At 43.1% G+C, this 143,520-nt stretch overlaps 2 protein-coding genes and 1 non-coding gene across 3 annotated transcripts; 1 reads left to right on the plus strand and 2 right to left on the minus strand.

The window, feature by feature from the left end:
* Nucleotides 1–7,028: 7,028 nt before the first annotated feature.
* Nucleotides 7,029–7,186, plus strand: LOC112973137. Its single transcript, XR_003255901.1, has one exon. It is a non-coding gene; the product is annotated as a U1 spliceosomal RNA (small nuclear RNA).
* A 38,307-nt stretch (nucleotides 7,187–45,493) lies between these two features.
* GSG1L (GSG1 like) lies at nucleotides 45,494–99,716 on the minus strand. Its single transcript, XM_026080617.1, has 5 exons — nucleotides 99,416–99,716; nucleotides 77,146–77,193; nucleotides 55,095–55,247; nucleotides 50,548–50,659; nucleotides 45,494–45,791 (listed from the first exon to the last, which is right to left on the minus strand). Exons 1-5 carry the CDS (start codon nucleotides 99,714–99,716, stop codon nucleotides 45,494–45,496), a joined length of 912 nt encoding a protein of 303 aa, XP_025936402.1.
* A 19,878-nt stretch (nucleotides 99,717–119,594) lies between these two features.
* IL20RB (interleukin 20 receptor subunit beta) lies at nucleotides 119,595–135,314 on the minus strand. The gene is made up of 7 exons (XM_026080618.1): nucleotides 135,260–135,314; nucleotides 129,842–129,968; nucleotides 128,870–129,060; nucleotides 124,018–124,142; nucleotides 120,344–120,494; nucleotides 119,892–120,037; nucleotides 119,595–119,720 (listed from the first exon to the last, which is right to left on the minus strand). The coding sequence occupies exons 1-7, from the start codon at nucleotides 135,312–135,314 to the stop codon at nucleotides 119,595–119,597; spliced, it is 921 nt and encodes a 306-aa protein (XP_025936403.1).
* Between the last annotated feature and the right edge of the window lie 8,206 nt (nucleotides 135,315–143,520).

The following is a 143,520-nucleotide window of genomic DNA, read 5'->3' on the forward strand; positions in this document are numbered from 1 at the left end:
GTGAAATAATGATTTCTTTCATTATTTCACTATCCTGAAAAAAACAGAAATGTGCTCTGTCTGAAGTCCTATCCACTGGCACTCTACACATCCTTCAGAGTCATCCTGCTATAGAGCAATGCTCTCCTTTCCTATTTTACCTGCACTTAGTTATGYGAACAAGAAGGGCATACCACTGTGCTGCACCACCAAGATCTATTGCCAGCAACAGATCATCCCCTTTGAGAAACAGTAAATGTATTTTAACTAGTAGGTGGTAAAGGGTTAACTGCATTTTAAAAACGCAAAATAACCTGAATGTGTAGTCAGATAACTGAAAACTCTTACCAAATAATCATGTTGCAGGATTTGTAGCTATGCAAATGTCCTTTTCACTGAAAACTTGTTGGTGATAACAACCTATAAATCTCTTCCATAGAAAAAATTCTTCCTTTCTCATTTGGAGCTCCCTGTTTTCAGAGAGAAGTGAAAACACTGAAATCAGTGAATGCTTTTAGATGTGAAAGAGATACACTATTGCAACTCCTGACAGAGCAGTCAAAACTACTGGTTGCCTTTCTATACTACACCAGGAGTGCATATTTTGTATATTTGCTTATAAAAAAGTGTGCTTTGTAGCTATTGCTTTTTAAGCTGTAAAGACCCAAAATAGCAATGCATTTCCCAGATTCCTGTGCATTGATGAAGCAGCAAAATATATATTTTTACTAAATACAGAACACTTTTTACTTCTAAATGTTAAGTAGATGTACATTTCTTTATAAAATCAATAAAAGTTATGGAATTGAATTATTGAGTATTCTAGTTATTAGCATGACAAACGCTCTCCTGTTAAACTGAAAGATATAAATAAAGTACACTTTTACAAAGCTTGGTTAAGAGCTTGATTTTCTATAAATTGCTAGCTGAATGAAAGTGCCTCTTGGCCATAGGGGGCATTTATACTAATTATTAAATACGTGGAACCTCTTCAACTGCTAGTACTTCCTTTCATTGCCAGGCTTTCTAGAATAGGAAGTGCAACCCATCATGATAAGGTGGAATTTGAATAATGCACGTGCAAGACTTCTCTGAAGAACATTGGTAGAGTTTGGATGAATCAAAACAAGGATTGTCATATTCCAGGTAGGCAAAAAAGTAAATCTTCTTCTGAGGTTTACCCAACAACCAGCAAGAAACCTCAAGTGTATGTGAGTATATCTTACTCTGTTTAAAGCTTCTTCCCAAACAGCACTGACAAAAAGACCCGTTCTGCTGTTCTAAGGACTGTCTCCCTCTGTGCAGTTACCAGCATAACTCTACCAAGAACCAAGCTTTAATTTTTGCTCTGAACCAGATAGCTGTTAGATACAGCTCCAAACAGGAAAGGAGGAGGAGCTGAATGAAAAGCTATTGAGAGGGCTAACAACAGATATAAAAGTGTGTGCTTGGAAGAAGAGGGGCTATAGAAAGGCTTTTAAGACTTAAGGCACGATCACAAATTTGCCCTATACACTGTCTGTAGATGAGAGGAGGCTGGTTGTATTGTCTCTTTTTCTGAGAAAATTGCATTGAACCTGGAGAGAAATGGATCTGGGGAAACTCATCGTGTCCATCCCAGTACAGAACAGCACCCTTCTTATGGATCCAGAAAAGGTATGAGGAGAAGAGAGGACTTTCCCTGCTCTCTGCGTCCGATTGATTCCAGACCATCTCACATCCTATGGGATAGACTCCTAATGTTTTTCCAGCCCTAGTGCTGTGAGATATCTCCAGGTTTTGTAAACTGATGCAAAATACATGGTTGTTCTCGAATGGGTCCTGAACAAGGCTGTAACCTTCAAATGAAAAGAATTTTAAGGCTGCATGCCACCTCACCATGCTGCATCACCATCAAGCCCTGTCTCCAATAGCAGATAAAGAGGATGGTCTTCAGAAACTGAATTAACAAGTGGCCTTGTCAAGGTATGTTCATGGTCCAGCCCTCATAACCTGTGGCTGGAAGACCTGGCAGAAGTAGAGACTAGGGCAGCTTTTACTGCCCAGGGCTAATTCACTCAGGAGCTCTGAACTGACGGTCGGAGGGAGGTGGCTGGTCACTTCATTCCTTCTGTGCACTGCACCATCCAGCGCACAAGGCACAACTCTTCATGTCTGCTTCTCTACCACTGATGTTTCTTCTCTTGTCAGTTGGTAACTGCAGCCAGCTTCATGCCTTCTGCCTCCAGCAATCCACAGGTAGTGCAGCTGGCCTGGCATGAAGTGTGCTGGCTTGTGCCTTCTCATAACCTCTGGGGGCTCAGAGGAACAGCAGCTCCTTCTACCCATTTAAGAAACTCCCCACAATTGTGAAGGGACCATGTAAGTCTTTTTAAAATACTGTCAAAAATGGTTAAGTTGTGGAACATTCTCCCCTGCAGTGTCTCTGTCTGAAAGAAGGGTTTGCCAGCCTTCAGTATGCTCTGGGATGACATGTCACTAAGGCAAGGCCTAATGAAGTTCTTGACTCTAGTCAGTCATACACTGAGAGTAGCATGATGTTTAGATAATGCTTTGTTAATCTCTGTAGGGTAGGAGATGTCAGCTTCTGCCTTCCTAATCAGATCTGAAATGTAATGACTCTTTAACTACAGATAATTAAGTGTCCTACTCATCCCTATACGCTCAGACATACTACTCTGGATACTAGACTTATTTCCCTAGTGATTCAGGGGAAAAATCAAGTTCTATTCCATTTTTCACTTTATCCTACTTATCAATACTTAGTCACAAGTAAATTCATGTCAGACTAGTACTTACAGGAGGAAATAGAGAAAAAGTAAACATGCAATCAAGAAGAATTCCCACAGAGCAGTCCAGTCGATGTCGGGCACTGTTTCAGTAAGAATAATCCTCAGGCAGCAGTCACATGTCATTTGACATTGCCAAAAGCATGACAGAGAAAAAAGAAGGATTAATATGACTTCTTGCTTAAGCCATTAAAGTAAATGATTAAGTGTTAGGTTTAGCCCAGTTCAATTTCTGGGCCACTCAACAACATTCATTGTAGTTGCTCACCTTTACCTCTAGTGCCTTGCTTTAAAGGGGTTACATCAAGATAACAGAAGTGAGTTTGTTTATTCCACTATGATAGTGAGAAGGGCAGAGGATAAAGAAATAATCTGCGAAGGATCACATCTCATGCTGCATACTTTTGATTTTAAAAAGATTTTAAATAAAAATACTTTCATAATCTTCACAGTGGAATCGGAGAGCCAGGGTGTGTGGGACAGCCTAAAACTTCAGTTTTCAATTTCTGCCTTTCTGTGGCTTAATCCAGTAGGATTTAAATAGCAGTTCCTGGTGAGAAGCACCGCTTTGTGGATGAAGAAAGTGATGAAGACAGTGTAACAGCGCAGCATAGAAAGCATGGAAATTCCTCTATTAATGAGCCCAGAGAGGATTTGCAGAGCTCTAAGGTCTGTGATGTCAATTAGATCGTGTGTCGCATGCTTCTGTCCTTCATCTGTGCTGCTTTCTCCTTAGGGAAGATCCGAAGGCTGTACCCTGCTGCTCTTTGAGGATGAGCCTGTACGAGCTGTTTTGCTGAGGAGCTGCATAAGGTAGCTAAGTCAAACTGACTCAGTTTTCACCTGTTCTCAGGCTGTCAGGACTTGGACATTAAATTGCACCTCAGCATGCTGCTTAGCTGATGCTATTTTCTATAAAATTTCCTAGTCCTACTGGGCTTTTGCCAGGATCCTGGGGTGTTAGTCATTCCCCACGGTGGTGTTCAATCCTGTCAGTTCAGGGATGCGTGCCAAATTTGTAACACCTGCAGGAGCCTGGCAGTGCGAATGGATGCTTGGGCCTTGTGAGATCAGACACAGTCTTGGAGTACCAGGTAACAGTGCGTTCTGAACACCACCTGCTGTGTCCACACCGGAATGACCGGAGATGGTGGTCACTGCCAGCGATGCTATGAGGATGAGAGTAATGGGTGAGGGAGATTGAATGCTGAGTCTTTAAACTCTCTTACAGTGCCAGGAAAAGCTCACTGCTAAGTCAGGTAGGAGCAAATACAAAGTGCTGTATTGACATCTCAGTTCTGGCTCATGCAGGGGAGGAAATCTACTTTCCTTTTGATTCAGACAGTTGCTTCTACCTCTGCAAGAGAGAAGCATCTTAGGGAATCCAGAAACATTTGTCTTCCTGCTCTGGGGTGTAGACCAACTGAGAAAGAAGACGAGTGGTTAYACTCCGTGAAAAATTTTGTGGTGAAATGAGGTGGATTTACCATCAGTAACAGTCTGTGTTTTGTTCAGCTTCCAACTTTTCATTCTTTGATCTTCTCTCTGTAGGAATGGGTGGTGGGAACACATCTGCTCCATTTATGTTGTTAATTTCTCTGCTCTTGCATTTTGAACCTGGGAACAAGGAGAAACTTAAGCTGTGGCAAGAGCATCTGCAACTTTAGAGGTTATTGTGAGACAGGTGTAGCCCATCAGTCTGAGCAGCCCAGGAATGGAGAAGTCCCTGTCCAAAATTCCTTCCCACTGCTACTTCTAAATATGTTGCTAGTCTGCTTTTTCTGGCCCAAACTGATCCCAAAGCATGGCTTGAAACCGGGGGGCCACTCCACCTGGAGATGACACCTGACTGATGAGGTGAGGAAGTAGCTTTTCATTGCTCTTAACCTGCCAACTGTTTTTTGCCTAGAGAGTTAACATCACTGTTGGGTGCGGCTCTGTGCTGGCCTGGGGAATACAGCGGGTGGTTCGAATCCAAACCAGCTCTGGTGTGAGCAGACACACTGTATATGGGTGCCTTGGGCTGGCCTCCATGTTCTTGGCTGCTGATACAGGAGGCTGAGTTCTAGCAGGAGCCACTCTCTTGATAAGAGATACTGAAGTGACTGAATCCTTTCCAATATTCTTTAAAAAATATGGACTCGAGAGCTTAACACACTGCCTAGAAATGGCTTCACTAGTGCTATACATACTGTTAATATGCACACTACTGTGTTTGATGTGCCTTTCTTTTAAACTCTTTTAGCTTTTTCATCATGTCTCTTTTAGCTGCATCATTCTGCTTAGAAGGCTGCTTCTCTTGTCTTCCAAAATGGTCCTGAGTCCTGTTCAGACTCATCGTCCTTTGTCTTTCAGGTGTGACCAACCTGTTTTGCTCTTTAGGTATATGTGTTTAGATGTATTAAAACACAAGATTCATTTCATCATGTTACCCATACCTACTCTACTTGCTGTTTGACCTGTGCTGTCACTGTTCACCAGCTCCTCAGCTGTGATCACAACACAGTGGCTCCTTTTTGCACTGGGCCCTCATTTCTAGGGGTGCTGGTGCTGCACATCTGTCCATTTGATTAACATGCATTCAAAAATGCTGCAGAAATGGAGGTTAATTCCGTTCAGAGAAAGAGAAGGAGGGCTCATGGCTTGGGGGTGTCTTTGCCCATTTTTGTGACTATCTGCTGGATTCTTGTTCACCGAGAAATGACTTACAGCCCATGTGAGACACAAACATCCCTTTATCACACAGCTTGTATCACCCTAATGGAATTCTGTCAGCTGAGGATAAAATGTGGACTAAGAAAGCAATTATACAGTGAATCTCCTAGCTGCAGGAAGAGCTGAGAGATGGGGACTGAGTGCCCAGCTGGAGTAATTTCCTGTCTCACTGGCCTCTAAATCTTGCTGGGAAGAGATCAATTTTCCTTCTTTGTCTAACAGCATCAGCTCCAGTCACCCTGGTTCAGGATCCTATGAAGTGCTGGAGTGTTGAGATCTAGGAATAGAAGGAATAATTTGAAAATTGCAACTTCTTTCTTATTGACCTAGAAGTTACTGGAAAAGGGGAAACCAAGGATACAGACCCTTTGTTTGATCTAGCTATTCCCTTTCTTAGCTTCATGTTTAAGGAAAGGACTGTCCATCCCAATGATCCATGAGATAGGAGCTTCCCATCCTGGGCTATAATTTCCAACACTGCACAGTTGTCCACCCACAGCTCACTGCTTTGGCTCTTATTAAGAGAGGAAAATCACCACCTTGTGATCTGCTGGCAGCTTTCCCCAACTATGCTGTTTCCTTTTTTTGGGGGGGGGAAGATCCCGATTACATAACAAGACCACAGTAAGGTCCTGCCTTTAGCTTCTCACTCCCTCAAGGTCTGTTTTTGCATTGTGTGACTAAAATCAACTTGTCTCATAAATTCTTAGTGTGTTGCTGCTCTATTGCTCTTTGGACTTCCAAAAATGTCAGTGTGCATAGATTCTGTGCAGTTTTGCCAAGAGGAAGGGCATTCTGGGGAACCATAAACCTAAGGCAAGACCTTAAATAGATAAAATTGGCTTGTATTCAATTGTTTCCTCATACTCAGATCTGATCTGTTGTTTCAGAGCTTGGTTGCCTGTATTCCTTAGCTGATTTTTATCTTACTGGAAAAGGAGTTTCTTGGTGGTTTTTTGAAAGTCCAGCATGCTGAAGTAAGCATGTTTAGGAGTTGAATGTCAGAAAATGTTAAAGAAACTCAGAAATAGTGAGGTCTCTGCTCAGCAAAGAAGCCAGTTGCTATTTTAAAGTCTCCTGGTCCTGGAGGAGGCAGGCAGATACAGTGCTAAACAGGACTTCTTGGTTTCAAGTTTTAGATTTTGAGACTGCATTTCAGAGCCGTTGTAAGGGCCAGGAGGAGCCCAGTGCTCAGCTGCTGCCTCCCGAGCATGTGAGGCCAGCTGAGCCCTATGGCTTGGATTTATCTCCAAAGTGTATCCCAGTCAGTATAGGTGGAGCTGAAACAGGAGTTGGTTACAGGCTCCTGTGGAAAGCAAGTGTGGTAGAAACAAGGGGTAGAGGAAGACAAGAGCTGCTCTGACTGCTGAAAGTTTCTTAGGATACTGATATTCTGTCCAAGGCATGCGCTGTACCTGGGAGAAGAGCTGACCACTGCAGTAAAGACAATGGAGTGGGAGCATTTGGGCCCTTTTATTCTTGTCACTAAGACTTCTCCTTTTCTGCCTGATAGCAGAGATGTTCATTAAACAGCAGCCAGAATACTTACTTACCTGGCAGGGGAGACACTATGATCAGGCAGGTGGTTTTCCCAGGGTGAGGCTCATCCTTTGCACTCTGGGTGTGCTGACCCCTGCGATTTCCCCAAATTCAGGGAAGCTTGTTTATTTTTATCTTTTTTGCTCTTTTGTGTGGGTACTAATGATACTAAGGGCAAATTGGAAACCATCAAACAGGATTTCAGAGCTCTGGGGATGGTGATCAAGGGTCTGGGAGCCCAGGTCATTTTCTCCTCAATCCTGCCAGTGAGGGGGAAGGATGGGAGGAGGAAGAGATGGATTTTCCAAGTCAACAGCTGGCTGCGCCACTGGTGTTGGCAACAGGGTTTTGGTTTCTGCAACCATGGGACCCTGTTTGAAGATTGACAACTGCTGGGGAGAGATGGGATGCACCTCACTAAGAGGGGCATGCATGTCTTTGCCAACAGGTTGGCCAGCCTGGTAAGGAGGGCTTTAAACCAGGGAAGATGGGGGAAGGAGAGAGTTATAGAGACAGGGTAGTCGGCAAAATGTGGCTCAACCCAGGATGCCTCCAGCGGGTGAATGCAGCCAGGGAAGTGCGCATGGGATGTGGCTATGGAGGATCCTCTTGTATCCCTCCTGGGAAACCTGCATGCTCGATCACCTCCCTGAAATGCCTGTACACCAATGCACGCAGCTTGGGGAACAAACAGGAAGAACTAGAGATCTGTGTGTGGTCGCAGGGCCATGATCTCAATGCAATTACAAAGACATGGTGGGATAGCTTGTATGACTGGAGTGCCGTCATGGATGGCTACATGCTTTTTTAGGAAAGACAGGCCAGGAAAGTGAGGTGGTGGAGTTGTTCTTTATGTGAGAGAGCACCTGGAATGTATCGAGCTCTGCCTAGGGGTGGATGAAGAGCGAGTTGAGAGTTTATGGGTAAGGATTAAAGGGCAGGCTAGCATGGGTGACACTGTGGTGGGTGTTTACTACAGGCCAGCTGATCAGGAAGAGGAAGTTGATGAGGCCTTCTACAGACAACTGGAAGTAGCCTCATGATCCCAGGCCCTGGTTCTCATGGGGGACTTCAACCACCCTGATATCTGCTGGAGAGAGACAACACAGCTAGGCACAAACAGTCCCGGAGGTTCCTGCAGAACATTGGTGATAAATTCTTGACACAGGTGGTGGAGGAGCCAACGAGGAGAGGTGTGCTGCTGGACCTCGTACTAAACAAACAAAGAAGGACTGGTTGGAGATGTGAAGATCGGGAGCAGCCTTGGCTACAGCAACCATGAGATGGTGGAGTTCAGGATCCTGCAAGGAGGAGGCAGGGCACTAAGTAGGATCGCAACCCTGGAGTTTAGGAGAGCAAACTTTGGCCTCTTCAGGGACCTATTTGGAGGAATCGCATGGGTTAGGGCCCTAGAAGGAAGGGACGTTCAAGAGAGCTGCTCAATATTCAAGCATCACTTCCTCCAAGCTCAAGATCGGAGCATCCCTATGAGTAAGGAGTCAAGCCAAGGGGGCAGGAGACCTGCATGGATGAGCCAGGAGCTCCTGGCAAAACTCAGACAGAAGAAGGAAGCATACAGAATGTGGAAGAAGGAACAGGCCTCTTGGGAGGAATATAGGAACGCTGTCAGAGTATGCAGGGATGCGAGGAGGAAGGCTAAGGCCCACTTGGAATTAAATCTGGCCAGGGATGTCAAGGACAACAAGGAGGGCTTCTTCAAATACAGCAGTAGCAAAAGGAAGACTAGGGAAAATGTGGGCCCATTGCTGAATGGGGTGGGTGCCCTGGTGACAAAGGATGCAGAGAAGGCAGAGTTTTTGAATGCCTTCTTTGCTTCAGTCTTTACTGCTCAGGCCAGCCCTCAGGAAYCCCAGACCCTGGAGRCAAGMGAGAAAGTCTGGAGAAAGGAAGACTTTCCCTTGGTCGAGGAGGATGGGGTTAGAGACCATTTAAGCAAACCTGACACCCACAAATCCATGGGCCCTGATGGGATGCACCCACGAGTGCTGAGGGAGCTGGTGGATGTTAWTGCTAGGCCACTCTCCATCATCTTTGAAAGGTCATGGAGAACAGGAGAGGTGCCTGAAGACTGGAAGAAAGCCAATGTCACCCCAGTCTTCACAAAGGGCAAGAAGGAGGACCCAGGGGACTACAGGCCAGTCAGCCTCACCTCCATCCCTGCAAAGGTGATGGAGCAGCTCATGCTGGAGGCCATCTCCAAGCATGTGGAGGAAAAGAAGGTGATCAGGAGTAGTCAGCATGGCTTCACCAAGGGTAAATCATGCTTAACCAATCTGATAGCCTTCTGTGATGGAATGACTGGCTGGGTAGATGAGGGGAGAGCAGTGGATGTTGTCTCCCTTGACTTCAGCAAGGCTTTTGACACTGTCTCCCATAACATCCTCATAGGTAAGCTCAGGAAGTGTGGGTTAGATGAGTGGGCAGTGAGGTGGCTTGAGAACTGGCTGAATGGCAGAGCTCAGAGAGTTGTGATCAGTGGCACAGTCTAGTTGGAGGCGTGGAGCTAGCGGTGTCCCCCAGGGGTCAGTACTGGGTCCAGTCTTGTTCACCTTCTTCATCAATGACCTGGATGAAGGGACAGAGTGCACCCTCAGCAAGTTTGCTAATGATACCAAACTGGGAGGAGTGGCTGATACACCAGAGGGCTGTGCTGCCATTCAGAGAGACGTGGACAGGCTGGAGAGGTGGGCRGAGAGGAATCTCCTGAAGTTCAACAAAGACAAGTGCAGAGTCCTGCACCTAGGGAGGAATAACCACCTAGAGGCAGGATACTGGGCTAGGTGGACCTTATCTGACCCAGTGCAACTATTGTTATGTTCTTATTGTTAAGCTACTGGGTAGGAGATCCCCTGTGTGTGTATATCTGGTGTCTTGGACAGAAGGTGCTCCATGAACACGCGTATAGTTGTGCTTGGTACACTTAGGATGCCAAAGAGGATTTTCATGCTAAGTGTTAGCAAACATTAAGTCAATGCAGGGAGGGAAGGATGCTGAAATAATTTCTAATGTTATTGCTATGTTGTCTCATTCCTTTGGTTTATGAGCATTACTACTTGACAGGAGGAAAACACATCACCTGATAGTGCCTGGACTTCCCTGACTTTGTGCGCTCTTAGAAAAGTTGAGCTTGTGGTGCTTCTCCAGGTGTGGCCACAGTGCTCAGAGACCAGCACCAGGGAACACTGTGAGGCATCCCTGTCCGATAGTGTAGGCTCAGTTGTGGTGTGCTCTTGCCAATCCTTTGGTGATTTGCACGACTCTTCTCTGAATCTTCTATTCCTGATTTGTGGATGTCAGAACTGAACATGGTCTAGTTGTGGACACTGCTGCCTGCCGAAACAGTATATCTCTGTCCTCTTAGCAGAGTTATCTTGTTTATAGATCTCCATGGATCTCCCTATAGTTCTTTAAAAGGAAAATGTCATTTGGTGAATGTCTGAAATGAGACAATGCTGAACAGGGAGCTCATGTTCAGCCAGCAGTCTACTGCTGCATCATTAAAACTTTCTCAGAGCCACTCCTTTCCAAGATAAAGTCCATTTTTCCCATCCTGCATTTTTGGCTCTTAGAAATCTTACTTTATATGTACTAGTCTTGAGATTCCCTGTTTGTTGGTGCAAAACTTTCTGTGCAATCCAGATTGCTTTTTATTTTCTGTTATTTATTTACCTGTCCCCCAAGATCTGCATAAACTTCTTTGATTATTTTGTATATTTTTTATCACACTGTTAAGTAGTGTAGGCAAAATCTTATCTGTGTGTGAACCACAAATACATATACTTTTAAAATTTACCAGGTATTCAGTTTTGATTCATTTAATATATGTCAGGTTGAATATCAGTCCTTTTAGCTTGTTGCATAGGAGCAACAGAGTATCTTTGTTATCCAGAATATTTCAGACTGACAATTTTTTTTGATGGTATAAAGAATTCAGACGAAGAAATAATGCAAAATATATCAACATTAATACATTCAGCACTTAAACTCATAAGAAGCTATACACGATGCTAGAACTGGCATAAAAATGACCTTTTGGAAAAGCTAACCAAGCTCAAGTCAGCACAGCATATGATAGAATCACAAAATAAGAGTTACTGAGGTTGGAGGTGACCTCAGGAGGTCTCTAGTCCAATCTACTGCTCAAAGCAGGAGCAGCTAGGAGACCACATGAGGTTGCTCAGGGCTTCATCTAGATTGGTCTTGAAAACCTCCAAAGATGGAAACTGCACAATGTCTCTGGGCAACCTGTTCCAGTACTTGACTGTCCTAATAGTGAAAGTTTTTCCTTTGCTACATTATAATCTGTATTCTCTCTCACTGATTAAAGGCCTAGATCAACATGGATCTGGCACTGCAGAAAGGGTACCTTTGCTGTTGTCATCTAGTTGTATAATAAAAAATTGAGTCTGCCAATTATAATTTCATATTTGTGGATTAGCAGAAGTCTTATGATCTGATTTACTCTCCTGGTCTGCTGGAGGCATTACTAAAAAGGAAGTAAGTAGAAAAGCTCACTGAAATAGTATAAACCTAAACAATGAAAACAACTTTTCTGCAATGAATGTTGATTCTGGCTTGTTTCCAAATGAATGTTTTTGGATGGCTTGCTTTATGCTGGAAATTATTTGGTAAGGTTTGTTGGTGAGCAGATGAATCAAACTGACATTTCCATTACCAACAGGAGATCTGTCTGTGGTCAGAATTCATGGAGAAGAATGTGGGATGATAGCAAGACTATTCATTATGTTTAATATTGTCAGAGAAATAAAATAGCTCCTATTATTCATCTCCCTGGGATGGTAATGTATCTCTGAATATTAACACAAAACACTGGGATCTGATCAAAACCCACTGACCCAGCAAGGCTTTGATATGTATTTTAATCACACTCTTTGGGACGTTGAGAAAATGTACTCTTCACAGTAAATCTGCAAGAAGCTAAGATCTAGTTTGCATCAATGCACATTCTGTCCTCGTATATCCAGATCTGGAGTCCTTCAGGATCTCCCAGTGTCAGTCTTCTCCTGTGGGAGGAGCAGTAGGGCCCTAGGGAGATCTGCAGCTTGGTGATCTGCTAATGGTATGGGAATAAAAGGGGTCTTTTTTGTCTACTCACATGCTATGCTCAGTCTAAGCTCAGCAATGGTTATTCAAACGGGACATAAAATGGAGTTCCAGCTTGGCAAGACTGTGTTTTCCACTTGCTGCAAGGTAAGAGTGGGAGCACAAGCTTCAGTTCCTCTTCTGGCCTAATTGTGGCACGGACTGGTGCCTCGGTATCAGGGCTCTTGCTACATGAAGCTTGCAGTAGGTGTTCAAGTTGTCTCTTCCTAGGAGTTTGAGGTTTGGATCACAGAGAGAAACCTGCTTGTCTCATTGAGCTGCAAATTCAAATGCAAAATCCAGCAGTTCTCTCCAGTATTCTGTCTTAAGTTCACTTGCTTTCCAAATTGTCCACTTCTTTTCTATAGCCTTTCTACTTGCTGGACACTTGTTTGCCTGTCAAAACTCCATGGGGGAGGAGATGCCCAGGAGGGTTCCAAATCATGGTGAATAAGTAATCACCTGTAGGAGCATATAAATATAAGAAATGGAAAAGGGGCTCCAAGGGCAATTTCTCCTTGGGAGTCAAAGATTGTAAATTTAGTGTGAAAATTACCAAAGTCAAGTTGAATTGAACTGTGCAAAGGGAATTAGGTATATAAATGAATAGAGAACAAGTGCGGGGAAGCAGACGTTCATGTAGGAAGAACAGGGAAGGGATTAATTGTAATCTAGGATATGGCCCAAACTGTTGTGACTGAGATTTCAGTAAAGATGATGCTAGTAATGAATATAAAGATAAAACCAATGTTGACAGTTGCCTAAAACTATAGTTCTGTTATGTTTTAAGTCATAAACCAGAAGGGCCAGTGGACTTGTTTTGCATAAAGTTTTCACCTAATGAAAGAGTATTATTATTGACACTATGAAGGGGTAACCATAAGGTCATAAAATGTATGATTAAATGACCATTTTTGACTGTAATTACACATGATAAATATTCATGAAAAGTCTGAAAAATGAATTGGCAATGTATGTAGATCTAAGCATACACAGTAAAGGACCCTCCATAATAGCATTATAGAAACTATGCCATTTATCTTCTTTATCCAATGATGCAGATTTAAATCAACCTCCTACAGCATATTTAGCCTATTCATAGATGATCCCCCACATAGCACTTCTGGGAGAAGAAAACTCCTCAGGTTTTCTAGAGTGGATCTGCAAGTAACTCCAGTGCAGGTTATTTGCATGACTTCTCTCTCTCTCTCTTTTTTTTTTTTTTGGTCAGATTTTTATAGTATTACATGGTTTAGTTTCTGCAACACAAATTTTATTAATTAGTTTGTCTTACTAGAAGACTGTCTGATAAAAGGGATTTGACCAGATGACCTCCAGAGGCCCTTTCCAACATAAATTATTCTGTGTTTCTATGGATCAGGACCCTCTGTTTAACATAACTTATCTGCTGTAGAATCTATTCAGCCGGCTGAACCCTACTAAGCCACAGCATGGTGAATGTTAATAGGCTGCTTAAATAACTCAATCAATCAGTACAAGCTACAGATTGCCTGAAGCTGGGAAAAGCGTTCTTGTCCTTACACTTCTGACTAGGCATCTGCTCCTAGAAGATGACACTGGGGAAGATAGACTTTTGGTCTAACCTGTGCAGTGGCTCTTAGGTCCTCAAGTTATATTTAGGGATGAATACAGAACAGTGCATGTTACTTGAATGAGTGTTATACTAATGAATCTCTACAACTGGGTATGACTGGAGAATAATGAATGTAATATCTATAGTTGAAAGAAAAATCATTTGGTCTAGTATTGGCTCTTCAGACTTGAAAGTACATGTTCAAGAAAAAAAATGTGATATAGTTAAATGTAGAATAGGATAAAATGCAACATGGATTTATGGACTATTTTGGTGTTTTTCACTGTGTCTGATTGCTTTCTCTGTCTGCCTCTATATAGGTGAAGGTGGCAACATTTTGGGAGAAGGATTATTTAGACTAAGGAGCAGTGTAGGCACAGAGCAAATCGGTATGAATTGTCCAAGAAGAATGATGGCTGAATCTTTTTGCTTGTCAGAGTAATAGGACTGAGTAACTGCCTTTCTGTCTGAATACCAGGCAGAAAGACCTAAAGTCTTAAGACAGGGTGTGCTTGTAACAGGACATATTTCTGGCAAGAGCAGGATGCTAAACTTGAAAGCCAAACAATTGCTTTCACAGCCACATATTTAAGATGCTGCGACTTTATTAATAGGTATGCTGACTCAATTTTGTTACTCTCCAAACAGAACGGATCTTTCTACGGATGTAAGCATTCAAGCCCTCACCCTGTTATTGTGTTAGGAATGGCCAGCTAGAGAGAAAATAAACTGGACACAGGAAGTGTCTTTCGGATGTGTGGGAAGAGGGCTGTGGTTCTCTCTCCAAGCAAACCTAGGTAAAGGCTTAGGAAAGGATGAGAGAACATCGTAAAGCACAGGGATACAAACCACAGGAAGTAACCAGCAAAATGAGCTCCCTGACAATGAGCCACCTGAGAAAAAGCAGGTGAGGTAGCTCAAGTGCTGCAGTGCAAGAAGAGACCATCCTTACAGAGGCAGAGCTGTCTTAAAGGTACAAATGCAGTGGAGGAAAAAGAATCAAGCAAGGAGTCTGTAAAGCACAAATGTAGTTGGTGTGTGCTGTTGCCCTTTTCAAATGTTCCCTAAAGTTGGTCGTTTGGGCTGCTACTGCAGGTAAGCCACAGGGGACGGATGCTAGGGCTCAGAAGTTGCAGATGCCAGGTGACTTTCATCATCAGCAAAAGAGCAAATAATGGAGCAGACAACAATTTTGCGCAGCAGGAGAATGTGAGTTTGGGGAAATGAGAGCTTCTGGCTCTATTTCATTGAGAAAATGGAGCACCTACCACTATCATAGGGGAATGTGGAGATCACAGAATCACAGAATAATTGAGGTTGGAAAGGACCTCTGGTGATCACCTAGTCCAACCCCCTGCTTACAGCAGGGTCAACTAGAGCAGGTTGCTCAGGACCTTGTCCATTTGGATTTTGAATTTCTCCAAGGATGGAAACTCTCTGATCTCTCTGGGCAATCTGTTCCAGTGTTCAACCACCTTCACTGTAAAAAAGTTTTTTGTGTATTTGAAATGCACAAAAAAAAAAGTGTGTATTTCAGTCTGTGCCAACTGCTTCTTGTTTGTTCACTGGATACCACTGTGAAGAGTCTGGTTCCATCTTCTTTACGCTATCCTATCAGATATTTATACACATTGATAAGATCCCCTCTATCCCCTTTTCTTCTGCATGCTAAAGAGTCCTAGCTCTCTCAGCCTCTTCTCTTATGACAGATGCTCCAGTCTCTTAATCATCTTCATGGCTCTTCAATGTAAGTTGCTCAAGGAAATATGAAATTTGATAAATTCTAGTTGGAAGGTGGTGACAGGAAAAAAACGGTAGGAAAATAACATACGGAAGATCATCTGGCGAGACTGGCCAGCTCTAGTTGAATCTGGTTAATCTGGAAGCTCCACTGGAATTGCTAAAAACTATCAATGTCAAGGTAAAAGACATACTGCAGATCTCTAAAATAAGTGGGAGTGATTCATACCAAACCATATCCAGAAGAAGGATGACACTGAAACCTGAAAGGGCCCCAGAATGGCCAATGTCTGATAGGATTGTCCATGATGACACAAAGCTAATATAAGTAATTCATAGACCTGTGCTAGAACTTACTACTAGAAGACATGAGGAATACAAGGCAATAAGAGGGTCTGACCATATTGTCTGGTCTCATGAACAGAGGCTGTTCTTATAGGATCAGCTGTATTAAGATTTTATGGGCAGAGAGGGTAGGCAACTACAGCTTATGAAGATTGATATTGCTAATACATACATTGTTTATATTTTGTCCAGTTCCACGTCCACTTAAAAGTGTGGAAAGCTCTGAAGAGAAACCTCTGAAAGAGACAGGGTCTGGTCTGTCATAGAAAAATGTGTCTGGAGCAGTGTGTATGTGAGCGCTGTCAGAGGAGGGCCAGCCCATTTCTATCCTATCTGAACAAGAGTGCTGCATTTTATTACCCTAAAAGGCCATGAAAACAGACGTAAATGCTTGTAGAAGTGTGTGTTTGTGTGAGACACCAACATCCTCTCCACTGTGCACACAGCCTTCCAGAAAATTTGTCATAATCCCCTGTAGGGCTCACTGGGGTGTGTGATTTGCTCCGACAGGGCCCTGCATTTCCAGAGGCTGCATCCATCCTACGCTCACCTCTGTGCTGACCTGTGGAGGCTATTTCATCGCATTATTTCACCGGGCCCTTGCCTCAGTGTTGTGACTGCCCCCAGGGATTGCACTGTGTACAACCCTTGTGTATTCTTGTAGCTACCTGGTAATTTGCCACGTGGCAGTGTAGATTCTAGCTGTAGTGGGGTACAGAGAACCTGAATGAGCCAAGTGTTGCGCCAGGCTCCATAGATCAGCTCATAAGGAAAATGAATTGCTAGAAAGAAGGAGCTTAATCTGTTCCATGAGCCCAGCAGAGACCAATACAGAGACAGCAGGCTGAAAGACAAATAGCATCTCTTATACAAATGTCAGAACAATCCGAGAATCCCTTGGGGTAGGAGAGCCCAGAAATGCAGAGCAAGTCCTTGGAGTGTACTGCCCCTTCCCATCCTCCTGTGAGTTCTTGAGCCATGGCGACACTGGGAATGATCTGTTTTTATTTATTTTTTCTAAGTCAAGCGTTTTCTCCTTCTCCCCATTATTATTAAGAAGGAGATCATATCCTGTGATCCAGTGCAGGGAAGGGCAGGCTGAACCCAAAGGTGGCTTTTTGCCTGTCCTGCCATACTCAGTAGCCTGGCAAGGAAAACAGCAGCAATGTGCAGGAGAGATGTGCTGTGGTTTTTGAAGTATTTGCCAGTTGGGATCAGGGGAGTGACTGCTTCTAGGAAGTGTCAATGACACTGTGAAAGGGGAGGAGTGAACCAGGAGGGCAGGGAAGCAGTATCTTCCATCGGTACTGAGCAAAATAACACAAGGACATCCCTCCACCTCACCAGTTCTTTACAAAACTGCCTACAACTCCAGTCCTGTCAAGTGCAGTCAGAGGTAGCCTGGAGCCGTGCATACATCTCCTGCTCCATGAGCAGAACCTGATGGACAAACTGTTGTTCATCTGTTGCTCTTTGCTGCATCCCAGCTGGGGACAGAGGACCTCCAGAGCCATTTTCCTCTGTTCCCTCCATAACTAGTGGCCTTCTTTCCTCAGGGAAGACTCTACAGCAATGATCGCCTTGAGGGGCCTTTGCAAGGAGCCAATCTTTCAGCTCTGTAGCATGATCACCAAGGAACATGAGCCCCTGATGCACAGGTATGTCTGCTGGTGGGTCCTAGACACTGACACTGACTGTCTGTGCTTTTCATGATCCAGGCCCTGTTAGTGTCCAGGTCTGTCTGAAATTTCCCAGCTGTGTCCTCCCCCTCGGCAGCGGCTTCGCAGTGAGTGGGGACTGTTAGCTCTTTGCAGCTCAGTCAGGGAATGAGTCTAATGTAGGTGATCCTGCAGAGAAACCTTTCCCCCTTGAAAATGGATTCCTTGACTCAGGGAGTCAAAGAGCCAATTTTGGTATAATCCTGCCCTAAAATCAATTCTCTCTCTGTTCCTGTGGCTCAGCCCCTGGCTTCCAAATGGTGTCCACAGCAGCAGGGAGCCCTGAGCCACTGGCAGCAGTTGTGCGTAGGCATTACATCGCCACAGAGTTAAAAGCTGCTTGCTTGTTCTCTAGTTTGTGGTCAGACCTATTTCAGGCGTTAACAGGTAGAATATGGCTGCTACACAAGCTTGTCAATTTTATTTTAGGGAAGAAGCTTTCTGCTACCACACTCAACCATCTTTTAACAAGTCCTCATTCCCATGAACTTCCCAAGTGCTTGTTGGAGGGTGAGCATTCCAATATCCAAGCAGTGCCTTTTGTGACACCTCTTACAAGTGACCATGCTAACATGTGGAAATAGGATTTGCTTCTGGGTAGGTAACAACTTCCAACTTAGTTTATGGTCTGGGGGATTGGTGGGGTTCTCATAGTCAAATACAGCAAAGCAGATGTGTGTAGGGCCAGGGCTAACGAAGGTGAGCAGAAGGAGAGAGCGAGTGCTCACGCAGCAGTTGGTGGATGGTGCCCAGCAAAACTTGATCTGGTTTAAGGGACAGTCAAAGGCAGGAAAAATGGCATAGGGATGGTTAGGGCTTTCCCCCAGCCAAGCAGTACTTAGTCAATAAGGCCAGTGTTAGGAGCAGGTTCATCATGAGTTTCTGGAGTGTATGAGGTCCTGAACGGAGGGACGTGAAGAGTACAGGCTAAGCAAAAGGAATGAAGGGTGGTGTGACAATAGAGGAACGTCTCAGTGAAGGAATGCCAGAATCATGTCCATCCAGTCTGTATCCATTAGGAGGAATATTTGCATTTCATGGACGCACACTGTGCTTTTGCCCATGAATCAACAGCCAGGCTAATAAATACTCTAGCACTCCAACTGTTCTACTGTGAGGCAGAGGCCTGGTCGCAGGAGGTGCTTGCCATGCTTTGGGCTGCTGATTGCAAGGTAGCAGCACAGAACCAGGGACTGAGATTCCTCTTACTATGGAAGACTGTTTCTAAATGGCTGCAGTGCTGAGCATGGAAAGCGTACCCCATAGCCATGGCATGATCATGTAGAGAGGCAGTCTGATAGCAGCAGCTGTATTATCTGTTCTGTCAAGAGAGTGTGGAGTTATTTATTTGTGAGATAGGACTCTAACGGAGGCCTGTGAAGCCACACCCTGGACGGTAGGGAAGAACACAGAAATACTAATAGTAAGTGGAAAGACCAAACCTCGTCATTCCTTGTTTGCTGTATCAAGGATTTCTGGATAAAGAACATGCATGTGTGCTCTCCCTCAATTAAGGCTGTGCAACTCAGGTCTGAGACAGCCTTTTCAATACATAAATTGCTGTTCAAGCACAGCAATGAGTGACAGCGTTGTTATACTGCACGTTTGGCATTATGAAGGTAGAGGAGCTTGACTGCAATCGAGCAGTATTTGTCCGTGAATGTCACTGCCCACTAAAAGTGCATGATCTCACACAGATATGCACTAACATACATAAAACACAAGAACCTGGGCCTCTGTCATACATGTCCCAGATGCTGGATTGTTATGTGAAACAGGTGGCATGGATAACCAGCACTGAGCAGGGAAGACACGCACCAGAGGAGCACCATTGTCACACGAAGACAGAGCATGGTTGTCAGCCTATGTGAGCTGTTCTGTCTGCTCAGTTACCAGAGGCTGGGAAAGATGGAAGTCACAGACTCCTACCTTTACCTGTTCCAGTGGTGGATTGTTATGTCCATCATATCTGAACTGACTTAGGGGCATATTGTACACCCTTGTACCCTTGGCCCCTCAGTTACCTAGAATGGAGACCTGTATGAGTGCACTGCAGCTCTTGACCAGCCTGTGCGCCCTGCTTTTCTTCCCATGCAGTCCATGATGCAGGAGGGCAGGGGAGGGTGGTTTGCTGCATGGCCAGGTCTCATCCTATTGTGTGTCCAAGTTACGATTGTTGTTTGATTTGATGTGCAAGGTATTTTTAGACAGAAAAAAAAAAAAAAGACAGGCAAAATTTTCTAACAAGTAATGTCTTTTAATGAATGATACACTCTAGAAAATAGAAACTAGCCAGATGCTGGTTGGTAGGTCTGTTTGGGGTGGGGGAAGGCCCTTGCCTGCATACACAATGCCTTTGGCTTCTTTTGGCAGCAACTGTAGTTACTGGAAACAAGGGTGCATCCATATATTGAAAGAGACACTAAGGGGGCAAATTTTTTCAAAAATGTAGAAAGTATGCAAAACATCTGCCCACCCTGTCTCATCAGGTAAGAGTGACATGAAGGGCTCGGAGCTCACCAATGTGTTTACAGAAAAATTCCTACCTAGAAGGGATAGACCCAGCTAACTTTACATGCCACAGTTCAGTGCTCAGAAATCATCAGAGACTTCTCTTTTTGCAGAAGATTTTGTGGACTCTGCTGTTATTGCACTTCTTTCTGGGTCCTTTTCTGCACGTGTTGTGTCTCTTCCTTCAAGGTCTGACTGCTAATTCCAGGGAATATGCTTTTCAGAATGTCACGGTACACTGTGTACAACTCGGGGTCTATTTTGGGCTTGGGCAGAGATCTTGATTTGCAGGCCTGTTCAGAGACTGAGTGCTGTAGCAAGTATACATCACTGAAGAGCACAGTTAGGATTTTGTGTGCAGCTTTGTAAGGATCATCTTCAAACTGCACCATTGCCTTGAGCTCAGTCAGGGTGTAGCCGTTGTAACGCTTGCTATCTTCTGCCAGGGGCTGCACGGTCTCACCAATGTGTCACTTTCCACTTCAAGCATTTCAGTTCTTCTCTTACATCTTCTAGTTCTTTCTCCATGGCTTGGAATTCCTTTGCAGTTACAAACCTCCTGCCAAGAAAAGAAGTGGCAGATGTAGTGTGGAATTCACAGGCTCACTGGGGTGAAATCAGTCCAGCTTGCTGGGGCCAGATCCCAGAATCTGAGGTTTAGAACCTGCCATGTCACTGAATACCATCTCCGCATCTTCTTTGTCAGACTTTACAGTAACAGCAGGTTTTCTCTGCTACTACTGTGATTAGGAGGTTCTTCCAGAGCCTGATCATGCTGTTAATCGAGAGGCTTTTTCCAATGGCCAGACTGCGTTTATGGGCTTTTTTGCCTTTATGTCAATATTGGCATTTAGTTTAAACTCCTTTCCCTCCATAGAGGGAGGCTACACCTTTCTATTCTGACTAYAGCCAAACACAGCAGTTTTGTTGTGACATTTGGATTTGGGGTACTGGTGTCACTTGAATGGGGAGCATTGTTCCCTAAGACTCACCTGGAAGCCCAACACTGAATGACAACAATATCAGCCCATTAGAGGATAAAGGAGGAATGATGTTGGGGGGTGAGTTGTACTATGACAATTCTGCTTCCCACATGGCTGTGACTAGTGTAATGAGGGGTGCATTTTCTCATTTGAAAGGATATGAGACCACCTTAAAACTGTGCCCTGTTTAAGGAGCTGAGACTGACAATCTGCTCTAGATATGGTCTATAATCAGGTCTGGATAGCCAAAGGAATGTATGGAAAATATGATATTTTGCTTCTCAGAGAACAGGTTTTAGTGGGAACATACAATCATTACTAGAAAACAAATACTGGGAACTTTTAAATCACTAAATGTATTTAAAACATTTGATGAGAGGTTGTTAGATGACCCTGTACCACGTTGAGTTATGTGGTGACTTAAACATGGGTATGATCTCAATACATACCTTTCATGATCAGGATCTTCCAGGTCTGATTCAAAACCCTTTCCTGTAGTCTTTAATTCAGTATTAGAACAGTCAGGAGACTGGGAACTATCTTCAGGAGTCATTGTTGTTGGAGGCCTTGTGCTTTTCCTGGTTGGGGTCAGTGTGTGGTCTGATGTTGAAGCTTGTAAGTTTTGTGCTGTGTGAGGACAAAAGGAATAGAAGGAAGTTGCATTGATCCCTGGACTGACTGGAGAGGAGTTAGAGTATTGCTGTGGATTGGCTGAGCTGGGTGTTAGACTGAGCCTGGGGCTGGCTGGGCAAGATGCTGGAGTTGTTCTTGCACTGAGTGGGCTGGAACCTGATGTTGCTAAATTTTTATTTCTTTGCTCCAATGGTTGAGGACTTGATGACTCTCCTGGGGCCAATCTAGTGATGGAGACAAAGTCCAGCAGGGCTTGATCCTGAACCGTGGAGATCTGGCTGGCTGGTTTTGATGAAAGTGAAGAGCTTTTTGATGTGTTGCTGGAAGAGCTTGACGTAGTGAATGGGGATATTTTCTGAGCGTTATGGTCTCTCCTGTTCCTCTGCATGTTAGTGACATTTAGAGCTGGGTGTTGTGAAGCCCTGAGGAAAGATAAACAAATACTTTTTCCCCTGGACTGGATTAATGGCTTATAAAGCACTTTTAGGCCACTTTTGAGCCTTTTCCCCATCACCAGGTTCTCCCATTGTTTGACTTGCTACTCATATCTCTATAACACCCTCTGCTCCTGGCAGCCAAGAACAAAGTGTTAGAGAATAAGGCACATGAATTCAAGACCAGGTCCTCCATGGTGTCAACTTATCTATATCGTCAGTGTAATTGCTGGCACATCAGTGTTTTCCTTCTCGAAGTCACAGAGGCTCTGTCAGAACCAAGCACTTGATGCTGGGGGTGGGGACAGAAAGGGCAGAAAGTTACTGGCACGTTGAGAGCGACAAATTCCAACATGAATGAAAAAGGATGAGACTGGCTTGCAAGTCAGCTTGGGCTTTCCCACAGCACTGGCCCTTGATCATCCCTGCCAAGTGTGAAGACCTGCATTCACCTTGGACCCACTGCTTTAGCTCTGCACAGTATTTTTGTTGCCCAATGAATCAGGGGAGGAATAAACAGACAAGGTAAAAGTAGAAGGGGCAACACAGAATCACATCGTCAGTCCTGTGGTGATATTATAGGTCACTTCTTTTATACAGCTCAAAGGAAGTGAGTTAAGGTCGTCTTTTCCCCCCTGCCAAAGCTGTAGACTTGTACGAGGCTGACCAGATCTTCCAGGTGGTTGGAAATGTGAATTGGATGGATCCAAACTGCCTCCCCTGAATATTGTTCCCTGTATTTGTCTCCTGGCTGCTGCCAGGCAGGAGAGATCCCACCAGTTTTTGTTCTATGGTTAAATTATACTTAGTTTGAAAAGACACTGATGGCAAGAGAGGAAAACGGACCCGTGTAACCTGGAACTGTTCTCAAGGATAGTAAGAACAGTGAAAAATATCTTGACCTTGAAAAGGAACATGAGCATACATGAACATTCATGATCCAGAATTTCTAACAGCCAAAGGATACAATACACTTTCATAGCAGCATCAGTGACCAGTTCAGTCTTCTTGGGCATCTGGTATGTTCATGTTCCTCTTATGGTTGAAGACAGCAGAGAAGCCAGACCTGGATGTGTTATAGGCAATCTGGTGCATGAGGGAAAGCACAATCCTGTTCTGTTAGTACCAAAGGATGAATTAGCTACTTATCGACTTCTCCACCTCCCTGTACGTTTCTCAGTGTTGGACACAAGTAAGGCACAAATTTTTAAGGCCCAAAACAGCATGCCTCATACTTATTGCCTTCAGTTGGGGGAAGGGGGGAGAGGGGTCACACAGTTAAGGCCTTTGCTATATCACAGTTTAATTATCAAGTTTAAATCAAATGTAGGGTTCTTATAATTGGAAGAACAAAAAAAGTCACAATTCTACTGAATAAAAAACAGAGCTCTTTAAAAGAGAGACATGGAATGGGTTATATAAAAGGCAGGAAAGAAAGCAGGAATGCAGTCCTTCCCCGGAAATGCCTTGCTTTCATAAACTGAGTGAACAGGAATTGGGAAGACATTCCCGTCGTACTAATTAGAGATGCTATAGAGCAGGATCTAGGATGCAAAAGGGAGAGAACAGCTTGGTAGAGCAGCAGGCTCCCTACCTGCAGGGGGGACAGATATCAGCCAATGCAGCAGAATTCAGGAGAGAGCAGTCTGAACTCCTGCTGCTCTTCACTGTCAACTCAGCTGCCAAACGCAGAATGTGACATGTTCAGGGCCAAGGCACTAGGGATGGAGCTGTATGTACTTGTCGGGACTTTGGAAAGCTCTTAACTAACTGAGTCACAGTTTGTCAGGAAAGGTAAAGCATTGTTGTAGCTGGAAAAAAAGACAAATTTGGGGGAATACAGATGCTTTTGCAGGTTCCCTGCTTTTTTTCCTCTTCCTCCTCCTTTGACAAAAGGCTTCTGTTTGCTCATGAAAAATGTTCTTTGGTTGTTTAGCGCAGCTTTTTTTTTCCTGGGGTTAACTCCTGCCTGTTTGTGTGTAGCTTAAATGGGCTAGAACACATATCAGAAATAAGTGGAGATATCTTGGACCCATGGCCTAGGATTGTGATGAGCCCTGGGATCTTGCCATCACTTAGGCATCATCAACAAAGATATTGTTAAAATTATTCCTTTAGTAAAATGGAGAAATCATATTCCTTCCCTCTTTTACTACCTTCTTGTGAATAATATAGCCTGTTGTAAATGACTGGAAACTTGAAACAGCTTCAAAATGCAGTCTTCTCCAAACAAAATTTGAAATGAAATGGAAAACTTTCCAGCTACAGAGGCGGGTTTCAGCACTTCATCCTCTTTTCTACTTGTCATAAGCATCCATTTTCTGAAACAGCCCAGTGTATCACTATACATTCCTTCCTAATATGTAGACAGGTTTATAGAACTGCTGTAGCAAATGAATATAATTCCTAAAGTTTGCCATCTTTTACCAATTGCTAAGTTGGGACTTATTTTCCAGTTAAACTAAGACATTGCTAGTAGAAAAGCATACTTAATTGAACAGTTTCTCTTAAGGGTAGTGTTACAGAGAATATTTTAATTTTGGCCTTCAGTATTAAGGTACTCTGACAGAATTTAAGGCTCAGTTCTTAAACAGCTATCCAGGGATCTGAAAAGTCTTAAAAAAGCTTTTATACAGAAGCTCAAAAAAACAAACCAAAACCATAACCTGATGTTTTCAAAGAAGATTGACTTTTTCTATACAACTAGTCCACTGTTCATTTTGTAGGGGGGGCTTAGAAAGCCACCTCTTATGATCTTCTAGCTCTGGAATTAATATTTTCATTCTTTATTTGACTGAAAACATATATATTGCTGAAATGCTATATGATACATGGCACCTCTGACAAGGAAATGTTTCAAAGGATAATTCCAGTCATTTTGCAGAATAAACTCCAGGCCAGATTTTTCAAATGTGTTGAATCATGTCTCTATTTTAGGTCACTGAAGATGCTTTACTCTAGTGCTCCAGAAAAATCCAGTCCTAAATATTTAAATCTCTGCGTAACATGTGCAGAAGGAAAATGAACCCACAGTTCCCAGTAACTTTGTGAAGAAGGCCTTTAGCAGATCAAGCCTGAGGTGTCTTGGATGATGCTGAGAGTGCTTCAAGGACCTCTAGTTTTCTGTGCCATTGGTCACACACTGCACACTATGGCCCTCATCAAAGCATCATGTGCAGACTTTGCAGCAGCCTCTGGCAAGGAGGAGGGTTCATAGCACAGGACTTGCTGTTCCTGTAAGAGAGGAAGGAAGGACTGATCCATAGTGCACCTGGTTAACTGCAGAGCAGAATCCAATACCCATTTAGCATGTAGTTGTTACCCAGACAATGTGGGCAAAATGTGTTTGCTGTGGGCAAAAGCAGGCTAGTCATGACTTGCTTTAATGTCAGACAGTAGGAACTTGGTAGAAACACTGGACCATGCTCTGGTCTCATCACCACAGTAAGTGCTCTTGAAAACTTAAGCTGGGATTCTTAAAGATGTCTAAGGGAGTTAGGCGCTGAGATCCCTGATAAAAATGACGGAAAGGGGAATACTTAGTTCCCAGGATATTGCTGGAAATATCATTCCCATCSTCATGGCAGGAACTACATCAGCACCTTGGCTGCCACTCTCACAGACTTCTCCTATTGCTGCCTTACTCAGACTCCAGTCATGTCAGCTTTCATAATAATGGTGCTCACTTCTTCATTGCTGTTGTGGTGACCTTTCTCTTCTCTTGTTACTGCTCCTCACTTTTGTTTTCCTCTGACCCAACTCTCTTGTTTCAATGTAGACTTGAGGCTGGCTGGCTAGAAAGCAGCTTTGCAGAAAAAACAGGAGTCAGCAACGTGCCCTTGCAGCAGAGAAGACCAACCACATGCTGTGCTGTATAAGCAAGAGTGCAGCCATCTAGGTGAGGGAAGGCATTGTCTCTATTTGGAAATTGTGAGGCTGCATTTGGGGTACTGTGTCTAGTTTGGGGCTCTCCAGGTCAAGAAAGACATTGACTTACTGGAGTGAGTCCAGGGGAGGAACACCGGAATCATTGGGGACTGGAGCACATGACATACAAGGAAAGGCTGAGACAGCGGCTGTGGTTCATCCTAGGAGAAGAGAAGGCAAAGGGGAGATCTTGCTCTCTACAGCTAATGGGAGAGCGCAGAGAGGATGGAGCCAGACTCTTCTCAGAGATGCACAGGGACAGGATAAGAGGCAACAGATCCAAGGTGGGACACACAAATTTCCAACTAAGGAAATGCTTTTTCACCACGAGGCTGGTCAAACACTGGAACAGGGGCATAGAGAGGTTTTGGGATATCTATCCTTGGAGATACTCAAAACTCAACTGGACAAGGAACTGAGACGCTTGATTTAATGGACATGCTTTGAGCAGTGGGTTGGACTGGAGACCTCTAGAGGTCCCTTCCACCCTTACATTGTTCTGCGATTCAGTGATTCTACCTGACTCACCCAGGAGCAAGGCACTAGTGTCCCCCATGAAAATACACCGTTTTTTCTCCCACAATTTCCCTTTATCCCTTCCCTTTTCTCTCCTGTGACTCCCATCTCACCATCCTTCTCTTCCATTCCACCAGCCTCTCTGGGCTGTCCCTTTCCTTACTGACATTACAGTGCCTGTTGCAAGAGACGCTTTCAAAAAAAAAAGCTTCTCAAAGGGAGGGGATTGTTACTTGCAGCCCTCTGGCCTAGACTGATTGCTCCCCCTTCTTCACAGAAGTCAGTCAATAGCTCAGGCCTTTGAAAAAGTGGGCTGTGGGAGCAAAGATAACCTGGGGCTGGGCATTTTTGGCTGCTGCTTCTCCTCTGGAATGTGAGTTACTCTTTCTCAGTCTCTCTTGAAAGTGAGGAATGCTGTATTGGTGTGTGTTTGGTCAGGCCATGCCTGTGTTCACAACAGGTGAATGTGGTTGAAGGTGATTGTTCTTCATCTCTCTCCAGAGTGACTCAGAAACCTGGTAAACTTGTTAGGGATCTAGAGCAAGAGCTCCTGGCTGAAGGACTGCATCCCCTCTCCCCAGAGATTCGGCAGATGGAGAGTGAGTTGTCTGTGGGCTCATGGGCTGCTCTGGGACCAAGAGGAAGATTGCAACAGGATGATTGTCTGGTACGGGGAACACACATCAAAATGACTGGTTTATGTAAGACAGAGCTGAATCTCAGGCATTCCTTGATTCTCCCTACAAAACCCCGCATTCAGTAAGTGCTTTTTGCTGTGGAAAGGTGGAGGAAGTTTATTCTGACAGGAGGAATACTGCTTTGAGGACAACTAAGTACACATATTTGTCCTCAAATATTCTGTAGCATAAAATGATCTAAACTTGTGAGCAACAGTCCTTTTCTACATTCTGGAAGACATACAATATAGCCAGTAACTGAAAGGCTATTTGAGTGCATATACAATCTGAAATGCTTCACTTTGCATCTTTAGCAGTGTTGGACAGGGCTTTTTATAACATAACTCCAGAATGAGCTGTAGGAGATAGCACCTTTATGGAAAGATGTTGTTTAAAAGATTGAGGAAAAAATCATTTACATAACTGATCTTATTAAAATGTCTACAAGATACTTCACCAATTCACCTGCCCGCCAGAGGAAAGAAAAAGTAATCTAAACTTTTTTTTTTTGCTTTGCTTTTACACTTTTTATTTTTCACTGGCCCCAGTGTTATACATGGGATTCAATTTACATTTGTCATCATGTCTGCCTCAAATGCAGGAACTGGTTGATTAAGAGGAAATCTGAAGTTTGTTGAAGCAAAATGTCAGTTCAGATTTAAACAGAGGAAAAGGAGGGCAGAACTGAGACCTTTAAATCTGGAGTTTCATAGTGAGCAAGGGCTTACTTGAAGACAAAATTCCCATTGGTTTCAATAAAGCAAGGCTGGATTTTAGATCTGTAACCTTACTGCTTCATCAGAGGGGATTTTTTTCCCCTGGTTTTACGTAACGAATCACTATGAACTGAATAAATTACAGGAAGAATTGCAAAACCTGGAGTTGAAATCAATGCTGACATGAAATAGAAAGGTGATTGCAGCTGTCATGTACCTCCACAAGGAGAATCCTTGACTCAACTTTGAGCGACACTTCAAATGCATCAAGTCCTTGTTGTCTGCCTTCTTCCAGCCCTGTGCTGCTCAGCATATAAAGCATGTTCCCCGTTGTCAGAGTGACCTTGTCTGCCGTCTGTGCCTCGCCCTCTCCTGCTGAGCTTTTGCAGACTTTTTGTAGCAGTGATTTTGGAGATATACAAAAGTTGCCTGCAAACCCAGCACCACCTTCTTTCTGTGGCTCTTGCAATCAAGAAAACACAGTGGATTTTCTTTCTTCTGAATCATTTCTACCATGTTTAAAATCTACAGATCTTCTGATTATCTTGTTCAAGCAGAAAAAAGAACAACTTGCCTTACAGTGAAGCACAGGGGGCTTGTTGCATAAATCTTACTGTAGACAGGCAGGGGTGGGAGGATGGTAGAGAAGCTGTGGGATGGATGCAAGAGAAATTCCTGCGGGGTGATAATGAGGAGAAAAGGATTTTTTCAAGGCCTACTCCCTGTCAGATGACCCTCCAAAAGTGCCCACACTGTCAAAACAGTGACTCTCCTATTTTCTTAAAAGTGAATTCATTTTCAATGTTCCTTCAGTTTTCTAAGAGAAAAGTTAATGTCCTGGACCCTGGATTGATCTGCCTCAAATAACAGGCAATGCTTTTAGCCACAGACAGCATGCAGAATGATGTTCAATACGCTGTTTCCTGCTCTACTCTTGCCCCTTTTGAGCTATCCCTTTCTCTTCTTTAGCTTTTTCACCATACCCTTCCCTCCCATGTCACGTTTCTCCTGCTTCTCCCTTTCCCCTTGTTCTATAACCATCATCTGTACCTCTCTCATCTGCCCTGCAGGTCCCAAGCACATGATGTGCCTGCTGCTTAGATCAATATTAATGCCAAGTGGTGGGAGAGGATTGGAGGAGAGGGTGGAAGTAGCATGGACATACAGATGTCTGAAATCAGGTACAATTGCTGTCTGGAGTCCAATAGCAGCAAGTGTTTCTTGGTAACAAACAAATGCATAACAACAAAATCCTAATGTGAAACTACTCCTTCTATCATGTCTGAACAACAGCTCTGCATAACCAGAATACCGGTGCACTGAGATCTCCCAGCCCTGCACATCTGAAAGAGAAAGTCAAGACCTGCAAGGTCAAAAAAGACAGAAAATAGGCTATTAAGAATGTTTAGAGATTTGTGATAAGGTAAGTTTGGCATGAATGAAACATGACTGGGAATATTGGTGTGTAAGGACCAGCTCTATATGTTTGAATAGGAAGCAACACATGGAAGCCAGTTCTGGGGAACAGAGAATGACAGTTTATATCTAGAGGTCTTTGATGCTCCCAGCCCAGACATGTTTAAACCCTGTTAAAGGAGTATTACATTTTAGAGATGAGCATCACAGGGTTTAGTGTAGAATTATCAAGACTGACTATTGCATTACCCTGATCAAGACTCCTCTGGAATCAGTTTCTGATGAGATTTACATTTTGAGGCCACTTTTTTGAAACTGATAGCTTAATCATATTGATTTTTCTGGCAGAAATTATCCATAGAAGTCACTGATACATTTCACCAAAAACATGGTCAAGTTTTAAAGGAAATTTTGTAGAGGTTTAGAAAAGATATTGTTTAATGTATGATTCATTTTATCTAATTACCTTAGTGATACTGAAACTTGAATGCATTTCATCATAGACTTCTTCGCATTGTGGCTCCTCTCCAGCATTTTACAGCATGCAGGTACTGTTTATATCTTGTATGGGACAAGAAGGACGTGAGGGTCCAGACTACAGCCTGCTTTTTTTGGAGTTAACCAGGCCCTTCAAGCCAGACCACTAAGATAAGTTTCAGCGCCAAGACTCTTGATAGCACATTGTGGGCTTTCTCTAGACGTAGCCAGTTCTCACTAGCAGAGGAACCTGAGATCCCATCCTGGTCCTGGCTTGGCATAAGGCCCTTAGTGCTCCCTGCACTCTGGCCTGACCACTGCTCCTGTGCTGTTCTCAATCCTGTAATCTTCTCTCTTCTAAAATGACTCATATGGTGAGTACTTGCTGTCTTATATCATTTCTTAGCACTTTTCTTTTTTTCTCCTATTGAAAGGTTGTAGTATTTTGCTCTACAGTGGCACTCCCTAAAAATCCTTGTCTTTTAGTAAGGACCAGATGCTCTGTTATGTCCTTATGGAAGGACAAAAAAAGAGAATGGTATCTGAGGATCAGTGAATATTGTTTATACACTGTTTGGTTCAAGTTAGAATAGCCTTGGAGCATTTCTAAGTGAGGCCAGCTGGCAAGGCCTCCAAGAAACAAAATGCCAGTTGAAATAAGCAGTAAGAACTAGCTTCTGATTACACGTCCCAGTGTCCTGCTGGTGCAGGACAGCCTCTGTGTGAAGAGTTTAAATATGACGCTCTGCTCACATTGCCTCTGCTGGAGTAATGCAGGTGGTGAGTTTGTCGAGCAATGCAGAGGACGCTCTCTCTTCTGAAGTGCTGTGCCGTCTTTGACAAAAGCAGACCCCGAATAATCAAAGGGGCATTGTCATTTTTGTGATTGATCTGACTCAGCATGACACTTCCCCTGTCCTGTTCCTGCTATTAACAGGCCATGAGCCTGTTGCAACGCTGGCTCTTCCAAATGGAGAGACCTTGTCCCCTGCTGCTTGCCACTGCCACAAAACAAATGCATAATAATTAGTACTAATATTAATAAATAATGTTAGTAATAAACATTCATACGAATGTTCTCTGCATATTTTGTGGCTTGAATAGCTGCCTTTGGATTTTGTACCTCCTTGTTCACATCCCTTTCATTTTATACCACAGAAACAATCATCAACTTGGCACATGTGAAGAAACTCAGCACCAACATTGCCAGCAAACTTTTATGTGCAGGCGGTAGAGAAGTTGCAAAGCCAACTGGCAGAATGGCATGTAGAGATAAATGGTTTTTGCACATGCAGAACCTGGCCTCAAACTATGGTTCAGAGACCCAAACTCCATGACAGTCCCCTTCCTAAGCCTAAAGAAAAGGATGTAGAAAGGTGAGTCTGAAGCTACAGCATGTACCTTTTGTGACCTTGAACATGTCATTTCTCATTGCTGCCTGCTTGTCTTCCTCTCAGCAGAAATTATAACACTTACCTACCTCACAGGGGTTACAAGCCTCATCACTGATGCTTTTGCTGTAGCTCTGCATGGTATTTCTTATGCAGATAATATAATGAGCTTGTTTGCATATTTGCAACTAATTGGCATACAACCAAAAAAATGAGCTTTGGGAGAATAGGAAAAAAAAAAAAAAGGGCAGGCCTCGGGCTGGGGAAAGAAAGCGGCTTTGCTTTGGCAGAAGACTAGTATTTGTCCTTAGCGTGAGATGCCACTGGCTATCTACCTGGGCCAAGCAAGGAGGCAGAAGCTCGTGGTCCTAGTGCAGTTGTTGTCTCCCTGCAGTGGGCAGTTCTTGTCTTTTTTGTGAGCACGTTCACGAAAGCTGAGGTGGGTGCACAGCTCTGCAACTGCAGCTGAGACTTTCCCAACTCTTTCTGTATTCTGGATGCTCTGCATTTCCAGGGGAGAAATGGCTTTGAATCTACACTGTGCTGAGTCACTACACTTGCTAGTGATGCAGTTGAAGAGCTCAAATCCATTGATCAGTCTTATGGCACCAGCTCCTGTGAACAGCTTTTGGGAATTTGGCCCCAGTGCGGACAATCTTACAATGATAAAGAAAGCACTGGTCATCAGGAAGTTTTCAAACAAGATTAGGATGACTGTCATGTGCTGTCTCCTCTCGCTTCCTGGCACCACACAGAGTTACAGAGATGAGGAGGCTGAGTATGAGCTATTCTGTGAAGTTCTGATGCGCCTGTCCTGCCCTGTCCCTAGCAGACTCTCATAACACAACTCTGAAGTATGGTGTTCACTTGCCTATACCACAGGGAGTCTGTGCAGAGTCACTCGTGGGTCTGGGCTCAGAATGCAGGTTATTGTCTCAGCCTCCGTCATGCAGCTTTTGCCAGAGAGGATGCACAGCCCATTTGGTGCCCTGTGTTGAAAGTTTGGCTGTGTCACTGAAGAAATGGCTATGCCTAACAAAGGACAAGAGTGCTACAATTGCCATGTTGCAGTTCAGGCAGTAAAACCCAAGGCTCATGGTGTAACATCCAGCAGTTTCAAGAGCTATTCTCTGTGATGTCCAAAACAGACATAATTACATTTGTCTGCTCTGTCTGTAGTCACCCAACTACATCTCGCAGGGTCAAGAAGAGGCAACAAAAACTATAATTCCTAATAAGGTTCCCAAATAACCAGTTAATGCAACAGTGTGCAAAGCACAGCTTTGTGCTTCTCTTGCCTTTTTCTGAGCAGCAATCTGTGGTTTCAGGCCAAAAAGTAGAAACTGAGATGATTTTGAACTCAAAACTGAACAGTGATATGGGATTGTGGATGCTGTGCGGTATAACTTGTTTTCATTGTCACATTTTTAGCATTTGCAGTTTGGGTAATGGGACAAAAATAGCAGGAGTGTTTGAAGCTAGAAACACAGTCGAGGAGAGTCCTTTGGTCAGATACAGGCATGTTCAGACTTGATGTAGTACAAGAATTGCTCCAGGAAGCAGACTTTTCATCTAAAGGTTGGGAGCATTTGTGCCATCATGAGCAGCAGTAACTAACTTTTTTTCCTCCCTAATAAGCATGAATAATAAAGATTCTAAAGCGGAAGCTGCATTCATAAGTAAACTCTGAACTTGGAGCAGATCTTCACTCACATCACTTTCTTAAACTAGATTAGATGTAGTCATTGTAGGTAGCTGATGCTAAGATGAAACTGATGTGATATTGAACAACGGCCACTATTCTTTAGCCTGGTCTTCCTGTTGCTCTACTCCTTTCTCCCAAATGAAAAGGCATTTCTTTTCTCCTCTCCTCAGGGAAAGTGTGGTGTCCCTGGGTGATTCCCTGGGCTGCTGTTTAAGAAACCATTTCAACTGACATACATCCATATTACCTGTTAAAAGGGTGATCCTGGCCTGCCCTCTCTTCTTCTGTTTTGCCTCCCAGAGGTACTTGAATAGCGAGTAGTGCTCCCCATCGGTATGAACGAAGTATGTATGGAAACGTGTTTGTGTAAACACCAGAAGAAACAGTAGAACTAAAGGAATGGCCAGTGCTGATAACTAAGAACAGTGTTTACAGCAGTAAAACCATCAAGGCCAAAAGGGCCATGCTCTGATAAGGTCAGGACTATTAGAGCTGATGCAAGTGCGGAGGTGAAAATTCAAGGCTGGGGAAGAAAAGACCATTCTGTTGAGCAATCAATTGGCTTAAACCAATTGCAAAACCACAAGTTTAACTTACAAAATGACTTCTGTACTGTGCACAAGACTGCCAGCCCTTTGGGTCAGGGGTTCTTCCGGATAAGGTACTTCATGGCTGTATTATCTCGGTGCAGTGACCTGAAATAGATACTCTTGTCCTCTGTACCACGTCAGTGTCACTGTTTGGCAGTGCCCTGATAATTGCGCTGGAGTCATTCTGTGAAAGGGGGTGCAGTACAATGGACTACTATCAACATTCACCCTTCTAACACCTTCACAACAAGGTCACTTCCTTTGCTTGTTGGTCTTAGTTATGGGCTTACCAAATGTGTGCTGTTTACTTTCAGGCTTAAAGTCAGAGTGAGAAGCTGGATATAGAAATACAATCTTCAAAACAATATTAGGCAGCAGGAATAACACAAAATGCAAAGTGCTATACTTGAGCTTCTCAAATATGCTTGCTCAACTGATGCTTAGGGTCAGTTTCAATCGCAAAGAGATGGGCTAAGTTATGAAATATAATTTCTTAGATATTGTACAAGAGTAAATGCTGAGTACGGATCCTCCAGAGGACTACACTGACTTCCAAAGCTTATCCACTTTCCACTAGCTGAGGATCTAGCAGAGACTTAAATACAGTCTAACAGTGAGGAATGTAAAAATGCTGAAGAAAATGCTAGTAAAAGCAAAGGGTTAGGTTGAGTGAGGAGACCTGAAGATGGCATATTTGAAGTATTATACATGCTGCTCTTCTTTCCTATGGTTTTCCAGTCATTTGCTACCAGCTACTGCCAGAGGCAGAATGCTGGGCTACATGGACTTTTGGTCTGACTCAGCTCAGCCACTTTCATGTTCCTTAATATTCTGTATAGGCTAGGTCAGACTTCTGCCACAATGTATTAGCTCTAGTAAATCCAGTTATTAGATGCTAACTCTTTGAATCAGGGCTATGAATCCACCCTCAGAGAAGGGACTACAACACACTTTGGTCTCCTGTTAAGATTAAACCAGTCTTCCCAGTGGAATGACTGGCCAGGTCTGAATACCTATAAAAGGTTTAGCTTGTGGCCTGTGAACTGGACCTGTGCTCCAGTGGCTTGCGTTTTTCTATAAAGCAGTGACTTTTCCTAAGTAAACGGTCTTCAGTCTTTTGGAAAGTTGCTGCAGTTTGTCACTGGAAGTGGGGGTGATCAGTCAATAGTCTGCCCCCAACCTTCCTTATGTGGAGCAACTGGTGGTGGGGAAGTTCTGATGCCACTGTAGGTTCTGGGATTTGCTTGTAATATTTCGGTTCCTGTCTTCAGTTTGACCTAGAGATATTAACTGTCTTACCAGTTATGAATCTTGTTACAGAATTAAAGAATGATCAATTACTGGTAGTCACACCTTTGGTTAATTCATTTCCTAAATTGATTTATTGTGAGGTTTGCTAACTGATCCAGGGAAATAGCTCCATATCACAGGTCTTTCACTCTGTGAGGCCCCAGAATTAAGGTTAATCTTACTTTTGCCCTTGGATTTAGGACAAAAGTGGGAGGGCTCTTGTATAGCTTTTGGGATGATTTTGGCTGTATTGTCAAGAAAAAGCAGAATGACAGTGCTGTAGGTATTTTTATGTGGTGACTGGGTAAACCTGCTGCCAGTCAAAATGGAGGAATGACTCTAAAGTTTATTTCAAGATATCGCTCAGAAAAAGGGAACTGGAATAATTTAGGGAAACTTCTTGAGTATGTGAGAGCAGGAGGAAAGAAAAGGAACTTTTAATGATTGGGGGATGCCCTTGGGTTTGCATCTACTCCTATAACAGCAGAGTGTGATAATGGTCAGAAATTCTTTATTTCACCTAGATGTCACATCTATCACTCTTTTTTCTTGCCCCTGCCACATCATGCTACATTCTGCTTATCTGTGACTTTTTAGCCAAAGCACTAAAATAGGCTTTACAGGTAAGAACACAGCATCATCTTGAAGTCTAATTAGCTGAAAGCACATATTTTGTATAATGCTTCCATTAAATCATTGTGAGAGCATCAATGGGAAATGTAATTTTTCTTGTTTGCTTTCAGGTGTCAYTGATTGTAATTTAAGACACTGAACACACTGAATGAAGTGCACCAGGTGATTTGGATACTTGTCTTCTCGCTTGCAGTTTGCTTTTACAGAGCTGCCAGCACAGCTAAGGAGGTAAGCTGTGTGTCCTTTACATCAAAATACTGGAGTGGACTTGGGGGTAGGACCAATATAACCTTGGTTCTATTCCTTGAAACACCTCGCAATATCAAAAATTGTTATTTTTTTCTTTGAAACAAAGACCTTTAGACAGTCTTCATGATGAAATAAGCCCATTTGAGCCAATAGCCTGGTATGTTGTGAATTTTCTTGGGAAATAATGACCCAGATCAGTTTTGTATTGATAGAAATTTCCTGCCTGTGAAAAAGAAAGGATGTGGATCTGCCTGTGGAAAGGCCCCTGATTGACATGACATTACAAAGAGTAGGGGTTACCAACTGAGCTCGTGACTAACCAAGCTTGAGAGCAACGCTAGTATTATCACGTCTATGGGAAGATGACCTGCAGGGACATGGGGCTGGAGAGCTGTTTCAGCAGGTCTGAGGAGGAATCAGGCGCGCCTCAGTTGTGAGGGCTGTGGACATCATGCTTCCATGAGTATGTAGCTGAGATGTGCATCTTAGCACRACAGAGGCAGCAAAATGCTGTGAGGTTTCCACATTTTAATAGTGCAGAGTCAATCTCAGAGCTCTGCCAAGCAGGTCACTTTCCCAACTCTCCCTTCTGCTAAATGAGGAATTGCTTTCTTTGCAAGGAAATTAATGCATAAAACTGCACACATCTTTCCTGGAGAGTAAAGGAAAAGTATAGTATTCACAATGGGCCAGGAGCCACGCTCCAAAATTGTTCTGTACATAGAACCACCAACTCCCATAGCCTAGAGTAAGCCTTTTTGCAAATGCTGAAAAAAACCGTAGCAATTTTCTGAGTAAGAATTAATAGAAGCACAAGAAATGGCATTAATTATATTAATCTTATTGTCTACCAATAGCTACTTTCAGTCATTTTATATTCAATAGCATGCATCATCATGAACTGGTGATAGGTAGAGAAGAAAAAAGGTAGTGATACTGAAAGTTATACAGTTATAAATTAGAGCATATTTTTAAACTATTGTGAAGTCACAGCTTCTTGAGATAACATAAAATTATAGGATATGTGCACATTCTAAATTGAATCCTGGAGAATTTTGTACTGTTCTGTGCTAGTGGATTATCGTTTGGGTAACACTGTCTGGGGAAAGTACAAAACTCTATTTTCACATGTTCCTACTCCAAACCCTATTCTTAACCCCAAGAAACCAGTATGGGGATGGTACAAGCCATTGGGTATTGGACATAATCAGAGCCATGGTCACTTACTATTTGGGGAGCAGCTATGGAGGCACTGTAACCTCAGGTCCCCAGCCTCAGCCCTCTCTTCCTCAGTCCTGGAAAAGAGAATATAGAAGTAGCACTTTTAACAGAAACAAATGCTGCTCCCAAATGTACAGAAATGGAAGGGTGAAAATCAATAAGAGTACAACATACCTGGGCTCCTCCATCTATAGCCAGCCAGGCCCATTATGGTGATCGTAATGGTCTCAGGAAGGACTTGGTTCCATTGGCTTTGCCCTTCTCAGGGGAAAGCTTATGTAAAGAGGCCATGGGGAATAGAAATGAGGGGCTCAGGGCTGCGTCTCTCCCATTCTTTCATTCTTCATGATGAATCTAAGCGTCGGGGACTAACAGCATTGTACAGTACATGTGTGTTGGAAGTGGGTATGTTGCTAGTGCTACACCATTTAAATGCCAGTCGGTGTAATTTTCCAGAAGGAACAGCTCTGCAGATAAACCTTCCTGTGTTGCAGAATAAAGTACAGAATAAATCCAAGGCAGAATGTTACACTCATCCTTGTGTGCTAATGAAAGGTGAATAATCAGATTTGAAATTCTTATTGATGTCCATATGAAAAAATACTGACTCTGTAAATGGAAGCTAATGCAGCTCAACAGCTTAAAACCTGTTCAGATACCTAGGTGACCAAGGTGGACATCAGAGCAAAAGGTTGGTATGTCTTTGGAAAATATCGGCTATGATCTGCACATCATTTTATATGAGTACAATGAAGTTAGAGAAAAAAAGGTAAGATTAAGGTACCTTAGAGAAATGTTGTTGAGTCATGAATAGTTCTGATTTATCATCTCTGCTATAGTTTTGGTCCTGATGTCTGTTTCCACCTGCTTCCAGCACTACAAAACTGCATTTTCAAGCCCTGAAGAGACATTTTGTCTGCACTGGTGTCAATGGAAGTTTGAACTCAGTTCACACTGGAATTTCACCAATAGCATCTGCCTGATGTTGAATTGGTTTTGCAGATCAGAGCAAGTGCTCAGTCACCAAGACCAGTGCAGTGAAATCAGCTGCAGTGCCACAGCGGATGTTGGTGGGCAACTGCAGGTTGGCAAACGCTGCGTTATGAATGAGTTACCTGTGGAAGGCTGAACCTTCGAGATTTACTTGCCAGATTTGTATGTTGGATTAACAGTGCCTAGTAAGTGAAATTTGCTTCACAGGGAGCAGAAGGTTGGATATCAGGCTGGATACAGGGCTATGCCAATCCCTAGGATTCCCTCTGCCACTGGTGCCAGGGTGGGCTGACCTCCTTCCCCCTCTCTGCAGTGGCTACAGTTCCGATGGGACTCAACTCCTCTGGCCTCCTCCAGCCTGTCCAGGCCTGGATGCATTTCCAGAAGCTGCTACTCCTCCTCTTGTCAGCAGCAAAATAGGTCAGTGACTAATTCAGGTTGTTTCACATCACTGCAATAACTTTTCATTCCTTGCCCAGGCAGTGAATAGCTCCTCTCCACCCAGAGCTCACCTGAATTGGATTTCTACCCTTTCAGGGCCCCCTATGCCTGACCCTAGGCTCCAGTTCTCCCGTACTCTCATCGCAAGCCTCTATGTTCCATTGCTCCAGATCCTTCCCCCTGTAGCTACAATCCTCCTTGTTACAGAAGTTGTGACAATTGCCCCAGAGCCTCCTTCTGCCCACTAACATTTTCTACCCTTCCTCTGGCACACTGAAGAACGAAAGAGGAAGGCTTCCTTTCTTTATCTGAAATCTAAGTCCACCAGAGTTCTGGGAGCAGGGAAAGAAGGTGGGGAGTGGCTGAAAGAGATGTTTTGGATATATAAGAAAAGCAAAAGAAGAAACTGAGGACAAACTTGGGGAAGGCATTCAGCACAAATAGCCTAGATGCATTATTCCCTGCCTGAGCTGACGTGATAGCGTCGCTGTAGCCAGCTGGTTTAAACACCAAGTGCAGCTCTTATATTATGAGTGTGCCCTAATTATAACACAGCAATAGGTTGGGCAAAGCTGCTAAAATTGCTGCATCTACTATTGATTTCCATCTTGCCTTCCTTTCACTGCTTCTTTTTGAACCCCCTAACTAGGCAGTTGCACATAAGTGAGAAGTTACACAAAGAAACCTGAAAATTTGACAGTCCAGGTGCACCAAAGTTAGTGCTGCACTGGAAGGGCTACCTCTGTCCCATGCTTGTGAGCTTTATTATCCCATAACCTTACAGTTAAGCTTGTACAAGGTAGAGAAGAAAGTGAGGGAGGTTACGACAGTTTCCTGATTCCCTGCCCTGCACCCCACTGCAGAGCAGCTAAATCTCTGTGGCARCAGGCCAAAGGGAGGGAGGCCCTGGAACTGCTAGCTGTGCTCTGCAAGGCATTGCAGAAGCCAGCTGCAGTGGAAGTGGGGAAGGTCCCAGCATGCTGACATTCCTTTAGCTGAGTGTTCCATAGCATATCAAACGAGAGAACATAGGACCCCCATCCTCCTAACTCATCTGGAAGGATCCTCAGAGCAAAGGAAGTAGAATCCCCTGTGGAGTGATACCTCCTCTGCTAGCTGGTGTGAACTGTAGACGAAGCACCATGCTCAAGATAATATGGGGCAAGAACAACTTCATATGAAACAGAATGGAAGGAATGTTAGACAGCTATTATCAATTGAAACCTCATTAAACTGAAAATTGAAAAAGATGAGCAAAATTATAGCAAAATATTCAGGCAAAGGAAAAACAATAGAAAAAGGGAGAACAACAGATAAGAGAACAAAGATCAGAAACTGAGAATTTGCAGCAAATTCTGCTGATAGTTTTACAGAATGCTTAATACATGAATAATGCCTCCAAGTCCCTATCATCTACTTATTCTACCTTGAGTTACTCTGAGCACAGAGGGGCTAAAATATCCCCTTGTTTTATGGTGTGAGCTACATAGTCTTTTTTGTCTGGACTTTTCAAAGTATGCCAGGCCTGGGAGAGAAATCATTGTTGAATATAACACCATGAATCTTTCATTTTCAGCAGCTCTTTAAATAGTTATCCCAGTGATTCAAATCAGTAAAATGTTTTGTGGTTGCTCATATCAGCGATTTAAGCTGTGTCTGTGTCTGCATGTAGTCTGCAACTTCATTGTGCTCACGTGTGGACCTAGGTTTGGATAACTATATGTGCACTGTTCCAGGTAGAGTCAGAACAGGCTGTGGAGCAGCATTGGGGGTGTACACATATGTTCATCCTCTCTGAAAGGTCTTTCCTATGTTCATCACAGCTGAGGCAGTTCTTACGATGTGAAGACTGAAGTTAACAAGCAAGAGTGTCCCATAAGGGATGTTTCTCCTGCTTCTTCAAGTCTATAAAGAACTTTTTTTTCCCCCCAATTTTGCCTTTTACTTCAAGTTTAAATCTGAAAGAGACAGACTGAGGTGGCAGTAATGGATACTGCACAAGGCCCATATGCTAGAGGAGGGAGTGGGGTGAGCTGATTGGGAGGGAGGGGGTCGGGACAGCAAGTCCTGTGCTGACTTGGCTTGTCCCCAGCATGACTGTTCTGCACTGGTTGGTGGGCATGGCACACACTTTTGGAACTGGGAGCTTTCATGGAGACATAACAGGTCTATCATCTAATACATATCTAGTAAATCTTCATTTGGGATCTTAAGGAGTCCTCAAGAGAAGGTGACGCAGTTATATGTCATTAAAATTAACTGAAATATAGTGATGCTACGTTTGACAAAGTACTTGCAATATTAGTGATGTTTTACTGTCAATATTTTTCATAAAAGTGATGTTGTCTTCTCTGGGAGCAGGGACCTGGAGAAATATGTTCCAACAGAGAACTTCTGTCAGGCAAAATGGGGGCTAACTCCTTCCCTGCCTCTCAGAAGATAAACTGCAGCTGTGGAGAATAATGATAAAGCTTTAGCTTTCAACAAAAATATATTATTCTTAGAGAACTGCCCATTGCATCAAGTCTGTTCAGCACAGAGACTAGCCACAGGTGTACAGGGTGCTCCATGTGTACTCAGGTAGAGGAACATGCATAAATGGGGGAAGGGATGTGTGCAAAGCAACTGGAAGGAAGAGAGGCTGGAAGGATTTATTTATAGGATATGAAAAGGAACATGGAGGTGTAAGAGTAGGAGGGAATTTGAAGTATCCCTGGATATATGTGCAGGAAGGAAGGCGAATCTAAGTTATTTTCTATTTGTGCAAAGGAAGGACAGAGATAGAGGAAACTGTGTACTTGCTGGAACTGCTGGCACTTTGCTGGTGACATAAAGCATATGAAAATACTGTGTTACTAATTGCTCCCAGGACCCTCTGCATTGGCAAGGAATACACAGGTCAAAGTAGTGAAGCTGATCGTGAATATGCCAACTAAAAAGAAGTGCATGTAATGCTGCATAGCTTTAGATCTCTGGAATGATCCCATGGTAACGCACTCTCTGGGTTTCTTGTTATGTATTCAAATACAACAATTAAAATAATGTGAAATAAAAAAGTAAAGTCATAATCACAAAGTACATTAGTTGACAGCGAAGCCAAGATCACATATCAACAACCTGCTAGTTAAAAACATTGTAAGAATGTTGTAATTATCAGTACAGAGACATAAGACAGTCGTAGCTGAAGTGCATGTGCTGGGAGGTCTGTGGAGCGTTACGCTGAAGGAGGAGCAGGGATGCAGCAGAGGCATATTCTGCACAAGAGCTGAGGGGTACCTGTGTAGTTTGGAGGTGCATTTGACCATACCATGGATGGGAAGAGCGTATACCGGGGGCAAATGTGTATTTTGGGCTATCTGTATTTAGAGGAGTACTTCCATTTTGGAGGGGGTCCGTTGTGGGGGTGTTTGGGTGTCTGCTGAGGCAGTTGTATGTACATGGTGTGATTTCAGTTTGGGAGCACCATGCGCTTGGACTGTGTTTGCTGAGTGTCTGTGAAGGGGGTTGGAGGATGCGACCAACAGGTGAATTATTTACACAGGCTGAAGATGTGCGGAGAACCTGGAAAGATGGAACAAAATATACAGGCCTGTGAGAAGGCAAACAACACAGACAAATGTATTAAACACAGGGTGGCTCAGACCAGTGCACAGAGGAATCACAAGGAACGGGCTGTTCTGTATGTACTTTGTCTAATATGGAGCTCGTTTTGTGTGATATATATATAGAAAAGGAGAGGTAAAAAGCATATTGTTTTTTACTGGCTGAGGTGGGACTTGCATCTTGTCTAAGGCATATGTGTTTAAATACCCTCTCAGTTGCATGGGTTTCTCCCAGGACACCTGAACCAGCGTTTGCTGCTGCATTCAGCTTGTTGTCATTCTTTGTGGACCAAGATCAGCAGCTGACCTGATTAACTAGTGTGCTGGTGTGAAGGTCACCGAGATTACAACTACTCCAACATGAATTTGATTGGAGACGGTGACATGGTGTTGATTTACATGTGTGTAAAAGTGGGAGAGTTTGAAGTGTCATATGGAGAGTGCAAAAAGAATCAAAATCAAAACACACAGTACAAATGTGGAGACATTGAGAGGGCTACAGTCTTCCACGCAGTTAACATTCTTTGCTATTTGTTGTTCCAGAAAGGGTAGTAGTGATACTTTATCCAGTTCCATTAACTTTTCCCAATATAACTCAATGTATTCCCTTAACTTTTCCCAATATAACTCAATGTATTCTGTTGCTTACGATTCTGTCATTCTGTCATCTGTAATTCCGATTTCAATAATTCAGTTCACTGTCTTCCTGTCACTTACTGCTGATTTCCCCTGAGGCACATGCTGACCACTTCCCCCTCACTGTGTATTTTTTTCCTACAAAGAATTAAAAAAAAAGATCACTGTCACATCTAAAAACAAAATTAGGAAGATCACGGTCATTTGAATCCTTTCACTGATCTTTCCAGAATGTCTGAAGGGTAGAGTGAGAACTTGTAATTTGGCAGAGGAGTAACTGTAACAACAGAGACTGTTAATGAGGGTTGGCTAACCCAAGCAAAGTAATAAGCATGGAAGGTCTCCATTTCTTCCTGCTCAGGAGAACTCCTCACGTTTGCTACAGAAATCTCTGGTGACTCCARATCTTCTGTCCCCTCTGAGCTTCCCAGCCACTCTCTTCCACCACTGAGAAACAGCCACATCTGTCAGCAGAACAAGAATGAATCCTTCTCCTGCCTTCTACCCCCAAATTATCTTTACATTGCTCCCAACAATAGACTTTTGGTAAGCCTTCTCTCTGTAGTTATCAGCTCTTCATTCTCCATGAAGGGAGAGGGGAGTCTATCCCCCTTTCCTTATATCTGGGGTCAATGTTTGTGTGTTCTTCACATCCTGCAATTTTAAGCAAAGCCTCAAGCTTCTCGCCAAAGGAGGCAGCAAGCATCCCCATGTAGCCGCATAGTGTAACAAAGAGGTTACACAGGGTTATCTCTAGCAGAACTCAGAAAAACATGCTTTCTAGCATGGCATATCTACATCCCACTCACTGAGCCTTAAGTGCCTTTCAGAAGGACCCTGCAAAGTCTGAGGTCTTCTCTATTCTGTTTGCGGAGCAACTATTTCTTAGGCAATGTACTAGTTTATATAATATGATGTGTCAGCACCTTCCAGAGCAGTTGATGTGCATCCTGTCTCTGCTGTCAATGCATGTAATTGCTCCAGTAGGTCATGTCAAGGCCCATTGTAAACCCCACTGAGACAAGGATAAGGTGTGCCTGACTCTGCATTTGGTAAAGGCAAGAGAAGAGAGCTGGATGGTAGCAGGAGGGGAGGATGGACAGGTCACAGAGCCRGTTTGACGGTGGACTAACCAGCATGTTTTTGAGAATGGAGAATACTTGACATGTGGCTGGTGGTTGCACTGGACAAGCAGTAGGTAGAGATCACTGCTGATGTCTGTGTGTGTATATGGGCAATGATTTTTGTGTGTATGAGTGTGGGGGAAGGGAAGCATGTGTTAGGAAGAGGGTGTTTGGTGTATCATGGACCAAATATGGAAGGAGACTGGAGGCCAAATAGTGTGTGGGAGGCAAGTAATGTGTATGAAGGGGAAGACCAATGCATATGCCAAGATGGTGTGTAGACAATGTGTGAGCCATGCTGGATGGAGAGGATGGGCCTTGTGTGCTTGGGGGTGTATGTATATATCTATCTATACATATCTATATATACACACACATATATTTATATGCTGAAGAGCTGTGCAATTGTTTAAAGAAGGCATATTCAGGGATTTCCAGGGTTTGCTAGTGGAGTAATGAAAAGCAATATCTAAACCAGGATTAGTGGTGTGGAAGAACAGGTAGAAGGGTGAAGAGCTTGATGTATGTGAAGTGGACAGTGGAAGGAAACAGACTGTGTATGTGTGAGAGAAATGGATGAGCTCTGTGTGCCGAGGGGTAGAGGTTGTGAACGCTGATGGGTATGCTGGCATTTCTTGAGGACATATTGGGTTTGTAGGGAAGCTTGTAACAGTTTAGTGGGGTGAGCCCTGTGTTTGGTCCAGGGCTAGCTGTTTTGTGGGTATTGGGGTATACAGTCAGTATGTTTTGTATGGTGGAGCATGTATCCAGGATGAGCCATAGGGGCAGTGTATCTCTATGGAGAACTTTGATCATGCAAAAGTAGAGGAGGAGGCAAAATATGGGGCACTGGCTGTGCAGCGGAGATGGGAAAATATCTGATGCATGTGGGTGATATCTGTATGTGTAGGGGGCGGGTGACAGGAGAGCATGACAGGGAATGTTTCTTCTCTGGAGGACGGGAAATACTTTATATGAAATGGAGAAGAAAAATGCCAATAAGAAGTGTTCCTGGTTGTCCTGTCCTTTCCATGGTGATAAAAGCACTCTCTGGCCAAGGAAGGAGCTGGATATGGAGCTCTCTGATGAACATCCTGGCTATTGAGCCATTGGCTATGAAGAACCATCCAGCTCTGCAAATGTGTGCCTGCGGGCAGGGCTGGGCAGTGCATGCAGGCAGGCAGCGTGGGCTGATGGACAGTGCAAGGCGTTGGGCAGTGTATGGGGTAGGCAGAGCGTAGGGTGGGCAGTGTGTGATGGTGAGCTGTGTTTAAAAGGAGAGTTGGTCTGTGGAAGAGTAGTTCTGGGCCTTCAGGGCTCAGACAGGATTTAGACTGAATTTAAGGCCCTGGTAGCAGTGCGGGTGGCAGTGTGGGACTGTTTCTGCAGAGGAACATACTAGTGGAAAACAACATATGAGCTGTTTGTGTGGAGGAGCCCAGGATGGGTTGTAAGCATGTGAGTATGGAAGATGGCAGCTCAAGTGTGGCTTGGTGGTGGCTGGAAACAGTGTCAAAGCAGTGGCAGGATTATAGGGAGGTGCTCATTGCATGTGCTGAGAAAGGATGGTTGTAACATTTGTTATACTCCTGTAATTTTCCCAGGTAAGAGAGGGAAAATCTGCTTGCATTTGCAGCATAGCTTCTTATGAAATGCTATGAATCAGACACATACTGTAAGTACTTGCCAGTCTTGTGTTTTAATGAGTATATAAGAAATGGCAGGCACTGGGACATCACAAAATTTAAGAAAACACAAATCACGTAGGAACTTTTGTGTTTCTCTTTAACACACATCTTCTCCAAGTATCTCAGAGACTTCACCCATGTCTGCTGAAATGGGTGAGAGCCTGGATTTTCTGAGACTAGCAAAGTCCACAAAAGCCTCCACTGACCGAGAGACTGACTGCACTGACCTTTCTCTGAAGTACTTGATGGCTTCCTGGTCTAGGAAGTTCTGCTCTTCTCGAAAGCCCTGCTCAAAGATTTTGCGCTTGTGTCTGAACTCAATGACAGTCTTAGTGTAAGAGTTCAAGGTAGTAACGGAGGCCGCCATGCAGCAGGTGAAAGAACCCCATGCCAGACTGTGGAAAGAGAAACCAGCAGACAGAGCTGGGTTAAGACAGTAGCTCGTGTTGCATTTCTGGAGTCAAGAGATACACATACATAGGATGTGACCAGGTAGGTAAGTCAGCAGTGACAAACCCATTCTCCACATCTTACTTTGAATGATGCTGTGCTAGGGGATTCCTGCTCTGCTTATGGGGTTGGGCACAACTTTCATCCCACAGAGAACCATGTGGAAGAGCACTGACCTGAACACTCTGTGCACTCTGAGAGGAGAGTCTAACGCATCTTGAGTCCCCTCTGAAATATTTCAGAGGCTTGCAGACAAGTGCTGAAATGTATAGAGCAGTAACAAACTTCTGGAGGAAGCTGTGCAGAGAAGTGTAATGCCCAGAGAGCTGGTCTTCTGGACCAGAGGAAGTTCTCTAGCACCCACAGGAGACTGGCTCTGCAGTGGCACAGCACTACTGCAGGGGTGTTTTCTATCTCATTCTTTATGCCTTCATCAGACTACTGTATATCCTTCTTTCCTGGTTCATGGACTTTTCTAGCACTTCCAGCTTATCTGGTCTTTGAAAGCCTAATCAGAATAGAAAAGAACGCTTTTGTTTTGTGGAGAGATGCAATCTGAAGGCAATGCCCTAAGTGCACAGCTAATTGTAGTCAGCCAGTGGCAGGACAACTGCAGGAGCCAACTGGGAGCATGGACGTGCAGAGGGAGAAGGGAAGTGGAAGTGCAAAAGTGACCATTCCAATGCCAGGCTGGAAACACAGCAAGTGTTGGCCTGGGTCTCAGACAGGCAAGGAGAATTTGGCTGGGAGCTGTTCTGCTCCCTGCTCATGGGAGGGGTTTCTCTCCAGGATGCTTTCTGCCCTCCTTGTACACCTTTCCTCCAGCCTTTACTCACTGTCTTCACGTTAGACATGGCTGAGGGAAACCCATGGCCCCAAGGAGTTTAGGCGCTTTTTGAGCATAGGGTGATGGCACAGGCAAGGCACTGAATCCCTCCTTTTGCCTGCAGGACTTATCTGTTTAGTCTCCCCTTACCATCACATTCAGCTCTTCCACTCCAGCTACACATAGTTTACGGTGTCTTCCTAACTAATTTGGATTAACTTAATCATCTGTGTCACCTACACACTTTACCTGCTCCTTTCTTACACCTTGTCTATAACCAAATATAACAATGTTATAAATTATGCAGCACAGGAAAAATACAGCCACAGTAGCATTATCTTATAAATAAGAATTATAAATAGAGCTCTCAGCATGAACTGTTTTCCTATTCTGCAAATATTTTACAGGCAGGGAAGCAATTTCCCATTTCAAATTTAGACAAAAGTTGAAAAAAACCACATCTCCGTGAACTGGAAAATCTGAAAAAAAAAAGGTTCAAGTAAACAGAAATGGCTCATTTCAATAATTTCAGATTTCAATGTGTTCAATGTGTAACAGCAGTCCTTTAGGGAATCCCATGGTGAGGAGGTGTGTGGAGGCAGACCTTTCCTAGTACTTTTTGAACCTGTTTGCCAGTTGCAATCAAATCAGAAGAAAGGGTAGTGAACCTTGTGATGATGAAGGTTTCCCACGGTTGGATGGAGAAGTGGAAAGGAAACCTGTGGCTACATGTGAGCATCCAGCTACAGGAAAGCCTAGCAAGCGATGTTGCACACAGAGTCAGTGGAAAAGCTCTAACTGCCCCAAACATTTCCAGCAGGGCTCATAATCAACATCAAGGAAACCTGAAACCACCTGCTTTGCTGTGCTCAGTTGATGCCTGGGGAATGACAGGCGGAGAATTTTTTTTTTTAAAGTTTCTGGTCATTTTTCATCCTTAATCCAGAAATGTTGAAAGGTTCAGAGAAGGAAATACGGGATGAAAGACTCTCGAAATGACCTCAGGTCTGGTGTCTCATAATAATGAGACAATTATGATTGGTATGCTTTAGTTTTTATGGACCACAGTTGAATATAACTTATTTTGGAGAGTAAAGAGCACTGAGTTACATCCTACCTTAAGTGAAGATCTCTTTAACAATGATGCCCCTCCATGCCAGCTGTGACCCAAATGTGGTGGGACTGTATCTATACTGCTTCTGATAACAGTGCTCAGGGCTGGGCTCAAGTTCCTCTGTGGCTCAGATAGCTCGGGTTTTTGCATTTGTAATTTCTAGGGGAGCAGAACTTCAACTTCCTTCGATCTCCAGGACAACTGAGACTCCCTTCCTGGAAAATTCCCTGGCTCACTCCAGGCTTGTGCAGACTGACATCTAGGTTTTGCCAATGGCTTGGACATGGGGTAAAATAACACAGACTAGTCAGTGCATTTTGAACCCTGAGTTATCTAAGCAGATCACAAGCAGCCATCCCTCATTTTGAAGAGAGGAATAATTATCATTCCCATTTGACAGAGGGGAAATAGAATCACAGAAACAATAGTTTTTCCATTGTCACATGGGAAACTGATAGTCTGGATCTCCCCTCATGCCCTCTGGCCCTTGGCCATGGGTAGATTGTTCCCTGGCACCACTCTTCAGCAGTGTTTAAATTCTCCCTGCTCTAACAGGTTGTTTAGTAGGATGCTGCAATGATACTTTTTACAAGGGGCTGTGAATAATGCTGATGTCTACAGTACTGATATAGGGATATTTAAATCTCATGCTTCAAGGCGTCACCTGGACCCAGAGGGAGCAGGAGGAAATTCCTACAAGTGCAGAGTTCCCGAGTTCGCTCAGGCTGCATGGGCACTTGTTTTTGTCTTCTGTCAGATAGGTGTTCAGTCTGGGCAATGCCGGGGGCAGTTGCAGTTCTCTAGCCTGCATGGCAGTGATGGTTCAGTGTTAGCTGGAAGGAAGAAGCCTTGTTTTTGCAGTGCATGTGTTTCAGACTTTCCTTTGCCAGGTCTGTTACCAGCCACTGGCATGGCATGAGGAAGCCCATGGCCTTCCTCAGGCTGCTGAGCCCCAGTGCAGGGTGAAAACGCTGCTGCTGTTCATATTAGTCTCGGGGGACGGTGACTGAGCTGCTGTTTGCTCAGTGGCCAGCTTCCTGTGTTGGCAGGTGTGTTGCCTTGAAGGGCAACAGTATGAGGGGAGGAAGAGAGATTACTAAATCTGCAAAGTTGCCTTGTGATAGCAATAGCTTGGATGGAGGCTGGAGCTTTAACTAGGGTTAACAGCTTTAACTGTTTAGCTGGAGCTTTAATAGTTACTGCAAGGAGTGAAGCTGAGGCTCCAGTTCAGGGATGTGCGAAGAGCTGAGGCTGCTCCCATAGATTTGTCTGCTCATGGATATCTCCAGCATCAGCCCTGGTCTTTAAACCAAAGCTCATCATACCGTGGCTCTGGCCGTCCAGGGGCAACTGCAGGAAGCAAATGCACCTTCTGCTCTGCGACAAAGCTGTGGCTAGGACAGTAGGCAGTGCTGGGTGCTGTGATAACAGGATGGCATTCGGGCTTCTGAATAACCCTCTCCGAATGCGTGTAGAGTTAATGGGCCCAGGGTGGGCTCATAACACCCTACAGGACCCATGAGCAGCTGGTGCCTCTTCTGGGACATGGGGTCTCTTGTCTTGCACAAGATAAAGGAGAATAATCTAATGAGTGCTTTATCACAATAGACATTTAACACCATTCTGAATTTTGAGTATTTCAGTAAATTATAAAATAGATTACTAAAGACAAATAAATAGATAATACTCATTATTATTTAACTATATTAATAAATATAGTTAATTATAAAATAGTTATAAATATGTATATAAGTATTCTAAATATATGAACACACTATATTTATAAGTTTGTCGTATGCAAAAAATATTTATTATTAATAAACAAAATTAACTATATTATAAATCCAATACAATTTATAGTTTGTAATATGTTACTAAAATGTTAATAACTTCTCCCATAAAATACAGTGTAGTGAGGGGTGAAAGAAAAACTAACGATCCCCTGCAGGGCTGTGCATAAGAAGTATTTGTATTCTTTTATTGGTGTTTCCAAAGATTGTTGTTTCTGCTTTGAGAAGGAATTAAAATCATACAGTATATTCAGAAATGAAAGAAAGAAAGAAAGAAAGAGTTTTCCCCAGCCATCCAAGGAGTTTGATGGCTCTAGAGGGCTATGAATGTTGTTTGCAATGCAGGTATTTCTGTTCTCTGCATGTTCCTGTTCTTGTTACACTTCTTGTAAAGTTGGGAACAATAAAACACACCTGACATAACTTGGCCAAATTATTTCTATGCGATTTTCAGAACATAACTGGAAAAGTTAAAAACTAAATGAAACAAAAAAGAACATTTCTCCAAAATGTCTGGTGTTCCAAGACTTTTCCCCATGATTCACAGGGAAGTATCATGGTACCAGGAGAACTATGCCTTCCTCTGCAGTTGTGTTAAAAATCTCAGTGTAAGGTTCAACTGAGACATTAATTAAAAGCAAAAAAAGCTAAGTCTCTGAAATGTCATGGCAATTATGTACCTAAATTGAACTTTAATGAGAGTGCTCAATCTGTGTTGGTAATTGTGGCTGCTGTTTATTTACAAATGCTATGTACCTGCTGATATGCACAGCTTCCACTGCACAGTTACTGAAAACTGTCCTCTAACACCTCAACAATTGTATGTCTATGGTGGGTTTTGGCTCCTAGGATTTTGGCAGCTGGAAATTCACATGCATGTTCCTGGAAATTGGAGATGATATGTACAATTGCCCAACAGATCGATGGGACAACCCAAAAATGAAAAGATATTAACTGGTACTGACACTTACCAGAAGGACCATCCATAGTCCCATGAATGTGGTCTCCAGTCCTCTGGCCCAAGGCTGACTGTCACTTGGAAAACTTGAGTATACATCATGTGTGCCACCATCCCCAAGAGACCTGAGAAGCAGGAATTATAATAGGATTTTTTATGCTAATGTTTTTTATGATTCTTGAGAAAGCTACTGCCGGAAATGCTTTGAAAGCTCCAGTGAAGGGTTGTAGGACTTTTTATGCCTTCTATTCTACTGTGGAGGAGGGAGCTGCATGGGCAGAGGAAAGGGGTGACTGAGAGCTCATTATTTTACATCATACTGAATTCTCAATTGAAAGAATAGTTAAAGAAAGAAAATCTTTGAAGAAAAAGTTGCACAATTAGCATCACTACCAACTTTGCTGCTGCAAACCAAGGCTATAACACCCACAAGATATTTCACTTAGCCCGTCTCAGGCAGGCCTCAGGTAAGGAGAAAGACTTCTGAAGGCAATACTAGACTGAATGTGTTAATTCCAAGCAGAACCATATTTTATCTGAACAATTGCTAAGATTCGTAAATTTAAACACTTTAAAAGTCTTGGATATTATACAAGGAAATTAAGTTAACTCAGTATTCCTGATGATATGTGGTGGAGCATACCACAGGAATACTATTGATCGTACGGTGTTGAAGACACTTGCATTTGTGACACCATTATGTTTTGCTGAGATGATTACAACTGGGTGAAGATAAGACAATGTATGAGTCAGTCTACTCACTGTGATATTAAAGAACCCCAGAGCATGGACCTGTACTCTCATAAAATAGTGCTGTTGGCGGGTTGGCAGAGTAGGAATGGATTGTAGTCAGATCACAGGATAGCCTGAGTTTGCTTTGCCACTGAGCTGACCAGCATGGTGCTTCAGCTCAAGCAGAAAAACCTGCCTTTATTTTTAGAAGCAGACATCTATCTGAGGAAAATCAAAAGAAGTGAGGACCAGTAGTAGCTCTGATGCTTGGAGAATCTTCTAGCTACAACAGCCAGGGATGTATCCCTAGATGGTTCAGAATGATGACACTAGCTGAACTCGGGAAAGGCATGGGTTCAGACAGTTAGCTCAACAGCAGAGCAGGATCATCCAGGTCCCAAATGGATCTTGGGCCTACAGATGCCAAAGAACCCCTTGGGCTGCGAAATGGTTCAAGGCACTTTGAAACTCTGATGTTCTGCAGCAATGGAGTACAATGTCAGCCCATACATTACACATTAACTGAAGTCACCACTTACTGCTATCTCTGACCATCCACTCTGCTCTACAGGGGCCCTTCCTCCACATGAAAGATCCCCTTTTGCTCTCCCCAGACCCAAATTTTGGCTCTTGACTCCTGTTTACTTTCGAGAGCCTAATGAACTTCATTTGTCTCACCACACATGTGGATGATTCAGGGCAGTCCTGGGGGAGGGAAACTGAGGGGATGTCATGTTAGTGTTGTGGGTATGTTAAGCAGGACCTTCAGCAAGACAAATGTCATATTTGATACAAATAACTGCAGAGGCTGAAAGAGGATATTTTATTACAAGAAACTGCAGTGATTTGCTCAGCTGCTTCGTGTCGGTGTGACACACTGGGAAGTTAGGAGGTGGAAAGCAGCAATTCACATTGGCAGAAATGAGATATTGGCAGGGTGGGCGGCCTAATGGGAGCACAGCAACGTGGTATGCACCTTGCTTGTTTCTGGCTATATTTAATTTCCAGAATTCATTGGGAGCCTGCAGTACTTTTTAAATCAGGGTATTTTTCTCCAGTTGACAGTTACRGCATTGATGTTAAAGTTTGTGGATTGCTGTTCATATACCTCCTGCCAGTAACTTTTCAACCTTGATAAAACATTACAGACAGACTGCCCAGAAACATGTCATCGTCACTCACAGCCATCAGCAAGTTTGACACGGCCAAGACTACCTTCAGCAAAGCAGTTCTTTTCTATCATACGAAACCTTAATGGGGGTTTCAGCAGTGTTCGAACCTTTCACTTGAAGGGGCTGTGTGGGAGTCCAGGATGACAGTCCATTGATACAGGTGAGTAGGAGGTCATCAGCAAGCACTGCTCTAACACAGGGACCAAGATGAAACTGTGCCATTTATTGCTTTTTCTGCCTAACGGGGGGAGGGTCAGAGGAGGACATTTATCTGGCTGTACTGACAATAGCATTATGCAATGTATAAGCTATAGAACCTCAATACCTGTCTTTTTTACTGTGCCGCTTCACGCACTTTTTGTTTGTTCCTGATGCCACCCATAGGTTTAGTTTATTTTACATATACCTTGCCAACTTCTCCATGTGGATATCCTATGATATTTTATGTTGCATTTTTAATGTTCATATTTTGGATAAAATGACCTGTCTTTAACAGAAATAAACAAATGCGGTATTTATCCTTTCCTGCAACCCGCTGTTTAAGGGCTGGACAAATAAGACAAAATGGCTGTATGCCCACCCACCTGGAATCCAAGGCAATGGATGCTTGCAAATGGAATATCTGACAATATGGTGGGACTGTAGCAGAAGCGCTGACCACATGGATTTTTTTTTTGAGATCATTAGACCTGCAGGACCAGAGCTATTTCTAGGTCTCAATAATAGGAGAGCTTAAGGAACTAGTTTTGGAAAAGACAATGTATTTTGAAGCATTTTTGGAGAACTTTCCTGAAAATATTACTTATGGAATATATCACATAAATTGAATATAAATATTACCAGCGAAACCATTTACCTGGTACATTACTGAAACACAGGAAATTCTATCTGAACATAAGGAAAAACTTTTTGACTGTGAGGATGACAGAGCACTGGAACAGGTTGCCTAGAGAGGTTGTGGAGTCTCCATCCCTGGAGATATTCAAAAGTTGTCTGACAGGGTCCTGGGCAACCTGCTCTAGGTGACTCTGCTTGAGCAGGGGGGTTGGACTATGTGATCTTTAAAGGCCCTTTCCAGCCTCAATCATTCTGTGATTCTGTTTTGTGATCACCATTTTTTTCAGGAACATCCTAAGCCAGAAGTTTTCTGCATTCCAAACTTATGCTACTTAAGAATTAAAACTTACAGAGTAGAGTTGCCAGTGCAGAGGAGCAACATGTTTTTTCCAGAATTTTAGAATTAGAATAAGCAAAACTGCTTGTCCAAAACCTTCCACTTGTAAAAATAATGAGAAAAAACTAGAAACCAAAAAGAAATTTTGTTTCAAATAAAATTTTCATTTTTTTCAGCTTTGGAAAAAGTGGAGTCTTTTTCTACAATTAGTCTTCTTTCCTTTCTCTGATATTTTTGTCACTGCAAATAACAGCTAGCATTTATTTTATTGCCTCTTCCTGTTTTTCTATCCCTGTCCCCTGTAAAATTTTAAAATTTATATTTGGAATCTGATGTCATTTTATTTGTAAAAGGGGAAGGAGAAAAGAAAGACAGAAAGATGTGTGAAAGAAAACTTTATAATTCTTACAAAACTTACAACTGCAATTAATGACAAAAAGAAAAGAGAAACAGTGTGGAAATAATTACCTGAATGCTGAAGAATTCAGTGTTGTTTGTTTTTGCAAATTGAACTGAAATGACATTTTCTATCCAAACAACATCCAGAGCTGAAAAATATGCTTTGGCCATTTTTACCAGAATTTTTTGTCCTCTCAGATCCACTTCTGATCTAAGTTTTATGCCACAAATTGCACGGCACAATTTGAAACAATCCCTGAGAACAGGAACTTCTCCACAGAAATGAGCACTGCATGTTATCATCTCTTTTGGCTTGCAGTGCAGCAGGATAAAACGCACTTGCTTTCTTTTATTGCAGAAGTCCTTCCTGCCAGAGAAGGCTGTGCAGGAGTGCTCACAAAGGACAGCTGTTGCTGGCTGCTTCCATAATTCCTGGGAAGCTGCTCTCTGAACTATGGAGTTTTTAGTCAGCTCAGAAGTGAAAAGACCCTTAACTACATGGTTATATTTGCTAACTTCCTTTAGAGAAGTCAATTCCTTAAATTTATACACTGAAGGATTCCAAGCACAGACAAAGCATGAAAATAGCCTGAAATAGTTGCTCTGAAAGATGTACACGTCCCACTTTACTCTTAGGGTTGTTTCTAAGTGTAATTGCTAGAACCCTTTTCATTCTCAACTTTGCTAATGAACAAGACAGACTTCTTTTTTTTTTGGTTTGCAGTATCAAGCCTTCATATTTTCTTAGGATTAACAAGGCAAAAAGAATTTTCAACACTATACTTTTTTCACCTCCTATGGGAAAACCAGTGTGATGTTGCTGAAAAAAGGAGACTTGGGGAGGCTATGGTTGGGGGGGGGCTAATAACTGCATTGTCATTGGAGATTCAGGACTATGTATTTCTACTTCTCCCTGGCAAGAGGCAACTTTATTATGCTGGCCTTGCGCCAAACTTGCAGTGAAAATGGAATGGCTAAACGTGGATAAAAGAGTCTTGCAGCCCCATATTTCTATTCTTTCAAAGTTTTAGAAATTTATTTTGTTCTGGTTCCTAGGGCAACTAGAAAAGGGAAGATTCATACCTGAAAGCACAGTGAAGACAGCAGCAAAGGCATTTAACTTGAGCCCATCTATCACACTGCTTGAATGAAAGAGCTCTAGGCACATAAGGCTGAATCCAACGACTAACAGCATGATGTACAACACCTCAGATACTACTGACAGCCACAGGACACCTGCAATGTACAAGAGCAGCAACCAGTCACTTATTTGGTAAATACTTTCAAAAGCTTAAAATAAATTGGGAAATCAGTAATATATAGCAGTAGTTGGCTATTCAGACAGTTCAAATTTAGCAGACAACCACCCAAACTCTCTGGAGAAATAGAACAAGTGGTGAAGGAATGTGTGAAGAAGTGAAGGTTGATAAAGGTACTGGAGAAAGAGAAAGCTGTTGCCTAGGATCCCAGTTTGGCTAAAGACTTCATTGGTATACCTAGATCATCTTGGCTCCTATGACCCAAAACATGAGATACAGGATCCATTTAACCTCTGCTATGTCATGGTTTGGATAAGCAGAATTTAGCATACATGATGGTGATGGCACACGTTACTCTGCAGTATATGGGCTGCTGAGAGATGAAAAGGTCTGGACTCCTTTTCACAAGGCTGTTGAAAGCAAATGCATTCAGTCCAGGTTTTAAAATGCATACCAGTTTTGGGCATCAAGTACCAGAGCCCTGTTCTATAAAAGTCTCTTTCCTAGAAGCTAGTGTCCTGCAGAATGACTGTTCTGATTTGGGGTGTTTGGATCCACTGCACAGATCTCTATTGCTGGGACCAGTAGATAAACTGCCAGAATACCAGTGCCTGTAGCCAGTTATTTATAACTCATCGGTGAAAGAGCTGCAGATACAAATTTTGGCTGCCTCTGCACCCTCAACTCCCAGATATAATCCTGCAGATGAAGGGAAAAGCTGCTGTGCCCCATTAGACCTCAAGTTCTGTAGGACTTCGGAGATGTGGACAGGTAAGTGGTTCTGGCAGTGTTTTGGTAAAATGGCAGGCTGAGATTGGTGCATCCACTGCAGATGTTACGTTTGGACCTTTCAGCCCAAAGCCTCTAGCACGATCTGAATATTTTAAAGTCACCAGGCCATGGGGTAAATTTGAGAGGATGGTAACAGATGACAATATTAAGTCCCTGCCAGATTTCCAACAGTTGTTTCAAAATGAGAATCTGCTAGAATTCTTTGCTAACCTGATTGCTAGAGAATTCACCTAGAAACAATGAGCAGTGATGGAAAATTTCAGTTTAAGTAGTTGAAACATGGAAAGTTTAAGCATCTGAAGATGATGGCTTATATGAGAAAATTTTAGTCTGTAACCATAGAGACTGCTACAGACTGCACTTTATATTAGTATATTCTCTCCTAACTGTAAGAGCATGTGTGTGATAAAGACTATAGTCGAGCTTATCAAATCAGGTATGCAGCCTCACTGTTATCAAAGTATTCGAATCTCCTCTTAGTGACCAGGAAGATCCCAGCTCACATTTTGCCTGGGAACTTGTCTTTGTAATGTCATCTGTTAATATACACTATTAGTTGTTCCCACTAGATTTGACCTTTTGAGTTTTAAAGCAGCACTACAGAGATGGCAATAAATAAACCTTTTAATTTCTCACTGCGACTTTATGTGTAATATTGCATCTGTCAACAGCAAACAGCTGTTTATGTCATCGCTATTAGTCAGTTTGGTGTCAGAGCAACTGGCAAGCTTTTCTGAAAAGAAGTATGAGAGACTGACAGCAAAGGTGGTGTTCTGAGATACAGCAGGATTAAGGAGGGATTTTATCTCATTTCCTCACAAACAAAAGTTTCTATGACAAGAAAATGATGAAATTCTTTCAGTTGGAAAGGCTCCTATTTAGATTATCTAAGCCTGACCTACAAACTGAAGCAGCGGAGAGCCCTAATTAGTCCTAATTCATAAATATCTCAGCCTACCTGGAAAGAGTGATGTGCAACATATCTGTCAAGACGTTTGTTTATTTTCCTGATTTGACTCTTGAGGTAGGTTCACTGCTGGTGTCTACACACCAGGGTAGTGCTGCAGTAGTGACTGCTGTTCAACATTATGATGCAACTCTGTCCTCTGCTTCCCTGGGTACGAAATCTATCCCCTTGTTTCAGTCCCTTTCCTTGCAAGGCTTCTTCCTCCTTTTCCACTTACCCTATGCACATCCCCACATGACCCCTACCCTCACCCTCCTGAGACTAATGGGTCTCCAATGATCATATGCATTCAGTTGCTCCGAAACCTCCAGCACCTTTCCAGGACATGAGGCATAATACAATTTTAATTGTGCAGAATGGTGCTGAAAATGGCATTGCAGAGCACAGCATCCTACAGCATCGCTGTAGTATCTGTGCCTACTAATTCTAGTAACGTGTAATTTCAATACTGGTAGTGTTAAATAGGTAGTTCATCATGAATTTCCTTCTGGCTTTTTCATGAAAAATATTGATTTAACCTCTTATGCGATTTTATGAGCATCTGGTTGTCTTTAATCCAAGCATTTACAGGTACATTTTACCTTGGCTTTTCTGAAGTTATGGTAGTGATTCTGAAGGAATAAAAAGTAGGGGTTTCAGACTTGTTCTCTGGTGTTCCTATCTTCGTCCGTCTTTTGAATCTGGACTTAGATTATTAGGGTCCTGATGTGACAAGAGGATTCCAGAGTCTGTTCTATATGAATGCCTGCTACTGAGTTAGGGATGCAAGAAACACAGCAGACTAGTCCACTYGAGAGCTCTGTCAGGTGCTTCAATCTGCCTTGCATCTCCTGTCAGTCTCTGGCCTGCTTCCATATTGAATGCAGACTGGAGAACTGGCAGTCCAGGAATAATAGAAGAAGCCTCAAGACCAGGTCCTGCTGTTCAGTGTTGTTTGAAGTAGACTCATAAAGCAAACATGATTCATTTTTTGAGCAGAAGCCTTTCCTAAAATGCTATGCTCATTTGAAAGTCAGACCTGGATTTATTTGGTAAATAAAACATGCCACCTGTCCTCAATTTTGGTCAGAGTTGTAAACAACCAAAAATACTAACTTCACTTTCAAAGCTCTGGTGATTCTTTTTGGTCTATCTCTCTTCAACTTGATTGCTACTGCTTCCCCCTCACCTACCAGTGCAAAAAGGCTATCTTCTTCCAAAACCCTTCACCCTGAAAAATGAACTACAGTTGTCGTTCATTCACCTTACAGTGGCTTGTGAATGTTTTAGATTGACTAAGGAAACCAAGAGCTTGCAGCTTTTCTAAGTTTCCAGAATGTCTGTTAAAAGCTTAGACAGTTCATTGATATTTGCATGTTACTACCAAGCTTCAAGAATGCACTATGAAATAAATAATTTAATGCAGTTAACAAGGAGTAGGAAGGAAGGGTGAATTTTAACGTAAATGTCATCAAAAAGACCTCAGAGCTAATTGCTTCAACAAGTTAGGAAAGCTAATGGGGGCTGAGACTCATGGGGATTTCTTTGAGTTGGCTTATGGGGGTTAGTTTGTGTACATCAGCTGTATACATATTTTATCTACTGCTCACCTATGAAATGGTGCTTAAAGCTGGATGCTGTAGATGCAAGTGTAATGTGTTTGAGAAATGACAGGAAGCTGATGAGATGCACAGCACATCCCTGTCAAAGGGCCCAGGTTAACATATCCAGAAGGAGAGCAAGGGAAACAGCTCAACTGTGTAGCCCGCGGCCCATCTTCCCAATTTATTTACACACTTCTGCATTAGACAATCATTTGATAAAACGGACAAAAGGCCTGTGACAGTAGCCCTTGGACTTCACTGTCCTCTCAGCTGCTTTCCCTCTTCATTTATGGATTTTGCATTTAAGTCTGGAAAGTTACCCTTGACATCTCATTTCTTTCCTTCCCATACCATCCAGACTGAAGTGTAGTTCAGAGATTCCAGCACTTTCTTATGATTGCAGGAGGTATGGGTTCAGAGCCATTCAGTCTGCCTCATTCCCACTGGGCAAGAATCTGTATTATGCAAGAGATGAGTCTCTCTCTCTCTCTCTCTCCCCCTGTCTTTGCACTCTGATTTACTAATGGAGTGGAGGGGAGCATATTAAAAGGGTTTCTTTTTCTTTTTCTGAGCAGTTTGAACACTTCGGCATCTGTAGCCCCTGAACAAGGAAGTGATGTTTTTTGGACTTCTACTCTTAAGTCCACCAAGGAAATCCACCCTTCATTTGACCATTCATATTGGCTGCCATGACCATCCTCCCTGATGCCTATGTAAAAAATACTAACCAGTTAAAACCGTTATTGAAATCTGCCTTCTCCCTGAGACACTCTTCCTAGCCTTTAATAGTTTCACCATAAATTCATCTCAGAAGCAATCTCCCTACAGTCTGGCACATGCTCAATGAATCTAGACCATACCCAAAGAGCAAATACAAACTTTGCTGATGCATCTTCACCTACTATAGAGCCTTGAAAAGCCCTGCATTCACTTCTTGGAATAAAATACACACAGCGCAAACTCAGATAATTGATAAACAGTTTCCAATAGAAGGTGGAGATTTTTCATAAAAGTCACTCCATCTCTCAGTTCTGAAACAGCTTTCAAGGATGATGCTAGGCAAAAAACCCCACAACTCTACCAGATACCAAAAATCATGGACTCCAAAAGGTTACTAGCTTTAGGGAGCATTATACTCTCTACCACTATTCCAAGAAGGAATAAACTGTCTCGCTCTTTTTGCTATGATGTAACCACTTCACCCTATCCTCACTCTCTCTTTGCTATGTATCAGCTAGGCCCTTCTGATGAACCAGCCAATACAAGTTTAACTGAACTCAGAGCAGTTGGTCTCAACTTATATTTAGCTATGAAGTTTGCAGCTCCTGTTTCAAATCAGAAAAAGGAAGTGTGTGCAAGAGCATGCTTACTTTTTCCCATGATGCTAACTGGCCTAATAAAAGATCTTGCCAAACCTTGCCTTGTCTGTGTCTTCTAAATTTTGGAACATAAGGGCTTTTCTGGATTTGAGCCAACGCTCTTTAGGGGAGAGAATGTCTCTTTGCTACGTGGTTGTGCAGTGCTCAGTGATGTGACACTCTTGTTCACAGAAGCAATGCAGATAAATAACAAGTAAAGGCTAATAAATAATAGGCCTCTTTCTTTTCAGGGCAGGAATTGTCTTATTTCTCTGTTTATAGAGTCAAGCACATGAGACTTGAATCCTGAGAGGTTATAACCAGAACATAAACATTTAATACCATGGTCAGTGATAGCCACAAGAGTTGACAAAGGAGAGAAGATATATGACCCAAGATACTGCACATGACAGATAAGCCGATCTAATTCGTGAGCTACCGCTGGGAGGAGCAGACTTGCTGTCCTGCAACCCTTGTGCTCCTCATGTTTTCGTTGTGTTCAATCAGCAGCTGAGTGCTTGTGCATTGGGTCAGCTCAGCAAGTTGACTGATGGAAAATGAACCCTGCAAAATGTATGAAGTTTTCTGCATGATCAGCCAGCTCAGCTGCCTGTGCCTGCTGCTTGGGGAGCAGCTATATATCTGGCAGGCAAGACTGCAACACCCAGAGCCCAGCAGAGACATAGCAGTTGTCACTGCAGTTAAGTGCAGTAGGGGGCAAAGGAGTCCAGAAACTCTGCTCAGGACAGTGTGGGACTGCTTGGGATTATGCACTGATGGTTGTGATGTACTGAAAAGAAGGTAATAGAGCTGAAGTGGAGAGTGATGGTCATCAGAGATTCTCCCCTGTGGGGGATGGAGGCACCCATTTACCAGTCTGACTTGTTGTCTTAGGTGGTTTGCTGCTTGCCAAGGGATCTGATCTGGGATGCTGCAGAGGAATTACCAAGGCTTATCTGGCCCTCAGGCTATTACTTCTTGCTGCTCATCAATGTGGACACCAATGATACTGCTAGGGGCACTCTTGAGCATATCCAGAGGGACTGCAGGGCTCTGGGGGCTAGGGTGAAAGGCATGGGAGCCCAGCTGGAGATCTTGATCCTGCTAGGGAGGAGGAAAGGCTTGGGAGGAATGAACACCTGACTGCATTGCTGGTGTTGCAGGGAGTGCTTTGGCATCTATGAGCTCAGGACCCTCTTTGAGGACCAAGGACTGCTGAACAGGGGTGGGATCCATCTGATCAAGTGTGTTGGTAGTGTCTTTGCTAACAGGCTAACCTTGTGAGGAGGTCTTTAATCTAGGCGCTTTGGGGAAAGGAAGAGTTGTCATAATCTTAAGAGATGTAAAGGCACAGGGGCCAGTGAGGAAGCATCGGGGGGGCGGAGCACATGACATGCAAGAAAAGGCTGAGATAGCTGGGTTTGTTCATCCTGGAGAAGAGAAGGTAAAGGGGAGATCTTGCTATCTACAGCTACCTAATGGGAGGGTACAGAGAGGATGGAGCCAGACTCTTGGAGGTGTGCAGGGATAAGATGAGAGGCAGGCATCAGACAAAATTTGGAACATCAGAAATTCCAACTAGAGCTAAGGAAAAAGGTGGTCAAACACTGGAACAGGGGCCCAGAGGGGCTGTAGGATCTCCATCCTTGGAGGCATTCAAACCTCCACTGGACATGGCCCTGAGCAGCATGGTCTAATGAACGTGCTCAGAGCAGTGGGTTGGATTAGAAGCTCTGGAGCCCCCTTCAACCCTACCTCATTCTGTGATTTTATAACTGCACAGTTACTAGATCCAGTGTGCTTGGGGAGTAGGTGGGGAGGAGGCAGTTAGCTGGGGTGGGGATAACTGGAGTAGAAAGAGAGTGGGACTATGGCTCTAATTAGCAGCTCAATAATAGATGAGTTTTGCTGTCCTGGGAAACCTTTTCCCAGTGAGAAATAAAGACTGGGTGAGTTTCTGGTGGAATGCCCAAGGAATACTTCTTTGTGTCCTGTTACAACCTAGTACGAAACTCTTATGTTTGACTCTCATGTCTCATGATGTAAACTGAGTATCTGCTCTGTGCTTTTTAAAATGTTTTTAATGTGGGGAAAGGTCACAAATGGAGCATTCACGTAGTTCTGACTATGTCTTGTCCTGCCTGCTTTGATTTTCAATTTCAACAGAAATAATAACATCCTGCAAATGCAAGCTGTGCCTGGGTTTTACATCTTCTTGTAGCTGTCAGAAGAAGAACAGTAGATTCAGGTTATTAATTCAGGAGACTGTCTCTCTGTTCTGTGCTGATGCTGAAGTGATCTCCCACTGTGCTTCTCTCGACATGAGATTCATGAGGCAGTCACTTGGCATCATTTACTTCCACTTACAATCTCAAATGCATCCTTCCTGCAAAGGAGCGAGCTCCTTCTCTTGAGGAGACCTCAGTTGTTCCCAGGTGACAGGGAAGAAGCTCTCTTGAGGGTTTTTCTTTCCTCTCCCTGTCTTCTCTGCTGTCACTTTTTATGGCTTAGTCTCCACCAGCCTGGGTCCTCTGCCCTAGTAGTTTCTCTGGCTTAACGCAACTTTTGTGAAAATCTTTCCTTCAGAGGAGTCAGCGTGTGAATCATTAGGAATCTCCTACCTGCCTAGCCAGTATCTGAGGGTCTGTGTTCTTATGAATCATTAGCTTTCCTTCATTTTTCAGTCTGTGTCCTGCTTATGCTTTTGCCTTGTCTCTTCGTTGAACTGACTGTTATGTGTGCACCAGTGCTGTGGGTTTTGTGTACAGAGCTCGCCTAAGTTGTGCATGTTATGTCAAGGATGTTTCTCATTACTGCAGAAAGATTTCAGGTTCTGACCTGCCTCCTCCTCAACATATGCAGCAGCCAGGCTGCTGTGTGTCCTTCCCGCTCATGTTGTAGGAAATAATATTGCAACATTGTAGTAGCAATATAGTAAGTCTTGATGTGAGAAGCTCTAGGAAGGGAAGGGCTTTTATTAAAAAAAAAAGAAGAAAACTGATTTCACTCATGCTCCCATGCCCACATTCTCACAAGCCCAAGTGTGTGCAAGGAGTCCATCCAGCATGCAAGCACCAAGATGCATGTATGCAGCCAGTCTTTCCAGGATTCCCTGAAATGATATGAAGGACAAGGGATGCCAGCTGTCAAGTCCTCCTCATGTTTTCTGGGCTCTTTTTTGGTTATCAACCACGCTACGAGTTTGGATGTGCCTTTTTGTCACCGCTAGGAGCTGACAGGGGTCTATTAGTCACTTAGTTACACACTAACAGAGTCACACACTCTGTTAGTCACAGTCTGTTAGTCTGTTAGTCACAGTTTACTCACTGTCCTTTGTCTCCCAACCTGGTGTCCTGAGAAGCTACAGGTACTAAAATTTGATGACCTAGTAATCTAGATACCGTCGGTTTCTGCCATTCTTATCTCTCTTATCCTGCCATTTCTTCTTCTGGTGCTTCTCCACCAACCATTCAGTCCCAATTCATACTAGTCTTAATGCTGCTATTACAATCTTCTACAGTGTTGCCGAAAGTGATAGTTATGTTTGTGTACTGTGAGCCATTTTGGTTCTTTTCTCCTGTCCCACAAACGAGACACTGTCTCTGTGGTGGCACAGGCTCCACAGACTGTGGAGCTGTTCCTGGAGGGTCATAATCTTCAGGACATCATCCTTTTTTAGCTGAAGTTCCATAAGTGCAGGGTCTAGCCTGAGAGGCTCATCTAGAACCTGAGATGGTAAAGCTGGGACTCACTGGAAAGGTCCACATAGGTCAGCTTACATCATAGGATTCCTACTCAGAAGGATTTTCATATTTAATATTATCTGTTCTCAGAACAGGTTGCTGTACTGCTATATGATCACCTGCTTTGCCTCAAATGAAAACATAGCCCTGCTGAAAGCACATTTCTCATCTGTGCTGTCATTGTCCAGAGATTCTGATTTCACAAGGAAAATCAGCAAGCTAGCCAGGATTTTAATGAACTTCTTTGGGTCTCTGAATATTGCACGATTGTTATTTTCTCAATAATATGTTAAGAGATTGTTTTCTGTGGAGTTCAAGGTGAAGTGGAGTTCTGTGGCATTCAGCACCACCGCCTCACAGAGGTGAGTTTCACCTCTGTGATCACTCTGGAAAAGGACTTGGCAATTGAATCAGCATTGCTGCAGACAAAGGAAATTCATTTTCCAGCAACCTCAAGTGAAGTGAACATACTGTTCATCATGATTGAAAAGATAATTGTTGTCCCAATGATCCCTGAAATCTTAGGAACTTGAGTACATCAGCACCATCAGACAAGATCAGTCCCTTGCATTTCTGTCAGACAGTGGAGGGCAGCACCAACACTTTGAAAGTAGATTCAAAGATATTAAGTATGTTTCTGCAAAACTGGTGACCATGTTGAGTGCGTCTGCCAGGCAGAGGCAAAGTGTTAGCAAAAGGATGTTGAAGACAATTCTTAAATGGAAGAGTGAAACAAACTGAATATTTTCTTGATGGCAAGGTAAAGAAGCTTTACCACAGCCCACACACATAATGAGCCTCAGGGCTCCAAAAGTCTTCACAAAACTTGAACTTATTCAAGCATCTCAACTCCTGCTCATCAGGGAAGGCCCTGCAGATGAACAGGCTATTACCTCTTACCAAGGAGCATTCTGAATCAGGAATCTCCTGTGCTGAGTTTCTTTTGAAATGGGAATTCTGAAAAAAGTTGTAGAAATTCTGCTTGCAAGAATGCCAGCCATCAGTCCACATTTCAGTGAATCCTGGTTAAGGAATCCAAAGATCTGTGTGGTTAGTGACTTCCAGAAGTTTTCAGCTGATTCAGAACATCTGGTATCCAACTTAAAAAGTATAAATGTGAAACTTCAGTAACCATGGTTGCCTTCTTAGGTTATTCTATTAGTATGCATATGACCTTTTTCCTTTGGAGTAAGACAAGGTAAGGGCCATTCACAGTGCCCAGAGCAAAAATACAAATCAAGACATCAACTGTTCTTTTTTCAAATCTACTGCAATTTCCTGTTATGAAAAAGCAACAAAATTGCCAACTCCAACTTTTCTGTGATGGAATTCTGGTTAAACTGACCTCAAGAAAGTCAAGAAATTACTAACGTGTACTTCTGTGTTCTTTCTCCACAACATGCACAGATGATTATTAGCTGGCTTGTGTTTCAGTATTAAAGCCATTCTCAGACACTTGTTAGTAGCTTGGACTAAAATACTAAGAACTTGGAGCCATCTGAATGAGGTTGTGTGCAGGCTGATAAAGAAGCATTTGACATTGTCTCTGAAACTACCAAGTTCCATAATTTTCATCTGCTGTTGTGCTTTTGAGATTAAAACAGCTGACAAACCACTTCTAGAGATTCTCTCAAATGACACATCTATACCTCCAATCACCTATGGTCATATACAATCACGGAGTTTTATGCCAAATGTTTATGATTGTATACTTGTCTGCAAATCAGAAAAATTGATTTTTGGTGCCTGCTCACTATGCCAGCTGTTTCTGATGCCAGATTGTGAAGTCCTATCTCCAGACAAAGTAAATATATTGAAATCCCCTCCTGGCCTGCTTTTCCAGGCTGGCCAGATCATGAAAATGACTGACTAAGATGCATATAGTACCTGTTCTCAAGGCAATCTGTATGTGTTCATCTCAAGTACATGTTCTCTTGGCACTGAAGGGGTGGCCAACAGAGAAATTGCTGTTAAAACTCAAAGCATTTTTAATCCATAAACACGAGCTGTTTGCTTATTAAAAAAAACAAAACTCTTCTGGAGATATCACATTGCTATTCCTGAAGGAGATTGCTGAGTCATGTTAACTATGCTATATGCAGCATAGGCAGAAATTGTGTGCATGAAAATGTTAGTCATGCATTTTGGCTAGTGACTTGGAAATGATAACAGAATTAAAAAAAAGTCATAAATGAATGTATTACCYGCCAAGCTATGTGATACCACCTGCTGAAAGCCCCAGTGTTCCCTGGACAATGCCTGTATTGACTTCACTGAGCCCTTTCAGACAGAAAATTAACTTCCTAATTGTGGTAAAGTCTTACTCAGAATACCTCAGTGGGATTTTATCCTCCTCAGAAACACCTACTGTGTCAATCTCTGCTCCCTGCTGAAGATGATCTGTGATTACTGCTTACCAGCCGTTCTAACAACAGAACTGCCCTCATGGCTGATGAGTTCAAGGATCTGACTGAGAGATCCTCATTTGAACTGTCACGCTGTATCATGCTGTCCCTGAGCATGTGGTCAGGCTGGACAATGGTGCAGACAGACCAAGAGACCTTGAAAAGATTTATATTTGCCAGGCTCCTCACAACACAGTGTTACACAGCTGGTCTGATAGTCAGAATGAGTCCTCCTGCGCTACAGTGAGACAGCATCTCAGCTCACTCCTCTGTCAATTCAACTCTTATCTGTCTGAGAAATTCTCATACAAGTAGGTAGAGGCTGTGGGTTAATCTCTGTCATTGTCTATATCACACTTCATGATGTGACAGAAAACCTCAGTGAGAAACAGTAGAACTGAGCAAAGCATGTTCATTAAGAGCTATTGAGGTCATCAGACCTGATGAAAATGAAGCCCAGACCACCAAAGGACAAGTTGGGTACTGTGTTGTTGAACAGCTGAAGAGACGACCACGTCCAAGCAACTCTGTCCTGGAGGCTGTGACACTTCTTCTTACCTCCTTATTGGCATTACTCCGGGCCCCAGACACTGCTGCTGCTACTTGAGGAAGAAAGTTCTCCTGTTGGCCTGTGGTTCAGTCATCACTCCCAAGATCACTGAACTGCTGAACAGCACAGGAAAACCATGGCAAGGCTGAGCGCTGTCAACTGGATAGACATCTTCCAAGGTAGGAGGGAAAGGACCGTGCACTGGGGCACAGCGTGGTTTTGGGTGACGTGAATTTGCACCAAGGAAGCCATAGTGCAGATGTAGTTCTCTTGCGCAGAAATATTTCAAAATTCCTCTTGTTTTCTGTGCGTGCTCCAGCAGGCAGGGAGATGAAAGAGGTGTTGCTGTTGTTCATGTTACCAGTAACAAAGGGTTATGTTCACTTGCCTTTGGCAGCCTCAGTTCTGTCTGTCCTGCTTTATAAACACAACACTTACACTGGAGGTGGTGGGAGAAGGGCACCTGCATATTACTACTTCTTGGTTTCATTTGTTTTTTGATGGCGAAACACTAAAGGCAGTCTTTAGAGGTACTGAGTTAGACCTAAATAGTGCATGAAGGACCCAGAACATACCTTCATCGTGATTCAAGGATTGGGGGAAGGCATCTGCTATCACCCTTGCTGGGTGACTGGGAAAGGGAGCACAGTGACTAACAATTCTCTTGGACTTCCTTATTCCTTATATAGATCTAATTCTCAAAAAGATGCTGACAAAGCATAGTCCATGGCACCCACTATGATCTGCCACATCAGGGAAAATCTGGCTATTTCTTTAGTATTCAGTTCCAGAGATAGTAGCTCCAATATAGTCATCCACATTTGGCAGCTGCAGAATGTGTATTAGGCGCTGTTTCATGGTGAGCGCTCTGTTGAGACTTAATGGGTATTTGGTTTTCTTTCACTAGTAATTTTTAAGATGTCTTGTTTACATATGTAGAATGGCAGTTGCTCTGTGGTTTTGGTCCCGCCTACTTCATTCTTCTTCCTCTGTATACTAGCCCCTATGTTTTGGACCCCCTGGCCACCATTGCTCTGCTTTTCCAGGCTTATCCACTGTGTTGGAATGGACACCTGGATCTCACTTTAATCTCTCCTCTTCACATTCAGTGCTAGAGAGAAAAAAATATACTAATGGGTACAGGTTGCTAGATGCTGTATATCTTGTTTGAGAAAAGCATTAAAAGAAGCTTAAATGACCATTATAGCTCATCCTTTCTCTTCCAGTTGCATTCTGATGGCTTTAGTTACTTACTCATCTCTTCTGCTCTGAAGTTGGAATTATAAGCCAGAAATATTGGATTGATCAATAAAAAATGGTGTAAGGAATAAACATTGAGCATGCTGTTGTGGCTGGCATAGGGATCCAGCTCTGAGCAGTCGGCCCATCTGTTGGTTAATGTAGTCTCATAATGTCAGACCATCTGCCTGTTCCTCTTGTGCTGCAGTGTAGAAAACTGGGATGAGAGAAATAGATCACGAAGCTATGAGAGACCTTTCTCCAAAACAAATAAGCTTCATGATCCTAAAAGCTATCAAAGATATCTACAACTATCCCATCTTGTTAGACAATTAAGACAGTTAAGATAGAAAAAGGGCCAGCACCCAGACAAAACACTGCAGTTTGCAGAATGTGAGAGAGCATATGATGAATCTAATCACTGGAAACTGCTTAGGTGTTAGAAGAAATGCCAGCTGTTTTGATTTTGTTTAGCTTTACTTCTTCATTGGTTTCTTTACTTTGAGAGGTGAGGTGGAGCTGTGAGTCAATTAAAACCATTCTCTTTGGCATGATGATGTGCTTTCTCTGACGTTTTTATGGTTCTGACATTGAGTGTGGATCTGAATTTAATCCTGTGTATGACACTGGACAGAATGTGGAATATCTTTGTGCCTATTTTCCCCTTTTTCTAGTGTGAATACAGTAGAGTAGCACTGTAGAAATGACTACAAAAACCACTCTAAATCAAGACTATCATCTCATATGCCTTAATAAATATATTTGGGTTAAATATTTCCCTGTGAAGAGCTACAGTGTGATATACTTCTATCCTCAGCACTGGGCTGAGGAATGAATTATATTCTGACCTTGTTGCTAGCATTCCCCACAGCAGAAAATTTCACTGTTCTCCGTGTCTCTGGTATTACCAACATGAAAAGAAAGCCTATTGCTTCCTAATGCAGATTTACCTTTAATTCTGTTATTACGCATGGTTTCTTCCCAGTATATTTAATTTGTTTTAAAAATAACTTCAGTGATTCATAATAGATATGTAATAAAACATAGGTAAAAGGTTAGTAATACAAATTTTTTCTACACACTTTATTATATCTCTCCTAATACAAATGCACACGTATGTGTGTGTGTGTTTGTGTCCTATTAGAAATAAATTAAAAATAATGTAAGCAGAATATGAAATTTGCACAAAGACAATAGGGAATATTTTCAAAAGGGTACAATTTCCCCAATCACATTTCTTTTCATTGGATGTAGGTCTCTAGGTGGATGAAACCCTTTTAAAAATGCTATCCRTTTTTTCTTGTCAAGATCTGCTACCCAGCACACAAAAAAGGAGGTTTAGTTTTGAACTTGGTCTGTTTGAGCTTCATTTGTCTCTTTTCCAACCTAAAATTTGTTCTGTGTTGTCATTGTCATACAGAAAGTGTTCCCTATCTTTGATCATAACTGTCACTCTCCTCTCTATCTCTTTAAATTTTATCACATCTTTTTTGGGCTGGGGCTGGAAGGGGAGGGGTGAGAAGTGCACACAGAGTGCTGGGTGTAGGTACATCATGAATACATGTGGTGGCATGGTGATTTTTTCTGTTTTGTTCTTTATTTCCTACAATCATCCTAATATTTCTTTTCAACTTTTTTTAATCTCTACAGAGCAGTGAATTGATGTTTTCATAGAAGTGTCTGCCATCACTCCAAGAGCTCTTTCCTGAGGGCTAAGAGCTAATTCAGAACCCATCACTTTACATGTAAAGGTAGGATTATTCTTCATGTGCACCACTTTGCATTTATCAACATTGAATATCATCTACCATTTTCTCTCCCAGTCACTCAGTATCATGAGAGCCTTCTACCATTCTTTGTAATTTTTTTTTTTGTTTTAGTCCTGCAAATGGCCTATTATCAGCAGTAAGTTGTTCACCCATTTTCTCAAGCACTTCTGACTGTGTAGAAGAGCACTGGCCACAACACAGTTCCCTTAGGGACCCCAGTGGCCACCTGCCTTGATAGTGAAATTTAGCCTTTAACTTCCCATCTTTAACTAGCTAATTATCTGTAGAAGGACTTTCTTCTTCTCCACTGATGACTTTAAGAGCTTTTAGGAAAGGATCTTGTTGAAAGTCTTCTGGAAACTCAGGTAGACTGTAACAATCACATATCATTTATACTATGTTTTCAGTGACTACTTAAGGGATGCTGACGGATTTGTGGAACGCAACTTTTTTCTAGAAAGACTATGTTATTTCTTCTCCTTATATGATATTTTTCCATTTGTATATTTTTAAGTCTTTATCATAACAGCTAACATTTTGCCTGGTATAGATGTCAAAAAGGTCTGTTGTTCCCAAGATTCTTATGTAGATCTTAGAAAAACAATTAGTGGCACCTTCCATTCCTCTGATACGAAGGCAGCTTTAAGTGGTTTTTACGCAAGACAATAATTCCCATACTCCCAAGCTCCTTTAGAAGTATTGGGTGAATACCGTCTGGTTCTAGAGATTTGTCACTGTTCATTTTGGCCATTTGTTCTAAGACTTGTCTGCTGGAAGATTAATTGAAGGTAGATCCTCTATCCCTCTGTACTGAAGGGTTCCACCAGGAACCTTCCTAAGCTTCTCCATGGGAAACATAGTTACCAAAAATTCATTCATTTTTTTTTTGTGTTAGTCTTTCTTCTTTGAGTGATGCTTTTACATCTTGAGTCTATTGGCTAGAATCTATACATTCTAGCAGGCTTCCCACTTCGAAGTACATGAAAAAAAGAAAGATTTATGATTAGTTAAGATGCCTGTAGCACATTATTCCTCAGACTTTCTTCTGCCTTGCCTTGTTGTGTTTTCACTTCTGATTTGTGGAGTTTATGTTCTTTTTAATATTTCTCGGTTCCATATGAAGTTTTCTTCCCTGTTTGGCTGCGGTGTTTCACAACACTGGATCCTATTTCATATTTCTAATTTATTTTCTGATAAATTATGTAGCATCTTTGAAAAATTTTCGTACTCTATTTGTCCTTTTAGCTAACCCCTTTAATTTCTTTTAATCAGCTTTCTTTCTCTCTTTCTTTTTTAATATTCCCTACTTCACACCTTTTTTACTTTTACTTCTTCTGCAAAGATGCTGAATCTCTGTAACTTGTGATCACAGATACAATCCATCTCTTAGTAACATTTTTAGTCAGGTTCCCAACACCACTCAGGACTTAGTAAAGAATTACCAGTTTCCCAACAAATTTCTCCATGGTTATTAAGTGTGTCTAAATTTTAAACTCTGCATCATACCAGGTGTGACAGTTTCTCAGTCTATGCAGGGGTTATTGAAGTTTTGCCCTACTGTTTTATTTTCTGTACTCATACCTTCTCTTATCTTAAGTTTAACCCTGCTACTGTCACCACCCGAATGGGTGATCACTAATTGAATTCTGTGTTTATTGTTTGAGCATGGAGTTCATCCACAGAGATTCTGTGTTGCTTCAGTACATGACATCTGCTTTGTTTTTCAGTGTAATCAGTACCATGATGTTATTGTCCCACTAATTATCATTCTACCATCTAATTTCTGATACACCTATTACATCAGTAGCCATCAAAGCCAGGCATCTAGTTTTCCTTCTTATTAACTGCTGTTCTAGAGCTGGCTTAGAAGCATGTATACATTTAGCTCAGTTTTCTCTTTCTCTGTGCTCAGTTTAGGTGAAACTTTGTTTATTTGCCTTCTGCAATGTGCTATCCTAGTTTTGCCAGCCACTTTTTAGACAATACAGAATTTTTATTGCTGCATCTCTACAGGATGCATCATCATGAACTGTGTAGAGGACCTGCAGAAGACGTCTCCTACCTCTGCCTGTGCAGTCTGCAATTTAAAAAGTCCCTTGTAACATTTTTGAGTGTTAAATGCTCACTGGCAATGAACATTTTCTTTCTGTAAGATTTTGCTTTGCCTCAACCTTCATATCTTCTAAAAAGGCTTGTTTATTTTATGCATGTGAATTTCACTATAAATAAGCAAAACACACTGCAATATAGGCTGTCCCTCATGACCTGCTGCTTTGTCATTCTTAATGGGTGTTATTCCATAGATGTCACAGCTGAAGCAAGCAAGGACTGACAGACCACAAGAGTAAGTTAGAGCAGATTGTACCTTGCCCATAAGGAGCTTCTCCTGTGAATCTAATATGTGAATCCTATCTAATATTGGTTGCAGCCATGTGTAAACTTTGAGCCAGCACTGACCTTTTAGCCTGTTTCTGACACAACTTCCCAGCAGGGCTCCTGAGGCCAGAACAGCACATTTCAGCACACGCTACAGACACTTCAGGTGTCTGGAGACTGCCTGCGTCACAGGCACGCTGAACACCACCCCAAAAGCTTTTGGGGACGCCACCTTTTCTACAAACCCTCTCTCTGCCCAGCAAGGTTCTTCCAACACAAATGCTGTTTCCAGCTAATCTCCACTGCATATATTCCAGTTTTTCGCTTACATAAGTTGTTTGGCTGGTCTTTCACGACTCCTCATCCTCCTGCTCTCACTATGTCATTGTGGTTGAAAGCTGACATTTGTACATTTGGGGAAGGATTGGGGAGCTGGAATCTCCACAGAGATCTAGGCAGCGGGAGGAACAGGTCTGTGTGTGTAGACAGTTGTGGTGTTAAGCTAGTCAGTGAAGTCATTTATCAGATGATTTGATGGGACATATTGCCACCTTTGCCACTGCTTTCTATTGTGATACCACAGTTTCCAGACATAATATTTGGCATTGGTCTCTTCTTCTTGAATGTATCCTGCATGGCCTCTGGGAAGTCCTCGGGCATGGATGTGAAGCAATGGGAAAGCACAGCTGGAAGGTGCACCCAGAAAGGCTGATGAGATGAGGAGTATTGCCCCAGCCAGTGTTCTGGATTGGCACCACACCAGGGAGCTTAGACAGGAAACCTGTGCTAACAAAGATTTGAAGAGCCCAAAAGAGAGGAAAGGCTGGAGACTGAATTCAAAAATGGACTAGGTAGCTAAGAGCAGGTCCTCTGTCTGCTGAGAGAAGGAAAGGAAATAGGAGAGAGCTCCAATGGAAAGATAAGGAGTTTGTGGAAAGAAAAGGGGTTAGTGCATGACCTTACTGAGTCTTTATGGCTGCACAGTTACCTCAGATAAAGGGAAATCTGTCAGGAGTTGGGCTGCTTTATAAGATGTCAACAAGAAAGAGGAAAGTTACATTTCTTCACATGTGGAGCAAAACTAAAGTGAACACAAGCCCTGTGATGAAGAAGTAAAAGAGCACAACTAAGTCCACTTCTCCGTGTATGGCACAAGTATCCCTCACTGAACATGTTGCTCTTTTATTCTTTGAACATCAAAAATGCTCAGCAGGAACACAGCTTTGATTACTATGGAGAAGATCACAGGAGCAACTGAGAACTTGAAAATCAGCTCCAATCTACGGGGATAGTTTCCATCCAACTCCTTTTGGAAATATTTGCTATCTTATTTGCTGTCTTACTGCTCACATCTGTAATGAAACTTAGAAAATAACTCACTGCCTGTAACCCCAAAACATCTGTTCAGTGACAGCCCATTAAAAATCCTGGCCAGAATAACCAACTATTGCCCTATCATCCTTGATCAATAGCAAATGGAAGCTGTCATCAGAAATATTTGTGGACACAGAAGATGTTTTTTTCTAGTTATTATCTACCATCACCAAGCTGATTTCGTTAAGCAGATTTGGCACTAACAACCAGCAATAGCTAATAAATTCAATGTTGGGCTTACAAGGTTCTGACAAATTGTTGGCAGCTGCCTCCTTAAATGCGGGGAAGGGCTCTCTTAGTGTGGGTTGGAAGTGTTTATTTATACCATCCTGTGGGTCTGTTTGCCCCAAATTTGGATGCCCAGATCTGCCTCCTTTTAGCAGCTGTCGTTGGTGCAATATATGCAAAGGGTATAACAGCTGATCAGAGAACTTGTTATTCAGCTACACTAGTGATCAGCAGAAAGGGATTAAAGTTAGCGAGATCAAGCATAAGTTATTGCTTTTTTACAGTGAGAATAAGAAAAATTATTTCATTTGTGAGTGCAACATTTGTGGAAAAGATGTAGTTAGCCCTTGCCATAGATTTCTTTGTATTTTACCATGAATGGTTTAGGGATTAGCTTTTCTACACTAAGAAGCTTTAAATTAATAAAAAGGGGGTTTATACTGACGTGCTGTTACATGGTGATGGACTTCAGAAGTGACTGGTTCCACAGTCAAACTAAGCTTGTTCTTAAGCTTCCTTCTAACCTGACTTAAATGTGGAAGATGATGTGCTCAGAGATATTCCAGTGGGCTTTTTTATCTACATGGGGCTAAAAGTCAGTTACATAGAGGTTTCCTTTGGATCCAGGGAAACCAGCTGAAAGAAACCATGGAAAGCTGAGTGCCTAGTTGCAAGAGATGCAGAACATCTACACATGGAGACATTTAGAAAATCACAACCCTGAACTACCACTTTTTAGTGGTAAGTGATGCTAAGAAGGTATACAGAAATTGAATGAGTTGAAATCTCATTGTGGAGATAAGTTTAATTCAAAAATCCCCAGTTATACAATGGACAGGAAAACCAAAATACCTTAATATAACTGATCTCAAGAAAGATACTCAACTTTGAATATTCATTGCACTTTATCAAATCTCATTTCCTTGGAAGAGGAATCAAGAATCCGCTCCAGCACTGGGTATTACTGGCTAGTTGACAAGCCTCTGACCAGAGTGCATGCCCAGTCAACACAGCAAGCATTTGGAGGTGCACACTTGTATCTCCATGCTCCAAAAGGATGGGGGAAATCTGTCTCCTGCCCCATACCAGCAGCTGACCACACGGTTAGCCAGCTGCCCAGTGTTACTGCCTTTACTAAACAGGATGTCACCTTGGAGCTGAGCAGAGATCAGCTCTCAGGAATCATCTCTTTTCATTACATTCATTGCTTCTTTTGAGAAATAGAGTTTCAAATGCTGATTTCTCGAAATACCCTTTCAGCACAGGGGATACTTAGTAAAGTCGATGCCAAGTGAGGGGAAGATGATGAAATTAAAGGAGTATGAGATCCTTTCTGATTGGAAAAGAAGAACAGAATAAGCCAAGAAGTTAAAGAATTCTGCAGTGAAAATAAGTTAGGCATCATAACACACAGTTTTCTCTTTGCATGGGATGAAAGTATCTCTGCACAATAACAAGACTGATTGAGGAGAATTCAGATTGACTACGTTTCAGTGTCCAGCTTGATGTACAAATGCAGAATTTATTCTGGTTTTGCTTATGAGTCTGGTTGTCAGCGGTTTCTAACTCCAGGTGAGTGTTCCCCTCTCCTGTGAGTAAGCCATACAACTCAACAGAAAGACTTCAGAAACATAAAGAAATCATTTTCTTCACTAAACTTACACCAGATGTACTCACCTTTCTCAATAAGGAAAAGTAGAATAATCTAGAAACACACCCTGACACCAAGCAGTAACTCTAAAACTGCTGCAGAAAAAATCTATTGCTGACAGCAAAAATCTATCGCTGACAGCTTTTAGCATGACCGACAGAAATACTTAATGTAAATTGCTAAATGCTGTCTTGGAAAGTCCGTGGGTGAAGCAGCTAAACACTATGTACCAGAATGAACTTGCTCAGAAAAATGATGCACAGAAACATCCCCTTGCCTTTCGAACTCACACATCCCATGCAAGGGAGCTCCGAACCTCAACACAGTATATAATAAGCATCCCCTTTCGCCTGTTTTGGATCTGCCTCCTGGTAGTATCATGTAATATCCACTATTCCTTGTACTGGGAAAGACTAGCCAACAACCATTCCCCAGACTACCTTTTTAATTCCTCTCTCAAATTTATAGATGGCTATCATTTTTCCTTTCAGGCAATCTCTCTTTTAAGCCCTACTCTTGCCCTTGTACAGAAACTTTCAGAGATCTGATAATTCTTGCTGCCATTCTGCGAACTGGACTGAAAAGGACAAAATCACACACTACAGTTAATATATGGGAGCAGCTCTTGGATGTTCATCATGCGTCAGGATGTTGTCTGCTCTGTCCTCAAGTCCTTTCCTAATCCAGTTCCTTTTTGACCACTACCAAATATTGAGCCAGGGGTTTCATAAGAATTGTTGTACCCCAAGGTCCCATTTCTGTGTATAAGACTTAGCTCAGGGCCCATTAATGGTAGTACCTCAGGACTGTTTTTTCCTTAATTTATTTTTTCTATAATTTATTTAAGTTTACTTACATTGAATTTCACACAGGCTTGTCTGTGTTACCTCTTCTCCCACTGAAATACCCCTCTACTTCATCAATGATAATTACCCTTCTCTTTCAAATTGTCCAGCTGATCAACAATTAAGATAAATTAAGAACAATTGTTCCTAACAGCATTTATTGCCTCCCTGCCAGACCTGATGAAGGTACCATATGCCCAAAAGGTTTTGCAATTCTGTCAGGTGATCTAACAAAATATATCGCTTCTTCTTACAAACATTCATTTTCCTCTGTCCTTTGGCTTTTCCAAAAGCCCATTATTGGCATGAAGGACACTGCAAAGCTTGTGCGCCTGTTCAGCTGCAGGCAGAGTGCTCCGCCTTCAGCAGGAAGCAGGTTGGGCTCAGCTGCCCAGTTTGTCAGTTAATTGAATTCTACCCAATTTTTTTTCCATGATGAATACAATTTTGAAATATGGATTAAATTACTACTGAGAATCTACAACTCCAATATCAGAGTAAAGAAAAGCTTTGCAGCCTGCCCCTTTCTGTGCACTTTATTTATTTATTTATTTATTTATTTTTTGAGGGTAGCTCAGACAGACAAGCAGCTACATGGTCCCCTCTCACAGACAGACAGTTGGTGCCTGAAAATGAACGTGACTGCAGTTTTCTGTCTATTAACGTCTTTGTACCCTGATGAAACTGCATAGCATGCTCTTCCTCAGTAGAGGAAGTAGGGAAATGTCTGTATTATGATATACATCTTCATTTCCTTGAAAAAATATGTCTGAATGAAGAGAAAATGCATCAGAGAAAAGACAGATTTGAACAAACCCACTGAATAAAGGACTCTCTTAAACCCTTGGCACCTGTTTCAGCTGGCTGTATGTAATCTGGATGACATGCAGGTTCTTGTGCACTCAGAAGGTGTTTCCCCTGGCATTGAACTACGACAAGAACAATACAGGTGAGATTTGCAAAAAGGGAAGAAGCCTGGACTGTATTTGTCTTACCTTTTTCAGAAGCTGGGGCAAGGTCAATAAAACTTCGACATTTTTCACCTTTAAAAGAAAAAGATTATTTTAGGAGACAGAAATTGATTAGTTTTGCTCTGCCTTCCCTTTCTGACTGGTGTTTCTGCCACCTCTCCCACCTGAGATGCTACGGGGCCACTGAGTTATCATTATCTCTTTCACACAGAGAGCAGACATTTACCTGGGGCTCCACTCTGGGCAACACGCATCATCCTTACGTGGCTGGACTCTCCCTTAGGACTACAGGCGCTTGGTCAGAAGTGTGAAATACAAGTAATGAAGAGAAATTTTCTCTCCGATTGTTGGGTCCCTGTTGGCTGAGTGCTGCTCTTTTCCAAGGGCTGGGACAGTGCTGCACTCTGGTTGGAGAGGCACAGTGCAAGGCACTGCAGAGGGATAATGCTGGGAGGACACAGGCCTCCTTCCACCAATGCTCTTGCTCCCTTTCCCATCTTCAGGATACCATCTGTACCCCATCAGGGTTGGACTGAACCTCCCAGTGCCAGGAGGCATTCCCATGGACACAGATGTCTCTCTCTCAGAGTTGATGAGACAGATTTTCTCATGGCATGTTCATGGGCCAGTGTGGGGAAAATGGTGGTGGCTTCAGGAGCCTAGTCAGTGCTAGTGAGCTGCCACTGGTAAACCCCCAAACGACAGTACTAATATTAATAGCAAATATTTTCAGAAAAAAATGGTATGAAAATGATACAGAGCAAAAAACCAATTTCCTCTTCTCACCATTGCCTGAAAGTACTAACATGTACAAGGGATCCAAAAAGTTCATGCAAACAGGGGAAAGGGAGTAGTACAGTAAGGACTTGCCAGGTCTGCCCAGGATATTGGCTGCTCTGCAGTAACGCACTGCCAGCGTGCCTGAGGAGATGGATGTGTGCTATTACAGCATCTAGCTCTCCTGCCACCTTTGTATCAAGTCCTTTCCTGTGGAAAGCTCTGATGAGTGTCCAGCAGACAGTAACCTGGCATCAACACCCCTCAAACAGGGACTGGCCATCCTGTCCCAGAGCTTTCTGATCAAGGCACACCCCAGTTCAAAGATCCCACTAAAGCTCACTTAGCAACACACTGCTGCAGTTGGTCATGCAACATGTTCAGTAATTAAAGAAGCACGAGCAAAGAGCTTTGGATTTGCCTAAATTGTAAGAAAAAGCAGCTGCAGGAGCTGAAGATGGGAGGAAGAACTGCTAATTATCCTAAATTTTACCTTTAGCTTGTCAGAGTTAGATGCAGACCTGCACTAACTGTACCACAGAGATCAGGGCCTCCTTGGGCCTCCAAGGGTGCTATAATAATGTGAATGGTGTTGTTCTAGAGTGCAGCCACCTTGTCAATCTTGCAGTGTATGAGTAAGAAAAGGCATGAAACAAGAGGCAAGAGGGGAGAGGACAAGGTCGCACAAGGTGACTTGGAGCACTAGGGTGGCAGCTATTGTAGCAACCCGGGTAGGATTCTGTTGCTTAGATCTTTGTAGACACTTTAGCAGAGTGTAAGAGTGAAGAGTTTAGCAGAGTGAAGAAAGAATAAGAAAGGGTTGAAGAATGATCGGAAGTAACACAGAGGTAACATGTTGGGAGTGGCAAAAACAGAAAATGATCTTCCAATCTTCCCATTGTTATTCTGAAGGCTACAGAGCAGGGAGGATTGCACTAATGAAGGCCAAGAAAAAGTGATTTGCTGGATATGCAGGAATTAGGGTCCCATTGTATAAGGGGAATAGCCAAGAATCAACTGCCTGCCTGGGCTATGAGGGTGAGGGAAAATAAAAATGGGAAGTTGTCCTCAATGACTGGAAAAAGAGAGAGCTCTGAGACTTCACTGGATTTATGCCCCGTTCATTGCACAGCCACAAAGAGAGATCAGAGACCTTCAGATTGGATGGGAGGAGAAGGACTCAGAGCAAAGACACGTCTCTGAGTCACCAGTATGGAGAGGTAAGTAGAAGCTTTATTTTTTAGGTTGGACTGAGGATGAGGTTGGTCCTCCAGAGAATCAATTCAAAGAACAGGAGGAGAAGTGGGAGGAGAACCAGGGTAGAACAAAAGGGGAGCCTAGATAGGTCTCCTAGGAAAGCAAAATCAGAATGTGAAATGATGAAGAACTAGTTGACTGGTGTTGTGAGGATGAGGTTATTAAAGATTTCAGTAAGAGTTATTCCAAACAGAGATGAGCTTTTCTCATTTTGTCCCTTCATAAGTTATCCAAACATGAGAATTTTTTTCCAATCTACGCAGTTAATGGGAAATGGGAAAAATTAATGCCTTCTTCTTGTCACTCATCCCAAATGCCGGAGAATATCCATTCTCCTGCATTTTGTAGAAAACAAATGTTGGTGTTTATTTGAAATAGTTTCCCTTCAAAAGGTTCTGAAAAATTTTATCTAAGAAAGGAAAATGTGATGAAAAACAAGATTTCTAAAAAAAAAAGTAGTTATCAAAGCTGGAGTAAAACACCTTTGTAAGAGAGCTCCCAGATGCCAGGAAGAAGAAAACTCTTTGGATCATGTTGGCATGTCCGAGGTAGCATGAGTGGATTTACTAGGGCCTAAGAAAGTTTTGCTCCCCATTAGTCAGTGCAGAGCGCTTTCAGCAACACCCAGCTGTCTCAGCCCAGCAGCTGCATGAAATCTCCCTCTATTTAGAGTGAGGCTGCTTCTATTTCTAGTAGCTATTCTCAGACCTGAGAGCAGATCATTCATGAAAATGTTCCTCTGTGAAATCTCACAAAAAAAACCATGTCCGCCCAATATCACTTTCAAAACGGGGTCCATTATGCTGTTATCATGCAAAAGAGTGTTCCTGGTTGACATCATCACCTGGAGGTAGCAGTAAAAGACAACTGGCTTCAGCACAGCCCTGCTCTGGGTGCATCTATGCTAGGATGGCAGCAGAACAATCAAAGTTCTGTTTTGGGTCAATTCATGCAAGATCTTTTTTTCCAGTGTGCACTGAGTTACCTCTACCCATGCATCTATCATTTCTGAATATATAGCTGTCCCTGCCTGCTGTGGGATGATTCTTGACTGTCCGCATGAAATGCTTGATTTTGGATCAGAAATCTTTAACTGGGACTCTGGGAAAATTTCATGTCTCAGGTGGCATGATGAACCATTTCACTTCTTGGACCATTTTGCTCAAGCCAACAGTGTCTTGAACAAAATGGGAACAATTCTAAATTTTCTGGCTGGTTTTAGTGTCTTGGTGATTGCTGATGAGAGAGTTAAATTTGGTGGTCTTTAGAGGAGAAGCCTGAAGAAGCAACAGGTTTCAGAACACGAATCCTACAGATGATGGAGAAGAAAACATATTTTTGAATCATGTAGCATATCCCCTGAGAAAACAACAGCAAATTCTTCATAGCTTACAAAAGACTTTTGCTTGTCAATTATCCTTCAGCAGAGTGAAGAATTCTTCCATGTCATAACAGACCCCCTCTGACATGTTCTGAAGTCTTTTTAGCTCCTGTGGTAGTTGCTCATCTACAGCAATCATTTTTGTAAAATGCCTTTTAAAAAATATATATATATGGATATTGTGCATTCATAAGTAGGCTGCTTGGAGGAGAGGTATCTTAATGAAGGACTCTTGACTTTGGATTCATATAAATTTTCCTTGGAAGAACCGGGTCATACAGGAGCTGGAAGAATTCTTGGAGACTTTCCTGAGTTGTTTCTAGTAAAGATTTGTAAATTATTTTAATTGAACACCTGTCTCAAGCTTAGAGAAGAAGGAAACCTAAACAGGTAAATCATTAAATTATCATCAGTAACTACATCGTTTCCATTGTGTCTGCAGAGTTGGAGGCATTTTTTCAATGTAGAAGAGCCTGAGAGAGCCTGCAAGCCACAGGACAAAAGACAGAATGAGGGCAGCTAAGTGCAAAGCAATCAGGAAGGAATTTGGTTTAATCCACTGTAGTGTGTGTGAGAGGGAGAAAGAGAGAGACTGGGAAATGAATAACGCCTTGTTTTCCTCTCTTCACAGCTTAATGGTAGTGACTACCTTGCTTTAAGCGTCCTGATTTTTGAGAAAATGGCAGCAGGTAACTCACACATTGAGGATGAAATTAGCCATGGAAGCAATGGAGCAAAAACTAGGAGGAAAAGGGAGGAAAAAGTTATTCACAGTCTTTCAAGCAAAGCCAAGATACTTCTTAGGTGGCTAAAGGTGGGCTCAGCTGAGAGGGGCATGGTGGGGTGAAGTTAGTGGGTAGGGAAGAAGTCACAGCAACGTGTGTATGAATAACAGTAGGCTATGAAAACTGGCAATTACAGCAATCATGACAGGATAGTCCCAAGACTCAGACCTGAGTTTTTATGGTTGGGGAGTGTAAAATTAGGAGCGAGTTTTTGGCTAATGTAACTCTCTGTAGAGTTAAAACATTTTCTGATGGTCGTACACCAGCTGTGGCTACTCAGTGCTTCACTTGTCAGAGTAAGTGGCTTGAACAGCCTTCTCTGAACAGCTTTTCCATCTTCCACTTCTTCCCTGTACACCCATATAAAATTAAACACACAAATGAGGGATCATCTCTATTTTTTTTCTCTGCAACAGTGACATTCAGTTGGATTACACTCTGGTAGCTGAAGCAAAACTAGTTCAACTGATGACCTCACACAAGATTTCTATCATACTAATACTACCTCTGAATGCTCCAAAGTGGCTGGCAGATAACAAGGACAGCAGGATCTGACTATGTAAGTTAAAGTGGGGAAAATACATTAATAGGTATTTATGCCAGACTGTAAAGCATTCAAAATACTACAAGGTCACATTTTCTTTGATCACAACTTTTACTATTYCAATGTGAAATTTTTGCTTCTGCTGGAAATTCTCAAGTCATAAGAAAAAGGGAATTAGAAGGAGGATTAAGCATAAAAAGTTAAACTGCTGAGTTCTAGTTAGGAAAGAGCGACTCCTATGCCACCAGCCATGAGAGAGCAACTCAGCTCAGCAGCATCAGAGGAACCACATCATCTACAGCCCGCAAGCACTGGACTGTCATTTATGAGCAAGGCTGACCAGGACTTCACAGAGTTTTCATACGTCAGGTGTCTACCACGATCTAAAAATGTCAGTTTTGTAGTGCTCGTCTGCAACTGTGTATCAAAAAGCAATGTCAACAGCAGATTTTTAGTCCTAATAATAGTATTTGTACTAAATTTCAGCTAAATAGACAAAATCCCATGTAGTGTCTCGAAGATAAGGCCTTCAAAATTTGAGTACACTTGGACAAATGTTCTGTGCTTCACTTCAGAGGAGGTTAATAGTTTTGGTTCAAACAAACTTGAGGGGCCATTCACTTGGGTCACTTGTATAAAGCCCAGCATTCAAATTATGGCTGCCCAAACACTGTGCTTTTCACTCAGGGAGGATGTGAATGAGGGGAGAAAAGCTGGTTTTTATTATTCTAGAAATATTTTATAAACCAAGCCATGAAGACATGCTTATTTTCTCATGGAACAAGGTAAGCAAAAACCCCCAAATCATACTGATCCTGCCTGTAGACATTACTGGATTCACACTGTCAGGCAATTATTTTTGAAAGTTTTTTATTAAATGCTTTGAGAATCAGCCTGGGGTCCCAGCTGGGCACTTGATCATACAGCACAAAGCAAAGAGGCAAGTACTTTCCACAAGAACTTGATATTTAAAAGGTACTGGTTCACCTTTCTGGGAGGGCCGAGCAGAGCAATTTGTCTTACTCTGGTTTCTTTGGCGCAGAAGTCTAAACCTCACCCACCCCCTTCTCCAAATGGCAAGAATCAGGCCCTGGTTTAGATATAAAACTTATGACTATGACAAACAAAAACTGAGGCAGAAAGCAAGCTAAGCAATTGCATAGCATTTCCAGATCTTTTTTAACCCACTGTTAAAAAAGTAGGCCATGCCGGATCTGTCACACATCCCCATGACATTGGCCCGGGTACTGTCTCTGCCTTGTGGCTGTTGCATCCTTTTATCACTGTAAATTAAATTTCCGCTGTTTAGGACTCCACCTCTGCTTTCTCAGGCACTCTGAGAAGCATATTGTTTCTGAGCAGGAAATGTATCTTGAGGATGAATGTTTTGACCTTTCTTTCTACTTCTTCAGGCAACCAGAGAGATTATAAAGTAATTCCTCCGCTCAAGTGCATCCATCCACCAAGTCTACGTGTTTCTTTCAATATGATATGTCACAAGGTGACCAATAGCCTGCCTCAAGTAATCAGAGCACTGCATGCCTGCCAGAGGTAAGGGAGAGGAATCCATTTTGCCCTTTAAGTCTTTAATTCATGCAAAGACAGCTAAAGGAGGAGACGATTTTTTACTAGTTTTCCTCAATTTTGATTACACAGTCAAAGACTGATTTAGGAAATGTGAGCCATTAAAAAAGAATAAACAGCAAAATGCTGTAGAGATGTTGAAGTCAGTGCGTAATTTTTTCTGAATAGTAATTAATTATATGTACAAACCACTATAAAATGTTAATCCTTCTGGTGTCTTTGGTGCCAGGATTGAGATGAAAAAAAACAGTCAAATGATAGCTGTGCTGAAATAACAATCTATTATTATAATACTGTTGTTATTACTTTTCAATTTAGTATTTACAGTTTAAAGCCTATACTAAATATGCTAAATGTGCTGTGCATATAGTCTGTAGTCTGTTTGTCTATGTATAAGTTGTTATAAAAGAAAAAGTTCACTTGCAATTGAAATGAACATGCAAAGTCACCATGGCAGAGAGGACTTTTACTCTTTGAATCCAGAATTGTCAAGAGGATAGTCAAGGAAAGGAAGGTGCATATCAAAGGAAAATATCTATTTCCAAAGAGGTAAGGCAGTCCATTCCTGATGTTGATATAAGCATATTGCACAGAGTTTTTCACTCTAGCTATATGTATCTGTGGCATTTGTTTCAATGTGATCTGTTACTTTTATTGGCGTTTTATCTTAACCTGACTTCAAGGTAACTGGCTAGCGCTCTCATCCCTCATCCATGGGTGCAGTGAATCTGAAGCCATACTACTGGAAACCTTCACAAATACTTGATTCTCTAGCATGTTATCCCAACGCAGCCAAAAGGGAATGGCATTTTCTACCACAGAAGCCATACAGGCCATTCGGAGAGTTGGAGCTACACAGTGCCTTTCAGATATGCTGTAGAGTATTGAGAAAGCCTTTCTGGTATGCCTGGGTGCTGAGGGGGCTGATGGTACTGTAGTGTTTGGCTGCAGGTGCCTCATCTGCAGGACAAATGCAGAGAGTGTGATCAGAGGCTATCCTGAGGAACGTGCATGCTCATCCTCCCTCGACCCAGCTTGCCCAGAATGCCAGCTCTCCTTGGAGAGATGTAACCAAGGCCTCCAGGTTAAATATGGACAGAAAACGTGGGAGTGTCCAGAAGGAGGCCTTTTGGAGCCATGGCACAAAGAATGGTTGCAGATTGGGGACAGAGTAAGAAAAGCATGGAGGGGGATCACTTCACTTTCAGTTGTTGATTGCCAGATTGTGCTGGGCTTAGTGCTAAAGGCTGTGAGTCTGTAGGAACTGCACAAGCAACTGCTGATGAAGGATACTTCCCTTCATTGTTCCATGTATCTATCATCCTGTCTTTGGAGCACAGGAAAAACCGTCCTCCATCTTCAGTGGTAACCACTGGTGGTAATTTTAGATCATCTTCATACCCCAATGTGCAGACATGCATCTCACTGAGAGCTGAAGATGTCAGCAGTGCTTTCATTTTTCCTCTTAGGATTTATTCTAAGTTATTTTTGGATATCTTGTATAACTGATCTCTTAAGCCCTCTTAAGTTTAATTTTAGACTTGGCAGAGTTTATCCTGCTGTGCTGCCCTTTTCAGATGCATCTCTTCCTCATACCCAAGCTCCTGGAGAGCCTTCAGAGAATACGAAAAGGCTGGCAACTATGCTGTAGGTTATGGATTTAACAAGAACAGTGTCTAAGATTCCTCACCTTGATAGTCTTGCCCTCACCCAGTTGCAGCAGTGATTCTGAGAGAGGAGAAAGCCAAGGACTGGTCTCTTCTATACGTAACCCATTTACCCAGAAAGAGGAGGTGTGACCTGGCTTGAATGCCCTATGCTTCCCTGCAGGAGCACTGGCCATGTAAGGCGCATCTGAGGCTCTCTGGAGCTCAGGGGTGTCAGGGAGTTGCTGAGGAGAGAGGAGTGTCTGAGCAGCTAGGCACGGACCAGAGTCCATCGTACGAACTTCCCCTTGCAACCAATTTCTTCCATGGCTTCCCAAGGGTGAGGTGGAAACATGTCACCTATGCAAGCCCTGGCAAATGCATTCTCTTGTAACCATTCCTGCTGTGCACAGGCTCAATCATGTTGCAGCTGGATTTCCTGAGAAGGGGCTATGGATCACAGGGGCTGTGGGTCTTGGCGGTCTGGGTCCAGCAACAGGAGGTGTGTGTGTGTGCGTGTGCGTGTGTGTGTGTGTTCCTCTAGAGAACTTCAGTCCTCTGTGTGTGTATGCGTAATCCATTAGGGAACTTCAAGCTGGACCAGCCAGAGAGTAGGAGGAAACCCACATCTGGAAAGATCCAAAATCTGAGCTGATTGCTGGGTAAGGGACCTGCAGTCTGGACCTGGATATTAAACAGACTTAGAGCTCATGATAAATTCGAGGGATCCATGAATGCAATGTGCTTGTGCATCTGCAGAGGGAAAGGGTGTGCATGTTTGACTAGCGAGCTTCAAACCTGCTCAGCCGGAGGGGAGGAACAGGAGTGAGCAGCGTTCCTGCTGACGTGAGTGCTGTTGGTGTTTCTGCTGTGATGGTAAAGGCACAGCTCCGCCTGGGTCGGTCTGTGTGGCCGGCTGCATTAGCATCACGTGTGAGTGTGTGTGTGTGCGCGTGTGTCTCCATATCATAAATACGTGCTCGGCTGAACCTGCAGAGGGGAACAGCAGCAACCTGGCTGGGGAGAAGAAATCCTCTGGGTCTTAAAGTCCTCCGGGCTGAGTTCCTGTTCCCAGGAGAATGCACAGCATTTTCTCAGACAGGCTCATTGAGACTTTTTCCCATTTCATAGCTCTGCAGCTGCACAAGCCCCCACAACACTGCAAGTCAAATGTGTTCCAGCTCCTGAGGTGTTTCTACTGCAAAAGGCTGGCTTTGGGCTTTTGTGTGTTCTTATGAAAAAGTGTGCTGGAAAAACTGGATCTAATTAGTGCAAGTGTCAGACCCAGGGGATGAGTGAGAAGCTGTTTGGCATAGGGAGATGACCCCTCTGCCTCTCTCACAGCATGAGGGCCATACTTTTTCCATAGTGCTTCTCCCTCTGCTGCTTACAGTGTGGTGGGATGTTCTGACCTTTCAGCCCTTCCCAGCCTGTGGCACCTACTTGCCATGAAAATTGTCTCATGCCTGAAAAATCAAATCATTTTAGGAAAAAGGAGAAGGCTGTGTGAACTGAACTGAACTGGTAAGGACAGAGGATGCTGCAGGGATGGGAAAGAGGCATTGCAAGACAGTCGTGCAAGTGTCCTGTCACCTCAAGTGTATCAGTGCAAGTACCACTGAGCCCCCCTGCACAGAAACAAGGCTGCAGAGCAGCACTGGCAGGCCAGTCCCCCAGACACCTCCCTATTCCTAGTGCATGCAGGTAGTGGGGCTGCTGTCTTACCTTCTCCACTGAAGAGACCTACTTCAAAGTCAGCCACACTCTGAAGCTGAGCTGCTCCTGCCTCTGTGGTAGAGGCAAATGCTTGTTCCTCTTACCTTCTGCAAACAGAGTTCAGACACCTGTACCTTCCTAGCCTGATCAGTGATTTGAAAGGAAAAGCTAAGAAAGAGAAATGGCTGTTCCACATCCCCCAGATTGAATCCTGCCATAAAGCTAAGCAAGACAGACTCATACAGCTGTCAGGACTACACAGTATATTGGTGCCAGGGCTGTGAGCTACTGCTGCCCTTGTGCTGTGCACACCGTATCATTGCCACGACGGAACTGCGCTGCGACAGATCAGATGCGCCTTCCAAAGTGGACGTGGGGTGACATCCTTCCAGGAGCTTATGGAAGTGGTAGACTCTTGAGAGCAATTGCAGAGCTGTATAAGGACAGCTGGAAAGGCAGGTCTAAATGGGCACAGGTTGGGTCTAAACTATAGCACCCAGATGTTATTCAAAGTTCATAACACGGCTGTTGTGATAGCAAGGACCAGAAACTGATGTCCTGAGTCATGCTTATTGGCCTATGTTCCTAAATTAATTCCTCTTTGAGCTAGTGATAAAAGTCTTATTAATAACCAGAGCACCAAAGAAAAGCAGTTCTGAAATATCCAAGTTTTCATGTCTCCCATCTAAACTATTTCAAAATATTCTAGTTAAATAATTTGACTTGGGAGAAATGTGGTAGTTCTGATTAGAAGGAGGTTTTCCGTTATAACTGTGCTTTTCATCTTGGAAAAAAAAAAAAAAAGAAAAAGCTGTCTGTATTCACTTACCCTGCATAAAATTTCACGAGTTCAAAAGTACAGTTTTGAAGGAAAATTAAATGTTTAAATTTCATTTAAACAGCATTTCCTTTTAGTGACACACTAGCGCCCAGCCTACGAAAGACAAGGTCCCCTTTTTTCCCAGTAGGCCCTAACAAGTCTTTATCTCTCCTATTGTATCTAGAGCCATGTGACTTTGATGAGGTTCCCACAGCATCTACTGAGAGTAAAATCATTGTATTTGTCTAAAAAAAGATATAACCCTCCAGGGATCCCAGTCTAGGAAAGAGGATGAGGACTGCAACACAACTTCAGTGAAATAAAGTACTACATTTGGGGAAATGCAGGTTAATGAGCTAATTCAAACTGAGTTGTATCAGGTTAATTAAGAAATAAAATATTCCACTTTTGATTAAACTGATCCCAGATGGAGGATTTAATTGAAATTTTTTCTAATGAAAAATCAAATCTTAATCAAATCTGAATGGTCAATTGGATAATGTTGATTTTGCTGGAACAATATTGTCCTCTGGAAAATAAGCCACTTGTTTCAGAATGACATTAAATTTTGTCTTGAGCTATGAAAACAGTTGTTTTCTCTCTCTCTCTCTAACAGCTGTCATTCATACCTGTTGCCTGTCAGCATTTCTCTTGCTTCCAAGTAACATGAGAATTTGCTCTGTTTGTTCAGCCTCTGCTGAAACAACTCACAATGTTTTTCCTTTTTGGGGCTGTTTTTAAGTCTGAATATTATAATATTTCTTGCTCTCTGTAGACTCAACCTCTTTAAACTTTCTGCTTCTTAAAGTGAAAGAGCACTTCCTTAAGCTTTCCACTTTCTCCTTCCGGGCATGCGTTTCTCCTCGCTTCGCATATTCACAAAGCAACCACCTTGGTAATAATCATGTTAGAGAGGTAAAGTCTGTATGTTTTGCAGACTCTGGCATTTCCTCTTTGCTTCGCTGGAGCACTCGTTAGCTGTGCCGGGGGCACCGGGTGCAGGCAGAGCAGGGAACATGCCGGCGCGTTTGTGCTAACTCACACCATGTGCCATGGCAACTGTGTTTTCTGCACTGAAACTCTCCCTGTTGCGAGAATCTTTCACAGTGTCTGAAAGCAAACTCCTCCACAGTCTGTTCTCAAATCATGTCTAATTCAAACACGTCCAAGTCACAAGACTCATCTGATTATCTTAGTTAGACCTGATGGATTGAGTGGCCATTTGCATATATACATCTATTGTTTCCTGGAAAATAGTTCTGATTATTGAATGAATGGGAGGATCAGGGAAACAATGGTGCAGAGAGAGGCTTTCAGTGATGCTGGTGTCAAATTAGACCTGACTTTATAATCAGGAAAATATGAAATAAGACAAGCAGTTCTGAGTTACTTTAAACGTTTCACACCGTGGCATGGGGAGGTGGGAGTTGTTACCTGTTCATCCCTCAGGTGACCCATCTGCCATACTGTGCTCAGCTCTGCGATAAGAGACGCTGCACCTTGCTTTGAGTCTCACTAGCTGTAGGAAACTCATCTCTTTCCAGTTGTCGTTCCAGACAGTTAATGGGAGAGTGGAGGTGGCTCTCCAGCTCACTGGCTCTGCAGGGAACTCAGGACTAAGGATTGCCCATTTCATCCATTCATGCAGTCCCCATTTGCAGACAGTCATGACACAGTACTCTAAAGGCAGAGTGAAGGTGGAATAGGTGGGGTGATTTTGTTAATGGAACTGCACCAAAATAAACTAGCTATCAGGGGGTTCAGTATGTGTGGGACTATATGCCATGGATGGTCTCCCAGGAAGCTGGTAAAAGACTCAAAATTATGCTTTTCATAGAACATATAGCTGATATATACCTCACTGTATGATATAATGACTTATACCTTCCACGATCTCTCATGTGACTGCATTAGCAGTTCCATTGAGGTTGGTGATTAACAAAGACCAAAGAAGTAAGTAACTGATAAGAGCCTCAAGTCCTGGCTGTAGGAGAAGCCATGTGGTTCAAGATCTCCCCCGCTTTCTAACTGATTAGGATCTGTGTGGAGTCTCTTTTAACCATGCCAAGGCTTTTCCTCAGAGGGTGTCCAACCCGAGCATTTGCATTGGATCTGTGCCATAGCTCCAGCAATATGTAACAGGGCAGGGAGAGATGAAAGTCACTGAGAGCAGAGAAGGTATCTCCATTTCACAGATGGGTTTACTCCAGAAAAGAAAAAAAACCCAGCTTTTAAAGCCAATGTGTGCCAGAGATGGGGAGGAAGGCAGATTCAGGACAGAGCATTACTCTGATGGCATGGCATGTTGCTGTGAGCATGAATCCTGAGGTTACAGCTTCAAACATATCCAAGGGAGTGTAGGTAAGAGCTAAGGCAATCGCTGGAGGGGTAAGGACCTTGAATGCTAGAACCTGGAGTGCATCAACCTGTATATTTTCCTTACAGTTAACACTACAACACTATTTCTTTTCTGGCTTGCCCATCTATTTACCCTCTGTTCTTAGCTGTTGTGTTTCAGGGTCCCTGCTCCAAAATGAACTTCAGAAACTTCTCCCAGCTTCCTTACTCAAAGGTGCTCTGTTGCTTTTTGGGCGGAGGTGTCCAGTTTTACCAGGCAAGCTTATCTAACCCTGAGTACAGAAGCTAAGACAACCTTGACCTTCCAGCCACAGTCTTTGAAAGGAAAATAACAAGACAGACTGTATGACACTCACACACAGCCCACTGCAAATGAATATCCAGTAGTTGAGATCAAGTGAAGAAAATGTGCTTGCATTTCCTTTCTTACACCTTATTTCCAAGCTCAAACCTAAGACCTTTGCAACAAAGTCTCACTTAATAGTTTTTGTCTGGTCAGGTGAAACAAAGTGAAATCAGGCTAAAAGACAGTACAATGTGTTTCTTGGTCTCTCCAGACTTGGTGAGTCTAGAAATGGTGGAGTGACCATGCTTCCCAAGCAACTTCTCACATTGTAAGCATGGTGTATATCCTTCCCCTCCCCCCCCAAATACAGCCAAATGCAAGGTGGGATACATTAAAGTTAATTTTGTTCGACTGTGACTATTGTACAGGCCAATTCATGTCATTCTATAGTAATAACATTCACTTCTCGCTGTTTACTGCCTTCTGTAGTCCTCGTATCATTTGCAAGCTAGATCAGAAAAGATGTATATTATCATTTAAATTACCAACAGTGATAATATTACACCAAAATGTGATTCACAGAGTGTTCTGCTAGAAGCAGCCTTATTCCCTGATTAATCCCCATTTTGAGATCTCTCAATAAGCCAGTTTTTAATTAACCTAATGTAAATTCTGTTAATTCCATATGAGGGAATTTTTAAAATCAGGATGTAGTATGGTGTTAAGTTAAATACCATGGGGATACTATGACAATTGACATTCCATCCCCTATTTATTACTATAGACCTGAATGTATTTGCTCTAACTGGCATGAGAATTTGTATTTCTTTGAAATATAGGAACTGTGTGCTAGCCTTCAGCTTCTTTGAAGTTTATTCAGTTAGCAAGAGACTAGGAGAGCTCCTCAGACACCTCCTTTAAGACTACTGGGTGTAAATGGTGAGGATGGAAACATCCAAACAGAAAGTAACACAGTTTTTGCCCATGACATGCACAAAGTGACTTATCAAAATAAGGAGCAGATCATTGCCTAGTCCCACGCTTCTTTACCTGTCTGTTATGGGCACCAGCCTTCAGAGATTTTGGATCCACATTTTTATATGATAGATGCTCATACAGCTATTCTATCTAGCAGGATCAGGAGGACCTCTGATCCACGAATTGCAGTGCACCACAGGCACAGACTATCTTGAACATCCTAGAAAGACCTGAAGGTCTGTAATTAAGCAGCTACCACCACAGAAGCCACAGCTGTCATGTACCACAGGAAGAGAACAAGAGTGACCGTGAGGATGACTAACAGATCTAAGAACTCTTATAATTAGCTTATATTCCTATGGTGAGGACTATCTTATCCTATAAGCAAAAGCCAAGAATTTGTTAAGAGGAGTTCACAGGTGCTTTTCTGAAATGGACCTTTTCCCATGTTACAAAGAAAGGCAAAAATCCATTACCATCCCTGTTATCTAGCCTGGGGGAGATTTCTTTTCTGATCCCAAATTAGATCATCAGCTTAATGTTCAGTGCATGAGCAGACATACCAATTAGATACTGAGAAGCCGTAATAATGCTAACAGCAGCAAAGCATCCTCCTTACATACTGTCTCCAGCTGTAGCCAATTTCTGATGCTTTAAGAGAAGGCATAAAACCCTCCAGAAGACATGATGTGCATCAAGCAGGCAACTAATTCTTTTCTGGCTCCCACCAGCAACCAGTAGAAACCCTGAAGCATAGATACAATATAATATGATATAAACACAGTGTGAACAAAGGCAGTCAAATGAAGACTGCTCCTTTCAGACCTCGTTAAGATACCAACAAATCAGATATGCAGGACTCACTCCAAATGCCAGGACTCACTTCCTCATGCCAGAATCATTCCTCTTTCCTCATACAGTTCCTTTACAAAGTATCGGTTTCAGCCCATTCATTTTCTTTGCTCACATTGCCCTCTGTGGAGGTCAGATCTAGAGTCACTTCCTGGGAACCCTTCTGTGGATTTTCACTTTTTTTCTTAATGGCAAATTAAATTTTTTGATCCTGAATGTCTGCTTTTTACTTAAATCATCATATTCTTTTCTTGATGTTTATCCTGAAATATATATATATATATATATATAAGGTACCATGATATCCCCTCTTGATCTTCAATTTCTTAGATGAAATAAGACCCATTCTTCTTTTGTTTTCTTGAAGGAGATTCTCTTTTCCTTAAACTACCTTGGAAATCCCACTCTGCATCTATTTCCTACCCCCCCTTTCTTTTTTTTACCATAACTGTGCATGATGGTGTTAACAAGGTGCACTGGTGTTACCCGTGTCTTTCATAATGATGTGGATTCTTCCCTAGAATAACACCTTTCCTTTATATAGCAGCACTTTGGCAGCTCACAGTCACCCCAAAGAGTGGCCCACAGCTTGTTTCTTTTTTTGTTGCCTACAATTGATAAGTTCCTGTGATCTCACAGAATTTTATGCCTTAGCATTTGGTGCTTTTAAATTTCATTTGATTCTAATTATTTGAATATTATTCTTACTAATCAGACCATCTCACCTTTTTAGGTATGCAGAGACACCTCTTCTCAGTAAAGCTGATATTCCCAAACTTTGTGTCACAGCATATGTAATGAGTGCATTGAGGATAGGATTGCTGTCTCCAAATTAAGACTTCTGTGTTGGAAATTTCAGCTTCTTGGCCAGATTCCTCTTCTGGCCAATAAAGAGGGCAAGTAATTCCAGGGTCCAGTAATATGACATCAGGAGGAACTTAGTCTCCTGCAAAAGTACTCATTACTCTTCACTGATTGTAATGATAATGTTGATCAGTTTAGGCACAGACATCTACATTTGCTAATGTCCACAGGTTTGTTGTGGGATTCACCTTTCCTTCTTTTTCCAAATTAGATGAAATTAGTTGCATCCCTAGTTCCTTTTCCTAGATCACTAATCACATAGTGATAACAGAATCAGGCCCAAGACCAACTTTGAGGATCACCAAAACTAATCTATCCCCATTGTGATGCTTTCATTTTTCATATTATTTACCACAACCTCCTTGTTAGCCTGTTCTGTAATAATTTATTTATCCCCATCATAATAATATATGGTAAAAAGGTATAATAATATAAGGTAAAAAAGCAGATTCAGACATAAGGTCTACCTACTTCGGTATCTTTTTTCTAACATCATCAAATAACAGATATTTAGGGAAGAACAAAAGAACAGGGTGAATATGGAGTGATTCTGCTCCTGATATACTCTCCTCTTGATATACACAAGTACTTTGGGGAACTTCCTGATCAGCAGTTGCATCCAAATCATTGTGTTAATAACACCAATACATATTTCCTCCCTGTACCAGGTAATCCCTAATTTTGGCCTTCACAACATTTCATGGCAGGGAGCTGCACAGAAAAGAGTATTCCTTTGTCTATTATGCCCTCCTGTTCTTAGATGATGGAAGTCGTGAACTGTATTTCTTGCCTGATCTCTGTCATTCGCTATCAGTCCCCATCAGTGTCATAGTTCTCTGTCTGTTGTGTCTCAGTCTTCTTTCCAGTCTGAAGAGGCTCAGGCTATTTAGCATCTCCTGATGTGGAAGTATGTCTGTATCTATCACCACATTGTTATGGTTCTCTCTGTTGTCTGTAGTTCTTCTGTAAAAAATTTTCAGCGGGATACTCCATCAAATGCTTTACATAAATCCAGGGAGACTGGGTCTAATGCATTACCCTTGTCTAAGAAACTATTCATCTTGTTAAAAGATCTACCTTTGATAAAACCCTACCTTTGATAAAACCCATTTGTTGCTCTGTACTGACTGCTTTCCCTGAAATCTGTCCTAAGGTTGCTGGGTCAAGTGGCCTGTATCTTTTTTTTTCCCAGTCTTCTTTGAATATAGCAATGTACAGATTCATTACAGATCCTTGCTACTAAAGTTGCATTTTCATGTGCCAATTATTTCAACAGTCTCAGGTGGAGATTATCCAGGCCCCCTGGGTTCAGTTCCTCTATCACAGGAAATTGTATCTTTAACATAGAGTTCTACCTCCTCAATTTCTTTTACCCACCCTTTCCTTCCTAAACAATTTATAACTAGCAATTTTTACATTCCAGTCATGCAGATAGACCCGCCAGGTTTCAGTCATGCCAATTATATTACATTTCTCATAATCCAGCAAGAATTCCCTATTCCTCTTGCTTTTTAATTACATGCTCACAAGGTGCTCTTCCTCTGTCCCTCTCTCCGGACTGCTGCCTGCAGTGAATCACATATGCTCATTATCACATGGTGGGGTGGGGGGAAGAAGAGTGATGCAGTACTGCTCTGCATCTGTAAAAGCGTATGTCAAGTTCTTGTTTTCATATGTTACAGATTTATCCATTTCTGTAAGACGCACCTCTTGGTCTCTGGCTCCTACTGCAAGTGAGCATTTAATATCCATATTTATGCCCCCTTTGATGCCTCCTTGCATATCATGTAAATTCCACTCTACCATTTACTCTTTAAAGAGTGCTAAGGAATATATAATAAAGAGAATACAAAAAGTTACAGCCCCCTTGCCCTCAAAACACGATTCCAAGTAAATGAAACAAGCCTAGGTATACCCATTCTGGATCTCACTATCTTCTTAAATGTGGAGCATGGTGAGCAGTATGGGAGCATGGTGAGCAGTGTGAATCATTGAAGGGGACAGTACGGTTAAATGGCACCTGGACAACCGTTTTTCTTATACTGTTTTTCCCTCTGAATGTGGAAGTTATTACTGAGATTGTTTTTTCATTAGGAATTAAAACAAGCTATGAGTTAGTGTTAGTGTGCTTCTCTATTGAAAAATCAAAGTAAACACTCTCATGAGCAAAATCGGCTAACATACTGTTATCCCTTCCCAACTCTCAAACTCCTCTATTTGCATACACCATTTTATACCCACCTTAGCTACTTCATGCGTTAATTTTCTCATGTCATGTATGTTTATGCGTCACAAGATATACAATATCTACTTTACTATCAGCTCACTTCCCAACCTGCTGCTATTAGCACATCACTTGTCTGGTGTCCTATGTCCAGTACTGACACAACACAGACCTAGTCTGCAGGTTGCAAGTGAGACATGCACTAGCAGCCATACTCAAAAAGAAATGAGATGATAGAGATCTCAGCTAGGAGGTGCCAGGCCATAGCCAAGGAATTCACGACCTGGAACAAGGCACCACGTGTCCTGTTCCGTGAATGGGACTTGTGACCAGCAGAGCTACAGAGCTCATAGGGTATGCTTTAGCTTTATCCCCTTCTGGAGACTAGACTTCTCTCATTGCTCTTAGGCTCCATCCATGTGGGATCCAAAACACTGAACCTGCTCTGAAAGGGAGAGCCTTTATCTTCTTTTTACTAGACTGGGATTCAACATTCTTTTGAGTCGAGGATTATGGTTTTTGGCTAAATAGTTATAGGGCTCACCCACTGATGGAATATATACGCTCAAGTCCCTCTTTTCCCAGAGGGGATTCACAATTATACTTCACAGGGGCCAAATATTTTTCATATTCTTTACCAGTCTTAGACTTATTGGATAAAAATAAATTTTAGATTCACCAAATAACCACAGCAGCACCTCCCCCTCATTCAATTTCTGTTAGAGATGTCTCAGTGATACCTAGAAACCCTCAACAAGATGAAGGCCCATTTTGCTGGTCTCTGTACAGAAAATGTATGGCATGATTATTACACCTCTACATCCAGAATCTAAATGGGCATTTCAGATAAGCAGTGGGAGGTGAAGACACTCAGAAATGTTTTTTTCATTGCATTATAAATGGCATTTTAAGGTGGGGCAGAGGCCCAACCTCTCCAGCTGGTTGGAAGTCTGGAAATCCTGTCCTCCTTTGCTGTAGGACTGCGGTCCTCCTGTTGCTGTTGGGACTGGTCCTGCTGCCTCTGCACTTCAAGTTCTGCTATTCTTCAGCTCATCCAGTGCAAACCAGAGAGCTCTCGACAGTGCCCTCAACCATAGGGAGAGGAAAATCAAAAGCCTGGTGGCTAGACAAAGAACGTGGCTCACAGCTGGGAAGGTTGAGAGTCCCTGGAGAGCTTTGTCAGCACCACAGGAACACAGAGTGTTACTGGCATTGCAGGTGAGATTCATATTGCCTATCTTCAGTCATCTGTGGTGAGGAATCAGGGACAGAGCACAAGCTGTAGGAATGGTGCTGACCGTAGACTGTGGCTGTATGTGCTGGGACAGAGCTGTGAGGCTACAGAGCAGTTACTGAAAGGATGAAGCAACTGGCTGGATGCAGGTTGTTGACATCAGATGTGGGTTAAAAGAAGAGTGTTTTGGCACGTGTGGACTGTTTAGAACAGTGCTTTGTGTATGGGATATGTGGTATCGACACGCAGGGTAAGCAGGCTCCAAGACATGGGAGCACAGTGTTAGCAGCATAGCAAGTTCATGGGACCTATTAAGAATAACACTTAGGCTGCATACAACAAGTGGGTGACAGTGTGATTGGTACATGGATTGTGTGACTGTCTTGGATGTATTACTGAGAGCATGGTGAGCTGAGGAAGGGTGTTCTGATGATGTTGAGCCTCTATGGAGTGAGTGACTGATAGCATTGTAGACACAAGGAGCATTTAATGACGGTATTGAGGCTAAACTTCCTATGCTGTGGCCTTTTTCAGTATGCTGTTGATAAAGCTGCAAGAAAGGTGCTGTCAACCTTGTGGACTGCACTTATGCTTGTGTTTTGGTTAACACACTACTGTCTGTGTGCTGTGTGTGGTTAGTGGTGTTTTCTTGACATGCCCATGGCACCCTAGGGTGTTTATTAACAAAATAGGCACTATGCAACTTGTGATACACGTTGGTGGACAACAAGTGTGCTGTGGACAGCACAGTGGGCCTCTGGGATTGATTACTGTTGTGTGGAGCACTGGGGTTGTATGTATAGCAGGATAGCTGTTGGACTGGGGCTGGCTGGTGGCTTGCTGCCCCGCACCTCAGATAGAGCAATCACCAGCCAGGCTGCAAAAGACCATGACAACATACTGACAATCTGGCATTACAAACCAGTAAGTTCAGATGAAGACCTTTCATGGCCATTTTATGTTGATGTTTTGGGGACAAAATTAGGTCTGTGTTTGTTATATCATTCTTGTCCTTATCAGAGAATATATGATAAATCCTGAGCAAGGCAGCAGTCTGTCTAAGCCAGTACGTCCCTGTCTGGATTCTGTCTAATGGCTGGTCACTCCTGGCTGGCTGATTGAACAGGTCCTTTCACCAAGTTAGTGTTTTAAATAAGAGCAGGCACACATGGCTGCTGTGGTGCCGTGCTGGAGGGGAGAAACAGCCCTCTTTCTCCTGCTTTCACCATAACTTTCTAGATCTGGCTTTCAGCTGTCCCCTCAAATCACTCACTACAGCAGTGCTTGGTTTACCTAGCACAGATTAAATCAGTATATTTTTCTTCTCCCACAGATACTTCAGAGTTCAGACTGGGCTAGTCACACAAAGTATCCTAGACATAAGCTTGGCTTGGAAAGCTTGCAGTGTCTGCCAGAAACTTGGGTATGCTTGGATCCCTATCCCAGATAAGGCTCTCAAAAAGTGCAAGAATCCTAAGCTGGTCTTTTAGGCCACTGTGGCCTAAGCTTGTTTCCAAATCAGTAAGACAAATGATTTTTTTTCTAAATTTTTCTTTTTAACATCAAGAGGGTTGCTTTGCTGCAGTCATTTCTGCATGGGGCTATTTATTGACAGTCCCAAGCTTGGAGTTCATGAACATTTCTGTTCATACATTAAACTGAGCTTTAATGACCACCTAATTCTTGAAGCACTATCCCCCAAAGTGCCCATGAGGGAGATACACAGCACCTTGGGATGAAAGGGACTGTGAGCTGCTAGTCAAGTTTGCCCCACTTTACAGTACATTTTTATAGAGCAGTTTTATCAGAATCCCATAAATTTCCCTTTATCAGAACCAAGAAGCCTGCTGCAGAGACAGAAGTTATGCTACCTTCACCAGACCGGCAAGTCCTTTTCAATGCTGTTTTGGGCAATAATTTTGCCCAGGGCAATACAGGCCTTTGTTGTTTCCTGATATACTGTCCTCAGAGACACAACCCATAGGATGATTCCTCTCTCCCAATATTGGTGAAGGACCAACTCCCCTACCTACTCCTTGAACGATGGCAAGTTAACATGGAAACAGCATAGCACTGGCTGTCCCTGTCACCAAGAACCAGCACTCCACCAGCCATCAGTGTCCCTGTCATACTGTGTCACATCTGTAAACTTCGTTTTCCAGTCACATAATCTAGAAAAAAGCTCTTTCAAAGCAGAGTTTGGACACTAGTTACCAGACAGCTCCGGGAGTAGGGACTGTCAGTGTGCATCTGTCGAGCCTTAAACCAGTCCCAGCCCTGATACCTTCCATCCTCCAGTGGTTTATTTGTTGGTGAGTGCCAGGATACAGTGATGCACTGATAAGCTGGAGAGATGTCTTCTCTAGTGGTTCTCAGCAAGTAAACGGACGAGCAGGGAACAAAAATGAGCTTTCTTGTGCTCAGTCCTGCCCTTTTAACTGCCATTTCTCTACTCTACTTCAGTAAACAGCATCTAGCCACAAGGAGGAATTTGTGGGTGGTCATTTCCTTAAGGGATACTAGAAAAGAGGAGGTCTGGGCTACAGACTGTGAACTTTACGCTTTCTCTGTTAGTCAGACCACTGTGCTTTGTGTTATTTAGGGGGCAATTATAATTAGCTTGGGTCACTATTAGAACCTCCATAAAAACTAACAGCCCCTGTCTTTTGTGTGCTCCATGGAGCAGCTCCCCAAAGAGAAGCACTGACCAGTCTCTGGCTGCAGTGCCAGTGAGGGGTAGCCCATATTGCTTAGCAGAGGTTCAGCTGGATCCAGAGCACAGACCCCGCATCAGCCAGCAGGTAAACAAGCAGATCTTTGCTCTTGTTGGAAACAGGTTGCTTTTGCACAAAGAATTGCTAAAATTCTACCTCTCTCTGCAGGGTGAATCTGCTTTACGATACAGCACAGGGCAGCTTGCCTGTGTGTTTATTACAATAAGCCAAACAGAAAGCAATGCAAGCTGGAAGGAAGTTGTTTTATACTTACCGGCAGCATTGATATTTTCCTCACAGGAGTACCAGATTCCAGTGTGAAAATACCTGAAAAGGAAGCGGTCATCTCCCGTCTCCCAGCTGTAGTGAACCACGTTCTGGTTGGTCTCGTTGGCAGTCTCATTCCCGCTGTAGTTGAGGCAGTTTGTCTTCTTCTCTTTCCCACAGCTCGGCTTGGGGACCCTCTGTGTGCCCTCACACCAGTGGGTTGTGATAAAAGCTGTTGTAGAGAAGAGGAGAGCCATCAGATTCAGACTCACTGCTAGCAGGGCTCTGCATCTTCGATTTGTCTTCATGGTAAATCCGCCCTCCCTCCCCCTCCTGCTGAGAGAAGAAGTCAAAGGGGTTTTGTGTTTTGTTTTTTTTTTTTTTATTGGGGGGGTGGAGTTCAAAGCCTCTCACGATTCAGAATCCAGTTTTCCAGGGAGCAAAACTCTCAGCTTCTTCCAATCTGCTGTTGTAGCGGCGAAGGAAATGCTGCAGCCAGACTCCCATTCTTCTCTTCACTTGAAATCCTGCCTTTGTATGTTAAAGGAGCAGCTGCAGGCTCGGGAGCGCAGCCATCCTCTCGCAGTCGGTGTGCTTCAGAGCGCTGAAAGGCTCACAGAGGGTCTGTCTCGCAAAGAGCACCGAGAGCAAGTGAACATCTGCTCGGGTATCGCACATGATCCCAAGGGGCTCTGCAGCTTCCTCCACCGGGAGACACCTGCAGGCTGCAGGACTCACTGTCCTCCGCTCCCAGTGCGACGAGGCGGGAGAAGCCCGGCAGGAGCCAGGCAGCAGGGACGGCCGCCGCTCTCTACCACGGTCCTTGGCGGACCTTGGGGGCCACTGCATCACTCTGACAGCTGACTCTCGCTGGGGGGGAGGCGTCACATCTTAGTCTCCAGAAGAATCATTATTCGTCCCTGTGAAATGCACTTTTTTATACCAGAGGGTAGACATTTGTCCATAAAAAGGAGGGATTGAGTGGTACTTTAGCTTTTCTTCTCTGAACTAGTGAGTATAAATTAGGGGGTTGTTTCTGCTGTCAGTTCACCAGTGTAATTCTCTGTCGTCAGGGGTTTGCTCTGGAAGTCAGCAAAGCCCCAGAGGAGTTCATATTTAAAAGTCTGTAATGAATAAAAAACATGTATTCCACCATAAGAAATGGAGCCCCTTTCATAGGCTTTCATTTCCAGACATAGCCCACACAGATGTTCAGTTTGAAGTGGGTCTGCAGGGAGTTCCTGGTTTGTGTGGTGGGACAGAACTAATTAGAACAAACTCTGACCTTTGCTTGCCAGATGACAATGCTGTGAGAACAGGGAGCACTCAATAATGTCCCACTTCCAAAGAGACATGTATCGCCCCATCTTGTTGGTTTGCTGACTTTTCCAGTTTATGACCACTTTCCATATCTGGTCAGAGCTATCTGGTGAATACCAAGTGCTGTGAGGAGACCAGGGTACTCAATGTCAGTGGTGGTACAGTCTGTAAGACCCTGCATCCAAGCACTGAGGCTGGCCACATTTGTCACACAGCGTTGTTTTTGTGCCCTTATTAGAGGAACATAATTTTTCGTGGAGAAGAATTTGCGCATCCCGCTCAGGCTTTGGACTGAGCGATACTTCCAGCTTTGTTCAGACACCCTGGAAGGGCTGTGGTGATGTTTGTGGCCCCTCGGAGCAGCCATAGTGGGTGGATGCAATGGCCAGGCCTTATTTCCCAGCACCAGAAGCAGAGCAAGCCCTAGAAATAGCCATGAAACCACACAGGCTAGTGCTAATGGAGGGGCCAATGCAGACATAAAATGTGGCAGTAGTTCCTCCAGCTTCTTGAGGAAGGGCCAGCTTCTTCTTAGCAAGGCACTGCACAAGACTTCAGGGACCCATTCCTGCCTCTCTCACACCTCTCTCACAGATAGCCATAGGACTGTGTTATGCCTTTTGCTGGTGTCTGTCCTGCATGTCTGGTCCCAAATGTTTGTGAGAAGAAAGTTGTCACTATTTATACCGAATCATTTGGTTCTAGCCTTTTTCTTTTAAAATAAGCTAGGAAGGTACAAGTAGAAAATGCTACTCTTTGAGAACAGTTGTGATGTCAACTTCCCATGGTTAGTGGAACAGCTTTGTGCAGCAGATACTTCCCTATGTATGTGGCCTTCATTTGGCTCAATCCTGCTCATACATGATAAAACCTTCCCAGCACCAGATTTCTCCAGGGGCCTGTGCTGGAGGACTACATCTGTGCACAGTCTTCCTTGCACTGTAAGAATGGCACCGTACTCTCTCCATCTTCAAGTCCTTTCAGCATGTCACCTTGCAAGCTACTCAACATTATTTGGTGGGTTTTAATTGCAGGCAAACAACACAGATGACAGTTATTTAGAGGACAACAGGATTATTACTTCGATGTTTTTTATGTTGCAGTACATTTCACTTAGAAATGCTTAATTTCATACGTTTCACTGAGAAATGGATCTAGATGTTCCCGTGCTTCTCAGGCATATCTACCTGCTCAGAGAAATAAATGATGAACTTCCAACTTTGACAGAATGCCTTCACAAGAATGCCTTCTCCAGGATTATCCTTCCAGTGGCTGTCAATACCTGACTCCACACTTTTCTAAGTGTGAATACACGTCTTTATAGGTCTTTTCTCACAAATCTTCTCTATCTGCTGCTCCATGGCTTGTGTTTTCTGGTTCCAGCAACAACTTTTGGACAGTCAGTTTCTCCTACTGGGAGATGGGCATCAACAACTTTTGTTGTCTGTGATAATTTTGTCCTAAATACTTCAGAGATTTTGTCTTCAGTTCTAATCCTAACAGAGATTTCTATTTCTGTTCCTCCTTATCTTCTTTACTCCTGCTTTTTTTCGGGCTGACAAGTCTGTTGAGAACAGAAACAGTGGCAATATGGGAAAATAGGCAGAAATTTGGTTTCTTTTGTAATGTAGAGTTTTAGGATCTCAAGAGTTTTAAAATATTCAGCACAAAGTAAAGCATGGTGAAAGTCAGGGTTTTTTTTTTTTTAATGTGAAAGTTTTTCTTTTTCCTAGCAGAAGTCAGCTTTTTTCCAATTATTGGACTCCTCTGGCTGAATATGTTGGGATTAGTTGAAAAGAAGGAAACTAGTCTCTGCTATACTCGTGGTGTAATGCCCCAACAATTTATCTTTATATAATCTCTGTTTATCAGATTTGGTGTGTATAAAAATGGAAAGATCATGCATGTGTTACAGAAAGCAGTTCAGATGCCTGGATTAAGTTGTATTCATGTGGTATTATCTTTAATAGTAAAGCAGAAGGGTTTGAATGCTATAGGGAAATAGGCTTTATATTGCGGCTACAAAAGCCTCTAAAGTCATTTTGACAGCAATAGCTTTTCTCTCATGTTAAGAGAAAAACTACCTTCATGGGTAATAACTAACCACCTTTTCCTTTACTATTTCTTACTGGATCAGTGCAAATTGTTATTACGCAGTATTTACTCGGGTACGGAAAGAATTTGACTCGGAGGATTTAAAATAATGATAGCATTTGCAAAGGAACTCTTTCAACCAGGCTGTGTTTTTCTCTGGTTTAAAACTGCAGCAACACTCACTAAAAGAGAAGAAACCCTTCTTTTGGGTCCCTCAGTGATGGTGGGGGACCTGATGAGCTTAGACTGGTTCTTTATTTGATGCCAGCAGTGTCGAGGAGGTCTCCCTCTGTAATGTCTTCTTCAGCACCCACTGGACTGGGCTTCCCTGTTTCTCCTTCCACCTTGGGCTGGACTCCTCCTGGTACCTTATCTTCTCAATTCCTCCACACCACAGAGCCACATAATTCCACCCGTTCAACTCATTTGTTGTGTGAATGGCTCAAAATTGCCTTCTCTAGTCAGGATTTTCCTCCTTTAACCTAAACATAGGCCATCTGCATAATTCACCTTTTTCTTGTTCTCTCCCTGTGGCAGAAATGAATGGCTGGTGTCCCTCCCTTTCCCCCCCTCATCCTGCCCAGTACGCTTCCTTTGTCCCCACTCTATTAAACAAAACAAAATATTTTTCCTGACCTCAGTCACTCAGCTGGTTTGACTTTTATAATTGGAGAAGGATGGTGTTAGGATGGAAATGCTGTACATTCCTCCCCCATATCGTGACCATGTATGTTGCCACTGATGCATAGTTTTTCCATTCCATATCTAGGTTACCTGTTGCTGTTTTCACCTCATTTGCTGTTTTTACCTCATTTTTTATTTTTCTCTCAGTACTCACTTTGACCCAAAGTAGCCTGTGTTCAGCAGTGATCCTCAGCACTCCAAGCCTACAGGCTTGTAGAAACCCCGCAGATCTGTGAGGTGCTGCTGAGAGACATTACTGATTTTTTACACAAGCCTCAAGTGAATGGACAGTCTGGCAATGGTATATTTGAAGGTGGGCTGAATATTGATACCAGATGAAATCCTGGTCTTCAGTTTAACTTTTGGCTTTACTAAGGACAGCTCTTCCATTCACTTTGCTTCTGGGCATTGAATCAAGCATAACAAGATTGCTCAGGAAATTTTTCCTGCTCCTAAACTGACCAGGCAAAAAAATTGTTTCTGACAGTACTGTAGCCAAAGGCCTTTAGCAATCTGGACAGCAAGGAAAGCAGTAAAAACAAACTGCTGACTCTCTTCTATGCTTGTCCCATAACTAACGCTACATTTTCCTTGACCCAGTGTCACTCGTCGGTATGCAAGACATTTCTAAGTGCCCTCTTCAAAGCAGCTGGTTTGGATATTTTAATCACTTGTTGGTGTTACTCACCATTTCCTTGGCACCAGAACTGTGTCATTCAAAGACTAGATCTGTAGACACTCTTTCTCCTGATGACAAATGGAGTCTCTGCAGCTCACCTGAATTGCAGTCTGTCCCAAACAGAGGGTCTCTATGTAAAAATCTGTGCGATCTATGTATTTACAACACGATTGGCATGCTAAAATGTTTGTACTCATCTGGTATTTGCATTTAATTGTTTCAGCAGCTGGTGGAGAGAGAGATGAACAGAAATGACAGACCTGAAACAAGTTTATGCTGTAAATTATGGCTCTGAGTCTTGGCTGACTAAATTGCCTGAAAAGGCAGTCCTCCTAATGCAAGGCAATAGCTTAGGGCGCCCTTCTTAAAACTAAGAAAGAAGAGACTTTGTCTGAGGGTAGCAATAAACTGAGAGATAGAAGATGCTCTCCAAGAATTGTCTGACTCTATTTAAGAGTCTCCTGTATGCAGGGGGCCTATTTTGGTCCTGCACCTTATGTTCACCCTTATCAAAGATCTGAAATAACTGAAAGTCTTAGCAAAACTTTTGTAGTTCACTGGAGCAGGCAGCAGAGCAAGGATGAGAGCAGTGATGGACAGCTAGTACAAGCAGAGTGGGGGTGCAGTCAACATGACAGATGGCTAATAGGAGTGAGGGATGGCTAGTGGGAGCGAAGGGTGGGTACATGGGAGTGAGGGACAGCAGGCAGGAATGAGGGATGGTCATGCATGAGCAACTAGGATATTCCAGGGACCATTCCCAATAGGCCATTTATTTGTGACCACACATTTTGGAAGCAAAAAAAAAAAAAGGTAATAGCAGGTGCAGCCATTCTGTGCAGATGGCTTCAGTGACCAGGGATGTTCCCAGGCCCTGGTCCCCACATGTACCATGTATGAAAAGGACCATGAACATGTGGGATATTTTGACATTGGTCTCTCCAGATATTTCCCTGAGGTTAGAATTTAGATGTCTGACGCCTCCTCTCCTCCTTCTCTAGTGGGTGATGTGTGCAGTTTGAAGGCATGATTGTACATTGCCATAGACTGCAAAATGTTGTCTTTGTTGAGTGCCTCTTGAAAAACATGATGTCCAACTCAAGAACAATCCCTTTCCTTCATTCCCTGCCCTTCCTCATTGTCCAAGCAATTCCCATCTTGGACAAACTGTAGTCACCCATCACTGCTTTCTCTTGTAACCTAGCTTCTGCTTCCAGGCCCATTACACTCCAGCTGACCACTTAGCGATACAGGTTAAGATGTATTTGGTGAACACAAGGCAGGTCTATCATCATGGCTCCACAAGTCAGGGCATCCCGATGCCACATGGGAGCACGCTGGAGGACAGAAGGGCTGGGGTTTCTGTGTCCCCCAAAGTGGGATGCTCAGATCACTGAACAGTCTGGCAGAAAACAGGCTGAGCAGCCTCAGGTTGTGGTTTTGAGGGCAGCTCCAGAGGGATTGCAACAGAGTGGTATCAGTGCAGCTATAGCAGTTACTTTAGTTGTTGCAAGGGTTTTTGCCCAGTGCAAAGATGCAGTTCTGCTCTACCTGATACTGAGTGGTTTTATAACCCTCCTTTCCTGTGTGGTGGCTTTTATTAAACTGCTTTGATCTGTACAGTTATTTCGGTCTCCTGATTTATGGGTAAATAGGAAACCTTTCCCCATTCACAGTAGGAACCTTTCTAACATAAAGGATGTTTGCTCCCTGGATACAGATCTCATTCTTCTAGTTGTTATAAGGGGTCTTGGTATCCTACTTTTGACCCTGAAATAGAAATCTTTCTATCTTGGAGTTAGAATAATCATTTCCTCACAGTCGAGATGCTGACTGTTGGATTGAATTCAGATGAAAGTTTAATTAATATTTGTCACTTTTTCCAAGGCTAACTTTGCTCAGATACATTTAAATTATTTCAAGAAGTTACAGGCTCACCTAAGCAGAACTCTAGAGGCAGAATTCACATTCCTTATTACTAAAATTAAAGAAGCATTCTTGCACATCAAAGCCTTACTGGCAGCTTGTGAGCTTTTTAATATTCATGACTCCTTGGCCTGGCAAAACAGTGGCCCCAAGAGATGATAAAGATAGCAATATTGAGAAATGTCAAAGGGCCGTTATACAAACATGCTCTTTTATAACCCCAGACATCTGATTTCCACATTCATGTAAATTTATATATGGTCATATTCCACTGTGCATTTGCAGGTGCATCATCAGCTAACTACAGATGAATTTGTTTATACCACTTCCATTTTTTTGCAACATTACTAGGGTCACACTGACACTACAGTAGCTGATCAAAATCTTTTGAGATCATATTGACCTTAAAAACGTTGTATCCTAGTCCTTCAGGCTAAACAATAAAACTGGGATGGATTTAATGAAAATTTCACTTCTTCCTCAGGTATGAGCTTTGGCTCAAACTCTGAAATAGATTTTTTTTTTTTAACTCCTCACAGGTATCATCTTGCCTTTCCTTTTTTCTCATTTGAAGACTTTTTTCCTCCTATTATCAATATATTTCTAAGAACAAAAACTAGAAAGTTTAAGTGATTGTAGTTTTCAGTTTCTGCCTCACAAAGAAGTAAACCATGTACATTTAGTGGCATTTACATGAAGACTAATGTTGCTTATTAATATGTTCATGAATTTTGTTCCCATTATTAGGATTTGTCCATATGCCCAGACATTTGTAAGTAGTAGTATATGATTTGGCAATGAAATTTTACTTCAAAAAGGGATGTCTAGGCAGATTTGAGCAAGGTCTGTATCCTGGAATTCATGTTTCTGTGTATTCTCTCTGGAGAAACTGTGCCTTGTGCAAAATGCATCTTAGAAATTAGACTCTACTAGGGCAAAGCAGGAAAGGCTACTTACATTTTCTATACAGAGATGGCTCTTTGGTGGGGCCAGTCTGACTGGCAGAGATAACATCATTGAACAGGCCAATTCTTTGTATTATTTTGGTGTTTTTACTTTTTATCATTACTGAAGAGAAAATATATTCCAGCACCACAAATGCACATTTCAATAAAGAAAAGATCGTTAGCAGGATAACAAAAAGGACTCTCTACACAGAACAAGCATTCAGTGACTCAGGCCAGCAGAAGATTTGGATTTCAAGATTAAAATATTCCCAAATCTCTCTCCCAAGTCTAGAAATAACAGAAGCAAGAAACTAAGATCAGCAGAAGGGGTTGACTATTTAAATTTACATAAGCAAGAACTCTAGCATACCTATTTAATGATGTAGATAGATGTTAATGATGGTGTAGTTTATCACAGGGCTGTTGCCAGGACATGCATCAGTTTATAACAGAAACCATTTAAAATCAGGCTTTGGATTCTGAGAGATCAGATCATTCCTACATGCCTGCTGAGCTGTGGTAGTTGTGCATACATCTAGGCCATGGTAAACATAAGAGAATGCAGCTTCAGTACAGACTAAGCTGGGCTGAATCACCTCCTCTTTGTGGTGGCCTATGAATGTACAAGGAAACAGCTGCTATACTTTAATTGGCACATGGGATGGGGTCCATCTGTCTGCAGGTAGTTATTTACCTTGCCGATTTCTAAATCTGAGCTGGTTGTCTAGAGTCAGTTCAGAGAAACACATACTTCTAGGCTGAAAGGAAGTATCTGAGATGTAGCAGCTACGCTGTGCTTCTGTTTGGCCCTGTGGACTGTAAAGAATGGAGTATGCTGTAATACATATGCCTTCTCGACCAATTCATGGTACTATTGTGCTTCATCTGATAAGAGAAGTGGGCTTGAGCTGGTGCACTTTGAACAAACCCATGGAGTTATGCAGGCAAACTTCATTCTATCAACACTACAGTGGGTGCAACAAGCTCTTGGTGGAGCAAAATGAATGATAGAAAATGTTTCTGACCAAAATCAGACATTGGTTTTAACTGTAAAGTGATATGGGCATATCCTTTGTATCACAGAGAATGAAGACAGTCACCACTGGTTCATGGTTCTAACATAAAATGAAGGTGTATTCTAAGCTAATGGATCAAGAGCCCTTCAACTGTGGTCATGATCCCAAGCAGTGCTGCTGGCTCAGAAACAAATGGAAGTGGGGTAGTCAGCCTTAGGGTGAGTGCAAAGTTTCGTGACCACAGGAAGGCAGACATTGTGTAGGGCAGTCGGGCTGCCTCTAGAAGATGGAGGTGAATTTTGTAAAATACTGCATGCATGACAATCTATGTTGAGGAAAAGGCCAGAAAACATAGACAGTTTGTAGACAGAGCAAGCAGATTTAAAACATTTTAGTGCCAAATCACAATCTGAGTAGAAGTCTTTCCCTCAGAGGAAGTCAAAACAATACAAAGAAGAAAAAAAGAGATTGATGGTGAAGGCAAAACAGAGAGGAAAAGATCTCCATGGCAAAGCTGGATAATTACATAACAGTGTTCCAGGTAGAAGACAGAAGGTCAGCAGAAGGATGACAGGTTGGTGCACAGAAAGCTTGCACCTGACAGTGGACAATGTGTCACAGAGCATTGGAAGAACCATGAATGACTATGCAGAAGTGACAAAGAAAATGCCAGATCACACAGGCAATATGAGAAGCTGAGAAGGCCTGAGTCAGACTATTCCATAATGATGGTATAAGGCAGCCTCTGAATTGCAAGACATTTGAAGTAGCACCAGACTCAGTAGAGTGATGGGGACAGCGTCAAATTTAACAATGAGTTTATACCAGATGGCGGAAGAGGAAGTCAAGACCAGGACTTGGCAAAGAAAGAGTAAATGTTAGCCATCAGTCTGTCTGGATAGCAGCAGGAGGGATGAGATATATGAGCAGCCTGGAGGACGAGCAGGACACTACTTAACAGAATGAAAGCACAGCAGTGAAGAGATAGGGATTATACATCTAACAAGTGGGAGGTAGGTTTGAAAACAGGATATTTGCAAAACCACAGAGTTGCAGCTGGTTTGTAGCAAAGATCACCTCCATAGGACCATGTGAACTCTCTGGCCCCAGTAGGGGGGCAAAATGAAACAGAAACTATTCAAAGGAAATGTGCAATCATCTTCCAGGAACTAAAATGGGAATGAAGTTTGCAAGAGGGAAAAAGCTCAGCAGTAGCATAAGGCTCTGGCCTGTTTAGCTCAGGAGTCTGAGGCTGTACTTGCAAGCTGAAAGCTGATTGCACATCCGTTCTTTCCAAACCCTTCCCTGCATATGAAGTTGACTGAGTTTCAGTTGGGGAAAAGTCCCTTCTTCTCTCAGTTTCCTGCAAGGTTTCAAATAGGGAACAGTCCACCTCTCCACTTGGTCTCTGAGGTTGTATTCATCAATTGAAGAGATCTCTATTTTTCCAACCGTGTGCTCCAGTGGGAGGCTCTTACTCATTGGAGACCCCACTCAGGTTTCACAGAAGTCTATTGTTCTTCTATAAAACACACCGGACTGCAATCTGAACAGCTTTAGTAAAATGGAGAGCATCTCCCCTGACCAAGGAAGCTCCATAAGAATTCACATATGCTAATATAACCCACATAATACAAAATGGTGTACATAATTTGAAATAGATACAGAGCACTCAGTTAAAATAGCTCTGCAAAATGTGAATCATAGAATATTTTCAGCTGGAAGCGGCTCTCCAGAGGTCCTCCCTGCTCCAAGCAGAACTAACTTCAAAGCCAGATCAAAGCTACTGAGCTTTGACCAGTTCAGTATTACGTCCAAAATAACACGAGAGAGATTCTGACTGGATTTAAGGAGAAACTTTTTCACCTTGAGGACAGTCATGCAGTGGAACACATTGCCCAGAGAGGCTGTGCAGTCTCCATCCTTGGAGGTTTTCAGGACCAGAATGGGTAAAGCCCTGGTGTGACCCCACAGATGACTCTGCTGTGAGCAGAAGGTTGAACCAAAGACCTCCTGAGGTCCCTTCCAGCCTGAATTATCCTATCATCCTACGAGTAGCTATGCACCACAGCTGGTATTCAACTCTCCCACCTTCACTTTGGGACTCTTGGCTGAATATTGCCCAGATTGCAGAATTGTCTGGATTGTGGAAGCATATCCACTTGTGAAAGACTATGCTTTCCTGAATAAGGATTCCAGCATGGGAACCTTCATAAACTACTTTGCAGTAAACAAAGCTGTTACAAGTTTAGCTTTTTTCCTGCTGTGGCTCTAACTTCTCTGAGAACGCCTTTGATACGTGATCACCTGTTGGCCCTGTAGTCTCCCTGGCAAGCTTTCCATTTCTAATGTAATTAGAGAAGGATATATTATTAGTTTAGATGTCATTAGCAAGTTGTTCCTCAAATTCTTTTTGTCCTGATTGACTGTGTGTTTACATTTCATCAGACAGACATTGTGATCCCTCCTTTTTTCTCATATGGAGATGACTTCAAGTTTTTGAAGGATGCCTCCTTCCTTGTACTATCTTCCCTCACCTTCCTATTTCATTGTACCAGCTTTTCTTTGCTTGTCCTAAAGTTTTTTCTGACAGGTAAAATGCATTTAATTTGAGCCTCTGTTGTGTCTTTAAATAGTCTTCATGACACCTGCAAAGGTTTTCCATTTAATTGCCCCTTTCTGCTTCTTCTTAATGAGCTTCCTAATTTTCCTGTAATACCCTTGTCTGAAATTAGCACAACGATAGTTGATTTCTTATTCTTAGTTTTACTCACATGGATGCTGATTCTGAGTATATTATGATCATCTCTTGAATATGAACATCTCTTGAACTCATCAACAGTAACATTAAGAACCTGTTCCTGTGCAGTGCTCAAGAAAGTTGAGAGTTGCTTTTCTTCTTATTGAATCTTGAGCTAGATGCTCCAAGAAATCATCACTGAGGGGGTCCCGTGATTAGACTCAGCAAACTTCACTGAGAAATTTGCCACATCCATGTGAGGTAATCAGTGTCCCATAAAAGCTGTTTTTGCCTCATAAACCTTTCCTTATTCAGCAGGTACAGTTCCAGAATTTCAATATGCAGGAATTATACTACTTGTTCATTGGTTAGCTTGTTTGGCTGATTTGAACTGAAGCTGTCTTTCACATATTGTACCAATCTGTTACCTTCATGACCTGTGCTGTCCTTCATGTATGCTGTGTTTCCTGGTACTGTGGCATACCACTGATGCTCTGCTTTCTGCCAGATTCTTAGTACTCTACTGTGTCATTGACCTTGTTCAGAGCTAAGCAGTCTGCTTCCCCCAGTGTACTCCTTATGTTTCCAGCACTGGTAGAAAATTGTATACATTTACACCTATGCATATACACTTCTATTTCTCTCACCTTCTTTCAGGGGGACTTTATGCGGACCTGTCATCCTTCTTCATCTTCTTCTGTTTGGGTTTTGCCATTTTTTCTTTTATCTATTTGAAGACACAAAGTTTCTCTGGTTGCACTGCTAGAAAATGGATGTATCATCTTTAAACAAATGATTTTCTTCATCTACATGGTGTCTTCCATTCTTCATTTGAAAAGCTCTTCAGTGATTCTATTTTGTTTTAGAAGCTGATCCCTCCTCTGTGGGCTCCCTCTGTTCCAGAAGTTTCTCTTATGCTTGATGAAAGCACTTTTCTACATTCAGTTTGCTCACGACCAATACTAAAAATATGCCCATGAGGGGCATAAGATGCTCAGAAAGCATGTAGCTACTGCAGAGGTCTTGCTAGATCTCTGCACCAGAGAGCTGTACTTCACAGTGTCTCCTCATTGGCATTACTTCCCAGTGCCCATCACATCCTGGGCTTTGGCTAACATGGAGGGAATTGGGGATAAACGGTTTTGCCTCCGGGCAATCATGTAATTCCCAGCACTGAGGACAGCAGCAGTCCTGTTGTTACGGCTGCAGGCAGATGCCTAGGTCCTGGCCTGTGGTTATGCTCATTGACAAGGATATGGAAAATTACTGGATATGACATGAAAACTTGCTGGATATGACAGGTAGCAATGTAAAGTGCCAACAAAACTTCAGACAGCGCCATGAAGGATGGCTGGGTTTCAGAGGTGCTTAAGGGGGAATGATGTGAGAAGCAGCCAAATTTCACAGACAGTTGGAGGTAACATTGGGGACCTTTTGTGGAGCAGAGCACTTCAAGACCAGCAGCACCTAGGGAACTGTTCCTATAATACCATATAGGGCCAAGATCATGGCAGTGGTGTCAGAAATACCAAAGTTAGGTATGGATACAGCAAAACTAGGACCAACGGGGTAATTGGACGTGTTGTTTATTTGTAAGGGGATTGGGATGGAGAAAGGGAGGGAAAGGGTAGCAAAAGGTAGGGTGAAGAAATGGGAAAAAACATAAAAAGAGCTACTTTCCCTGGCTAGCAGGGGAACATCTGGATGGTCTGATGGATTGAGAATCCCAGCATCACCATGTCAGTGCCACCACCAGACAGGCAACTTCGGCTTCTTCCCAGTCACTTCCTAGCACTTACCTCACTACTGCAGCAGTCTCTTCCTTGTTCCAATGGTTTTGCTGCTTTGTCAATGAAAAAATATGTCTATGTTCTTGGTAGTCTGACAACAAAATGCTTCTGCCCCAAAATCAGGGAATGACACCCCACACTATACCCTCCCTTGTCTGTAGCCGAAAAAGTGACCTACAGTGAATCAGAAGAGAAGTCTACTCTCCCCAAAATGCCCAGAGGTTGTATGGTCCTGGGAAGCCCCCTGAGGCAAAGACACAATGAGCTGTGGGGCCAGGTGTGTCTCCAGTCAGGTTAGGTGTGTGACACATCCACTAGCATGGAGCAGACAAGGAAGAGGGCAAGGACAGGTGCAGTAAGGGGGAAGTACAATAAGGCCAACAATGTTTGCTGGTTCTCTGGGCAAAGACCTGGCTTTAAGGAAAAAATGATAAAACAGAAAAAAAAAGAAAGAAAAAAAAAAGGGGGTGCTTTCAGAGCAAATTTCTTATCTGGACAAATGGTTCCCCTCCCCCCCCCCTTTTTTTTTTTCCTCTGTCTTGGGGCCTTGTTGGGGAAACTGGGAACTGAAGAAGTCCTGCTACCTACCAGCCCACATTTTCTCTTCTTGTCCCACCACAGGGTGCCTGAAAGGATAGGGATGAAGAACTGTTCTTGAAGAAAGGGCAGGTCTGAATTTCTTACTATGGGCCATGGGCTAGGTATGCTCCTAAATTAAGACTATATCCACACTCAAGGTGAGGTTAGATTCTCTCTCTCTCTCTCTCTCTCTCTCTCTCTTTTTCTCGTCTCACTCCCTCTCTCCAGTGTGTTTGGACATCTTCCTACAGCTGGTGTGGCAACTACCATCTCCTCAGAGCCTTTGGAGCTCTGCATGCAGGAAACATGACCAGCACTTGCGCACTGGCAATGAGCCTGCATCTGGCTCTGGCTCACTCTTGAAGCTTGGCTTTGCCTAGGTGAGGATGCCATGCTGTCCTGTTAGAAATGGGTGGTGGTAGCAATGACAAAGACCTGATACCAAACCCTGGCAAATGGTGTGCACATCCATCTCAAGCTGGACAGGCAGGGCAGTGCTCTGGATTCAGACATCTGACAGAAGATAAAGGCTAATGTTGAGGTCCATGACTCGGAAAACCTCAGATGTTGTTAATGTCCTAAGGGAAAATGAAAACACAGGGCCTTCAGCCTATTTGTAAAGGTGGTTGATGGTCAGCGGCTTAACGGTCTGCATCCAAGGCTAGCTTTGATATGGTGCAGCCATGTAAACTCAGGGCTGCGAAAAGCCTCCCCTCTGCCTCAGTAGCTGCATTTGAGCTCAGGCCCTCGCCCTTGATCCTTGCCAGAGCCACACTGTAGGGCTACCTCTGCCTGGCCACATGCTTTGCTGCCCCAGCCAGGTCCTACCGACTTGCCTTCCCGCTTGACAACAGATATGCCTCGTCACTATGGACTTGTCTGGTGATCAGGCCTGTGGGCCCATCCTGGCCACCATCCCCAGAGCTGCTCTGCTCTTCTTGGCCAGGGTGTGGGAGGCTGCACCTTGTCAGGGAGACCACAGCCCCTTCCCACCTTGCTGCACCCTCAGCACCAGCTTGCCTCCCCTTGCAGACCTGCTGCTTTCCTCATGGCTCCCTGACAAGGAAATATGATACGGTCAGAGAAACACAGAGAGCTGGGGAGGAACAACGGACCCCAGCATGGGCTGAGGACCACGTCATTCTGCACAAAGGCAGCCATTGACATCCTGGGCCAGGCAAATTCAGGCTGGGGCTTTCCAGATTTCTCTATATTATTCCAGTGCTAGAGAGTTGTAAAGTCAGCTCCAGCACACTGTCAAACCTCACTCCAGGGCTGAAGGTTGTAGGGACGAAGAGGACATTTCTGGAGCAGAGCAACTGCCTGCTGGCCTGAACAGCGAAAGCCTGACCTTGGCTGTTAATGAAAGGTCTGCTTGTGATCCTGAGCGAATCAATGACAAACTTCTCAGAAGCAGCCATTTCTACAGTAATAGCTAAATTATAGCCCATACACAAAATGAAACCAAATTAGGGCCCCATTTGCAATATTCATTTAGGCATATTCTAAATGTAAGTCCTTAACCTTGCTATCTTCTAATTCCTTTTATACCTTGACTCAGTCATTTCTGTATTTTTTATGGTTTGTATTATTAAGAAGAGCAAAACTAACTTGTACTGAGAATTTTCTGCTTATGCAGTTTTGTAGAATTTTAATACCAACGAGAATCTTTTGTATGTTGACTCTTTCAACAATAAACATCCTTAACCTTAGCGTTTTAGAAGCTTATTATCTTTTTAGCACTTTATTTGCAGGATGCAGTACCACATTCACAGGAAATTGAAATTAATTTGTATTCAAAGTAGTGATTTTGGTTACTTTTAGATTTTGTAAGAAAAAATGTAACTTTTAAAGAGACAAAATCATATAGCAATTATGCAGAAAATACTTAAAATGATAGTTTGTCAATTTAAAGATTTCTATTTGATTGGAGAATGAAATGCTGGACTCTATATTAACATCAATGGCACTTAAAAATAGCCAACAGTAATATACTTCAAAGGAAATATACCTCACAGGAAAAATTGGGGTATATTCCCTGGTTAGTATTATGGAAAAGATAACTGAATTTTTTGGTTTCTTGTCAACTCAGTAATATCATGAATGTCTTTTAAATGATCATGCAATATTTTTTAACTGGACTGCACTCAATAGAATGAATTGGGTTTTTTTTGAAAACAGGTCTTATCAGTGTTTATTCTGTTCTTGTGTTCCAACAAAGTCTGCAGGAAAAGCTTGTTTTTAGGAACCACATCCTTCAATTTATACACAGCTGAACATGCTGCAGGTTTGTATTTTATTTTCTTACAACACTTTTTTGAGGAAAGCAACAAAGAAGTGTACTTTGAAAGAAAAAGAACCACTCACTACCGCATCAGTGGAAAGAAAGAGAGTAGAAGTTCATCAGAGCATGCTGTTCTTTGCCGCGGTTACTTGTGTGGTCCTTCTTTAAAATGCGGTATCACGATAGTGGGAGCAAAATCAGTTATCAAAGGCAGCCATTATCATGACTGCTAAGGCACAATTAACTCTTTCTCTGTACGGAAATGGGCTAAAGGGAGTGAGTAAGGGCAATTGCCTATGCCAATGCTACAGTGTTACCACATACATGGATGGCATAGGAATTACTTTTGTTCTATTCTGTAATTTCTCAGACCTAACAAAACACAGCACATAAAACACAGTGGGGAGCTTTCCAGGGACTTTCAGTCAGCATGTCAAATTTGGTCTCAAGTCTCCGCAGACACAAACTGGAATATCCTGATGTAAATTGAATATGGTCCTGCTAAGCTGAGAGCGGTACATAAGCACTTCTCTTCCATCTCCCTATTTTAAGAATTTTTTTCAGGTGTTTCTTGTGTTTAACATTGTCCTGGCAGCTTTGTACAACAGTTTAGTCCTTTTATTAGCAATGAGGAAGGTTGTAAAATCTGTCACTGAAGGTGTGAAAGAAACACATGCTCTGTGCTTAATATTTTATTTTAATGCTTCTGGAAAAGATTCATTAAAATTATGTATAAAGATCTATTCACATTCAAATTAACAAGCCTTTTCTTTCCCTGCTTTCCTCTGTTTCCCTCAAAAATTGCTGCTACTGATACAATGTCACTTCTGAGCGTGGAAGGGACAAGAAACAGGAGGGTCCCCCTATGGGAACATCCTTGTGAGGCACACTAGAAACCAAGATACTGAACTCATCCACATCAGTGGGAGATGAGAGGTGCAGGAGCTCCCTAAACCAGCTTTACCCTGAAGACCTCCATAATGGGGAACTATGTTTTGAAAACCCAAGCACGGGGCAGGGCTTTTTAAGGGGATGTTCAGCTCCAGCCCTGGGCTGGAGTGCGCTCATGTGCTGACTGTCCTCCTCTCCCCACCACCACTCTCTGCTGCCTGCTGCCAGGATCAGCCCTCCACCAGCTGCCTCCCACTGCAGCCACCCCAGCAGGCCCCTCAGCATTTGTCATACCAGCCCATGCACACGATCTTCTCCTCTTCAGTCCCAGATCCTCTCCTTGTCTGGGAGCACCATGCCATGAGTGTCTGCAACAAGCCATTTCCCAATTAACCGGAGGGGTGAAGGTGAACTGCCTCACCCAGAGAACACAGAGGTGGCAATAGAGTCCAGTGTCACTCATTTTTTTCACAGAGCTTTGTTGACACCTGGTGGCCTGATGCAAGATTGCAAGAATGAAATTCTTTAAAAAGGCACATTCTGTAAGGGAGAGATCTGACAGATTTCATTAAATCCACTGATAGCTTTAAAAAAAGCTTTTCATCCCCAAGTCTTTTCATGCCCTGCTAACAGTTTTCTGCTCCACAGTACTAAATGACTGTTCTTCCAAGTGAAAAACATAATTGCTATATATGCAGAACAACTGTATCTTATTTGTACTTGGCAAGAATTTTTCTTCTTCTTTTCAGACCTCATGCATTAGGATGATGTTAGTATATGTGGAAAACTGATGCTGTTAGGCCTGGAATAGCACTGACACAGTGATGCAGGGATGCTCTACCCATCCATCTGGGTATTCCCCTGCTAGCCAGAGTAAGCACCCTGCCTATCGCCCACCCTGGCTGCAGAAGCGAGTTTGCCTTTTACAGCATGGACAGAACAAAAGGTTTGGCTTATTGTCCTGCTTCTCCTGTGGTGATCAACCACAGGGCTGTGCCACAGGTACCCCGGACAGCCCTGACCACATGATTTGCACACTCTTTTATCCCTTTTCCCATTTCTTGAGCCTCCCTTTCTCTGCCCTTTCCCTCTCCTAATCGTCTTTCCCCGTTGTTCCTAGTTTTGCTAAATCCAACCCCAAATTTGGTATTGCTGATACCGTTGCCTCCATGATCTCGGACCCATGTGGTATAACCAGTGCTGCTGGCTGCGCAAGGCTCTGCTCTGCAAAAGGTACCCAATGGTCCCTGTTACTGTCTGTGAGGTTTGACTGTTTCTCACATCACTGCCCCTTAAGCACTGGTGAAATTCAGCCATCCTTCATGCTGTCTATAATTTTTGTTAGCACCTTACACTGCTGTCTGTCACATCCAGCAAGTTCTTATGTCATGTTCAGGAATTTTCCACATCCTTTTCAAAGACTGTAACCTCAGGCCAGGGCCTAGGCTTCTGCCTGCAGTCCTAACAGCATTTTCCTCCCTTCATTCCAACAGTAGCTGTGTAAGAAGCTCTTACCACTTATCTCCCGGCAGCTTTGTTTTTTTAAAAGCCCAAGTAAACTGCAGCAACCTTTTGAGGCAAAAACACTGAGGCTGAAGTGGTTTGGGAGTAAGAGACTGGGCTATATATTTATTGCTCTGGTGAAATCCTTGACACTGAAGGTGGGCACTGCCTTGGGACCATCAATGTGGGTAAGAGAGATGGAGGGGAAGAAAGTTAACACATGTCCTTTCCTCTGTTTTAAACAAGGCCTGACACATACACAGAGAAGTCACTCAGTGCCACATAGGCTGCAGGAGCAAGGTAGCTAGAACCAAGTCCTGTAGTGAGGAAAAGGGTGCTGGGACAACTTGCACAGATGTAGAAAGTATAAGGGCATCAGTAGCCCTGTGCTGGTGTCCTGGGGGGCCACAGCCCCCAAAGCTGACGTTGTTTCAGAGCTTGCCAAAACAACCATGCAGGACTTTTCTGGTGAATTCAGTAGGTGCCCACAGAGACAATACCTTTTGGAGATGGTACCTAAGATGGGTTGAATGGTTGTTTTCTGCCTCTCTCAAATCAGGGTAAGGGTAAATGAAGGCTATACTTAGAGTTTGGCTGGGTCCTTGGCCTAGAAGGCTATTAATGGAGTGAAGGTTGTGATGTCTCACGGCATCTTCCTCCTGAGGAACACTGCTTCAACTTCTTGGTAGGCATCAGCCTCAGGCAGCAGCAGGAGCCTGTTTACAGACTAGAAAGAGGCTTTCTCCTTCTGAGTAGGGAGGCATGGGGAGTAGGGAATAGGACAAAGAGATGGCATGAGGTTCCAAATCTCAGAAATTAAATGTAGACAGAAGGACAAAAGTAAGTTATCTTACCAAAACTGAAACACAGATGAACAATTTTTTTCTCAGCCAGTAACTAATTATATGAATGACTTTACTAACAGCTGACACTATCCCAAAACATAAAAACTAATGAATGCTGCACAAAATCTTTTTCACGGGACATAAGAAGAAAAATGGCACGATAGTGGGGCACAGATGCAGCCCTAACATACACTAGTGACCTCAAGAAGCCCGGTTCCCATCAGTTCCCTGTGTTCACTATAGTGAAGGGAGGGAACATCTAAAGAGGCACAGCTAGATCCAGCTTGAATTGCTGACTCCTCACCTGAGTAGTCTTTTCATACCACCTTCCTATAGGACTATCAGTGGATACATTTCCTACACGTCAGAGTGATATTCTGTAATACCTATCCAGTACCAGGAAATTTTAGCAAAATATGAAGCTACTCCCTGCTCCAACAAAGCTATCATTTCAAAGCTATCATTTCCACTCACATCTCCCCAGCCTTCCTCATATCATGCCCTTTTGGGATGAGTGGGGAAGCTCAGGATATGTGTCCTCAGACAAGGGACAAAAGATCCTAATACCCATCTTTACCAGTGAGGACACTCAGAAGATGTCTGGTCATCACTATGGATATGAAGGGAAAGTACAGAAACTAGTAGTTGTCATCTGTAGCCTTTACTTGCTTTTGTTGATGGATGAAGATGTTACAAAGAGGACGACAGTAGCAACCAAGACCACATGCTCACACACAACACCTTTAGTTTTCAGCATATTTTAGACACAAAGAAAACAAACATTACTTATTGGTACTGTGAGGAAAACTGCTGAGGCACAATCTGCCAGACCTGTTTAGAAGATATGTTTCCACAGTATCAGTTTTTTTTTTTTTTTTCTGGTCTGTTCTAAAGTGTTTCTTGAATCCACAGTCGAAGAACCTCTTCTGAGGGCATCACATGCACCATCAGATCACAGTGTTCAGCTTCTTCACTCCCACACAGTATCAGCTGCGTGGAGGGCTCTGATACTTTCTGTAAAACAAGTGCACTCATATTCAAACACTTTCAGACTGGCAAGCTTGTCTGCCTTTCTTCTACCTGCCCCCCAGAACTGTTCCTCCTATCTTGCCTGCCACAACTGCCCAGAGACCTGGTGCTCAGGACCCAGCCCCCTAGTAGCAACAGGCAAATCAAAAAAATTACCAGTGTGTCTGGCAGGACAACAATGGGGCAGCAGGAATACTGAAAGATTTTACTTGTTTTCCAGGCGAGGAAAGGCAGGGTCAAAGCAGCCACAGCAAAGCTGGCAGAGGAAATGAGGGCAGTAACAAGCCACATGGATCTGCCACCTAGAGACAACAGAAGGAGAAAACTTCTCAGAGAATCTGTGAGGACAAACCACTCAGTGCTGTCAGACTGATCCCTCTGGGACTGCTCTTCTCACTCACCCTGGTGAGATTCACTGCGCGCACACCAGGGAAGGACTTCAGTGCCAGTGCACCTTTTTTACCTCTCCCAAGGAACAAATGGGGCAGTGTACTTGCAAACAAGACAGGAGACATTAGGTGGAAGCAAAAAGAAGAGAGCTGAGCTGCTGGGGTGTCCTGCTTGGGTGTGACTACACTGGGGGAACAGAAAGGAAAGCTGGCTGTTACCTTGTGCCCTCACGCACTGCATCTGGCTGAAGTTGCTGCTTCTGTTGATGGCCTCTACATATGTCTGAGCTTTTACACAATAGTCAGTTCCTGCCTCCATGGTGTCCAGGTGAAGCGTGGAGCTGATCTCTTTCACCATCTTCTGCTGCATCTGCAACAGGCCCAGGAGAAAGAGCATCAGAACTTAGAGTAAGGGTCTAACTGAGTGCAGGGGTCCCACCATCAATGCTAGCCTAGACATTACTAGGAGAAAAGACAGGAAAATAATAGGAGCAGCAGATGTCAGAGTAGATTGTGTGAATAAAAGAAGAGAAAGGAAAAGCAGCAGGCCATAAAGCATGGTAAAGTGAAGTGACCACACTTGTCTGGAAGGGTAGGAGGGGATGGAAGGAAAGAACTATGAACCGAAGAGGCTTCATGATGGTGTTGGGCCACAATATTAGACCATGACCTGCTCCCCTGGCGAAAGGGCTGGATGATTGGTCTGGAATCAGAGTTTCTGTTGGGATGCAAATATCATGCCCGTGCTACCAGTGCTGCTATTCTAGGGGTGCTGAAGCTTTTCTGTGATTTTGAAGCACAAAGAGGGGAAGGGATGGACTAAGGAGGAGCAAGTGAGAGCAGCAGATAGATCTCAGTACCATGTCAGATTTTGCACCCCCAGTGTCCTGCTGCTGCAGCTGTTTGAAGCCTCTCCATTTGTTCAGCTGTACAATGCTGTGATGTCCCACAGCACTGTATATTTTCTCTGTCCCTCATTTGTACTTTCTTCACACATCTGGTTCCTGACAGGCTGGGAGGGAAGCATAAGGGAGCTTCTTTCATGTGGATGATGTCCTTATACACATTCCCTCACTCCTGCCCCTCAGAATCTGGCATGTACAACTGTAACATGCTCTAGTGCACCATAAGCAGTGTATGAACACTGGAACATGGTTATCTTGCAATAAAAAGGGCTCCATTAACTGCTAGCAAGATGAAGTTGCTATTTCTAGTCTGCCCAGTCATGAAGGGAGGACAGGTAACACTCAGCCAGTTGCTCCTAATTCTGTGTTGCAGATACAAAGCCTATGCTGACAGAAGGCCTCATGAGCTTTCAGCATCATATGCATGCAGACACCACCAACTAGCCAGCAGGGCCCTCCTGGAAGAGCAAGTCCTTCTCTCCATCAAAATATCCTCCTCCACAAAAGGGTGATCTTGAGGTCGTTGGGTTTGAAAAGACTTCAAGGACAAAATCAGATCAATTACTAGCTGGGGTGCATAACCTCTTGAAAAAACTGAAATAAGGGGTGTCAAATATGACATTTATTAAAAAAAAAAAAGGATCTCAGGAGACATCCGGACAAGTACTGAACGGTAAAACTGATGTTTATGACTGTCCAGTTGATAGAAAGTATTCAGAAGTCTGGAATTAATGTTCATGGGGATAAATATCACATATTGGGAAAAAGCTAATATGTATTCGTAAAAGAAAGTCAGCTACAAGCCTATAGGTTTCCTTCTAGAGCACATGGACAGGAGACACGTGGTTGATATGGTTTACTTGGATTTCCAAAAGGTTGTCAAGAAAGCCCCTTTCAAAAGGCTATTAAGTTAACAACCATGGAATAAGAAGGCATCAGGGCCCTATGTGCACTGATTAGGCTGTGATTGCCCTGACCAGCCCCAGCTGGGCTGCCCCACTACCACCACCACCCTGCCCATGACCCAGGAACCCTATTTAAGCTCAGCCCAGAGGCTTTAGTCTCTTCCTGAGTTATGCCATAGGAGTGCTGGTCTCTAGCCCTGTCTTCTGGATGAACCTTGGACCTATGTTGTAGATGGCTGGTCTCCTGGATGAGCCCCTGGCAAGTACATTGCAGCTTTGTCTCCAGTCCTGTCTCTGGCCCTGAATCCTCTGGCTCCTGACTGGGTTCCCTGGATGGACCCTGGGCCTGGTTCACTGCTTGCCTGCTCTGGGGTGGTTGATGGATCCTGCTATGAGCATTTGGTTCTGCCTGCTGTGGTCAGACCCTATAGGTCTGCGCCCTATTAAGGAGGGCACTGCCTGTGTTGGGCTCCCCCTTGGATCCTGGCTTGCCTGTCCTTAGTGAACAGCCCTGCTTCTTGCTGCTCCCTGACAGAAGGAAGTCTTTTGTATGGTTAAATTGCTAGCTAAAATATAGGATACAAAGGGTATACTTTAGGAGGTTATGGTGGAGACCCATGTGGATCTGCGCTCACCAAAATGTTAGAAGAGTGATCTAGAAGGGTGAAGACTGAAACATGCCAACAATACTAAAAAACACATCAGAGTACTAAAGATGACAGCCAACTGTGAATAACTGCAGGAGGACCTTATAATAAAATGATAAATGAGATTCAGCACAGATAAATTTGAGATGATGTTCACTGGAATTTTTCTCCTTCATTTTTTACACATTCAATAGACATTAGTGGAGCATCCCAGTCAGGGACAGGAGCTTGAGGTTCAAACAAGAAGCTTTATAAAAGTGTCAGCGATGTGGTGGTCACAAATGTTAACAACTGCTGGGAAAAGAAAAGAGCATGAAGACTTGTTTTGTTCTGTAGTACAAATACATAATGCTCCTGTGCCTTGAACTGTGCAGGTATAGTCCCTTTCCACCTTAGTAAAGGCACAGAAGTATGGCAAGAAGAACTGGAAGGATAGAAAGGCTCCTATGGGGTACAGCTAAATAGACTAGGAGTCCTTGACTTGGAAAGAGACAGTGAACACAATTACTGGTGCAGTGGGGAAAGTGAGCAGGGAATAACTTCCTCTTTTCTAAATTAAGATTTATGTGGCACAACATTTAATTAAGCTGCAGAACTCCTTACTACAGGAAGCTATACATGCTAAGTTCACATGGCTTCAAAACCAGAACATTAAAGGCACTAGTTCTGGCTCAGGAATTCCCTGCAGCTGTTTCTGAAGCTTGAGAAACTAATCTAAGTGTGATTGTACACAGATCCTGTTCTTATTTGCTTCTCTGGTCATCTCCATTAGCCCCTGGAAGAAAAAGAAAATACTGGATTGTACAGACCTGTGATCTGATTTGATATGGCTGAATTTATATTTTTATGTTATTAGGTGCTGTGGAAACATGAAGTTCCCAAGAGAAAAAATTCTTGGAGTCTAGTAAAAATGGAAGTACCTGAAAGGAATGCAAATTGTCAGTATTAATTTTTACCTGGGTATAATCAGTACCCTCAGCAAGTACATTACAGCTCATTCTCATTGGGCAGTTGTATTTTACAAGAGACTCCTGACAAACCTTTGTCAGCACCTCCAATGTGACATCTTAATCTAGGTCCAAGTAAACCAAAGGATTTCTGAGAAGAAAGTCAGCATAAGCACCTTCAGTCCATGACTTCTGTTTTGGTTTATTTTAATTGCTGAGGTTCCCTGTGGGATTCCCCTTCCAAGAAGACAGAATGTGGAAAGAGCAGACAGGCTTCTCCACAGGAATGAGAACAACATACTGGTGTATGCAGAGGAATACTGCAGACCCTGACTCTGTGCAGATCCTCCAGTATTGTGTAACAGTGACTGCCATGATCCACTTGTTGCAGCGTGGAATAGAAAACAGCCCCTGGACAATGTCTGTGTGGTCTCACTCTAAGTCATGTGGAGTCTCTGTCCTCACCCAAAACCCAAGGATAAAACTTACCCTACTCTCCTGGCCCTTCTTCCAATAGAGAACACAGAACTGAAAGGCAGGCCCCATGTCTTCCAGCTCCACTAGTAAATGATACCCATCTGCTATGATCTTCATCAGAGGTGGGGTCAGGTAAGCTGCCAACACAGAGAGCGCACCATTATCATGGCAGAGACAATTCTTAAAAAAACAAAACAAACAAAAACAACAACAACCAAACAAAAAAACCCTCCCTTTTTCTAGCTAGAAGAGGAAGGGAAGTTCCTTGCTATTGCTGTCCTTCAGCTGCCACCATGAGCACAGTAACATATCAATCTGAAATAACAGCTGATTGCTTCAGTGGGGCAGAAATTCTTCTGCCTTCTTCCCAGTATGTCTAGATATTGAACAGGAGGAGGATCATGACTGTGTTGTGATGTTGTTTGGCAATAGCTGTGTTGCACAGACTTGAAAGGTTTTGAATATTCTCCAGTGGAGGGACCTGTCTGGCCCAAGGGTCCCATGTGATCTACAGCAGCAGAACCAGTTGGGCCACCAGAAATTGAGACACTGGATCAGGCCAGTTCTGCTCCTGGGCATTAGCTTAGCACTAAGACACAGAGTAGGAGCTGTGGAAACAGCTGCTCCTTCATGGAAATTTTGGCAGTAACTCAAAGATGAAGGAGAAAGCAACACAAGCCTCAAGGATAATCAGAGTTCAATGTTCCTATCTGAGAAAGGAGAACCCCAGGAAAGGGTTGGGGGGGGGGAAAGCTATTCAACCAGTTTCTGGGTTACATTTTTCCAAAACTTCTGCAGCTGAGAGCTGCTCTAAATCTGCCTGTCAGAAGGAGAAATGAGCCTGCTTGCAGCAGTAGAATATTTGGTAGTGTGCTCTGCTCACTGAACAAGCTGGGGATTTTCAGGCTGCTGACCTTACACAGAGATGGGGAGGCAAGGGCTTGACAGCGCCTCACATTTCACCCACACAGCTCTGAGCCCATGTGGGGACCAGTTAAAGGCTTGAGGCTCACTTAAGGTTAAAAGCTACAAATCTCTCCATAGTATTGCTATTGCATGTGTTCTTAATGACCTGGCTTATGGAGTCCAGCTGAATTTATTCAGTTCACATGAATCCTGGATTTCCTTCCAGTGTCTACATGATTTTGGATAGAACTGGTCTGCTGACCATCTGTGACTTATGTTTTTTTCACTGTATGCATGACTTGCTTCACACTTACTTCAATATTCAAAGTTTGGAGCGGTCTGGGATTATGCTGTGAGGAATATTACAGAAATCAGAATTAACCAAACATGGCTCAAACTACACAGTGTACATTTGTGAATCGGGAATCAGGGCAGCACAGAGATCATATTTGCACTAATATACTTATCTATGCCATTTCATACCATTCTGTCATAGTTGAAACTGGCTTCAACCTTGTTTTCAACAAAAGGAGGAGAGCAATGTATGAAAAGAACATACAGAAGTACTTAATAGGATTTACTCTTGTGTGCGGTGAATTGACATTAATATTGAGGAATATGAAAATACATAAAGTATGTTCACAATGAGTGTTCCACAAACGGGAGACCAGGAGAACTATTTCCTGCTTTAAAATGAATCTGATTAACATAATGATCCCTCAAAAAAAAAGTGATAATGCCATTTTGAGTTTTAAAAAAATTGGGCTGATTTATTAACAACTGGACACTGCAAGATGCAAATATTCACCAAAGAGGATCATTTAATATTTACCTCCTGTGCTGGCATCCTGGCTACCAAGTAGCTATCTGAATGTTGATAAAGAGGAAGTAATATTGACAAAATTATTATTTTTAGAAAGATCTTTGAAATGTTTTTCATGTACACCCTTAAGTTTACACCTAAGGCTTTGAGACTAGAGGGCTTTTTTGGTCTAGAAGTACTGTGGGAACAGCTGATGCCCTGTCCCTCCATGAGCCAAATATGCAGTGTAGTATAACTTGTGGGCTGTGCCTTGAATTCCTTAGTACCTGTCAGTCTCAGAATGCTGTATTTCCTAAGGGACACCAAAGCAGGCAAAGGAAAGGGAGCAGTAAATATGCATAGGGGACAATACATCTATAAGAACTTGCACCGACTTTTTTCTCCTTCAGATGTCTGTACATGTATGCACATTCACATTGTACCTGACTGCAAGCCATATCCTCTGAACTCTCATTGCTTAGCCAAAGGAATGTATTGAGGTCTCTAAAACAGTGACTAGAGGATTATGTTGTCAAATACTTCACTGCAGCAGGAAGCCTTGGTGATGGCTTAGCATTGGGGAAAGGTGTAGAGGTAACTCCAAGTGGTCACTCAACAGATCTCACAAATGAGTCTTGACACTGTGCAGAATCCATCAGGCTATCTTTACTGGAGATCTCTACCATGAAAATGAATGGACAAGTGAGTCTCCCTCAAAGGTTCTGACTCATTGAAATACACAGACAAAGTGTGCCTGCTATCCAAGGTGCCTAGTGGGTGTGTGGCACTGCTGACAACAGCTATTACATTGCTGAATGTGGCCAAACAGGTCCACAGCAGTTTGACGGGGTCTTCCCTTTCTGTGGTTCTTCCTATTTTCAGAAGCAGCCCTAGGCACTGAGATGCGCTCTGACTGAAAACAAGCCTGAACATGACCTAGAGACTGTACCTGTCTGATATTCCCACCTAGTAACTAGGATCCAAGTTTGCTATAGTCCTAAGCCAGGTGGATTCTGGATAGCCTGCTCTCAAAGTGAGGGGAGGACTGAAATTCCAGTCAGGAAAGAAAGTGCCTCGCCATGCCACACACATTCCTCAGTGCTGACTTAAGGGTGGGGTTGCCATGTAGAGTTAGGATCAGACTACAGCAGAGATAATGAGGATACAAGCTGAAGGGAATGGGTTGTGAGCCTGAGCTGGTGAACAGCTTGAGTGATGAGGAGCTGGGACACTGATGCACATATGTGCAACATATCAGCTTTCTTTTGGTGACCAGAATGAGAACTACTCAAAGCTACAGTTCAAGTCTTTTAAAGATGTTGATGGTTTCAGCAGTTGGGAGATGGAATTCCCTGTATGAAAGTTCTTCCACAATCTGCTGCTTGTTTTTAAGCAATGCTGTACCTTGCAGGTACACAGCGACCTGGTGTTGAAAATACAGAACTGCTTGCAGAGAAAAGCAAGATACCAGACCGCCTCAGCTCCAGCCAGTGCCAGCACTATGGGGTTATTCTAAAACTGAGAATCATTTGAAGAACTGGTGTCTGTAGCCCATTACTAGGACCTGATAATTTGCAATAAAAGTTGCAAGGTCCCAGAATGGTGGAGTCTGTTGCATCTGTGATCTAAGCTGTAGGAGCCTTCAGAAGCCTGGCTAGGGTCCTTCATGGCCACTTGTCATATAATCCACTCTGCCAGATGGGGCATGATGAAAAGACAGATTTTCCTACTATATCAGCTGACTTTTAAATCATATGCTTTACAGGGAATTCTGATTGAACTCATGAAGACTGAAGCAGCACAGCTACCAGTGAATGAATAGTCCAGGACTTGGGATGAGCGTAATCACCAGCATGGTAGTCTCGTACTTATAGGATCTAGGGAAGGACCTGATGCCATCTGCAGCTTCCATCTATGTCAAAATTGTGGTTTATCGTTTAGGCAAAAAGACAGTCCCCTTCTGAAAGCTCATTGGGGAAAGAGGGAGAATGAGAAAGTTGCTGCCCTCATTCATGAAGAGGGTCAAGCTAAGGAATATCCTTTCCCTATCTCTGCTTAACAGTCTGATCTGTGGCTCAACTCCATGCTACCATAGCAACTGGAAAAGGAAAAGATTATTCATTAAAACTGCCCTCTAGGGAAACAGTTCCACACCAGCAGGCACACTCACCATCTTATGTAGCACTTCTGATGGTGCTGCTTTGACTAAGGGCTCTGTATGACTGAGGACTGCTCCCTCATGAGTTAGTAGGTAACTTCCAATGACCCATGAAGGTTTCAGATGGGGTCCACTTTGGCCTTGGACAGGCAGTTTCATCCCTGGCTAAAGCTGATGACTGCTGCCCATCCCAGATTGAGAACTGCCCGCTAATAGTGACCTCAGGAGAGGTTTTTATTGCTGAAAGCAGTTGATGGCAAGGCAGAGAGAGGATGATTACAGAGAAATACTGGAAGTAGACAGTACGCTGATTTTACGTGCTGACATGATCCTTGGGTTGAGCTGGTCCTCAACTTTGCAAGAGATGGAGGGGTATGGAGAAAATAGCCTGCATTGTTAGGATTGTGGCAATGCCATGGCTTCTGTTTTTCTCTCCTCTTTTGAGGTTACTTCATATATCTGATGACATAGGAGGAGGGAATCATATCAAGAAGGGAGCTAGATTTCTGGGACAGCGTGAGGCCAGCAGAGGAAGATGTGGCTGTTTTCTAGAGAAAGAGTTTCTCTAGGAATAGATCCTGGACCCATGGTCATGTGAGGTGTTTTGTTTCTTCCTCAGAAGAGACTTTAGATGGAGCATTGATAGCAAGCCTGATTGATGAGGACTTCTTGAAATCAGGAGCAAGACTGGTCAACCTGCCAAGAGAAATGCCTAGGGTGTTCCCACCTTTCTTTGAAGCCCTTAAACTTAAAGCCCTGGGAAATATTGCCCTGTCTCAGGAGGAAGCTCATATCCAAGAACACAGTGTGGCTGCTTGAGTGAAATATCCCAACTTGGCATGAGAGAAACTGAGTGTGTAGAACATGCTCTGCTCATTTATAGGCTTCATGTCACATGCACACCATACAAACATGCACATGTGCAATCCCTCAACACTGAACAGAGCACTCTGACAAATACACAACTGATGTAGCACAACCCAAATGGCAGGACTTACTTGTGATGCGATTGAAGAAACCTTTCAGGGTGCCCCACTCTGATCTTCGAGTGCCAATGTCTGCCCTCACACGCAGGTTGTAGGGCACAGTGGCTGAGATATCCTCTGTGATGTTACACACTGTAGCTGTGATGAGTGAACACTCACAGATGGGGATCCAGCTCTCATTGGCATACTCTCGTTCATACTCCCTGGGGAGAGGAAAAGAGCAGACAGGCAACAAAGACAGTGACAGAGGATATCTCTATGACATCTCCTACGACCTGGGCTAAGACTGCTTGCTGGTTCTTTCCAGGTAAAACCAGTACAGGGATACAGTGGGGCTGGAGTACCAGGAGTGTATGAAACCAACATGAGTGTGCTCTAGACATTATCTAGAGATAATCTCCTAAGCAGGCTTGTCCATGAGCCAAATGCAGCACGTTACTCTGGGAAGTGGGAATATTCAACCCAGTGTTTATGTACCAGATCCTGCCCCCTCACTTGACTTGGTCATCTTTGGTAAACCAGAGTCCCAAAGAAGCCATGTTGTGATCCAAGTCGTAGCTCAAGATGCTCCAGAAGCCTCCTACATTTTCCTAAGAGATATTCATGTCTGTAAAATGATTAAAAGATTAACACTGAATAAATCTCAAATGCTTTCTCTTTCCTCCTCTAAGTAACCTATTGGTTATCTTCTTAGCTTTTGAGTTCTTTGGTCAGAGACAACTTTCATGTATGGGCTTAATGCACATAGTGGATTACTCAAGTATCTATTAACAGTCAGTTATTGATAAGACATGACCTCAGAATGATCTCAGAATTAGACCAAAAAGTGTTTTTTTTTCCCACTTGTGATTAACAATGATGAAATATCAAACTTCTCTTAGACCTGTGAACTGAGTAGTGTTCAAGACATATAAGCAACACAGCATTTTAAGTCTAACTAAACAGTTCAAAGAGCAAAGAAGAAAAAAAGCAGCTGGAAGTTACCCCTGAAACTCGACGGAGTATCTCACAGTTTCTCCTTGGATGGTCACAGGACTCCAAGTTAAGAAATGTTTCATGTTGGTAGAAATAATAGAGATATTCTGAGGTGCTGACAGCAAAGCATCTTCATCTAGAATTCCCAGCAAAAGAAAGAAAAAGAAGGTATAAGAATGTAAGCTTAGATGAATTCTGCAAAACTGTGTTTTGCATTAGAAATGCACACTGCTCATTTCTTTACTGTGACTTCAGTGTTTGGATGTATTTTACAAAGAAGGGGAAATGACAACCAAAGAGCAAATGACAGAGCAGTTAGGCTGGCACTGCTTACAGAAAGGGAAAGCATACATTTCCATTATTTCAGACTTTTTCATTATACCAGTAAAACAATGTGCAAAGGTCAAGCTTTTAGAAAGCCATCTAATCTGATTTAATGAAGTCAGGTAAAAGAGATACTCTGTTGTGCACAATAAACTGTTCCAAAGGACCATTTACCTCACGGTTAAAAATGTGCAATTTCTTTCCAAGCTTGACTAGGCTCTGCAGAAGAAGATCCTGGCTCAAGTACACGTTTTTTCCTATTGCAGGATTCTAATAATGTAAGTGCTTGTAGATTGTAATCAAAGTACTTCTTAATGGTCTCTTGGATAAACTTAATCAACGAATTATGACTGAAGCTATTATGTTACTCTCTGGAATCAGGGACTCCTAGGTTTGGGATGGTGCCTACAGTGTGGTTTATGGATTTTATCCTATGACATCTTAATGAAAAAACATTAGGAGTTTAGGGAGAAAAGTGCAGAAGGCAGGATTCCCCAGGTGAGCATTCTCTATACTATGGGAACAGCCTTCTATCTGTTCTGCAACTTTCTGGTCCAGAGAAAATTACTTTCTGCTCAGCAGGAAATAGTTCCCAAGGTACAAAGGACCTTTGAGACAGAGGGAGAGAGGAATGGAGTGATTCCTACCAACCCAGTGTAGCAGTGGTCATTTCAACACCCTCCTAGGAACAAGGTAACTACTCTAGCATAATATATGTCTGTTGCAACAAGATTATTACCTTTAGCATTCAAACTTTAAAAAAATCATGTCCATTTCACTTAACAAGGTCCAGGTTCCATTAATCCCTAGCTGGCATTAAAATAAGGTGCCTTCTTTTAAGCTATACTGACAGAGTTAACCAGTTAATGTCAGTTGTCCTACCCAGGATCAAATCTAGGTTGACAGGCCCATAATCAGTATTTTCATAGTGATTATTCTTTTAAGGGACTGGCACAATGCCTGTCATCTTTCTGTCCTTAGAATATCCCTCATATTCATGTCTTTATAAAGTCATTAATGTTCTGGAGAGAACTGATCCAACTCTTATGATTCTTTGACGTGGATCTGTTGACATAATGTTCAGTTGCTCTTTAAACTGAGCTGCAGAGATCTCTGAGACAAGTTGTTTTCTTCCTTGCTGTTTAGACAGCAGAATAATCACTGTATGCCTTATTAAAAGTTCTGTCGCTTCTGTCTGGTTGGGGTCAATACTATTGTCAAGGCACTTTTTGTTTCCAAAAGACTTTTTTTTAAAAAATAAACAAACTCTTTTTTGATCTTAACTCTGCAGCTCAAATACCCATTTGGTCCCTTGTTCAGCTCTCCACAGTTCTTGACATCGAGGTCACTTGTCAGTACTTTTCCATGAAATCTTGGGTCCCAGATCAATTTTTGGAGACAACATCCATAAGTGTGTGCATTATGTAATAAACTTTCGTTACATGACCAGACACTATTTTTTCCACATGACTCATGCACACAAAATGATGTTCCAGGTCTGAACAGAGGTGATTTGCACTGAGATGTTTCCTAATTTTCAAGTTCTTGACTTTAGGACCTTTTGGTATATATATATTTTTGTATTCAAGAGTCCTGAACCCTATCTTAATTAAATTGTCTATAAACCAATTTTAAAAGAATAGGATAGTTCTGAATTTGGAGATCTACCTTTTAATGGCCAAAAGATCATTTTTCATCTGGTCAAGACTTATCTTCATTTCCTGGATACGCTTAGATTAGTACACAATTTTCCTGGTTTGCTGACAAACTGTTGGCACAGACCTGTCACCTCACTTACCTGAACCACAAAAGCCACTATGGTTTCTTTTTTTCCTTTCATTAGGAAAAAACTCAGGGTCTAGTGATGGTGTATGTATCTCTATAAAAAAAGAGATCACAGTTTTAAGCTTCTTTTCTTATTGCTATAGTCTTGGGATAGCCACAGACTGCTACTGGGAAGATCTCTTCTCCAAAAAAGAAAAAATATATAAAAAAGTTAATAATCAGTTGTGTTGTACACAGAACATATTTGCCAGTTTGTACAGGGCCACCTACTTCTGAACTCTCCAGTGGAAGCTGTAGCACACAGCAACTATTCATTCAGTGCCATTGAGTATCTGTGCTACAGTGTCAGAAAGCTAAGTTTCCAGCACTGCAGATAAGACGGGGTTATAGTGTTATGGCCATGTAGTTCAAATAGTTCAAACAAATGGTGTCCTAGTTTGGACATCTGTATTCAGACAAAGAGAACTGCATCCCTCAAATAAGATATTCTTCAATGCTGTTGACCAATAAAAGCAATAATGCACCTCCCTTCATTCTGCCTGGGTCCCAGAAGAGAAGTTCATGCTCTTCCAAAATACTGTTGATCCAGAGGTAACACAATCCTGTGCCATATCCAAGCAAATATATAATATTCTTGTTTCCCAACAGTCCATCTCTTGCAACAGCTCACAAAAAATTGTAAGCAAATTAACACTGGGAGAGAAGACAAGCTGAATGCAATCCTTTGCCATTTACACAGGGAAGGCACTGATTATAAATAGTGAAATGCATTGGTTCAGTATTAAAATACTCCATTAACTCTGGCCCATGCATTTTAAAGGGAGAAGAAACAATTAAAGTGCAGGAGACAACTGGACCCAGAGAGCAGACAGGACCAGAGGGCTTTTACCCCAGTGCTGTCTGCCACTTCCATATGATTTTGGATTCACAAGCAATAGATAAAACCTTCACAGGACAAGCCAGACTACTGCCTTTCAAGTCAGGATACTGACTCTTATAATTACAGCACCAGTGATTTCAAAGAAAAGAAAGAAATTTCCAGATTTTCTCTGTAAGTACCATTTTTTACCTCCTACCCTATCAGGAATATATTCCATTTAATTTGTTACACTAAGAATGGGTTTCAATTTATAACGGTGGTGATTTCTTTTGAACTTTGCTTTTCTCATTTAGATACTCTTTTTCTTCTCTTTGTGTTAAGGAATCTCTACAATAGAAGTAAGCAACTTCAGGATCAAGTCCAGTACATTTGACTTTCTAACTTTTCAGTTTAAAGTGCTTAAAAATTCCACTGATAAATTTCCATGGCTCTAGGGTAGTTTTTGATACCCTTTCTTCTCTGTGAATGTAAAACACGCCAGTATTTCATCACTTCTACTTCATCACTAGTTACTGCTACTTCATCACTGCTATCACCACTACTTACTGTTAAATGTAAAGGATGCCATAAAAAATTAATAAAATTATCTCTGTTTATAATAGCCTCTTCTTTCAGGGGCTCAACAACGCAAGAAGAACCAATGGTTTCAGGACCAGTGTTGTGTAGTGTTGGAAGTGGTTTTCCTTGTCTATGCTTTTTCTGGTGTGCCCCTTAAAATTGTATATGCAGGGCTAAGAACGCCCTCCTTAGTGCTGTGTTAACAAACGTTGTCATCTTTTAACTTCTTAGCATTGTACCATTTATTCTCCTCTTTCTAATCTGGAGGACAGCAATGTCATCAGCATATTGTATCTTAGGGCATGGTTTGCTTCTCTGCATTTGAGGAAATTTCAGCAAAGAGGTATTTGACAAGGCAATCGTGAACTCCAAATATTGGTGACAAGAAAATAGAGTAAGTATATGTCTATAACACCCCCAAAAGCTAAAGGAATTTCTTTGTAAGCCTAGTGGTAAAAATGAAAGGCCATACCTCTTGAACTCCTAGAATCATACACTTTAAGATGATAATAGCAAATTATGCTAATCAGTCTCTTTGGCCACCTTTAACCTGAAGGCTCTGGGAGCACCCCCATCCATGTTCCAGCTGCACACACTGACTACATAAGGCAAGATCTTAGCATATACCAGCTTGCCCCTTTTTCTTCCCAGCACTCTGGATACAAAGCTCAGATTCCCAGGCTAGACAGGAACCGTATTGCGATCTAACTTGATGTCTGCTCTGGGCAACAACAGGGTCTGTTCTAGACATAAACCTTCAATTGTAAAATGTTCTTTGCTCTAATGAAGGAGACTAGGAGACATAAATCTTCATGTTTCAAGTCAAGGTCAATGGAATGGGAGAACGCGTGGTGGAAAGTTATCCCATCTTTCTCTCCCATGGTCTGTCACAGTGTGGAAGACAAGGTTGGATGAATATCAGTTCTGAGTAAGGCTGACAGCCGCTACATGAGCAACACGGATCCTGCACAGAAACATCACATAGCTAGCCAGGCCTTATTAAACACGAATACAGTAAAAATAAATCCAGATTTCTTTAAAGAATAGTTGCCTGTTTGTGTCATCTTTCAAAAAATATGTCACAATCTTCCCCATTGCACAGAATAAATTTTTAGAGAACATTTGACTTGAAGCTGAGTCAATGTTTGCCTGCCTAGCAACTAAGAACTATAAATAATCCATTTAAAATATTTTGCTGGCCAAAGAAGCTATAAAATTATTTTTTTCTGAAGCAGAGAACAAAAAGGAGCAAGACACAACCTGAATTCAGGAGCTAAGATGGAACATTTAGAAAGACATAACTGAGGAAAATCTGAGCACAATGGCAAGTGATGTTTTCTTTCCAGAAGAATGACTATCTCAAAAACACTGAAATATAGTCAGGACCCCCTAAGGTCAAACACCTTCTAGATATGTTTGGAGCCTAGCATTTACTTGGAGAAGCAGATTGCAAAATGCACAACCTCCTCCCAGGGCAGAGACTATCAGTGAATATTTTTGAGCCAATAACTAACACTTTATAAACCTTCCTTTCTGACCCTGCATCCACTCCACAGGTAGGGAATCCCCTGTGTTTGAAAAGATAAGCATTTAAAGAGGAATTGCAAATACAGTATTAGTAAGTTCATTTCCTTAAAAACAAAATTTTCCTTTAGATTTCAGAATTGACCTGTAGAACACAGAATTTATGGATTTTCCTTCTCATTTGCTTATTCTAGTATTAATTTTAGATGAAGAATTAAAATTCAAGACCACTTGATCTTGCACTATTGGGCTTAAGTTTGTATAACCAGGTTTAAAGAAAGGAAAAAACACTTTTTGTTCCCCCCAACCCCTTGCACTTCTGACTTCAGTCAGCTGGAGATATTTTAACCATTTACCTGTGAGATTAGGTGCAATCAGAGCGCAGAGAAAGGAGATGAGCTTTAGGGACATTTTGCTCATACTTGTCGCCTTTTCCCACGTTCATACCTTGCTGCGCAGCTCTGAATTTCCCCTTCCTAGACAGGGAGCCCTGTCTGAGCTAGCCATGACGCGAGTGAAGTGGGGACTTCAGGGGAGTATGGCAAACGTTGCTTCTGTGCCCATCTGCGCCGATGCCGAAGACACGCATGCATTGTTTGTAAGGGTGTAGTCACAGGGAGTGCCGGCGTAATCTGATTCCAGCATTGCTTTACAGGTCTGTGCAACTGCTCAACYAGACAGCATAATCCTGTTTCACTGGATTAGCAATTATATGTATTAAATGAAGTCATAAGGAGGAAACAGGATTCATTCACTGCCATGTTGTTTATATCGCTGCAAATGCTCAGTTTTCTGCTCGGACCCCAAGCTGGCTAAATCCTGGTGCTTCCAGACACCTAAGCACCAGGAAAGCTCCCCAGTATTGCCAAAGCACACCTGTGGCATCAGACTTTGCACAAAGGACTGGTGAAGGATGGCATGCCTCTGGGCTGACAGAAGGGAGGTTCATGCTCTGGTTTATCTTCAAATGTTATTTTTAAGGCAGCTGTGTTGGGTGTGTGTTGAGGGGGCATTTTGTTTTCAGATCTGAATTGGTGCAGGCATGTGATTCCCAAGGTTTTCTAATCTTCGAAGGTCTGTTGCTCTCCATATTGCTTCTTGAGCAAAGACAGGCTATTCAGCCAGCCAGCCATGTGCTCATAAACGCAGCTCCAAGAACAGCTCAGAAACATAAAATCGCTTGCCAGCTCCAAGGTTGCTGCAGCAGCACCCATTCTGCCTGTGAAGCTGGTTTCTTCAGAGGCCAAGGAAAAGAGCAAGCTCAAATGGAGGCTTTTATGTTCTGCAAAAGGCCGTTTAAATTAAACTCAACTCTGGCCATACAGCTAAAGGGGGAAAAAAGTGCCAAATTCTACCAAACGCTTTTCACTCTGGGGGAACGTATTAGAGACTATATCTCCAAAACTTCCTTTTTCCCCCTATTTGCCACCTGACAAAAGATTTTTTCTTCTAAAAAAATATCTTCTTTTGCATGCCCTTTAGTACCAAATATAAATCTACTGTTCTCAGTGGTGCATTAAAGGGACCTGTCAAAACATGTTTACTCCATATTTTCTTAGTAACTAAAGGATCTTTATTCTTTAAAATAAATAAATAAATAAAAGTACTATTCCTTTAATCACAGGTTTCCAGACCCTCAGCCATGTAGGAAAAGTACAAACTCTTACAAATATATCTAGTGTAAATGTATAAATTAGTGACCCTCATCACCTTTCAGGAGTTCCTAACATCTTTGGAAATGGCTGTTGTCCTCCAGACATCACCACCATCATAAAAAGAATTTTTATTGCCTCCTCATGATATCATACAATTGTGAATGTTTGCCACTTTCTTTTCCTTATTTAGTGTGAGAATTCAGGCATTTGGGTTTGTGAGTTTGATTTTAGTTTGGGGACTTTGAGTTAGGGATTTTTTAGTTTGGGTTTGGGTTCATCTGGGGATTGGGGTTTTGGGTTGGGAGTTGGGGCTTTGGGGTTTGGAACTCCAGGTTTGGGGTTTTCAGTTGGGGGTTTAAGGGTTTGGAATTAGGAGTTCAGGATCAGGGCCTTTGAGGTTGAGGGTTGGGGGTCAGGGTTGGATTTAGGGCTTTGGGTTGGGGTTCTGGGTCTTGGGGTCTGAGGTTTTGTGTTTAGGGGTTGGGGGTGGGGTTGAGGTTTAGGGTCTGGGGGCTTGGGATTAGGAAATCGGGGTTGGGAGTAAGGGAAACAGCTGAGAATATCAACACCTTTTTAAATATAGTGGTTCTAATATATTAAGATGTCATGGAGAGAAGTCTGATGTCAGATGGAGTGTAACATCATCATCTTTTTCTTCTTGATTTATTAGTTGCATTTCTGCAGCACCAAAGAGTCCTATTAAAGGACATGGTGATAGCCACAGGAATGTTTAACTTGAGGGCTGGTAGTCACTTCTCTCTTCCTCCAGTACTGGGGAGATGGACTGAAGCGGTGGCATTGCCAGTCCAGTGGGGTAGTGGGGCTGGAGGTGGCAGACCAGGGCTGAGCCCTGTGCCCGGTCTGGCTCGTGCCTGGGCCCTGGCTGCTGCAGGCTGCAGAGGAGCCTCCCAAGGAAGAACTGGGGTTGCTGCTTACGCTGGGAGCTGCAGCTCCCTGGCAGACCCGGGCATAGTGATTTCATGTCTCCTCGAGCATCCCTGTGCCCTGGGGCTGCCGGAGTGGCCTGAGGAGTACAGTTGGCACTGACTGGAGAGATTTGGCTCCAGCCCCCTTCATGCATCTGCACAAAGTGTCCCCGTGCTGAGAGCCAAGTACTCGAGGGAACTTCTGGGCTGGCCCAGCTTTGCCTTTGCTATCGCCAGGGAACACTTTGGGCAGCTGGCTGTTGCTGCCTGGGGTAAGCTGGCCCAGAAGGACTGCTCCACGGCTGCTGGCATCCGACTGCCAGGGATATTCCCTGCCTGGACGACCTTGGGGACAGCCAGGTAAGTGGGATGGAATTGTCATGGCCAGCACCTTGGTTCCTCCAATGGTCTTGTGAGCTCTGGGGTGTCCCTGGCAGAGGGATGTGCCCATTGCTGGGGTCCCTGACCACCACCCAGGGCTTTGACTGGGGGGAGCAAGGCTGAGCTTGGTGCACAGTGGCAGATGTGTTTGTAAGCAGTCTCAGGCTGGTGCTAAATATCAGGCTGTGTTGCCTTCTGTTTGCTGCCAGGTAGGTCATTTTGGGGGGAGTCCCTGTGATCCCTGCTAGGATCCCGACAGCAGAGAGCAAGTTCCTGTCCAGCATTTATTAGGCTGGAGTTTGAGGGCAGGAGCCTGACCTGGGGGACCGGAGACAGCCATGTTGGTCTTACCCCAGTTCTGCTCTCCTTTACTCATGAGGAGCTTTCTTTCAGCACAGATGATGCTGTTGTTGCGAGGAGCACAGCCTTACTGATATGAGGAGAGAGGGGGAATCCAGCTGCAAGAGGAGATGTTGGGTAAGAGCCCCAGAGTGGCAAATGATCAAAGCTAAAGTCTGAGGTGATTTGGAGGCCTGAGCACCCTCATTCCTGGAAAGTTGGTTGTGCTCAGCATATCCGGGTGGAGGGTCTGGAGTTGATACCCTGTTTCCTGCCTTCCCCAAGAGCCTCATCTTTCCTGACTGCATGTCCAAGGCCAGCTACTGGTGGGAGCAGAGAGTGTGTGTGAGTGTGGGGATCTGTACCAACAATTGCAGTGGGCCTGCAGGCCTCAGGAGCTCGTATGTCCAGGTGCCAGCAGCTGGGGAGACCCTGGTTCCAGGGGCCAGCTACTGGATAGACTGAGTGTCTAAGTCTGTGTGTCTACTGAAGGGATCCACATTGTACATATGCATACCGGCATACCTCAGAGATATTGTGGGTTCAGTTCCAGACCACTGCAATAAAACGAATATCACAATAAAGCGAGTCACATGAATTTTTTGGTTTCCTGGTGCATATAAAAGTTTTGTTTACACTATACTGTAGTCTATTAAGTGTGCAATAGCATTATGTCTAAAAAAAAATGTACATACCTTAATTAAAAAATACTTTATTGCTAAAAAAAGCTAACCATCATCTAAACCTTCAGCGAGTCGTAATCTTTTTGTTGATGGAGGGTCTTGCCTCGATGTTGATGGCTGATCAGGGTGGTGGTTGCTGAAGGTTGGGGTGACTGTGGCAATTTCTTAAAATAAGACAGCAGTTAAGTTTGCTGCATCGATTGACTCCTCCTTTCACGAAGGATTTCTCTGTAGCATGCAATGCTGTTTGACAGCATTTTACCCACAATAGAACTTCTTTCAAAATTGGAGTCAATCCTCTCAAACCCTGCCACTGCTTTATCAACTAAGTTTATGTAATATTCTACATCCTTCGTTGTCACTTCAATAATATTCACAGCATCTTCACCAGGAGTAGATTCCATCTCAAGAAACCACTTTCTTTGTTCATCCATAAGTAGCAACTCCTCATCCATTAAAGTTTTATCATGAGATTGCAGCAATTCAGTCACATCTTCAGGCTCTACTTCTAACTCTAGTTCTCTTGCTGTTTCCACCACATCTGCAGTTACTTCCTCCACTGAAGTCTTGAACCCCTCCAAGTCATCCATGAGGGTTGGAATCAACTTCTTCCAAACTCCTGTTAATGTTGATATTTTGACCTCCTCCCATGAATCATGAATGTTCTTAATGGCATCTAGAATGGTGAATCCTTTCCAGAAGGTTTTCATTTTACTTTTCCCAGATCCATCAGAGGAATCACTATCTATGGCAGCTATAGCCTAACGAAATGTATTTCTTAAATAATAAGACTGGAAAGTCAAAATTACTCCTTGATCCATGGGCTGCAGAATGGATGTTGTGTTAGCAGGCATGAAAACAACATTAATCTCATTGTACATCTCCATTAGAACTCTTGGGTGACCAGGTGCATTGTCAATGATCAGTAATATTTTGAAAGGAACCTTTTTTTCTGAGCAGTAGGTCTCAACAGTGGGCTTAAAATATTCAGTAAACCATGTTGTAAACAGATGTGCTGTCATCCAGGCTTTGTTGTTCCATTTATAGAGCACAGGCAGAGTAGAATTAGCATAATTCTTAAGGGCCCTAGGATTTTCAGAATGGTAAATGAGCATTGGCTTCAACTCAAAGTCACCAGCTGCCTTAGCCTCTAACAGAGTCAGCCTGTCCTTTGAGGCCAAGCACTGACTTCTCCTCTCTAGCTATGAAAGTCCTAGATGGCATCTTCTTCCAATAGAAGGCTGTTTCATCTACATTAAAAATCTGCTGTTTAGTGTAGCCACCTTCATCCATTATCTTAGCTAGATCTTCTGGATAACTTGCTGCAGCTTCTAATCAGCACTTGCTGCTTCACCTTGCACTTTTATGTTATGGAGACAGCTTCTTTCCTTAAACCTCATGAACCAACCTTTGCTAGCTTCAAACTTTTCTTCTGAAGCTTCCTCACCTCTCTCAGCCTTCACAGAATTGAAGAGAGTTAGGGCCTTGCTCTGGATTAGGCTTTGGCTTAAGGGAATGTTGTGGCTGGTTTGATCTTCTATCCAGACCACTAAAACTTTCTCCATATTATCAATAAAGCTGTTTTGCTTCCTTATCATTTGTGTGTTCACTGGAGTAGCACTTTGGATTTCCTTCAAGAACTGTTCCTTTGCATTCACAACTTGGCTAACTGTTTGGTGCAAGAAGCCTAGCTTTCAGCCTGTCTCAGCTTTCGACATGCCTTCCTCACTAAGCTTCATCATTTCTAGCTTTTGATTTAAAGTGAGAGATGTGTGACTTTTCCTTTCACTTGAACACTTAGAGGCCATTGTAGGGTTATTAATTGCCCTAATTTCAATATTGTTGTGTCTCAGGGAATAGGGAAGCCTGAGGAGAGGGAGAGAGATAGGGGAAGGGCCAGTCGGTGGAGCAGTCAGAACACACACAATATTTATCAATTAAGTTCGCCGTCTTATATGGGCATGGTTCGTGGCGCCTCAAAACAATTCCAATAGTAACATCAAAGATCACTGATCACAGATCACCATAACAGATATAATAATAATGAAAAATTTTGAAATATTGAGAGAATTACCAAAATGTGATGCAGAGACACAAAGTGAGCACATGCTGTTGGAAAAATGGTGCCAATAGACTTGCTCAACACAGGGCTGCCACAAACCTTCAATTTGTAAAAAACGCAATATCTGCGAAGTGCAATAAAGTGAAGTGCAATAAAACGAGGTATGCCTGTATATATATTTCCCACTAACAGACCTTCTCCCTGATCAGCCAGAGAGGGGAACAGGATGAGACCATTGGTGCTGTTTGTGTTTGAGTGAGTGTTGTGTCTGTCTGTCTGTGCTGATCTGTGAGGTCAGTCGTGTGTGTACATATAGAGAGATAGATAGATACAGGGGTGTGTGTGTGTGTGTGTGTGTGTGTGTGTGTGTTTGCCTACTGAGAATATGTGCTCAGCCCCACCCCCTTCTCCCTCCCCCCAACAAGCTGTCCCCTTTGCTGGAGGATTTCTGATGTGCTTGGTGGCCTCACAGTACTGCCATGGCAGTGATCTTACTGTTCCAGCCCTGTCCGCATCCTGAGGGGACAGCAGCCACAAAGGCCTGCAAGTCTTGGCCCCAGCCCCTGCCATGCTGGGCACCATGGGGCTGGCTCAGCACAGCTGTGTCTCCTGTCCTGGAGTAGTGGCTGCTTCCTCTGCCTCAGCCCCGCCTTCCTCCTGCTCCTGGATGCCTGGGCTGCCTGGCCCAGCATCTCCAGCAAACAGTGCCAGGTAAGACCGGGGCTCCCAGCTGACCCTTCCTGGGGAGCCAGGCCAGCCCAGGGCCCTGAGGCAACCAGCGCCTGCTCTGCAGGAGGGCCTCTGGCCTGGGGGGTCTGGCAGGGACCCACACATACCATGTGGGTTCCTCCAAGGCCGAGGTCATTGTGCCAATGCCCCTGTGCCTGCAGATCTCTTCCTGAAGCAGATGCTGGTAGAGGCAGGCAGAGATCCAGGACCCAGGTGAGGTGATTAGGAGCAATCAGCATGGATTCACAAAGGGTAAATCATGCTTAAACAACCTGATAGCCTTCTATGATGGAATGACTGGCTGAGTAGATGTGGGGAGAACAGTGGATGTTGTCTACCTTGACTTCAGCAAGGCTTTTGACACTGTTTCCCATAAAATCCTCATAGACAAGCTCAGGAAATGTGGGCTAGATGAGCGGACAGTGAGGTGGATTGAGAACTGGCTGAATGGCAGAGCTCAGAGGGTTCTGATCAGTGGCACAAAGTCTAGTTGGAGGTCTGTAGCTAGCAGTGTCCCCCAGGGGTCAATACAGGGTCCAATCTTGTTCAATTTATTCATCAATGACCTGCATGAAGGGACAGAGTGCACCCTCGGCGAGTTTACTGGTGATACAAAACTGGGAAGAGTGGCTAATAAACCAGAAGGCTGTGCTGCCATTCAGAGAGACCTGGACAGGCTGGAGAGCTGGGTGGAGAGGAACCTCATGAAGTTCAACAAAGGCAAGTGCAGGGTCCTGCACCCAGGGAGGAATAACCCCAGGCACCAGTACAGGTTGGGGGTGGACCTGCTGGAAAGCAGCTCTGCGGAGAAGGACCTGGGAGTGCTGGTGGACAACAAGTTAAGCATGAGGCAGCAATGTGCCCTTGTGACCAAGAAAGCCAATGGTATCCTGGGCTGCATTAGGCAGAGTGTTGCCAGCAGACTGAGGTAGGTGATCCTCCCCCTCTACTCAGCCCTGGTGAGGTCGCATCAGGAGTATTGTGTCCAGTTCTGGGCTCCCCAGTACAAGAGAGACATGGAGCTACTGGAGCAAAGGGCAACTATGATTAAGGGACTGGAGCATCTCTCTTATGAGGAAAGGCTGAGAGAGCTGGGACTGTTCAGTTTAGAGAAGAGAAGACGTAAGGAGAATATTAACAATGTGTATAAGTATCTGAAGGGAGGATGTAAAGATGATGCAGCCACACTCTTTTTCAGGGCTGCCCAGTGACAGGACAAGAGGCAATAAGCTGAAACTGAAACACAGGAAGTTCGGTCTGAAAATAAAGAAACTTCCTTACTGCGAAGGTAATAGAGAACGGGAAGAGGTTGCCAAAAGAGGTTGTGGAGTCTCCATCCTTGGAGATATTCAAAAGGAGATATTCTGTCTGAACACAATAACAGGCAATGTGCTCTAGGTGACCCTACCTGAGCACGGGGGTTGCACAAGCTGATCTCCAACCCTGAAGATGATGGAGACTTACAAAGAACGGCATGGCGAGTGGGCAAGGAAGGTTGCCCTGAAGAGCAACAGGGGGAAGGAGAAGGAGGAGCTGATGTGGTAAGGGTCTCCCCAGGTTCATGGGGTGCTTGGAGCCGCAGCCGGACCTCTTCCCACCAGACCAGACCTGCCAGCATGTGTAAAGAACTACTGCTAGGTCCGGCTTGGCACTTCTGCCTTGGTGTCACAATCCCAGAGAGCAGCGCCTGCGGAGGGGCGGGGGGCAGCTTGCCCAGGCGATCGCCCCCAGCCAGAAAGCCCTGGTGCCCAGCAAGGCAGGGAGCAGACCAGTGGCTSTTCCCAGACAGCCCGTGTTGAGGCGCCAGGCTGGAGCTGGAGGAAGGTGGTACGGAAGCTGGAG

Source organism: Apteryx rowi, unplaced genomic scaffold, assembly GCF_003343035.1.
Source record: "Apteryx rowi isolate R43461 unplaced genomic scaffold, aptRow1 scaffold_527, whole genome shotgun sequence".
Classification (NCBI taxonomy): Eukaryota; Metazoa; Chordata; class Aves; order Apterygiformes; family Apterygidae; genus Apteryx; species Apteryx rowi.

Excerpts from the sequence above, each read along its gene's own strand:
- GSG1L (XM_026080617.1), bottom strand. The coding sequence starts at position 99,716 with ATGAAGACAAATCGAAGATGCAGAGCCCTGCTAGCAGTGAGTCTGAAT. Across the intron at positions 55,248-77,145 it reads TGCCCCAGCTTCTGAAAAAG|GTGTCCTGTGGCTGTCAGTA; the intron begins GTAAGACAAATA and ends TGTACATTGCAG. Across the intron at positions 45,792-50,547 it reads GACTATGGATGGTCCTTCTG|TCTGGCATGGGGTTCTTTCA; the intron begins GTAAGTGTCAGT and ends CTCTTTCCACAG.
- IL20RB (XM_026080618.1), bottom strand. The coding sequence starts at position 135,314 with ATGTCCCTAAAGCTCATCTCCTTTCTCTGCGCTCTGATTGCACCTAAT. Across the intron at positions 129,969-135,259 it reads GATTGCACCTAATCTCACAG|ATGAAGATGCTTTGCTGTCA; the intron begins GTAAATGGTTAA and ends TGGGAATTCTAG. Across the intron at positions 124,143-128,869 it reads TTTCTTCAATCGCATCACAA|CTTACCTGACCCCACCTCTG; the intron begins GTAAGTCCTGCC and ends CTGTGTTGGCAG.